This window comes from Furipterus horrens, unplaced genomic scaffold, assembly GCF_987537825.1.
Source record: "Furipterus horrens unplaced genomic scaffold, mFurHor1.1.pri manual_scaffold_5, whole genome shotgun sequence".
Classification (NCBI taxonomy): Eukaryota; Metazoa; Chordata; class Mammalia; order Chiroptera; family Furipteridae; genus Furipterus; species Furipterus horrens.
The window spans coordinates 34,179,024-34,317,454 of NW_028327175.1; the positions used below are offsets into that span (position 1 = coordinate 34,179,024).

The 138,431-nt window shown below is 48.3% G+C and overlaps 3 protein-coding genes and 2 long non-coding RNA genes across 5 annotated transcripts; 4 read left to right on the forward strand and 1 right to left on the reverse strand.

The window, feature by feature from the left end:
- The first annotated feature begins 5,132 nt into the window (after positions 1-5,132).
- On the forward strand, positions 5,133-48,035 carry LPCAT1 (lysophosphatidylcholine acyltransferase 1). The gene is made up of 14 exons (XM_090276248.1): positions 5,133-5,393; positions 23,642-23,784; positions 30,912-31,126; positions 33,795-33,907; positions 35,249-35,309; positions 35,706-35,764; positions 37,798-37,832; positions 39,011-39,065; positions 40,763-40,845; positions 43,088-43,213; positions 43,845-43,998; positions 45,740-45,838; positions 46,093-46,234; positions 47,628-48,035. The coding sequence occupies exons 1-14, from the start codon at positions 5,259-5,261 to the stop codon at positions 47,810-47,812; spliced, it is 1,605 nt and encodes a 534-aa protein (XP_090132374.1). The 5' UTR covers positions 5,133-5,258; the 3' UTR covers positions 47,813-48,035.
- Positions 48,036-48,149: 114 nt separating this feature from the next.
- On the forward strand, positions 48,150-50,824 carry LOC150008352 (uncharacterized). The gene is made up of 2 exons (XR_016511112.1): positions 48,150-50,152; positions 50,583-50,824. It is a non-coding gene; the product is annotated as an uncharacterized LOC150008352 (long non-coding RNA).
- A 10,638-nt stretch (positions 50,825-61,462) lies between these two features.
- SLC6A3 (solute carrier family 6 member 3) lies at positions 61,463-92,371 on the forward strand. Its single transcript, XM_090278925.1, has 14 exons — positions 61,463-61,831; positions 63,212-63,343; positions 67,103-67,334; positions 74,695-74,833; positions 75,965-76,099; positions 77,793-77,896; positions 78,608-78,732; positions 80,966-81,078; positions 82,238-82,366; positions 83,088-83,187; positions 85,957-86,057; positions 87,431-87,598; positions 88,213-88,284; positions 92,074-92,371. The coding sequence occupies exons 1-14, from the start codon at positions 61,486-61,488 to the stop codon at positions 92,095-92,097; spliced, it is 1,920 nt and encodes a 639-aa protein (XP_090135051.1). The 5' UTR covers positions 61,463-61,485; the 3' UTR covers positions 92,098-92,371.
- Positions 92,372-115,843: 23,472 nt separating this feature from the next.
- Positions 115,844-118,633, reverse strand: LOC150008354 (uncharacterized). The gene is made up of 2 exons (XR_016511298.1): positions 118,466-118,633; positions 115,844-116,129 (listed from the first exon to the last, which is right to left on the reverse strand). It is a non-coding gene; the product is annotated as an uncharacterized LOC150008354 (long non-coding RNA).
- A 100-nt stretch (positions 118,634-118,733) lies between these two features.
- CLPTM1L (CLPTM1 like) lies at positions 118,734-135,192 on the forward strand. The gene is made up of 17 exons (XM_090276250.1): positions 118,734-119,200; positions 119,652-119,752; positions 120,606-120,795; positions 122,179-122,327; positions 123,472-123,550; positions 126,042-126,159; positions 126,489-126,583; positions 127,357-127,441; positions 128,764-128,867; positions 129,891-129,956; positions 130,948-130,998; positions 131,782-131,864; positions 132,582-132,616; positions 133,257-133,312; positions 133,394-133,438; positions 133,897-134,012; positions 134,572-135,192. The coding sequence occupies exons 1-17, from the start codon at positions 119,039-119,041 to the stop codon at positions 134,654-134,656; spliced, it is 1,620 nt and encodes a 539-aa protein (XP_090132376.1). The 5' UTR covers positions 118,734-119,038; the 3' UTR covers positions 134,657-135,192.
- The last annotated feature ends 3,239 nt before the right edge of the window (positions 135,193-138,431 follow it).

Genomic DNA, 138,431 nt, shown 5'->3' on the forward strand with positions numbered 1-138,431 from the left:
GTGGGCATTCAGGTACAGGTGGGTGTACAGATGCAGACTGTGAGCAGCATACTCAGGGGTTCCCATGGCTCCACTGCTAATCCCATCCACACCTGTTGCACTCACTCACCTCTAGAGAGAATGGGGGATATGACACCACCCAGTTGTGTGAAAGGCCTTGCCAAGCAGCTAACGGACAGCAGTCATGTCCCCAGAGGAGAAAGAAGGGGAAGGGAGCGGATCACACATCTGATCCCACCTCCACGTGTTAAGACTCTTAACTCCAGGACTTGACCAGACAAGCTTCTTGTAAATGACATTGATGATGTATGTTTCTACCTCCTCACTCACTACTTTCCTTCTGGGCTTCTTCCCAGAACTTCTCAAATACCGCCCTCCCGCCCCCGCCCCAGCCCCTGCCCCCATCCTGGGACTTCCTGATCTTCCAAGTAATGACTTCTCTTTTCCTAAATCTCTTCCACCTTTCCCAGTAACTCCTTCCCCACACATTCCTGGGGGCCCACCTGTGTGTCAATGTCAGCAATAATCTCCAGCTGGGAGCAGAGCCCACCTGTCACCCCAAGTGACCCCACCCAGCCAGAGCTTAGGACATGAATATAAAGACTTAATGCCACAACATCCTTGTAGAATAATTTTTTAGTTTCTCCAAATGAGTTCTCTTTCTTTTTTCAGACAATACGTAATATACAACCAAAATGTCTCAGTTTACAGCCAAAGGTGCACCTTGATCCTGATCTCCTACAATGTTCCACAGCTTCACTGAGCTCCGGAACCAGAGATAAATACAAAGGCTCTGGGGGTGTCAGACAACCAAGGGGGAGGACGCTCTCCTAAAGGGAGAGCAGGGTTGTTTTTTGGGAATGAAGTCATGTGGGAAGGAGTGAAGGGGGCCAGGCTAAAATGTCCTATAGAAATTGGGATGAAGAGGGGTTGAAGAGGAAATGGCAGACAAGCATATTTCAGAAGGAATTAAAAGGGCTTTCTAAATTAATTTCAATATGCAAAAGTCAATATCACACCACCTCAGGCTTTGCTTTTTCTCTCCGAGCATACCAGCAGTGTGTATATTCATTAGGATTAAGTTCACTTGCAAGTAAAAATCCAACATAATAACAATTTAATCAAGCTAGAAGTTTACTTCTTCCTCACATTCATGAAGGCCAGAGGTAGCCAGTCCAGAGCTGGGAGCAGCCTTCATAGGGCCCAGACTCAGGCTCCTACTCTCTGGCTGTTCTGTTGGCATGGATTCCATTACCAAAGTTGTTTCACAGCCCGAAATAGATGCTGTAGCTCCAGCCATTCCATTCACCTTCCAGCCATCAGGTCGGAACTTTCCCCTTAAGTGCACGTCCCATAAATTCCAGAAATATTGTGTGTGTCCTATTTGCTGCCAGAATGTAATCACATGACCACCGCTAGCTGCCAGGCATTCAGGGGAGGGTAGTCTTTATTCTGAGTGGCCATGTTTCCTGCTGAAAGTGAGGTTTCATCACTAAGGAGTGAAGACAGGTGTGGGTAGAACGCACAAGCTCACTGTTGGCCAGGCCACTATCCCCTCCTCACAGTGAATCTCACCTTCAAGAATTTTCCCTCCTGCTACAAAATGAGATCTCTGCCTTTGCAACTTTGCAAATATAATTTGACACGGTATTTCTCAAAACCAACTGGAAAGAATTACTATAAGCTTTTCATAAAAAATGACTCCTTTGAGAATAGTTGTTTTCATATTTGTGCTTTTTTGACATTTAAGGAAGGAAAATTATATACAAACATTTGTTCTGCAAACCCAAAGTGTGAAGAAAGTTGTACTCAAATACCAAAAAAATTGCTTCCATGCCTCTGAATTTCAAAAATGTTTTTAGTTTGCATAAAAGCTCATAGTAAAGAGGATTTTTTTTTTAATTTTTAAATTTTTTTTATGTCTTGGAAAATGAAACAGATGACACAGCTGAGGGAGACCCTGTGTAGATGATGCATTTTTAAATCACTCAGAGCCCTTTAACCCCGTTTCCATGAAGGTGGCTTCAGATTGCTGGCTGTTGTTGACATGACTAACCCACGTGTTTTAAATACTGACTTGCATATTAAATAAGAACTGAAATTTACAAATAAAATATAAAATAATGTCAAGTATTTAGATCCTCACTTGATGTCAAATATTGTGGAACCCTGAAGAAGGTAAGTTAAGGGGTGGATGAGGTGTGGAGGAACCACACAGGCCATGAAATGGAGGTGGTGAACAGGAGGGAAGTGAGGTTACTGTGGCATTTGGGAGGCTGGGGAGAAAGGCTTTGGGCCCCTGGAACTGAGCAGGGTGAGGACAGTGACCACCTGAGGGAACAAAGCCTGGCATGGTGGGTTCAGAGCCACTGGGAGAAGTCCCCAATGCAAGGTGGTTGCTGCATTCACAGGCTGGAAGGCGTCTTTTCTGCACCTGTGACCACAGCACTGTAGCCTCTAGATGCTTCTGGATCCGTGACAGGGTCTCAGAAGACAGCCAATACTGGTGGTGCTCATCTAACCAGGCACAGTGTGATGTTACATAGGCTGTCTATAGTGGGCATCACTGAGAAGCATCAGGATGCTACACAGAACCGGACACCTGTAAGGGGGACTTCTAATGGACAGTGTCCTTACCTCCAGCAGGTGTGGGAAGGAGGAAAGGCCCTGATCTCTCTGGGATGGCCCTGGGCATTTCATAGACCAGGCCAGGGACCCTGGATGGAGAGGCTGACCTGCATATGCGCTCCTGTGCAGCCTGAGCCCACGGACAGGTGACATTGTGCTCCAGCCAGGACACCTTACAAATACCATGTAATGCAAATTCCTCAATTTATAAAAACAGTATTTTGTGTTCCTTTGAGTTTCACCTTAAAACCAAGCTGAGTACATGAAAAATCGCTCTTTACTGTGTGCTACATAAAACCTGCTGTCATTCTTCTATGTAATAATTTTCAACTGGCTGACATATATCAACATGATATTTTGACCTGTTTAAGTCCCCAAACAGGTAATTCTTTCTTTCTTTTCTCCAAATTGCACTGGTGTTGAGTTGAATAAGAATGTGGAGGGGAGTATATTCAAGACTACTCAATTTTATTTTTCCTTAGAAATGTATCACCCACACGATCTCCTGTTGCCCATGTTGGCAGTTGTTCCCTGAAATGTGGAAGGACATGGGAGAAGTCACAGACATGGCAGTCCCTGTCCCCACCATTCACTGAGAACACTGCAGCCCCGACACCCCCCTCCTCGAAGCCTCTAAAGATGATGGGCAGTGAGTGACTTGAGTGGCTGAGCTTCCCATAAAGGCATCACTTCCACTGGGCTAAATCAGGGTCCAAGTCTTGAACTCTGGTCCCTGAAATGGTGACTTTATTTGCAGATGCGATTATGGTAAGACCTGGAGATGAGAACGTGGGTTAACAGTGGGCCTTACAAATGGCTGACGTCCTTATATGAGAAAGGAGAGGGAGACAGCCCCATCTTCCTTCCTGGGAATGACATGTTATTCTGTTACATTGTTTTATTCTATTTGCAAACATCTTAAGGAATATTTGGATATATATTCATGAGGAATATTTCTTTTCTTATGTCTACGTCTGGTTTGAATATCAGAGCACTGTTAACTTTAGGGGATGATTTGGGGGGTTATTCTCTTCTCCTGAAATTTCTGGAAGAGTTTTCATACAATTGGCGTTATTTCTTCTTTAAATGTTTGGTAGAATTTCCCATGAAGCCATCTGGGTGGCATTCTTTTTTCTGGGAATGTTTTTAACTTAAATTCAATTTCTTTAATAGATGTCAGTGATGTAGAAACACATATATGTGTTCAGTTGAGTTTTGACAAAGGTGCGAAGGCAATTCTGTGGAAAAAGAACAGTCTTCACAACAAATGGTGGCACAATTGTATATTCATATGCAAAAATGAAACAGCCTCACATCATATAAAAAATAGCTCACAAAGGATTATAGATCTGAATGTAAAATATCAAATTATAAAACTTGAAGAAAACAGGAGAAAATACTTATGACCTTGATTTAAGCAAAGTCTTTTAAGATATAATAATGAAAACATAATTCATTTAAAAAATGATAGATTAAGAACAGAACTAAATATCATGTCCTGTAAATAAATATAATGCATGTGGGCACTTATCCAGGAAAACAGGGTTGGTTTAAAATTAGAATATTAACCAACGTCATTCAATATAGTAACAGGACTAAGCATTTTTGACAAAATGACAAGCACTTTCAGCAAATGAGCAATGGAAGGAAACTCCCTGAACCTTATTGAGATACCTGCGGAAAACCTACAGAAAATGTCATGACTTCCCCCTCTCCCCCAAGGTTGTTAATAAGTCCAAGGTGTCCTCTCCCCACTTCTGCTCAAGACTGCATTGAAATGAGAAAGAAGAAAGACAACAAAAAGCACACACGTGGAAAAATAAACTATCTTTATGCACAGGTTGCATGACTGCGTACAGAGAAGATTTTAAGAAATCTACAAACAAGCTAGTCGAACTAATGGGAAAAGCAGCGGGAGCTGGTTTTGGGGGGCGGTCCTTATGGAACCGAGTATACAGTGACCTCTCACACTGAGGGCTGGCCAGGCCCTGCTCCTCGTGTGCCTCAAGATTTGGGCAGGTGCGGCAGCCTCGCACCCAGACCAGGAGTAGGGTGGGGGTGGGCTCCACAACCACAGGCCGGGAAAGCATGTGTGCTGGACACAGGGCAATCCCTGACCCTGTTCCCGCGTAGGTCAGTGCTGGAACCACTGGCTGTGCCCCCGACGGTGCGCTGAGTGGCGGAAGGGGGCAACGTGGCGAGCCTCACCGAGCTGGGAACCGGACCTCCTCTCCTCCGGGAACCTGGTCGGCGGGTGCCTCTCTGTGGTCCGGCCAGGCGGGAGGTGCTCCGGCCAGAACCTAAGCGCTCTTCAGAACCCGCGCTGCCAGTCCCTTGGCCCCCCAAGAGCTAAGCCAGTTGCAAAGAGCAAAGCTGGGCTGGGGCCGCCTCTCCAGGCCCGCGGTGGGTGGGGTTTGACGTAAAGCTCCGCCCGCTCCCCGCCCCTCCGGCGCCCCCCGCCCACGTCACGCCACCGCCCCTCCCGCGCGTGCGCGGCCGCAGACCCGGCCCGCTCCAGCCGCCGCGCATCCTTGTCCCGCGTCTCGCTCTGCGCTCCGCTCTGCTCCGCGCCCCGCTCCGCGCCCGGCGCGCCCAGCTCCCCCGCTCCCCTTACGGAGCGCAGCGCGACCATGAGACTGCGAGGACGCGGCCCCCGAGATGCGCCCGCCTCTACCGCGGGAGCCGTCGACGCGCGGCGGCTAGCGCCCCCGGGGCGGAACCCCTTCGTGCACGAGCTGCGTCTGAGCGCCCTGCGGAAGGCCCAGGTGGGTTCAAGCCAGCTGCCCCGCGCGCCGGGTGCCTGGGCCGCGCCGAGGGGAGGAGATGCGCGGCAGGAAGGGTTTCGAGGAGGGGTCCTACGGCGAGGCCCAGCCTGACTGCCGCCCCTCAGGCCCCCGCGGCCCGCGACCGCCACACTATTCTGCGGCCCTCATCCTGCATCCCGAGTCCCCGCCGCCCTCACTCCATCCCAGGTCCCCTCACCTATTTTCCCGCCGCCCCTGCCCTGAACCTGGCTCCTCATCCTCTTTCCCCAGACCCTGCACCCTTTTTCCCTGACCCCTGCACCCCCGTTCCTAACCCCCGCATCTCTTCCCCTTATACCCGCAGCCCCGCTCGGTCCACGCAGCTGGGTCCCTGGGCCGGTTGTCCACTCCTCCGGTGTGCAGCCCCAACCCCCATGTGATTTTTGTCACTTGATGATCTTCGTATGTGGAGATCTAGTTGATATCTTGAGTCAGTGCCAGAGACAGAGGGGTGCCGTGCTGTGTGGGGTCCCCTGGAGATGAACAGCAGGAGCATTTACGCCTCTGTTTGCACGTTGTTTTCTGGGGAGTGTGCAAGGGGTGCTTCCCTTGGGGGTTAGTGTGTACCCAATTGTATACAACTTCAGTTCCAGCCTGGGAGGGAACAGTGTGCCATTTGCTTCCATCTGGTTTTATTTCTGGGGTCATCTGGTCCTGGCTGATGGATGGGTGGCTGGCTGCAGGAAGCAGTGGGCTTCCGCACTTGTGCCTTTTCTTTCATTTTCTTGCTTTTTTTTTCTTTCTTTCTTTCTTTCTTTCTTTCTTTCTTTCTTTCTTTCTTTCTTTCTTTCACACTTATTCCTTTTCTTTCTTTCTCTTTTCCTTTTATTTCTTTTTTAACTTATTGATTGATTTGAGAGAGAAAGGAAGAGCAAGGAAGAGAGACCCAGAGAGAGAAACATTGATTTGTTGTTCCACCCATTTATACATTCTTGGTTGATTTTTATATGTTCCCTGTGCAGGGATTGAACTAATGTAGCTGCCGGCCAGGGCCTGTTCCTTTTTTTTATGTGGTTTCTGGCCTGGTGGAACGACTCCCTGGCTGTGTCAGATCTCCATGCTCTGGTTGTGTGGTGTTTGCATTTCTGCAAGATCGCTCATAAGAGGGCCTTTCTTTTGACTGCAAAACTATACACAGAAGCAAGCTCAGATTTGGGATGTAAGTGGTTGTCCAGTTAGTGGGAAGTGTGTTTCCAACTGTGACAAACTTTTGGGCAGGACATTGAGAATTTTTTAATGTGTAAAGTAATTCGCCTGAAATGATGTTAAAGTGAAAGTTCTTGAAGTAAGTAAGTATTAAGCTGTTGTTTTCTGGGATTCCTGCTTTTTCTCAAAGCACCCTCTTGATGGGTTTGCTTGGCATGTGTGGCAGAGGAAACTGTGGGCAGAGATTGAAAAGAGGGGAGAGAATGGAGAGGGCAGTGTCCCTTCTGGTAATAAGAAAGGGAAAGGTTGTCCCCAGTTGGTTTCTGGTACTTGTCCCCTGTCTCTGTGTATGTTTGGAGCCAGTGTTTGCCTGCCATGTGGTCTGCCGGTGCCTCGTTCACTAGTAGCTTCATATTGATCACCTACCAAGTGCTATGCCCAGCATGCTGGGGGTGAGGACACACAGTCACTTCCTCTGCTCCTAAATGGGCCCCCACCCACCATCTCTGCCCCCTGCAACTCCTCTGGTTCAGGGGGCCTTCCTCCTCCCTCTGCTCTGCTGCTTAGAACCCTCTGAAGTTCTCTGGGACCCAGTGAACCCTGACTCCTTCAGGTGGTTTCCAAGGTCCATTCTTGGCCCTTCCCCACCCCCAGGCTTGTCACAGTTGGCTCCAGCTGCCACAGGGCTCTCTCTCTCTTTCTCTAGTCCACTCTCTCCCCCGCCTCTCTGCTTCTCCCTCTTGTGTGAAATATCACTGCCCAGAAGCTCCCTCTTCTCTGGAGGTTCCTGAAGACCCACCTTCAATCTCTGTCACATTTGCAACCTCTCTGACCCCCCAGTCTGTCCTGACACAAACTCTGTGCTCACTGCTCAACTGGATGGGGTCCACTGCAGAGACTCACCTAGTTCTTGAATAAACAAGTGAAGGGGAGGGTGACAGAGCAGAATAAGAAATCCCCAGTTCCCCTCCGCCAGGGGTCACAGGGTTGTAAATTGGTGGTTTGGAGCAATGCCTGTGGTCTCTTTGGACTGTTCTTCCCTGAGGTGAGTTTGAGATCCTGGTTTTAGATGTTGTCAGGCAGCATCTGGATGACATTCAGAAAAAGAACAGGTGGATAGCATGTTTTCGCCTCCCAGGAAGGGCAGGATACTTTGTGTGCACCTTGTCACAATGTTTCAGAGACTACTGTCAGAATAATCATGTGTGTTTGTAGCAAAGTCATTGCTACTGCTCAGATGTCTACAGTGTGTGGCTGAGGGTATGTGGTTTCTCATTGCTCTCCACGTTCCAGATCCTGCTCTGAAGACACATTTTGCTTTTCACCAAACAGTGCTCTGTCTGCCAAACTTCTTATCTTTATCTACTGTATTTTAGGGTAAAGTTTCCACAGAGTGACTTGGCCTATCCAAGCAAAGAAATCCTGCCTCTCAAATCAATGCATAAATGGATTCAGCAATGACTGAGACACCAAGAGAATGTTCAGAAACTCACCTAAATTCTAGTTAAGATAAACCAGTAAGGACACCTGCATTTACCTGCTAGCATTTGCTGCTGGGGAAGGACCATTGTAAGTCTATGGATTAATGACCAGTCCATCTGTCATTTAACTTCAGATTTAGCAAGGAGCTTAAGCATCTCTTTGGACAGAAAACACAGTAAGATCTTAAAACCATGAATAATTATAATATTGGATAGTCACATGGTGATTTGTTGCTTCTGAAATCATGAGATGGTTTTATGTCACCCGGGTTTTTGGGTACTTTCCGCTGGAGCCCGTGGATGTGAGTGCATCCCACCTCCAGTTCTGAAGTTTCCCCATTTCTGAACTCCCTGTACCAGTGTCAGCGAGCACTTACTTCCTAGAAAGCAGACTGGCTTCCTGTACTCTTTGGAACTGAGTCCTGGGGGAGGAGGCTGAGGCGCACGCCTTCCACAGCCTAATCCCAGATTGTTACCAGGGTGGGTAGGAGTCCAGGGAGACTCCTACCCATCAGACCTGCAGTTGGTGGCCTTGCATGTAATTTACCCAAAAGTGGGCAATCTTTTTCTTCAAGTCCCTGTCAGAATGCCTGAGTTTTGCTTTAAAAAAAAAAAAAAAAAAAAAAGCAGGCTCCTTGTTTTGTCCCAACCTGGATCCTGAGTTAGGTGTGGCCATTCTGGAGCAGGGAATCCCATACTCTGTTCACTCCTGGCCATTCATGGTCTTGACATCCTGCCCCCTGGCTTCAGTGCTCCCCACTCCCATACACTAACCAGGCCTGGCATTTCCTTCCTGCTCCTCTGACCTGCCAGATTCCTGGGCCCTGCCAGCCCTGCCAGCCCTGCCCACCACACCTACCCTGCTGCCCCTTGTATCTGCTTACTCCATCCTGAGACTCCACAATGAGAAGCAGCTCTTTATCCAGCCCCTTCTGTGACTTCAGCTCACTGCCAGGGGTGTGGAGGAATGGATAAATGGGAAGTGACTTGGCCCAAAGCTGGTGTTCTTGAGGAGCTTCCTGGTAATAAAAAGTGCAGGGAAACATGGGATGGAGGATTTCCAGGAGAGCGTGTGTCCCATAGGAGAACAGAGAAGGCCTCGCCCTCCCTGGATAAGAAGTGAACACCAGGTCACAAGTCTCTGAGTACCTGGGAGTCTTATGGTGATGCCTCTGTTGGCACATTTGTAGCCCAGTGGAATCCAGGGAAATTCCCAGTGTCCTTGTGCTGGTCACTCAGTGCAGCCTTGGGAGGGGGGTGAGGGAAGGGTCAGGTGCTGTGTTCCCATGTCCCGGGTAAGGAGACAGGCCCATCTTGCAGGGCTGTCCCTGAGTCCCGGGCAACGAGGGCTGCTTCAGTGCAGGCATCTGACCTGATCTCATAGGGAACTGGCTTTCTCTTCTGACTGATTCTAATTCATGGAAGGGTACACGTGTAAAACTAAATTGTGAAACTAAATTGTGGCTAATACTGAGGGTGGGAAAGGAGATTCAAGGTTGAAAAAGACTTGTCTTTTCAGTTTTTATACTTTTCTGTCCTGATGTGTGGATTTTTAATGTGTCTGTATGTTTTATATATGTGTGTGTATGCATACATACATTTTATACGTACACAAATACACAGAAGTACAAGGTGGGGCAAACCTTCATACACATACAGTATTACATAATAACAAGTATATACACACACATTACATATATACATATACACAGAAGCATATATACACAGATGCACAGACATACAGGATAGGGCAAAAATAGGTTTACAGTTGTAAGTACGTGAAACAGAGTTTATTCATGTGTTATTTATTTATTGTATTATTTTCCATATGAATAACTGTAAACCTACTTTTGACCCAGCCTGCATATCTACATACACACACATTATATACATACACTCAGAAGTCGTCGTCGGCAGCCGTCCGTCTCGAGAGACGATGGTGTAGCTTCTTAAGATTGTCTATCTGCACCGCCGAGAATGGCTGTGCAGTCCGACTCGGGAGTGACACGGTATCTGTCTCCTCCCGTGTTGAATCAACATCTTGCGATGACGCTGGAGTGTCCTCTCCAGTGAAGCTGAAGCTACAGAGCCTGGGCAGGGTGATATGGAGGGTCTGCTGTTGCCCATGCAGCAGACCCCCCCTCTCTTCGCAGCTGAAGGGTCCAAGGGAAAGACGGAGTCAATACAGCTTGGCTTCAGGTGCGCCGCAGGAGTTGCCGGTGTTGACTACAACGTCAAACCGCCTTAGGGACTCCGGCTCCGGATTTTCTGTCGGGGTTTACTCCCTTAGCCTTTCCCCTGAAGAGGTATGCCGCAAGGCAGCGGAGGTTTTTTGGAGTCAGAGTTTTCCTTCTCTGATGTGCCCTGACTGGAAGATCGAACCAGCGACACTTAGCTCGCTGGCCGACGCTCAATCCACTGAGCCAAACCAGCCAGGACACTCAGAAGTATATACGTACATTCACACACATTTTGCACATATGCACAGAAGTACATAACACATGTATACATAGAAGTATATACAGACACATACACAGACATATATATACACACACATGCATGGAAGTATACACACTCGTATACATTACATACATGGAATTATATACACACAGTTTTGTTTTACAACCTATTTAATTTTTTAGTACTGAGCAAAGCACAGTCAGCCTTGTTTCTTATTTTAAAAAATCAGGGTTTATTCCTGTAGGACTCAAAAGCTGTGCTGCAGGAGCTGGGCACCTTTCCCACCCTGCTGGGCCCACAGGCATCAGGACTCTGGGAGGGCATATCCCCAATGATGGAGGTGCCCTGGGCTTTCCTTCTCAGGTAAGTCTGAGCAAGGCTCCCACAAAACCATGTTCCACAAAGCCGCATCCCTGCCCTGCCTGCCCCAAAGACCTGGAGCTTGCTGACAGCCCTGCTCCCCTGTCTTCCTGCCCCCGGGGCTGTCCACTCAAGCAACAGGACAAGATGCCATCTTTCCCAGAGCAGGCAGAAGCCCCCATAGATTCCCTGGAGTTCCCATTAGTTTGTGGGGGTTGGTTAAGATGACCTGGCCTTGCCTGAACTATGTTTCTAACATTTCTAGTTCTAGTGTTCCATAAACCTGTAGTCTAGCTGTAAAGTGCAGTATTTTGAAAATGAGCCCAGAGGAAAGCCTGTGTTTGGAAATAACATGTTTAAATGTGATCATAGTGTTTGTCCTTCTAGAGACCAAGTCACTGTGCAGCTCCCAGGGCCATGTTTTGCAGGATTAAAACTAGTGCCTTTTTTCATTTGTTAGTTTATTTTGTTCACTACATTCCACATATAAGTGAAATCATGGTATTTGTCTTTCTCTGACTGGCTTATTTCACTTAGCGTAATACTCTCCTAGTCCATTCATGCTGTCACAAAAGGTAAGATTTCCTTTTTTTTTTTTTTACAGCTGAGTATGATTCCATTGTGTAAATATGCCACAGCTTTTTTATCCACTCATGAATACAGAGAATAGACTGACAGCTGTCATAGGGGAGGGGAGTTGGAGGACTGGGTGAAAAAGTTGAAGGGATTAAGCAAAAACAAACAAACAAACTTCATAGACACAACAGTATGGTGATTACCAGAGGGAAAAGGTGGTGGAGGAAAGATAGAAGAGGGAGAAGGAGAGATAAATGGTGATGGAAGGAGACTTAACTTCAGGTGGTGAACACAAAATACAATATGCAAATGATGTATTCTACAATTGTACACTTGAACCCTGTATCATTTTATTAACCAATGTTACCCCAATAAATTCTATTTTAAAGAAAAGCTAGTGGCTTGTTTCTTGGCATTTTATCCATGTTGCAGCCTTGTGAGCTTAGGTCTTTTAAGTGTTGAAATTCTGAAATGCTATTCTTACATGGCCATGTGGCAGTTGGCTTCCGTCTCCCTTTGGGCACACTTTCATGGGCTCTGCTGCATTTGGTGACGGTCCACGAACTACCACAGACCATCCTGCATGGAGCCACGGGCCCCGCCCTGTGTTAGTGCGTGCAGTAGGTACCCATGGGGCCACAGCTGTTTTCATCTTACGTGTCATATTTCCATGTTAGAGGTAGAGGAGTGATTTTCCCTAAAAAAAGTCATTTGCCTCATACAAACTTTTAGAAAACATTTCACAATTTTAATATTTGAAACCCCTAGGATGGCAGCATAGGGCTGAGCCTCTCCATGCTATGTTTCACACAGGGTCCCTAAGATCTGGAAGTCGAGGACCAGCATTTGAGACCCAGTGGGGCCTGCGGCTCCATGCTGCTCAGGAGCCTGATCTGCTCAAAAGTGACCTTGGTGCCCCAGACAACCAGGAATGCCAATGTACTGAGGGCCCACTTGTGGGGTGGGGATCTTATATCTTAGCCCATTTACTCTCCCTGACTCCCCCTGGAAGATGAGATTTTATAGAAACTAAGAAGTGAGAAGACAGGGAGAGTATGCAGAGGAGGGGGTACACCCAGGTTTCAACTCCCCCTCCAAGCAGTCATGACATCACAGCCAAGTTTCTTAGACTGTCTGGGCTTCAGTTTCCTCATCTGTGAAATGGGGTCTGTAACCCCTGATTGGCCCTCAGTAAGGGTTTACAGCATGTGAAACTGTCAGGGAAGCAGCGCTCCTGGGAAGCTGGGACAGGGCAGGGACTCCTCAGGCTCCTGGGCCATTGCCCTGGACCACTGTCATGTGACCTTGGCCCAGGCACCACTAGTGTCTGACACGAATCATTGGTTTCCTGCTCCTTTTTTCCCAGGGAGGTGCCCTGGGCTTTCCTTCTCAGGTAAGTCTGAGCAAGGCTCCCACAAAACCATGTTCCACAAAGCCGCATACTGAAGCAGGGGTGGGACATCTGTGTCCCACATGACTGTCCTGCCTATGCCCTTTACCCCTGCCCATTCCACCTACCTGGCCCCCCGCTCCTTTGCCCCTTCCACAGTCCCAGCCCTGTAGCCCTAGAGCCTTTGCACTAGCTTTTCCCCTGTGGGAACCCTCCCATGCTCCCCCTGTACTTCCTCAGTCTTTGCTTGAATCACACCGGTCATTATAGAGACCTTTCTCAACTCCCCTGGAGAAAAGATACTTGCCTCCCATCCTTACCCCAGGTGTGCCCACCTTACCCAGACACCTATTGTCTGCTCATTTGTGTTGTTCTCCCCACCTTCCTCTGTCTCATGGCCCAGCCTCTAGCCAGTGAGCACTGCGGTTGGCATCTGGGTGGTAGTTTTCTCTGGAGACCTGAATCCATGTGGCAGGTGGCTACTGATGTCATCAAAGTCCTCTTTCCTGGCCCTCATGTGGAGGCTTTTGTACTCATCTGCTGACACATGTCCATGAGCCCAGAAGCTCTTGAATGTGGACTAAGTGCTCTGCTCGGCCACCTCAGGGCCCCCAGTGCCATGATCTCGGCTTCCTTCACCCAGAGGCCCCAAGCTGCCCACTGCATTGACTTCTGACTGAGGGGTTTATTTCATGCTTCCCTCACCAGCCGGACTATGGGCCCCACTACCTGAGCCAGACACGGGCCTGCGCCAGGCAGGGTCAGCTGACATGAAGGCTCTGGCCTTCTGACTGGAACCATTGGGCACTGGCTAAAAGGCAGGCAAGCATGGACTGTCTATTGGTGGTGGGTTTCCAGTGGGGGGTTCCCAGGTTTAGGGTGTCATCTTGAGGGTTCCTTAGACCCAGAGGTGCTCACCCATGAAGAACTGTGTGGATGTCTATTGTTGCCTCACAAGACCCACCATCAACCTCAGTGAGTTGAGAATGGCCAGTATGGCCATCCAGGAAGATCATTTTGCTACTGGACTGCAAGACAGTTGTAACCTCAGAAGGAATTACTGAAATGCACTCATTTTGCAGAAGCTTCCAGATTGGGCCATGAGTGCTAAGATTTGAGTCGAGAGCTTTTAAATAGTAGTGATGGGGATGGCGGGGATGTTGGGGCTGGCTGAGGGTTTGAAAGACAAAAATAGCTGTTGTAGAAAAGCTACATTTAATTTTAGATTTGAGTGGGATAGCTAAGAAGAAATAGCATATGCATAGCAGTAAGCATGGGCTCTGGAAGGAGTCTTCCCGAGTGGAGGCACAGGTTATCCTAACAGTCACACAGGTGTACAGGGAGCCTCAGTGTGGGATACAGTTGACACTGAGGGCCAGAAAGACAGTCAACATTCACATGTTAGTAAGAAAAAAGCAAATGAGTCCATGTGAATTTGGGCAAGTCAAAAAAAAAGCCCAGGTACTCTATATGCAACAACAGGTTGTCCCCACTAAAGCTGCCCCTTGGACATGACCTGCACTCCCTGCCCGCCCCCCCCCCCCCCCCCAACAGTCCCTTCCTGCACCTATTTTGACACCTTGACTCTCCAGCCACCTTCATGTTTTTCTTGTAAAGAGGAAGCTTTTTCCTAAAGGCAGTGGTGCGTATGACAAGATAAAACTGACCATGACTATTCAGAACATCGGCTCTTTGTTTCACTTTTGCTTTGGCATATTCTAACTATTAGAATCAATGTGAAAACTACTGTTTATTCCATACTGAATGCAGCACAGGGTCAGGACCAGCAGTGTTCTACATCTAACAAAGGTGTCTGGTGATTAGGGACAAACACAGAAGAAAACTTCTCTTGGGCGGGTATGCCTCTGCCACGTCAGGCCCAGGGCTGAGCCTCTGACGCTCTTTCCAGGCTCAGCTCCAGGCTTCTGTGGCTGGTGGAGTTTTCTAAGGAACACGTTTGATTGTGCCAGCTGATGGGACTCCTGTGAGGATTACTTACTGTGCTTTCTCTAAGTTGTTTTTTCTTTAAAAAATAAAAGAAAATTAGATGCTCTCTTTTCTCTCACTGCATCAGGAGAAAGTGGCCCCAGAAGACGTGAACGTTTCTGTGTGGCTCTGCAGACCCCTTCCTGCCTGGACAGGCTGAGCTGCGGGGGCCACACACCGCTCACAGCATCAGATGTTGGCTTCCTAATTTTAGAATATTCTGTCTGTGCTAAATCAGGATTCTCAAAAATAACTTGCTTTTTTTTTTCTTTTCTTTTTTTAAATAACAGTAAAAACCAAGGTTAATTCCCTGGGCAAGGATTTTCTGTTTATCTCACATTGCCCTGGAGCTCTTTCAGTGCAATATATGCATCACATCTCTAACCTGTTCCTCATGGCACAGCCTTGGAGGGGACCGAGGCCAGCCTCCCAGGGTGTGCTTGAGGAATGCACGAGCCACAGCCCCAGGAATCGCTTCTCGGACAGCTTCTGAACCCTAATGCATGCTTCCTTCCAAAGATGAGCCCATGTCCTCCCACACCCAGATGCCAGCTGACCTGCCCTCATTCATAGCTCTTGTCTCAGCAGTGCCCCTCCCAGTTCTGACGAAGGGTTAGTGCACATGTCTGGCTCAACTCCTTCTTGCCTCTAGGGGTTCAGCATGGGCCCTCCTGTATGGCCGGGGGGTGTGTGTGCACGCGAGGTTCTGGAGCCAGCCCTGCACAAGTGCTGTGGTGCCTGGTGTGGTAGGAGCAGAGAGAGGCCAGTGCTGCAGCAGAGGTTGGGCAGGGGTACCTGGGGTCAGAGGGTGACTCAGCAGCCACACAGAACTCTGAGCACCAAGGGATGGAGTCTGGCAGTGTGTGGAGAGCCAGGATGGGAGCTGCCATGTTGCTTCTTGGGGGACGGGGGGGGGGGGGGGGGGGGGGCTAGATCCTGGATTTGTTTTGGAAGTGGAACTGGTAGGAATTGGTAAGAAAGAGAAGTGGCAAATATGACTCCGAAGTGTGTGTCTACCAACCAAACCAGACCTGAGGAACAGAGTTGCCCTCTAAGCAGGAAAGGCTGGACATGAACAGGTCAGCGGGGCTCAGTTTTGGTGGTGGTTGTGCGTGGCTATGGGTTGCCAGTTATGCTGTTGGCAATACATGTCTAGAGTCCTGGGCAGCAGCAGGCTGGGGTGTCAGCATCAGAGGCATCATCCCCATGTCAGGCCAGTGTCCAAGGGTGGGAGGTGCATGGCGGCGGGAGGTACATGGCAGCGGGAGTGGGTCCTGGCCCTGGGAGAGGTTCCCCCTCAGTGTACCTTTTCCTTGAACCTTGGCTTTTGCTCTAACCAGCTGGCGGACCTTGGGAAGCTGCCTGCCTCCCTCACTGGGCCTCAGTTTCCCCACCTGTTCAAGCCCATCTACTGTGAGTATTTCCTCTCTGGGTCATGGACTGCACCCTGCATTCCTGGCAGGCTTGTCCCTGCCTCCCCCGCTAGCAGCCACCCCTGCCTGTCTGCATCTCACCCAGCCATGCCCTGCCCTTGGTGCCCACGCTGCCATTTGGGGGAGGCTAACTAATTAGGTAGTTGATTCTTCTGTTGTATCATTCTTGGCACTGCTTCTTTGTGGCCTCATGGAACCTTGGTTCTGAGAAGCACCCCTTGAGCTGCTGAGCAGTTTCCTTCAGTCTCTGCCTGCATTTGGAGACCCTGTGGGCTGGGAGTAGGATGGGACCTCCTGGATTCTGGCAGTTGTCCTCTGGTGGCATAGCAGCACCTCTGTGCCCTGGGGTCTCATCCTTGCGTTTGCTGTAGTACCCCCATTAATCCAGGCTCCACACCTATTAGTGATTTGTCTACCTCCTGTGTGCTCACCTAGGCCTACCAGCTGGACCTGAGCTCCCAGCTGGCAGGTGCACATACACAGGCCCTACCTGAGTTCTTACCTGCAGCACCCAGACTGCAATGTCATCCTCACAGAGTTTAGTGGGAGACCAACCCTGAACTGTGGTTGTCCCCAGAACCAGCAGGAGGCTGCATTCAAGTTCCTTGTGGGCAGTGGTGCAGAGCTTTGGCCATGTAACGTCTGGGGGCCAGTGCCTCAGTCCATATTTGTTTACCCTTCTTGCCCACTGACTTCCAAGAACAGTTCACAGTGACTGAGGGTAGATTGAATCCCCACTGTGTATGAGCACAAAGTCGTTCTATTTCTGTTAACACAGATTTCAGAAACTTGAGGGAAGAGATGTGGGATGTGGCTGCTATGCATGTTTTTCTGTGGTCAGCAGGGACTGTTGTGCATGGAGATGCTCATATGGACAGTGAATCTCTTTAGTGTATTTTGAGTGTTTCACAGTCCTTTGGAATGACAATTAATTACTTTTTCCACAATGAAGCACTGGCATGGGAACGCACCTTCAGGAGTGTTTTCCCTGTGAGCTCCCCACCATCATGATGACTGGGATGGGGCCGCTGGCACTGCGTGTCTGAATGTCCGCTGTCTGTGGTTGTGACGCAGCTGCTGTGTTCTTGGAGCTGCCGGCACCCTCTGCCCTTGGAGCAATCACACGTCCTCCCCTTGTGCTCTCCTGGCTGCAGGTGTTGTTAGCATCTTGAACAGCTGGCTGGGGTCCCTCAGCATGGTGTCACTCCAGTGTGCATGCTTGGAGGGCACAGAGCATTGCAGCGCCCTAGCTGGCCTGTCCACTCCTGGCCAGGGCATGTTTCACTGCAGTGACCCAGCCTAGCACAGGGACAATGTGGGTGGAGACAAAAGGGACCCACGTGCTGTAGAGATCCTTGTCTCTTAACGAGCCTATCAGTGGTTCCATGGCGGTTGTGAAACCCAAGGCACAACAGGCACGTAGACAACGCTGGTGGCTTCCTAGCCTTGGAGCCACTGCTGGGCGAATCTGAGCCAGCTTTGTAGCCACGGGTGACTCAGAGATCCGGATTGCTGGGTCAAGTGAGCTCACTGGGAACGGGTGACGAGAATTGTCACTTTCATACTTCTTGTCATGGGAAATCTGTCATACTCCAAATGTATTGGGCTTGTGCTGTCCTAACAACGTACCACAGATGACAGCTTAAACGGCAGAATTTTTTTCTCTCAGTCCTGGTGGCTAGACATGTGAGGCCCAGGCATCGTTAGGGCCAATTTCTCCTGAAGCCTCTTGCCTTGGCGTGCAGATGTGCGTGTGTGTACATGTGCATTTGTGCCTGTGATCATGGGTCATGTGGTAAGCATATATGACATTCCAGTTGTAGCATGGATTGTTACATACTCAAACTGCTCCGTCTGCTGTGTGAGCTCCCCGGTCCAGGGGCCTTTGCTGGCTTTCCTGATGGTGGCTGCATGACAGTGTTCCAGGTTCATTTTCTATACTTTCTACCCCAACCCGGAATCAGCAGAGCCCAGAAGCCCCGGGCCTCTAAATGGTGTTTAGAGGCAGCGAGCAGCCTGCAAACTCCTTCCAGCACCTGGGCATTTCACCGCTGGACCTCTCTGCCAGGGACCCTGGATGAAATGAAGTACGCGGGTTGGAATAGGTGATTCACCTTCCGATCTAGTTTAAATCGGCCACTGGACAACACAAATGTGCTGTGGACATGTATGTCAGTGTGATTCATGTTATACCTCTTCGTAATGGGACAGTTTATCATAGCTGGTTTTCAGTAGTTATCTAACTCAGAGACTCCTAAGTGTAGTTCCCCATAGGATTGTGTTACAAACCCTCATTCAGCTCATGAGAAGGGTGACTGCCTGGCACTTATGAGGATGACTGGGACTCCTATTAATAACGGGAGGGCTGTAGATCCCTTCACCGCTAGCCTTTTCCTTTTCTTTCCCCATCCTCAGCGTTCTCCCCAATATACTGCTGCTTTAGTCTCCGCTGGGATTGGCCCCCAGTGCCGGGAGCACCAGCCACTTGTCACCAGGGAGCAAGGTCCTCCCTCTTCAGGACCACCACCCCAGTCCACACCCAGCTATGACCTGTGCAGGTGCTGTCTGCCAGATGCCGCCCCTCCTCCTTGGGGAGAATGGCCCCTGTGAGAGGGGCTTTGGTGGGAGCAGGTCCTGGAGGACCTTCCCCAGGCTGAGGTGTCTGTGTCAGTCTCCAGCACAGAGCTTATTTGGCGTGTGGGCAGCGGTCACCTGACCGCTCTCCCTGAGGCATCTTTTTGCCTCCCGGCATCCTTCTGATGGAGAAGAGATACTAGGACTCAGTCAAGCCGTGGGCTCACCCTCTGGGCCGGCCAGGGAAGGCAGCACAGCCGCCTAAGGGGAGGCATCACCATGTCCAGTCTGGTCACTAGTTACAAATGCATGCCAGGTATTCAGCCGGAACTGCCTGGGAACAGCATGGTTACTCCATTCTCATCACACATTTCTTGTTCTGTGTGTTTTCAGTCCAGGATTTTCTAGGATACCTTTGCCATGGCCCTCTTTTCTCAGCCCCACCAGAGCTGTGTACATGCACGCGGTGTTCTGGCTGCTCTGTGACCTAGTCAAGCTGGACAGGGTAAGGCCCTTGGCCAGTTTGCACCAGGGCAGGTGGAGCAGTGAGGATGCAGGGAGGCCAGTGACTGGATCTGGGATGGAGACAGGCAATAGAGCCTGTAAGGTGGGCAAGAAGGAGCAGGAGGACAGGAAGGTACAACCAGAGGGGCAGCCTACTCGCAGAGCAAGTAACCAGAGCCCACAGAAGATTCTGGAAGGAGCTACCTTTCAAGTCCTGCTCCTCCTGGGGATGGTTTCTGACTCCTGGGGTCAAGGCTGAGTCTAGCAGAGAACACACAGGCCACGTGCTTGGGTGAGGTGAGGGCAGAGCTGTGGGGACCTGGGAGAACACCCTGCACCCTGTGGGAGTGCACTTTACACAGCATTTTTAATGTATGTATATATACTTAGTACACATACACACACCAATAAAACCACTTTCTTCCCCATCCTCCAGGCGAGCAAGGCAGTTCACCCAGAGTCTGCGTTATGTCCCCACCTGCCCACTCCTTATCTCATTGGGGACTTGTCTGTTTGCTGAAGTCAGAGCCTATTTTCACTCAGAAACCAGGACTGTGTCCTTCGTGATGTGCATGGGAGCATAAGCACCACTGCATTATCTGAGGTTCACATATTGCATCCCACATGGAATGGCCAAGTGAACCCATGCCACTGACCAGCCTACAGGAACCTGTGTTGCTCATTAACCAAACAACTTGGACGGCAGTGCTCCAGCCCTGAGTCGGGGTGCAGGGCAGGCTCAGGTCTCCTGACCAGGGCTGGCTAGCTTCTCCCTGTTTGTTCAAAAGGAATGTGGTGCTGCATCCATCCAGTCTATAGGTCTCAGGTGCATGGGTGGGGTGCTGGGAGCCATGTGTTCTTTCTGGAACCCCTTTGTAACCATAGGAAATTGTAACCCACCCCACCATTCTTTTGGCATTGTTTCCGTAAGTGCTGACTGACTAAATGTAGCTTGTAGATGCACAGCCTGTTTGTATAAGAATCCTAGAAACTAACTTCAGAAGATACTCCAACCTCAGGCATCCCAGGTCCAGGAGATTTGCTGACCTTCAGCCATGGAGCCAGGATGACTAAACCAGGATGACACACCGGACCATCACTCACCTTATCGGAATGGACTCTGCTCGTCTGCACATAGAGAACTTTTCAACCCCCTCCCTCGCTCTCTTTGTTCTATTCCCCTCGCCCTCCTTATAAAAACCTTTGCCTCCGCTGAGATGGGGAAATGGGCTTTGAGACATCAGCCACCCATCTTCCCAGGAGATGGGCTTTGAGACATGAATCCCCCGTCTTCCAGGTGGCCGGCACCTGAAAATAAACCACTTTCCTTACATCAGCACCTGCCTCTCGAGTATTAGCTTTTGTAACAGCAGGCAGCCGGACCTGCTGTTCGGTTACACCTTAAGATATGGTTGCTTTAGCCCATGATTTGTAGTAGAAACCACCCCGGAAACAGAATGCCTGCAGAGCGGGGTGTGGTGTAAACTCTGCACCATCCAAGTGTGTGGACTTTCTCAGATTCCCAGTTTCTGTGCTTGTTCACTTGGTCTGCTGCACAGGCACCAGACAAACAGCAGTTTATGGGAACAGATAGTAAACTGTCCAGTAACTTGATTTCTCTGCAAATTGAGAAGAGAGGGCCAGCTGTCAGTTTTAACAGCAGAGCAAGCATGCTGAGCTCCCAGCCAGCACCCCAACAGTAAGGGCAGCCCGTGGGGCAGCAAGAAGGGTGTGGGAAGTGGGGGCAGTGGGGAGTCAGCTCTCGGGAACAGGAAGGAAGTGTCACCTGCAGACTTGCATCCTCTTTTTCCTCTGCAGCAGAAGTATAAAATAATCACAATGGATAGAAAAGGGTATTATTTTAAACTACTAAAAACAAAGAAAAGGCTATGAACTTGGATGAAATTAAAGAGGTACTTAGAGAAAGTTGTGTGTTCTCAATGTGAATATTGGGAAATAAAGTATTTCTGAAAATAATGCTCTAGGCTTTTACTGCAAGATGTGAAGTAGACTGTTAGCATAGACTCAGAGTAGGAGAGACTCTTGTTAGAGCCAGAACCAGTCTGACTGAATGGGACACAGTAGAGACCAGGAGCCCATCAAACTGGTTCTATAAGCAGATTAACGAAATAGAAGAATATCTGTCAATATAGGCTGAAAAGTTGTGGAAGGCACAAATAATAGTAACTGACATTGTAGATCAGGACTGATGTAAAGTCACAACAAATGTCATGGGCAGCTTCACTCAATTATTCTGAAGTCGTGCATGCTGGGAAGTTTGGTAGGGGAGGAAAAGTCTGAGGCCTTTTGGAGATTTCCTCATTGACAAGGGCACTGAAGTGAAAGCAAGAAAGAAAAGAAATCTCGATAAACAGTAGCCTTAGAAACATTGAAACAGCAGTCAGCAATCTCTGTAGAAATTTTTCTGAGGTGGCAGCTGGCGGGAATCCTAACGTTCCCACAGGGTCCTCCCACAGGAGGCAGCGTGGCTGGGGACCTGGTGTGAGGATCACCTAGGATCCAGTGATGGCTCAGTCTCAGAGGCATGGTCACAAGTAGACCTAGGGATTTCTGTTACAAAGGAAACCGTACATTGTCACTTTCCCAGTACTGTCACCAGCGTTTTAACACGTTGCGTACCGGGGAATTTAAATGCCTTTTAGAAGTGACGAGAATTCTTGCCACCCGTATGCAGTGTGTTAATATGAGACAAGCTGTGAACACATCACTAATGGTGAGTGAGGGCAGCCGCAAGATGACCCCCCGGATGCAGGGAAGACCTGTGATAAAGACCAGCACCGGGTCACAATGTAAAGCAAAACAAAGTTCTCAGAGAGCCAGGAATCGGAAGGTGTGTGTTCTCACCAGTGAAAGGCATTTAGTACTGACAGCCTAGAACCAGCACCCGCTTAATAGGAAGCATTGTCACCAGCGTCAGCAGGACAGCAGGTCTGCTATTGCTGCTTCTGTTCAACCTCATACTGAAACAGGAGCCTCCAGCTGGGCTGTTGGTACCCCGCCCCTGAAACCGGAGGAGAGAAGGGCCATTAAACATTGCCATCATTTGCAAAACATGGTTATCAGATCTGTACTGTCCAACAGGCAGCCGCAGCCGCAAGTGGCTATTGAGCACTTAAAATGTGGCAAGAATAAATTGGGATGCCCTGTAAGCATAAAACTCACACTGGATTTCCAAGACATGGAAAACATATGAACTATCATAATTTTTGTACTGAGTACATGCTGAAGTGATGTTTCAGGTATATTGGGTTACATAAACTATAAATTTCATCACCTCTGAATTTTTTAAAAATGTGGCCACTAGAAAATTAAAAATTACACACATGGCTTGCATTGTATCATGTTGGGCAGTGCTGGTCTTGATAGGAAGCCCAAGGGAATTACAGAGACCGAAGGAATAGCATGTGCTCAGTTGCAGGTGACAGACAGGCAAGGTACAGCAGTGGGGCCATTCAGGCTTGGCCACCAATGAGATTGAGACCTTACCCCAGATCTTCTGTCTCTTCTGTCTTTTCTGCATCAAACCTACATATTTGAAGTATATATTATTGCAAATAATCAAACACTGCATCTGTCATTCCCCCCCCCCCTCACTGGTCCCTTTCTGACTGACCACCTGAGTATCGGCTGGTGCAGAGCCAGAATATCACTTTGTGTGTGGAAGTACTGTGTTTTAGTGACAGCTGTTGGTCCACCCAGGACTCCACCCAACTTGACCATGTGCCCATCACTTGCATTGTCCCCTCATCTGCAGGGTCTGCCTTTCCCCACAGAGCCCCCATCCACTTTCCTGGTGTCTTCCCAACCAGACCCTTAGTGGCATATTCTCTCCTGGGCTCCTGCCCTGTGACTTGCTTGGGCTGGAAGCCGCCTGAATTCCCTGGTCTTCCTTGTGGTTCAGTCTTGCCAGCTCCATACCTACTGTCTTGCTGCTTCACAGACAGCAGCTTAGTGCCTCAAAAGCATCCTCAGGTCACATAAGGCACAGGTTCAGGGCTGCCTGGGGGTGTGGGAATCAGGGCAGGGTGCTGTTGACTCCAGGAGAAAGCTCCCCACCCCATTCCTCAGCCTTCCCTCAGGGGTGACTTGAGGATGGAGTGGAAAGGTGGGGCAGCAGGTCACCTGTGACCCTGGGTAGGACATCACTGCTACTTGCCTCACCCAGCACCATGGCCTGGGCAGGTCCAGCACCAGCTCCTGGACAGCTTCCACAAGAGGAGTCCAGAGGAGAGGTACCCTGGTGACAGTGCTTCTGGAATGACCTGTCTGTCTCCCCAGATTGCAGTCATGACGCTGACACTCTTCCCCATCCGGCTGCTGCTTGCTGCCTTCATGATGCTGCTTGCCTGGCCCTTCGCGCTCATCGCTTCCCTGGGACCCGCAGAGAGGGACCCGGAGCAGCCCCTGGCCTTGTGGCGGAAGTAAGTCCTCATCTGTGATGCTCTGATGTGGGGAGTCACAGGGCCATTTCTTCATTCTCACAGCTTCTCCTGTCCACCCAGCGTGAATCAGTCCAGCCTCTCCTCCCTGAGCCAGTGTGCACCCGTGCTTCATTGTCCCAGTGGGGACACTGCTGCCCCTGCTGCCCTCTTTGAGGGTGACCAGCCCTTCCCTGTACACCTCTGACAAGGTCTTCAGCTTCTAACAGGGTCTTTTGAGCCACATGACTTCTATTCCCATGTCCTGAGCACAGAGATCCCTCGTTTTCCATGTTTCCCACCCCTCCGGATGCCAGCTGACATGTTTCTCTTGCTGCTGCTGGTCTGGTCGAGAGTCCTCCTTGCTTTGTAGACCTAAGTTCTTCCTTGCTTTCATGTACTGAATATTATAAGCCACAGTGCTCTGTAGATGTACATGTAAATACATCTCAGCTAAAGACCCAACATGGACCTCAAAATGTAATCATAAGGATCCTTTAATAGTTTCTTCAGAAGTAGGAACATTGTTAGGTTAGTGTACGGAGTCAGCCAAAGGGCCCACAGGCCAATCTGGCTGCTGCTCATTTTTTTAAAACAAAGGTTTGTTGGGACACAGCCATTGCCACTCTTTTATCCGATGTCCAGGCTGAGGTCATGGTGAGCTGAGTAGTTGTGGCAGAGGCCCCATGGCCCACAAAGCCTAACGTGTTTGCTACCCAACCTGTGCAGATTGAGTGGAATAGCGCACCCTCTGTTCTCTGGCAAGTGTCTGAGCCACAGGCACAGGGGTGCCTATGGGAGGCTGTGGGAACTGGCCTCTGTCCTAAGCGTGGGTTCTCCTGCAACCAACGTGCCCTGGTCAGACAGCAGTTAAACGCAAGGCAAAGGTTCAAGGGTTTGCTGAATGTTGTTGAACATGCTGTGACCAGGCTTGGGGATGGTCCGGGTGTCCAGGGGACCCTTCACATGGGGTCTTCATGCACTCCTCCTTGTGGTGTTTCATTTCTTAGATCATTCTCAGTTTCAAATGGACCATAGTCTCCCTTCCTCCCGAGACCTGAAGGCAAGCTGTGGCCATCTGCCAACTCTGTCCCAAGCCTGGTGCTTGGCCTGGGGGTGCTGGACAGTAGTTCCCAAAAGCATGAGTGAGTAGGAGTGGGAGAGTCAGCAAATGAAGGCGTGAGAGGGGAGAATGAACGAATGAGCCCACCGTGGTCCCTGGGGCACTACAGCGGCACTGCTGAGCTGCTTCGTTTCGCCTTTTGGGATTTTTAATTTCCCTTTGAAGATCGCATTTTATGTAAGTGGTGGTTTTTGGTTTTGTTTTGTTTTTTTATGTTATGACTATAAAATACGAATTTAGTATCAAATACATAATTGAGCAAAATAAATCTAGACCAAATAGGAATCAGGTTTCTATTTTGGAAGGTTGAGAACCCATAGCTAGAAAGCAGAAATTTTGTCGTCTTTGACAAATTACAAGTGATTTGATTAAAAGTTTAGGATTTTAGTAATGGGAGGAAAGTGACACTTCCCAGCACTGTATGTGTGAATTCTGTTTCTTCTGCTCTGTTCTTAGGCAGAGCTTCCCCTGCCTCCGTCCTGTTCTCCCAGCTGCAGATTCTGTCTTTTCAAAATAGATAACTCTGGGCTGGTTTCCACTCCTTATGCTAACTGCAGGCAGCCTTTCTTGTCTGTGAATAATTCACTTGGCCTCATTGAGTGATAAATGGGCCACAGCAAACAGTTCCCACAGCCCTGTCTCACAGATGCCTCATGTGCACATCCTGTGCATGTGGAAAGCCCCACACAGGGAGACACAGGGTGTCTTCAGTTTCACGGGCACTCTGGGCATATAGGTCCACAGAGATGGTGTATGATTCTGTGTGTGTGTATGTCTGTACATGTATATACATGTGAGTAAATTGTTGAGTTTATGTGTGTATTTGCACGTAGGTGTGAACATGCAGATGTGTGCACGTGTGCTGTGTCTGCATGCGCATGCATGCGTGTACGTGTGTATTTTCATGAGTGTGTGGGCATGAACATTGTGTGTGTGTTCGAGCTGCACACCTTGCCCCACACTGAATTCGCACTGCACAGCCCTCAGGGTCTCCACACAGCACTAATTCTGGGCCCTGGGCTGGAGGTGGTGCTCAAGGGAGAACAAACACTGTACACTGAACTCCTCAGAGGAAAACACAGTGACATAGTGACACAGGGCCCAAGTGTGGGACCGGGGGAGTCGAGAGGAAACACTTTTTAAGATAATGGGGTTCAGAGCATATGTACTTCTGCCCTTGTGCACAACATGGAGCATCATTGTGCAGTTGGTGGGGGAGGTGGGTCCCTTCACACTGCGCACAGCTGTTTGTTCTGAATAGACTAATGTTAGATTAGGGAGTATTTTTGCTGAATGTAAGTTAGTGTCATTCAGAAATTCCTAAAATAGCCCTGGCTGGTGTGGCTATGTGGATTGAGCACTGGCCTGAGAGCCTGAGAACCAAAAGGTCGCCAGTTCTATTCCTAGTCAGGGTACATGCCTGGGTTGCGGGCCAGGTCCCCCGATCCGGGCGCACGAGAGGCAACCACACATTGATATTTCTCTCCCTTTCTTTCTCCCTTCCACCTCTCTTTAAAAATAAATTAAAAAAAAAAAAAGTTGTTAAAAATCTTAGGTTTTTTAATGAAAGGAGGAAGGACACATTTTTGCAGAAGGCACTCACTCTAAGTTACTTTCAAAACACATAGTGTTGTGAAAACTGGTGTCATCTTGCAAAACCTGCCCAGTGGGCTGACGCCAGAGCCAGACCGGGTGGACCCACAGTGATGGTCAGTCTTGGTGCTGACTCTTTCGACTCATATGGTAGAAAGAGTGTGTCTTAGTCCTCTCAGGCTGCTTTAACCAAGTGCCACCAGCGGGAGGACTGAACAGCAGGTATTCATGGCTGGAGTCTAGAAGTCAGAAGTCGGATACCAGTATGGTCAGGTCCCTAGTGAGGGCCTCTTCCTGGCTGCAGATGCCACCTTCTAGCTGGGTCCTCACAGGACAGAGAGCTCTGATATTTCTTCCTCTTCTATTAAGGACACTGGTCCTATCAGATTAGAGACCTTCCCTTTGACCTCATTTAACCTTACTTCAGAATATTATCTTATTGGGGATTAGGGCTTCAACATGGGACTTTGGGGACATGATTCAGTCCTGGGTGCTCCATGTTGGGGCTCTGCTCTCAGATCTGAGTCCATCTTCATGGCAACTCCTGGTGCCATGTGTCTACTGGGAGCTGGAGCCTGGACTTGAACTTATTTTTAGCTTTTCTCTGTTCTCCTGGAAGCCTCCCCAACCCCAGGGTATCAGCTTGGGATTGCCCCAGAGAAGCCCAGCAGCCCCCACATGCCCCTCACATCTGCAGCCCAGCACAGCCTCCACACCTGCTGCCCAGAGACTGTCCCTGCTTCCAGCCAGCCTGGCCCAGCATTGAGCTCGAAGCTCCTTGCAGCTCAAGGGCATCAGCAGAAACCCATCCTGTTCATCATCAGCTGTCAATGCTTGACTCCCTGGAGTGGTCCCTTCAATGCACAAGCCACGTGTCCCCTCTCCCACTGTCTGGGTGCTCCCTTTTATAGCAAAACCATTTGAAACATACAGATCAGTGGTCTCCAGGACCACATGGTTCTTAAAGACCAGCTGGACTGGGCTCTTGCCCCATCCTCACATGCCTGCATATTCAGGGACCAACGCCCCAGCAGTCAACCTCAGGGTTCTGTGTCAGGAGACTCCCTCTACCTGGGCACACTGTCTCCTCAGCGTCCAGTCATCCCCTCACCTCTGTGGCCCTTTCCCTGCTGTGAACCCCGGCTTGTCTTGCTGGCTGCATCTAATCTCTTGCCAACCTCGGCTGTAGTGAGTCCTGTGCTCTCCTGGTGAGCTCATCTAGTTCAGCATTTCCCAGCTCTCCACAGGCCAACAACTCCCAGGCCCTTCCTCCATCCCAGACCTCTCCTCAGTCCACCTCAGAGCTTACCTGTATGTAGGTGATCTCCAAATCAACACACCCAAACAGTGCTTCCATGCTCCCCTCTCACTACCTTTTCCAGCCCCAACCCCACCTCCATCAATGGAACTTCATATTGTTTGTGGCCAGGCCAGGCCCAGGAGTTACCCCACCTCCTGAATGCACTTGACCCTCCACTTGGTCCCACTGCCTCTGGCCCAAACACCAGTGTAGCCTGTCAGCTGCTCTCCTGTTTCTTCATTTCAACACAGCAGTCAAGGCTCCTCAACAAATGGAAGTCTGAGCATGGGTTTCTTCTGCCTCAGCCCTGCAAGAGCTCTGTGTCCAGGAACCCCGGCATGAAACTCTCCTTCCTGTTAGCACTGACAAGGCCCTGTGATCTGTCATCCCTCCCACTATATTCCTTTTCCTCCCTTCAGTCACACTCCTATCTCTTCAGCTGTCTAATGCACTCCTGCCCCAGGACCTTTGCACAGACTGTTCTCTCCCTTTCATGTGCTTCACCCAGATATACACAGGGTTAACTCATTACTGTATGTCTGTGCTCAGTAGTTCCCTCTCTGCTGTTCCTGACCCTCCTGACTTTGCTTTCCTCTTATTGTTATTATTTCAGACAATACCTCATTCTAATTTACTCCATAATTCACTATTTAAAAAACAAACAAACTCATTTCCTACACTAAAGAGTGAACTGCAGGAGGGCAGGGCTTTCTGTCTGGGTTCCCTGATGTGTCCTCATGCCTGGCAGAGAGTGGGTACTCAGCAGACATTGCATGAATAGAGGGAGTAGAGTAGTGAAGGAGAGTGGGCGGTAGAAGGCAAGTCTGCAGCCCACCCTTCCAGGTCCCACTCTGCGGTTTCCGCTGCCTGCGTTTGTAGTTTGTCTCCTGTAGGCACCATGACCCCAAGGAAAGAGCTGTCACTTGGTCTGTTGAGGGCAAACCCTCAACTACATGGTGGGAGACAGCTTAGTACATTTGCACATTTTCACCCTGCAGCACTACCTTATGGTGGGTTAGAACACGCTCCTGTCATGGTCATGGTCGAGGACGTTCCTTTTTCACACCTGTGATTGTCAAAGTTATGTGCACATTAGCTGGCTTTGTGTTTGAACTTCACTTCCTTGTACTTGTTTCTATTTTGCAGGATTTCGACCTTTTGTTTTGCCTCTTAAAAAAGCATAGTGAGCCCTGAGCTTAGCCTCAATTCTCCACCTTGTGGTCACCCCTGCTGCTGAAACCCTGTTCTCTTCCTAGTGTGGTGTCACTCTGCTCCTGTCTGCTGCCCTCTTGGGCACCATCTACTGTTTCCTGGGCTTGTTTGTGTTGGGCTTTTTTTTTTCCTTGTTTTTTGTTCAAGATTTTCTAGAGTATCAGGTTCTTTTCTTAGAAGGAGGACATGCAAGAGGAACTCAGACATATTTTGTGTCTGCAAATGTCTTTCTTCTCCCTGCACAACTGATGGATAGTTTGGGAATATAATTAAAGATTCCAAATCTTATGTCCTTAAAGCTTTAAAGATGTGGGTCTGCTGCCTGTACCACCAACAACATTGATGCTAGAATAACCTGTTTGTTCTCACTGGGAGATCTTACAATCTTTTCTTTGTCCTTGGTCATTTGAACAATTCTTGAAGGAAATTTCTAAGTATGAGACTTTAAAAAATGTATTCTGCTCAGCACCCTGACAAGGTATGAAAATGTATGTCTTTATTTAGCTCTGAGAAACTCTTATCATGCCATATAGTCTGTCCTCCCCCTTCCCTCCTTTTCCTTGTATGCTTGGAGAGATACCCTGCTCCTCATTTTTCAGACTTTCTCATGAACTGGTCATTTCTGCAGTGAGACCATTGATTTCCAAGAGCGTTCTCTTGTTCCCTGCACTTTTCAGAGGGCCTCATTCTTGACTTTCTGTAATACTGATGACTGTGGGTTTTTAACCCCCACTTCTGAGCCTGCACTGTGGAGTTCTCTGGTTCATAGTCTGTTTCCTGTCACATGGTTGGTTCTGCCCGTATCTCAGAGTCTAAGGTGTCCACCTGTGATGAGTGGACGGTGGAGCAGAGGGGAGATGTCCGTGCTCTTATGTGGGTAGATCTGTGTCTTGATACATGTTCCCCTGGAAAAGCTCAGGGCACCATGGGCCTGTCAATGCTGCCTGGGCCTTAGTGTGAGGGGTGCTGGGCCCCAGCATGGAGCAGTGAGCAGGGCTGTGCTCTGAGGACAGCATCCATGCAGCCTTACTGCATTCTGAGTGGGGACTGAATTCCTCTGAGACCTCATGGAGCTGACTCCTTCCTTCTCCCCGTTGACTGGCGCGTGTGCAGCCATGGTGGCCCACTCGCCAGGCCATTCACCTGCATGTGGCTTCAGTGACATGTTGAATAGTGACCTTGTTTGTCGCTGTCAGAGGTTACCATGAAAGGGAATATACAGATTTAAATGCCTAAATTCTCATATATTTTAAAATAAATAAATAGGAAACAAATTTAGTTGATCTAGGCTGATTTTTACTTTATCTTCCAAATTTATTATTTATCTAATTACATCCAGAAAAGGCTTATTTTAATAACATGACATCTGATTCCAGGAACCTCAGACAACATGCAGGAGATAAGATTGGGAAGTTTACATGGCAGGTCTCTTCTGCTAATCTCAGCTCTGGGTCATACTTTAATATGTATATTGGGTATTTTGATGTTTGATCATTTAAAATTATTTATATACTTGAAATGCTTATAAATATCTTTCTGACATTTAAGGTGTCAGCATCTGTAATTCTGGCTCCTGTGTGCTGTTCTGTTACATCCCTGGGTCATGTGTTATCGTAAAGCTGCTGAGTGATGCAGCAGAGCTGGCCCTTCATTTTCTTGAATAAATTAATGAAGAAGACATTCCACTGCACATTTACGTAGAACAATACCTTTTTCCCCCTTTGGGGGATGTTTCAGTTTTTGCAAGTATGAGTTGACCCTGGGTGACTAAGCAAGGTCAGCACTGAAACCCTATCACTGGCCTCCGTGTGACTGGCTCCTTGTGACTGGCATGTGGCTGATGAGGTGGGCGGGGCTGGGACCCACCACTTGGCTCCATTTGACTTGCACATTCTTTTGCAGGGTCGTGGACTTCCTGCTCAAGGCCATCATGCGTACCATGTGGTTCATCGGTGGCTTCCACCGGGTGGCCGTGAAGGGGCGGCAGGCCCTGCCCACCGAAGCAGCCATCCTCACCCTGGCACCACACTCCTCCTACTTTGATGCCATCCCTGTCACCATGACCATGTCCTCCATCGTGATGAAGGCAGAGAGCAGAGACATCCCCATATGGGGAAGTGAGTGAGACCCCTCCCTGCCCACTGGAGTGAGGGAGCCCTCCACCTGCTCGTCGGTGCAGGTCACTCCCACATGAAATAGGCATTGGGCCTTGTGTCCTTGTTTTTTTTCCTGTTATGATCTCCTTTGTAACAGTAAGTGTGGTTTTCATTTTTTTATTAGCACACTATTGCCCTCAAATATTATAACACGTTGAAGTACTTCTTCAAGTTCTATCACAGAAGATTCTGTATAAAAGTCTGGGAACAGCTCAGTAGCTCCACCCCAGCGCACTAGTTACTGTACCATAAACCCAGGCATGTGCATGTCCTTAGACTGCATGACAGATTACCAAAACTGGTGGCTTAAAACAACAGAAACATGTGCTCTCATTCTGGAGCCTGAAGACCCCTGTTAAGGTGTGTTGAGACTGAGCTTCCCATGGGACTCCGGTGTGGAGAGGGTCCTTCCTGCCGCTCCCAGCTCCTGGTGCTGCAGGTGTCCTTGGGCTTGTGGTTGAGTCACTCCAGCCTCTGTCTCCATTGTCCCCTGGCCCCTCCCTGTGTTCATGTCTCTGTGTCTCTTATAAAGAAACTTGTCATAGGATAATCCAGGGTGATCTCACCTCAAAATCCTCACCTAATTACACCTGAAAATACTTTTTTTAAAAATGCCACATAGGTTCTGGGGGTTAGGACATGGACACATCTTTTTGGGGTCACCACTGAGTGCAATCGCCATTATTGTGGGAACTATCCTGGGTACTCTACGTGGTCCGTTCACTTCACAGGCGAAAACTCCCCCTTGCCCAGCCAGAGTGCTATCCAGAGTGCCCCTTGGAGTGTTGGCCAGCCTGTGCCAGGCTCTCTTCTGCGTGGTTCCTTCTCCAGCTGCTCTGCCCCGGCCCTGCCTCTGCTCTCCTCCTCGCCCACCAGCCTCTCTGCCTTCTCAGCTTCACTTGGATTCTGGAGCAGGGCTGGTCTAGGCAGAGGCAGGCGATGCTGGGGTGAGGGATGTGGAAACAGAGGGGCATCCACTGGCGCCGGCTCCCGCTTCATCCACCTTCTCTGAGTTTCCACATGGCACCTAATAACACTAGTGCTCATTTGAGTGTTATATTAGAGACTGTTGTGTAGGTTTTATTTTGCCTTTTTGATAAGTTCAACATTTTGGCAAAAGATCCAGTGTATTACTACTTTTGGCAAAATAGGTGCTACCAATGTTGACTTGATTGTATGTGGATCAGGTGACATCTGTCCAGGCTACTGTCACAAGGGCCACAACAGGGCAGCTGTTAAACAACAGACATTCATTTTTCATAGTTCTGGAGGCTGGGTGTTCAAGCTTAGGGTCTGGTCTGATCTGGAGAGGACCCTCTTGTGAGTTGCAGAAAGCAGTTTCATCATCCATCCTCTTCTTTTACATTGTCATTTTAGCAGTTAGGAATAATTGGCATGAAAGGAGGAAAGTTTATAGAAGGGTGAAAAACCAAGGTGTTCACAGCACGGGAAAAGAGCACCACCAAGATCCACGTGTCTTAGATGTTATGAGCCCCATGGACTCAACTAGATAGAATTTTATTTTCTTATTGTTTTATCATTGTTTGGAATATCTCTAAGAAGTCATATAATATTATTTCTTACAAGTAATGAAAATACCCAGAAAAGGAGCTGGAAGCTAATCTTGGGCCCAGCAAGGGCTCTGGGACAGAGCTGGGGGTGTGGCGACCTCACTCACCTTGGAGGGTTGATTACTGGCTGCCTTGGCGTCCAGCTCAACCTCGTTTCTCAAGAATGAAAGCTCTCACTGAGGATAGTAGTACTTTAAAGTCGGTTCAAAGTTCTCTCTTCTAAGACGTATTGTCCCACATTTAATCCTCTTGCGAAAGGACTGCCATCAGCAGGTCAGGCTGTGTGAGTGTCCCAGGGCTGCCACAACAGAGCACCAGAAACTGGCAGCTTAAAAACAGAAGCTTATTTTCTCCCAGTTCTGGGAGCCAGAAATCCAACATCAGGGTGTTGGCAGGTCTGATTCTGAGGGAGAACTCATCCCAGGCCTCCCTCTGGCTTCTTGTAGCTCCCAGCACTCCCTGAGGTCCCTTGGCTATGGTCACGTTACTCCTGTCTTTGCCTTCATCATCACATGGTGTTCTCTCCCTCTGTGTCTGTTCTCCCCCAGTGACTGGTCAAGGTCCACTTCGGTCCACACTACCTCCCCTTACCTTGAGTACATCTGCAAACACCTTCTTTCCAAATAAGGTAATAGTCACAGGTGTCTGGGGTTAGGACATTAGCCTGTTGTTTTGAGGGACACAGTTCAACCCACAACAGGAGCCATGTACCCTGGGCCTTCTGACTCTTGAGCCCATGGCCTCCATGCCCTCCTCTATTTGCATGGTGACACAGGCTCTCTGCTCCCTGGCAGGTCAGCCTCTTCTGTTCTTCCCTGATTTACTTTGTGTGGATACTCCCTGGTGTTCCCTTGGGACTTGCGTGCTATAAGGCTTCATGCTGTTGTCTAAGTTCATTGAAAGCTCTGGTGTTTTACCAATTCCCTTGTGGTCAGGCAGGGATCCTCGCCCACCCTGTAGTGTAACCCTTGGGGTGCATGGGGGGGTCTCGCCTCTCACTCAGTCCTGCTGCTGTGAAAGCAGTGCACCCCTACACGACACCTCACCTTCTCTTTCAGCTCTGATAAAGTACATACGGCCAGTCTTTGTGTCCCGGTCAGACCAGGATTCCCGCAGGAGGACCGTGGAGGAGATCAAGAGACGGGCGCAGTCGAATGGCAAGTGGCCGCAGGTAATGCAGCCCTGCTTACATTTGAGTAGATTTATTCCAAACGATGTGAACATAAAGATTGGGGCAAAAAGGCTAGAACTTCTCGTCCCTGGGGGCTGGATGTGTTTCGTTTCCTTTTATTTTTTGATGACTCTACAAATCTAAGAATCTACTAAATACCAGGTACTTTTGGTTCTGGAATTTTAAAATTAAAAGAAATAAGGAGAAACCATTCAGATCTGCACTTCAAATTCCCCTAATCATCTTTATTAACAACAAATCTTGTTATAAGTTCTGAGTCGGAAAGAGTTGCTAACCTGTCCGCCGGGGTCAGCATGATCTCACGTCTGAATGGTACGTCTGTCTGCTGCTTCTGAGCATCTTGGCTGAGCTACCTGTCACGTGTCTGGCTCCTGACCCAGGCCATGAGGCGTTGGCCTTGGCTGGTATTAGCCATGGATGTGTTTGACCTATACTGTACTTTTCTTTTTTTCGATTGAGCCAGCATTAAGAAGCTGGAAATCCCACAGAACTCCAGGTTTTGGCTTCTCAGGAAACACTGTTGCGGGGGGCAGGGGTGGGGTTGCTGGCTCTCGGCACCTGTGCCCGTGGACATCCACTCAGAGCCATTCCGTGGCTGCCACCCCCATAAGTAGAGGTCATTCCTGTTCCTCCTTCAGCTCACTGCCTGAGCCTCAGGCGTGCCTGGGTCAGACTCATGCTGACTCAGTGCCACCTGGAGATGGTCTTCTCTTCAGGAGCCAGAATTGAAGAATCGAAAGCACTCACATGGGCTCTGTTTCTCAGCTGTGGGGAAAGTTCTCGTTACATTGCTGGAAGTCATACAAATCAGTGACGGGAAGTCCAGCGGGGAAGGTGTTGCTGAACTGCAGATTCTGTTGGTGCTTCCACTTGCTGGGCCAGCACCCCCACTGCCCCGAGGGCCATCCCGAGTCCCAAGTCCTTTCGCTGAGGTCTCTCATCGGTGTGCACCCATGTCCTGCTCTGCCTGTGGGACGCCTGCTCCCCACTCACATTTCGCTCTGTGCAGTTGTGTCTGGTGCTTGTGGCAGCTGGGAGGCAGGGGACACGGTTACCTGTCTCCAAGTCCCTGGTCTGAGAACGTGCATGCTGTTGTCTGTTTGTATAGCTTCCAGATTTTAATAAACCCCGTAGTTAGGAAGGAAATCAGCATAAGCTTCCATAATGCATTTCAGCTTGTTCAACTGAAAATAATTAAAGTATCTAAATGATGTCCTCAGTAGTGAATTAGACTGTGAAAATTGGCACCTGTGAACTCTGAATTATGCCCCGTTATTGCTGAACTCCTTTTTTAATTTTCTTTTTTTTCTTTATTTCAAGATAATGATTTTCCCAGAGGGAACTTGTACCAACAGGACTTGCCTAATTACATTCAAACCGGGTATGTAGTTTTCTAAATTTTTTTTTTCTTTTTGAGAAGTAGGGAAGACCCTTGCTCCCACCAGTACCTCCCAGTTATCCCACCAAAGTGAAGCTCAGCCTGCAGACGCTCCCATCTGCTTCTTACCAGTAGGGCTGCCACCCTGGAATTTCCTTGAGTGTTTCCACCAGCACAGACGTGGAGTAAACCTTCTAGGCACTGAGTCGCAGCTGACTAGGAAGGCCTGGCAGGAAGTCTTGTTTTATCCTGAGGCCATTGTGAGAGATACAGGCACAGGGTCCAGTGTGCAAACCTTGGACCCTATGGGCCTGGCCCAGAGCCTCTTGTACACATTGATGTCACATGTAATTCTGCCATGGTAGTAAGACAGTGTTCCCTTGTCCTTTTTTTCTGCAGGTGCCTTTATCCCAGGAGTTCCTGTCCAACCTGTGGTTTTGCGATACCCAAATCAACTGGTGAGTCTTCTCCTGTGGATTTATGTTAAGGTGAATGGCCTGGAAGTAAGAACTGTGAGTCTTTGGATGCACCAGGTATCTAATCCACCCCAGTATTCCAGAATATTCCCCAGTATTCACGCACGGGGTCCTGCCTTCATAGGTCAGGAAGTGGTAGTCCTCCTCTCACGTGATCAATCCTGACATTTTCATGTGAAACACCTTCCCTGCCCCCACCTGATGTTATCAGCAACTATGACTGTCCAGTTCACACTCTAAGAAAACTTTAAATTAAGAACACTAAAGTTCTGAAAGGCTGGAGGCAATGGGAGAGAAAGGATTTAGGTGACTTTGTGGTCTGTGTGCCTTTATCTTGCCTACATTGGGTGTAGATGTTTTGTTTGTTCTAAAAGGACAAAAAAGGTGTTTTGGGCTCAGAGCTCCTGAACAATCTTGAGGGACCCCCAGCTCAAGAGCAGAGCCTGGACAAGTCCTCAGAGCAGGTTCCAGCCAGGGCCCCACTGGCTTCTGTGTCCACGTCTGTGAAGCAGCCATGCAGTCCCTTCCTCCCAGATGCCCTGTGGGCCTGCCTTCCATGCGAGCTGTATCTCACTGCTGCTGCAGCCCTGTCTGGGGGGCTCCTCATGCCTTGATGAGCTAAAGAGCTCTCACAGCCAAGAGAGGTCCACACGCACTCGTGTCCTGGTTCCTCTGAGCGCTGGATGCACTGGGGTGGTTCCCCATGGAGAACATGTGCAGTGGATCTACTTTCTGTCCATTGTAGTGTGTCTTTATGACATCAAAGGAGGAACTGCACAGGTCAGGACACAGTGGGCTCTCGAGTCCCTGGTATGGATATGGCAGAATTACATGTGACGTCTATGGGTACAAGAGGCTTCTGGACCAGGCCGATAGGGTCTGAGGTTTGTACACTGGACCTGTGCCTGTAGGTGTGGACAGGTGCAGTCGAGGCTGTCTGAGTGGCCAGTAAATAAATGTCAGTCAGAACTGATCACCACACAAAACTGACAGATAAAATTAGTCTCACAGCTCAGCTGGAATTGAAGAGGTGCATTTATTCACCATTCTCTGAGAATCTGACATCAATGTATAGAATTCTAGATTTTTCATTTTTTAAGTTTGCTCCATGATGTATTTTAAGCAGGGTTCCTTACTGGGTTCTGGAAGCATTAAGCTCAGGTGTCAGAGAAGCATCTGTTTTGCCCTGTTTGTGGGCCCTTGTCGCATGTTCAGCTGCATAATTGCAGGAACAGCCCCACTGCTATCTGCGCAGAGGGGACTGCATGGGTGACAGGGAGCCTCTGAGAGGGAGTGCAGGGGTGTCAGGACTGTGGAAGGAAAAAGCCCCCGTGGATGACCCAGTGTCAGGGTAGAAACAGGCACATGTTATCTAGTGTCCCCACCTAGATGGCTGGTGTGGCTGCTGAGACTGAGGATGGAGAGGGTCTGAAATGCCTCCATGGGCTCCTGGGCTGGCACGGGGGTGCAGGAGACAGGGCCCTGTAGTTGCTTGTTCTACTTCCACAGCCTGGGGATGACCCACTGGAGGGGGGGTACAGGTGGGTGCTGGGTTGGAATTTGGCTGGGTGATGGTGATGGGCAGGCAGGTGTCGCAGGCCATGCTCACAATGCCTGCCTGAGCAAGTCTGAGGGAGCACGTGGACAAGGTGAACTGCTCGCTATACATTGAAGTGGCCAGGGATACCTTGAGAGGGGACGGGCAGGAAAAGGGAGCTGGGCCAGGGTCTCAGGTGGAGGTTGGAAGTGGCGACCTTGGACCTGTGGGAAGAGAAAGGAGTGTTTCTGGGGGGAGGTCTAGGGACCTAGAGGCGGTGAGCACCTACCTTCTCCTTTGCCCCAGAGTGGACTTTGATGGATAGGGAGACCAGCATCTCTGGGGTCAGAGGAAGGCTAGGATGAGGGCAGGGACAAGGGCGGGCGTGCCTGAGGAGGGAGGAGCCCATGTGGCCTCCACAGGAATTTCTGGTGCCTGACTCCCAGTCATGCTTCATCCACTCATTTCTTGCCCCCAGGACACCATCACGTGGACATGGCAAGGCCCCGGAGCGTAAGTCAGACATTGTGCTGTCTCGTTTGTCCTGTCCTCCTGGGAACGTGCTCCAGTTACTTCAGTTACTTTAGCAAATGTGAAGCCTGTACACGTGACCGGCTGCTATTTGATTAGCAGTGAGGTTCAGCCCACAGTGAAAACTAAATGTAAAAATCAGGCCATCCTCACACCCTGGTTCCAGCACTTTAGTTAATTGTCTTCAGCCCCGTTAAGAAAATAATCATGAGAACTCTTCTCTTCCTGCCTTGTCTGTCAGCTCAGCGATTACCATCCTCTCCCTGGAAAAGACAGCAGACATCCCGGGGGCTGCCCTCCTCTTGCTCAGCTATGGGGTGAAAGGCCCAGAGGTTCCAGGCACATTGGGCCTCCAGGGTGCTGCCGTTTGAGCTGGTGTTTGGAAATGGAAGGGTGGGTGCTGAGGCCAGGCAAGAGCCCACCCAGGGCCCCCCAAGCCTTGCCAAGGTGTTTGGAATGAGATGCTGGGGAGGTATCATGAGGGGGAGCATGTCTGAGTGGTGGTCTTTGCATTTCTGAGTGGAGGGTGGGTGGTGAGAAACAAGGTGGAAACTGGGAGAAGAGTTGGGAAGGGCTCCGTTAGGGTCCTGGTGGCTTGGGCTTGGAGCTGTCAGTGATGAGGCAGAAATGGGGTGTGTAAGAGAGTTAAGAGGGTGACTGTATCAGGGGGGTAGTGAGCAAAGGTCCAGGGACAGGGGATTCTGGATGACTCCCCATTTCCAACCCCAGCAAATGAAAGTGTGGTAATGCTGGTTCCGAGGTCAGAAACTGAGAGCCAGGCTTGGAGATGGCGTGACTTAGGTCCTGTCCAGTCTGCGCTGCCAGGGGTCACCAGGGGGAGGACAGGTGAATGAGATCTCCTGAGCTGGAAGACAAACTTGAGAAATAGTGGTTTTCAGTGCAAACTAAAGTTGCAGGTATGGGTGTGTTTAATAAGAACAGTGAAGAATGCTATTTAATAAATGTGGCCTTGTCTCACGCTGCTGTGTTTCAAGGTTCAGATTCAGGCTGAGGAAGGCTTCAGCATGCATCTCCTGAAGGAGAATTAACTGCCCAGTACTGCCCTCTGCAGGGCAAGGAGTTTGGAGCGTTTGCTCCAGAACTGGAAGTAATTTAACTAAATGGAATTTTTTAACCAATGCTATAAATCTGTTTTTAAGGTTGGAAATCCTGTGGCTCACCCTGTGTCAGTTTCACAATCAAATCGAAATTGAGGTTTGTATATAGTGTTACACAATGTTATGTTGGGGTTATAGACACATTGTATCAAGGTTTCTTATAGATTCAGTGTTATATTAGTGTCCATACAAACATAATGTAACACAATCTTATGTTGTCTGTATAGATACAGTGTTATATAGGTGTCTCTATAGATATAGTATTATACAGTGTTATGTTGGGGCCTGTATAGATACAATGTTACATTGATATCTGTATAGACACAATATTATATCATCTGCCTCTGAACTCTTCCCGTTTCTCACCCTCTTTAGAGGTGTTTCCCAGTATTTTTGCATCAATCACTGTGTCTCTTCAATGATTTTGAGTCAATTCAGATACAATTTTTTAAATCAACAGGGAAGCTAAACCCATCATTCTTTTATGGTTAGCACAGCTTAGGGGCATGTAAAATTGATACATATGCGATGAATAAGTTTTTTATTTTTACCTGATACTAATACTGCTGAATTCATAGCTGCTAAATTTGTCATACTGTCATCCTCTCTTTGATACTTGGTCAGGTCATGTAGCCTGCCTTTCAGTTTGCATCCCGTTGGATGTCTCAGACAAAGTTACAACACCCATCCTCTCAGCTGAGTTAAATACACTTATATTTGTTCGGCTTGTAAATTTTATCTGAATGAATGAAGAATAGAGTTTATTTTCTTAAAAAGGGAATTAACAGGCTACTCCTGCGCCTGAAAATTAAGGATAAGTTATAGGCAACTTAAATATTTAATGAAGCAATTTACTACCTCCCGATAAATTTTGCAGCATAATACTGACTACAGATGAGCTGGCTTTCCACCAGGTTTTTCACTTCAGTAGAATGTAAGCCACTTAATACTCAGGACTGAGCTGAAAGGGCCTTGGCCCGAGTCCAAGTGTAGCAGGGCTTCTACTTAGGACATTTTACGTGACTCACCTGCTGGTGGAAACGGCTCTATTTCAGACCTGGCTTCTAATTGTAAGCATCGAAAAGAAGCTATGTGGCTTGTGGAATTCCTCTAAATGTATTTCCTGGTGTTACCCCTCCAGGACGCTGATGCTAGTGTGAGGAACTATTGCAATTTACGTGGTTTTTTTAAATATAGCTGTAAGCAAAATGTTGGCATTATGTGATGAGAATAGGGTTTCAGGATTTTCCTGGACTCTTAAATATTCGTATTAAAGAAAAAGCGCTCATTGGTGGTTGTTTGCCTTGTCTGCATGGTAGGACTTACTTAAAATGTTCTGCAACTGTTGCCCACATGTACATGGGACAACTTGTTATAATCTCAAAATGCAGTAGATGTCAAAAAGCTAATAATTATCTTTTAGATAGAAATTGTTATGTTATCCTTAACACAAAACTGAGAACTTTAGAAGTGAAAACACACATGTACATAATTCTTTTATATCTAAAGACTAAGCTCCTGTGTGAAATTACAAATACAGTACACTGGCCACAGCTTCCATGTCGGGGGAGCGGACGCTCTTAGTGAGGAATGACGAGTTGTGAGTTTTCCACACATGTGCATGTATGTGCACGTGTGCATGTGCACACATGGCCACTTTGAAGATGATTCTAATGGAAAGTACTTAGACAGATCTTCATTTTTGTCAGTCTCACGAGTGTCACTTAAGGCTGGCATCAGTAAGGTCGGTGTCTTGTGATCCTTTGGAAGTAACAGCCTCCTCTATGTGCTCAGTTCCTTCCAGTGTACAGCCCTTCGGAGGAGGAAAAGAAGGACCCTGCCCTGTACGCTAGCAACGTGCGGCACGTCATGGCCGAGTGAGTGTGCCTTCCTCCTCCTCCTCCTCCTCCTGGACCCCCTAATCTCCTTGACTTCCCCAAGTATTACTCAGGACTCTTCTATTCCTACTGTTTTCCTCCTTAGCATTGCTAAAAATAAGAAAGCTAATAGCATTAGGAAAATAGGTACTTTGAAAGCTAGTGAGCAAGCAATGGACTGTGCCTTTTGGGCATACACTTTACATCTCCTGTTTTTGTCAGATGACATTTCTGCTTGTTGAATATTCGGAAGATGCTTAATCATCACTTAATTTCACAAATATTGAATGTGCCCATCAGTCACCCTTGTGCCACATGTGTGGACGCCCCGGTAGTGACCAGCAGCAAACCCATCGGTGAGGGCACTGGTCTGTGCAGGCTTCAGGGTCTGAGCAGAAGTGTCCTCGAAGCCTCACTGGCCATCTGTGTGTGCAGTGTTTATAATGTTCCTGCTCCATCTCACCAAGTTCAGTGTGGTCATTGTACACCCAGCTTTGTACGGTAGCTCATCCCACTGATGTGGCACCCATGCTGCAGTCAGGACTGCACTCCCCTCCTGTGTCCCGCTGTTCCCAGCTTGTCCCAGGTAGTGGTGGTGTCAGCTCACATCCCATCCCCTCTAACCGCCTTCGTCCCTCCTGTCCGTCCGTTCCTGCTCTCCTCTCCTATTCCAGGGCAGCAGAGGCTGCCTCTGACTTGGCGTGCCTCAGTGCCTGGGGGAGGCTCAGCAGTTCAGTGGCTCTGACAGTGAGTGTCACTGGTGTGCGGGTCCCTGCAGCTGCATCGGGGGTGTTAACAGTTGTTCTTGCTGAGCGATGTGACTTAACCTTGTAAAATAAAACATCTCAGTGTACACATTGCACCCCTACTTGAATGCGTTCTGTGAGACTTGTTGGGCAAGGTCATGCATCTCACCTCAACATGCGTGAATTAAAACTCAGCAGGGTGTTCAGCCTTTGTCCACAGGCTCCTCAGAAAGTTGGGCGCTAAGACAGGCTGTAATGGAGCACTGCCCCTCTCACCTTGGGCACCACTCACTGAAACTCCTTCTCCCCCTCTCTCTCAGTCACACACTGGCCACCAGGATGCACCTGACCCTCAACTTTTGCGAAGTCAGGGCACTCAGTGATACTCTCCCTCGGTGTCTTGATAAAAAAATAATATCCATCCATGGAGTTGCAGGCTTAGCCGTATAGATATAAATATTCTTAGTACACATTGAAATAAATTAACTGTTAACAATTTTAAAGATAACGTATCCTAAAGAAACTACCTATATTAATACAGGGGAATCGTGATATATTTAATGGAAAAGGACAGAAAACCGATGGGACACCCTCTTGCCATAGCAGCTGCAGAATTTCAGTGGATTGTCACCTCTCTCATCTTTAGTCTCACCTTCAAATGCACCTGGGTGGGGCCAGGATCCCCAAGGGCTCCATGGGCAGCCCCTGAGCCAGCCTTGCCCCGCCTTCCTGTGGAAGAGTCCGAGGCACTGCTGATACGATTCGGGCTTCTGTCCCCAAAAGGTTCTACCTGAGTTTGTTGAGGGGAATGTCAGAGCTACTGTTCCTTTCTCATATCATGGCACACTATTTTCATGGCAATAGGAACTTTTATCCAAATGATTAAAACCCATTCAGTTATTAGGGTGGGGGACTGTTTAGTGTTCTATACTGGGTAAATTTCCTACCTTGATTTTTTTTAATAGGAAAAAGTTTGTTTTTTTCATGGATTCTGACACAGTCCTGACTCTCACCCCAACTTCAGGGCGGTGCCAATCTGATAAAAGTGATCCATGGTCATGTGTAAAGACTACATCTTCTCCATCAAACACCCCCTGGTGCAACATTATCATTGAAGCCCAAATGCATGCTTGTTTTCTCATGGGGCACAAACCAAGATAATACTGAGCTAATGGCAAAGCTTAGGGCAGCCCCAGGTTCCCAGTAATTGAAATTTGGGATCAGCTATTAGGCACTTCATTTAGTGCTAAACATGGACTTTCCATGTCACCCTTCTGCTTATCTCGGTGTTCTGAGTCCTCCCCTCATGTACAGTCACTGTGTGGTGAGGGCACTGTGGGGGCTTACAGCAGGATGCAGGATGCACATGCCAGCATTGCCTCTGCCAGGATTTCCGCCATCAGAGCTGACTTGAGAGAGACCACAGGGAAGCTCCTGTGAAGCAGAGCAGCTGGCATGCGGGGCGCTCACGGGCAGGGCCCTCCTCTCTGCCGTAGGGCCCTTGGCGTCTCCGTAACTGACTACACCTTCGAGGATTGCCAGCTAGCCCTGGCGGAAGGACAGCTTCGTCTCCCTGCAGACACCTGTCTTCTAGAATTTGCCAGACTGGTGAGGGGACTGGGGTGAGTGCCTGTTTTGTTTTGCTTTTGTCTTTTTTAACTCTTGAACAGTTAGACAAGACACTCCCTTGAAACTGTGACAAGTGTTGGGGCTGTAGTGTGTGATATGATATGGCAGGGGTGATGTATTTGTCAACAGTGAGAGAAAAGCTTTGTACTGGACCAGAAACTTCTGGCAGAACCTTGCAGAGGCCTCTACCCTGCAGGTGTTGGTGCCCAAGCTGGAGTTCACAGCGGTACCCAAGGGCTGCCTGACGTCTCTCTCCCGGGACAGGGGATCAAGGAGAGAGTTGGAGTGCTGGTGGTTTGTTTGTTTTTGTTTTGTTTGTTTTTTACTTCAATCCACATGGAAGTAAGTGTCTTAAAACCCCTAATGGTTGGTGCCAGCTGTCTCTGGAGCCATGCCAGAGGACGTCCTGGTTTACAGACTGCTGTGCCAAGGGTGTAAGTGCTTATGCAGATGCTTAGATGAAACTTATTGCATGCCTTCAAGTTATTCGAAGCCTCTTCTTGAAAACTAGCTGCTGAGTCTATAAATAATTTGATATTTTGGTGGGTCTTTAAACAGTAAACTTTCTGTTTTTGGCATTCTGTGATTTTCTTGAAATAAACCTTTTTCTCTTTTTTTGTTTAGCCTAAAACCAGAAAAACTTGAAAAAGATCTGGATAGATATGCGGAAAGTGCTCGGATGAAGAGGGGAGGGAAGATCAATGTCTCGGAGTTTGCAGCGTACCTGGAAGTCCCTGTCTCAGACATGCTGGCTGACATGTTTTCCCTGTTTGATGAGGTAGAACTGTCACCTGGCGGGGGGTGGGGGTGGCAAAACCTTCAACTTCTCAAAGTATAGTTTTCCTTGTAATGTAAGTATTCTTGAGACAATTTTGGAAGTAGAGGAGGGAAAACCACCCCTAAATGGCCCCATCCTACCAGCCTACCCTGTCTTCTAGAGTATTTTCTCCCATGTCTTTAAAGGCACAAGGAAATGGACAGTTAAATTCATGTTTGCTGATAAACATGTCTATAGTTTGGGTTTCCTTAAATCAGGTCACACAGTGATGTTGGCCTATGACCCCTGCTGTGTTCCTTCCCCAGAGGCCTCCACTGACCCAGCTCAGCCAGACCTTCAGAATTTTTGAACAGTGGCCTCTTCCTGGATGATTGGCTTAGAGGTTCCCCATCGACCCTCTGTCTAGAGGTTGGGGATCTCTCCCTGGGACAGCACACCCTTCCCTGTCCACCAAGTACATTGTAATCAGGTCACCCATGCTGGCTAAACACAGAGTTCACGCGTCACTGCACCTCTAGATGTGTGGGTGGCCTTTCAGGGTTCAGGAGGGTGGGAGATAGAAGCAGGAGGTCAGGCTGCCATGGCTAACCAGAACCAGGCGTGCCTGCTTGTCTTAGACATTTGTGTCACAGGGTAGACACCTGTGCTGTGCATCCTGTAGGAGCCAGTCATGCAGTGTATATGAAGGGCTCCTTCAGCTATGAATGTTCTGTGTGAACAACATAGTATGTTCTGCGTGAACAGCGCAGCATGTTGCATGTGAACAACAATGTGTTCTTTGTGAACACATAGAATTTCATGTATGTATAATATAGTATGCTCTGTGTGGGTAACACAGCATGATCCATGTGACAATGTTGCATGTTCTTGGTGGCCACAAGGCACAGCGTTGTCAGGCATGGTAGAACCAGGAGAGTCAGGTGGGTGATTTGGGCACAGGAGACCCTTGTGAGTTTGCTGGTTATGCAGCACCACACTGTACCATTGAGCAGGTGGGCCCATCTGGGAGTCTCCATGATGTAAAGACAGCTGTACACGAGTTCAGGATGTGGATTTCTGTTACTTCACTTGGGCACTTTGACAACAATGGCAGGTTTGAAATCTGAGAGGGAGCATGGCTTCAGCTGGTGACATCTGATTATGTGTTTTTAGTGAACCTTCATCAAGCACCAGACATCTTGCTGCACTGAGTGGCTTGTTCATTTTTATTTTTGAGTATTTCAAGGGCACAATGGTCTTACAAGGTAGGAATATTCACCTTTTCACAGAGAGCCTCAGACCTGAGACTAAATACCTTCCCAGAGCCAGGTGCACATAGGCTTGGGACCTGGTGTGAACTTGGTCTTGCTTGGTACCTGCAGCTGGCCTAGTGCCATGTGTCCACATGTAGCTCGGGACTCCCCTTTATTTTGCTTGCTCACCGTGTGGCTATCAGCAGGCGAGGTTCTCAGAGCCCGAATGTGAACCTTGCTGTTCGCAGGTCTGTTTCTGTAAAAGGAAAGCTTCTGCAGGCAGCAGCCATCAAGCCTCAAGTACTGAAAATTAATTATAATGGCCTAAAAAAGTGGAGTTGCCTTGGAGAAACTAGTGGTTACAAGCGTTCTTCCAAATGTTCTTCATGTAGACAAATGATCTCAAGTTTTTGTGGCACTAACCTTTAGTTAACACCAGCAGCCACTGTTGAACCCCAGCTCTCCCATAGGAGGTGGCTGAGCTGCCCCTGGGGGCGTCTCTTTCACAGAACGGGGGTGGCAAGATGGACCCGCGGGAGTACGTGGTTGCCTTGTCTGTTGTCTGCCGGCCAGCCCAGACCCTGGACACCATGCAGCTGGCATTCAAGGCAAGTGCAGGGATTGTGTGAGTTTAATTTATGGGAACACTGAGACATGGGTTGCATCAGACCTGTGACACATCTTTCTAGTCCCTAAGGTGTGAGGCTGGTTCTGGCCCTGCTGCCTGGTGGGATCAGAGTCTACTAGAGAGCTGGGACACCAAGGGGAGGAGAAACAGGCCACTCTGGCCAGGCAGGTGGGGCTGGCAGGGCCTGAAGACAGAAGAGGGAGACCTTGGGCTAACACTGGTCTTGCTTTGCAGATGTACGGGTCTGAGGAGGATGCTAGCATAGACGAGGATGCTCTATCCAGCATCCTCAAGACAGCCTTAGGGGTGGCAGAACTCACTGTGACCGACCTCTTTCGGGCAATCGACCAGGAGGAGAAGGGGAGGATCACATTTGGTAAGAGGCCCCGGGAGCAGGGAGGATGGCATACTTGTGCAGAAAGTGGGGGACACACCTGGAGCCCCTGCCTACCTGTGCTTTCCAGGCACCACGTGTCTCCCACAACACAGAAATTCTCAGGAAGAAGGTCCTTGCTGAAACCTGGCCAGGATGAGTGGGAGCTTTTGGATCTGATTTCTTCAGGCGATTAATAGAACCAAATTCCAAGCTCAGCTCTAGAGCTCAGACCCAGCACAGATGCCATCCTGAGGGCTGTGGCCCTCTGTGCTAGGACAGGGCAGGGCATCCACAGTCAGAGTCCCTGTGCAGGAGTGAGCCCACCTGCCTGTGAGGACTGACTGCTGGGCAGCTTCTCTGGGAAGGTTTGGCTTCATTATCGGTGATCGCACAAAGCAGGATGGCCCAGATCCTCAGGAACCAGGACCTGAAACTCCCCTATGGGCTGAGTGGCGGGGGGGCGGGTTGCTGGGCAGTAGGATCTCTGAAGGCAGCCTGCTCCACCCACTGGCCAGCATGCACATTTCAAATGGAGCATGTGTTCTTGCTAAAAAACAGCAGACGTTTGCTCAGGAAAGGTCAGCGTGTACGTCTTGTTTGGACATGTTTTAAAATTGCATCCAAATGTCAGACATGGGTATGGAGTTCGGGAGGTTGCCTCTGTGTGTATGTGTGCACACACACAGGCATGCATCTATGTTAAAGTAGGTTGTGCTTCCTAGTGGGTTTAGGGGTTGTTGATGAGGTTTGTAGTGAGCCTGCAGACTTTTCCAATAAAAGCCATTCCAAGTTTCCCACAAGGAGGCAACATGTGTGTCCCTGGAGCCTGCAGGCTCCTGCACCCAGGCCTCTGAGTATCACCTGCTCTCAAGGTGCCTGAATGCTAGCCTAGGGGCACTTTCTATGCCAAAACCGAGGCCCCGGGCCACCAGGAGATGCACAGGCATGAAGCCACTCAGGCCCTGTGACCAACTCAGAGGGTGACCCTCCATGTATGCCTGGTCTCCCCAGTGCTCAAACATGTCCATCAGTAGTGCCCGCCTCATGGAGCATTAGTCACCACTCCTGTCCCTGAACCAGCTCCTGTGATGAGCAGCGCCTCCCTCACATGCACTGAGTAGCCAGAGTACCCACTGAATTCAGAATCATGCCATTTTCTTAAATTTCCCTAAAGCAGGAGTAGCTGAGAGGACATAGTGGCTGCCCCTTTGCTTTTGCTGTGATTTTGTGCACAGCAGAGAAAAGCAGTGCAGATCCCTGTCCTCACCTCCAAGATCATCAACGTAGACCCCAGCCCTGCCAGAGGGAGTAGTGGGCACACGCGTAGGCCCAGGAAAGAGCTCCAAACTCTGCCCCCAAGGTCCCAGTAACCATGGTGTCCTTGTCTTTCCAGCCAACTTCAACAGGTTTGCAGAAATGTACCCTGACTTTGCAGAGGAGTATCTGTACCCTGACCAGCTACCTTTTGAGAGCTGTGCACAGATGCCCCCAGCCCCTACCCCCAACGGCTTCTGTGCTGACTTCAGCCCTGAGAACTTGGATGCTGGGAAGAAGCCTGTGCGTAAGAAACTGGACTAGGACAGAAGGTGCTGGAGAGATGAGGCTGCTCCAAGGCGGTCACCACCCCGCCTCCACATGGCCGTGAGCCCATCTGCCATGACCACCTCTGGGTTCCACTCTCCACATAGGCTGCATGTTCACTGTCCCCAGGCCCGTGTCCCAGAGACTGGAGCTGTTTTCACTATGCTTCTCTGTGAGGCACCAGCCTGTGGGCGCCTGTGGGGGCGCCTGGAAGGAAAACCTCATGCTCATGACGCCTGGTCTCCCCACAGCGAGACCACGTGGGGCATGCCTTAGCATCGCGGCTGGCTCTGGGGGTCTCCCTGCTGGGCAGGTCCTCAGGGGCTAGGTGGAAAGCAGGCGTGGCTTGTTTTCACCAAGGTGTCCCAGTCATAGATTTCCATCTCACTCTGCACAGCCCCTTTGGTCAGCTGGAGGCAGCACATGCCGCGGGCAGCCTCCACATGCATCGGAAAGTGGGACACGTGGCACGTGTTTCATGTCAGCACAAACCCTCCACCGACCTCTGGAGTCACAGCGTGGCCGACCCGCCATCTGGTTTTTAAACATTTCTATATTCGTGGGAGTTCGTGAGTATTTTATAAACTTAATTTAGATACTTCAGGAAAGAGCTTTTTTTTTTTAAAGAAATTTTTTTTCTACTTCATCTTCTTTGAGGGTCAGAGGATATTTATTTGTAGGCCCTTTTTTGATAGAATCTGAGGCTGTTTGTGTCTTTGACTTCACTTTTTCTCTGGCCCCTCTACTAGGTCAGTTTCTCTCCTGTTTGGGCCACCATGAGCACCAGCCCAGAACTGCCATTTCCGATCCTTAATCCTCTTTAATCCCACTCTTATTTTATAAATGTTACCAGCTTGGTATTTCTGTTTTCATATGATGTCATCTACTTCATTGTAGCATCACCTCCAATGGGAGCATTGAACATGGGTGGTGTGAGCTGAGCAGAACGGAAGGACTGGTGTCTGCTCATTTGTGTGTGTTGGGCTGTTTACCTCGAGCAGACCGCAGCCCTGGGGCAGACGTGCGGGTCCCTTTTGCTCCGACTCTGTCGTGAGTAGGATAATGGAGCCGCCCCTATAGACAAATGAGCTGTGGAGAGTAGCAGGAGCAGGTAACAGCCTCTTGCAGACATCCCTCCTGTCACAGTGACGAGGGTGGCATCGGTTCCGACAGAGAACTCAGGTCCCCTCCCTGAGTCAGGTGAGGAGCAGTGCTTCCTGGCACAGGAAAGGGACACAATGGTGTTGCCTTTGCTCTCCCTGAAATCACCTTGGCTCATTTCCTTAGGACACAGTTGGAACCTGTCCTTAAGCACAATCATAACTGCAGACTCCAATCTATGCCCCGAAGCAAAGCCTCTGGGTTCCTTTGGGGAAAATAATGTTTGTTTTAATTTCTAAAGTGAATTTTATATTAGGAGCTTGAAAGTGACCACCAGGGCCAAAAGCACAGGGAAAATGTTTACTAATTTCCTGAGGCACGACATGCATTTCTACCGCTAGATATGAGGAAACCTCAACTCCAGTTCAGTTGTCACCTCCTCCTTGTTCCAGCTGCTCACTGCCAGCCAGGATGCAAACTGGGACGGGGTAAACTGAGGCCCATTCCAGGGCGCTTGGCTTGTCAGACACAACAGAAACTCAGATGCAGCCTGAGTAGCTAACGGTAATTGATTTTATAATCACAAAATGGATAAAAATTTATTCTTAGAAGAGAAAAACCTATCAAGGACCAATGAAGGAGGTGAATAAACTAAGATATTCTAAGGGAAGGAGCCTGAACTTGTGGTCTCCCTCCTTCATGTCTGTGGATGAAGGGTTTTTTGAATGAAATGCTGCTGTGCATTTTCAGGAAGAAAATCTCTGATAAGCAGACTTTGAATGGATGTTTGCACCTCCTGATCCACTTTCTCTGTCGTAGTGACTTAACGGCATTCAGAACTGTGAGTGTACATAGTGTCGGAACTTAATCCCTGTAGTGTGAGACAAGGGCAAAGGGGGCAAGTGCAGCCCTGGCCCCGCTGCCTAAGGGGCCCTGTTGGAAAGGATGCAGTGTGGAGAACTTTGAGTTTTCAATGGAATGAATAAAACATAGAGTCCTGTGTACTTGAAGATGCTCTTTGTTACGTGTGTTTTTCTTTTTTTTATTTTTATTAGACCACACAAACATTTCTTAAGCTGTCACGGGAGAACCAGTCAAGATGACACTTCTACCATGCTTGGGAAACAATAATTGAAATTCTGTAGAAGCAGCAAAGGGAAGGTCTGGAGTATTTCAATATCATATGGACAGTGGCTGACATTTCACCGAACTCAGACTTGCGTGGCTGCCTCCCTGGTGAATTGATTTTTGTAATTTCTCTATATTAAGCACACACACCTTAAATACACTTTGCAGTCCTATTAAATCAGTAAAGGATTTAGAAATAGAAATAAAGCAAATAGAGCCCTGGCTGGTGCAGCTGGCTCCATGGATTGAGTGCCAGCCTGCAAACAAAAGGGTTGCTGGTTCGATTCCCAGTCAGGGCACACATGCCTGAGTTGCAGGTTGGATCTTTGACTGGGGGCATGTGAGAGGCAATCACACATTGATGTTATTCTCCCTCTCTTCCTCCTCCTCTCCCTAAAAGTAAATAAGATCTTTTAAACAAAAAAAAAATAAAACTGCTGTATTACAACCGTGAACACTGTACATGAAAATATCGAGGTTATTATGTAGCCACTGGCTCAAGGGTCAGACAATACTTAGGGATGTGGTTTGTTCACAGAAATACATCGGGACCCACTGGCATGGTGACAGAGGAGGACACATACCCCAGTGACATCATCCATGCAAGTCATTTCTTTGTGCTTTCAGCCCTTTTTAATGTGTATTGCCTTTTTGGTTACATTTAATTTTTTAAGTAAAGGAAAGGGATAAAGCAAAGGCAGGATCTGGACATTTTACATCCAAAGATGGACACAGGTGTCTGTTCAAAATCTCAATAAACTTCAAAATACTTAAATCATACAGAGTATGTTCCCTCATGAAAATGAAGCTAATTAATGGATTCTGCCCATATTCCAGGGGCAGAACTGAGCTGCACAGCCCTCCCCCTAGACATCTGCCAAGGAGGATGGCACACACATAAGTACTGGCAATGGCACTGATCTTTGCCATATAATATTGTCAGGAGCTGCTTAGGTTCTGATTAATTCTTTTAAATGGAATAAAAGCGAAAGAAAATGAAGAAACAGACTGGATCCACACTCCCTCCTGGTAAAAAAACTCAAATGGGTTTTTCTTCTCTGTAGTGAGGAAGTAGACAAACACTGTACTGGTACAGCCAAACAACAATTAAAAGCGACCTGGCTGGTGTGGCTCCATGGATTCAGCGCTGGCCTGCAAACCAAAAGGTTGCTGGTTCAGTTCCCATCAAGGCACATACCAGGGTTGCCAGCCAGGTTCCTAGTTGGGGGTGTGCAAGAGGCAACCACACATTGATGTTTCTCTCCCTCTCTCCCTCCCTTCCCTCTAAAAATAAATCTTTAAAAAATAAAAAAGAAAGCTTAAAAGTAAGAGCTGAAAGAATGGCTTACCTGCAGCCCCCCCCCCCCCAAAAGTTCCAGAATATTCCTAGGAATGCAAAATTATCCTGCACCCCACAAAATTGAAGTTATAATGTCTGGCATCTAATCAAAAATCATCTCAATGCAAAACAAAAATAGATGATCTATAATTAATAAAAACAGACCCAGAAATGACTCAGGTAATAAAATTAGTAGATGAGGTTCATTTTCATACAATATAACTGCATTACCTTGTTCAGAAGGCCAGCGGGAGAAAAGGTTGAACATGTAAAGTAGAGACATGAGAGATCTTTTATAAGATAAATATGAAGTCTAGCATGAAAACTACAGTGTTTGAAATTCCAGCATGAAAACTACAATGTTGGAAATGCAAAATATATAGGTTAAGGGTAGGAGTGGATTTGCCACCACAGACAATACAGCAGTGCAAACTATTGAGAACAAACTAAAGAAGACAAAAATTTGAACTGAGCATCAGTGAATCATGGAACTTTCCTCAAAGAAAGGGAAAACAAAAAATATTGAGAGAAGCACTTTTGCAAACATGTTATAAATCGTGAGCCCACAGATCCAAGGAGCTCAGTGAACTCCAAGCACAGGAACCATGATGGAAACCACACCAGGCACGTTGTAATCAATGCTTTAACAAATGATAAAGAGGAAATCAGCCAGGAAAAAAAGGATACACTTCATATGAGGAACAAAAATACGCAGGAAAGCAGGTTTCTTGTTAGAAATAAGACCATCTGGAAGACAGTGGAGCAATGTCTACAAAACAGAAAAAGAGAAAGACAACTGCCAACGTAGAATTCTTTATTCAGCAAAGATACCTTTCCAACCAGAAATAAGGCATTTTGGACATAGAAAAGCAGAGAGCATTAATCACCAGCAGACCTTCACTACAAGGAATGTTGAAATAAGTCCTTAAAGCAGAGGGAAGATGGTAGTGCTTTGAAATCTGGATCTACACAAGGAATGGGGAGGACCAGAAATGGTAATCATACAGGCAAACATAAGCACTTTTTCTGATTGTTTAAATCTCTTTAATAGAAGATTAAATATGTGAGTCAAAGTTGATAATGCCTTCTTGGGTTTGTAGCACATAGAAGTAAAATGTTTAACAATAGCCCAGAGGCCAGGAGGGGTAAGTGGGAGTCCTGGGTAAAGTGCCAACAGTGCCTGTACAGCAGTGTGATGTCCTGAATGCGGACCAGGACAGAGGGAAGGTGCATACTACAGCACAAAAGCAACCACTAAAATAACACAACAAAGAGATTTGGCTAATAATCCCACAAAAGGGGGGGGAAATAGAATTTTTAAAACAACCCAAAAGACAGTAGAAAAAGACAAAAAAGGAACAAAGAACACATTGGAAAAATAGAAAACAGATAGTGGATGGTAGATTTAAATGCACCCACATCAATATCACATTAAATGTAAATGGTCTAAATACCAACCAACAAACAGCAGAAACTGTTGTCTTGGATATAAAGCAAGACCCAACTATATGATGCATATAAGAAACACAATTTGCATATGAAGACATGCATCAGGAAAAAGGAAAAAGAATGGGTGCTGATTCTGATAAAGGAAACATGCAATGGCTGTTTTAATACCTGTCAACTTTAGAGAAGAGGTTATGAACAGGTCTAAACAAGGTAACTTCATGATAAGGACTCAGGTCCCCAAGAAGATATACAGTCCTAACTGCATGTGCCCCTGGCAACAGAGCTTCAAAAGGACAAAGTAGAAAGAATAGAACCACAAGGAAAACCAGTCACACATATACTGGGAGATACCAACACCTCTCTCCCAATAACTAAGAACAAGTGTGAAAACTTTGTAAGGATACAAGACAAAATTTGACTCATATAATTGTTCACCCCAAAATAGCAGAACACACATTCTTTACAAATGCATGTGAAAAAACATCCTTGGGAGTGGGATCATCAGATGCAGCATCTTGCCTTCCATATGAACTAGTATCTCAACCAGTCACAGACCAATGGACCCATCGAAACCTCACCACAATGGTGAGCCTAGGAATTTTTATCTCCCCTTTTTTCAATCTTTCACACACATGTGTCTTACCAATGATCTTGTGTGGGAGATTGGTGTGTATGATATAAAAGGCTGTAGCCGCTGAGCGGAGCGTGGACCTGAAATATGGACCTATAAGACAAGCGGCTGGCAGAACATGCCTCACATACCATGGTGCCAGTCCCACACTCCAGGGGGATTTTAGAAGTAGAATGGGAATGCAATGTACTCTTTGAAGCGGATGAAGCCTGCTTGCTCTGTATAGCCCCAAATTCTTATAAGTAGGATGTAGAAACAAGATGTTTAAGGAAAAAGAGGCATCTGGAGTTCTATGATATGCCTTGGTGCCTCACAGTCTTGCTACCTATCTCCCTATGCTGATTTTTGCTTCCATTTGTTCTTTCTCTCAACCATTCGGTGGGGGTCTGCATGCTTACCCCATGCATTTCTGCATGTAGCAAACTCAGTAAAAAGCCTGAGAAAGGAGTGATTGGTGATCTCTTGTGAGAGGCACTCACCCACCTCTCTCCTCAGACAATTAGTTTCTGAGTCAGTTCTTTCATCCACACCAAAGAAGCTGCAGGATGGGGAACCTCGCAGTCTTGATATTTTGTACTTCTTGCTCACCAGCTTGGTTCAGCATGATATTGATGTAGTGGGCCAATGTGATCTATGGAGTGGCAGGATGATAAAGGTCTCTGTGACCAGAAATGGCAGCAGGTTATTGATGGCAAAGGTGTGATGCTGTCCCTGTCATGTGAAAGGAAACTTTCTCTTTTCTAGTCTTTCCAAACAAGGTGGGGGGCAGTGTTGATTGCATCAGCGGTGGCATAGATTGGAGGTTGTGCTGATTTACTGCTGAGGCTGAGAGCTGCCCTGCAAGCGTCTCAGGCAAAGGAGGTGGGTCTGCAGAGCTCACCAGAGGGCTGCTAGAAACTTCAGACACCAACACACCTGACTAGGAAACCCTAGAATAATGGTTTCCCCTTCCCTTTCACCTTCGTAATCGCATGTGACTGTCTGTCTTGGACAAACCCTAATAGAGAACCACACAGGGAAAGGGGTCCTGGGAGACAGAACCCCTGGCCTCTCCCTCATGGTGCAGAGATCTGAGAAGCGAGTGGTGGTGCTGCCAAGATTACAAAATATAATGCAGCCACTATGACAAAGGAAAGCATTTGAGCAAGTCCTTGAGGTTCAGTGATGGGAGACACAGGGACACCATCTGGGCAGCAAGTCTGGAGGATGAGCGGTTCAAGTTGGAGGGAGGAGGCAGAGGCTCAAATAACAACAACAATAAAAGCACACAAAGTGCCACCTGGGTTGCAGTACAGCTAGAGGAAATGTATACTTCTGTTGGAGAATCTGGAGATGGGTTAATGACTGGAACATAGAAAATTATCCAATGGAAAAATAGGCAACTATTAACTCAAAGGAAAACAAAAAAATTCCAAGCAAGGGAGTGAAATCCTAGGATACTGTAGCTCAATTTGAATAATAGAAACGGTATGCTTCTATGAACATAGAGGTGCATAAATTCTTTTGAACTGGTGAATCAGAATTCTTAGGGTATATTCCCAGCAGTGGAATTGCTGGGTCAAAAAGCAGTTCCCTTTTTTTGAGGAAATTCCATACTGTTTTTTATAGTGGTTGCACTGTGTTCATAGCAGCACTACATACAATAGCCAAGTGCTGGAAACAGCCTAAGTGCCCATCAGTAAATGAGTGGGTCAAAAAACTGTGGTACATTAACACAATGAAATACTACACAGCAGAAGGAAAGAAGGAACTCCTACCTTTTGCAATGGAACTGGAGAATATTATGCCAAGTGAAATAAGCCAGTTGGTGAAAGAAAAATACCATATGATCTTACCTATAAAAGGAATCTAATGAACAAAATAAAATAAACTAGAACCAGAGGCATGGAAACATGGAACAGACTGACAGTGACCAGAGGGGAGTGGGGAGGGGGATAATGGTGGAAAGAAGGGGAAGGGATTAGTCAAAAAACATGTGTGAATGACCCATGGACACGGACTACAGTGTGGGAACTGACTGGGAGCAGAAGGTAGAATGGGCGGAGGAGGGCAAAGGGGGGAAAAACTGGGACAACTGTAATAGAATATCAATAGCAAAATGATTTTTTTTTTTAAAGAAAGAAACACTATGGTCTGGGACTGCTATGCACTGAGTGTTTGTGCTCCTTCCAGTTTCCCATGTTGAAGCCCTAACTCCACAGAGGGGGTTGGGGGTTGTATCAGGAGATGGGATTTGGGGAGGTGACTCTGTTTAGATGAGGTCATGAGACTGGGTGACCATGTGCCCTTATAGTGAGAGATCAGAGGGTGTGCTGGTTCCCTCTCCTCTCCCCACATGAGGACACAGCTTGAAGGTCCTCCCTTCTGGTTCTCCCCACCATGCCAGCACTCTGATCCTGGACTTCCAGACTCCAGACTGAAAGAAATACAGGTCTGTTTTTTGAGCTGCCCCGCCAGGGACATTCTGTTACAGCAGCCTGAGCTGACTAAGGATCGCCAGCCACTGTATAAATTATAAACAGGGATTTCATGCAGAGAATTAGGTTAAACATTGCTGGGTGGTTTGGTGGGGCAAAAGTGGGAGGGGTGGCAGTATCCAGCATGGAGGAGCTGCAGGGAACCCACCCCTGCTGCCCAGGCCTTCTCCCCCTCAGACTCAGCAGGTGTGCCTGGGCCTGGCAGAACCTGACCTGAGCCCAGCCGACCAGGGCATTTGGGCAATGCAGTTCCCGGCCTCCAGCTGCCATGCTTTAGGGCGTGCAGTGTTGTAGAGCACAGCCAGTCTGTCGGGACGGCCATAAGATGTGCAGGGATGTGGCACTGGACCCCAAAGAGCCTATGGCTTGAAGACAGTGATTGACCCCTTGCTCACAGAGGAGCACCAGCAGGTGTGCCTGGTTTGCTGGTGGCTCTTCTTCCCAGAGGACCTCCTACTCAGGGCCTTCCTCTGCCTCACCTCACTCCTCCCTCCCGATGAGGGGCTGCCAAGCAGCAGAGAATGGTGTTGGGCACTGCCATGTTCTGAGTTGCTCTGTCTCGCCCAGGCCTGTTAAGGTCCCACTTTGGAATGGGTTGAATTGTGCTCTGCAAATTCATATGTTGAAGTCCTAAGCTCGGGCCCTCAGAATGTAGCCTTATTTAGAGATCTTTACAGAGGTAAAATGAGGGCAGCAGGGTGGACCCTGGTTCAATGAGATGGGAACACTTGGAGACACACATGCACAACACCATGTGAGCATGAAGGCAGAGATGGGTGATTCTTCTACAAGCCAAGGACTACTAAGGACAGCCAGCACACCAGAAGCTGGACAAGGCTTGGAAGAGATTCTCCCTCATGGCCTCAGAAGTAACCAGCCCTGCCCACACCTTCATCTCAGATTTCTGGCTACAAAAGAGAGAGGGAATAGCTCTGTGTCTATTGGAGCCCATCCCTGGCACTTGGTCATGCGGGACAAGAAAACCAATCATCTTAAAATCCCAAGGCCTCTCTCACAGCCCCTCCCACATGCTCTGCAGCTACAGCTGGTCCACAGCGGACAGCGAGAGACTGCCCTAAGGGATGACAGGATGATGCTTGTGCTCCACCTGCATCCAGCTAGTGCTATGCATGAACAGTAGCAGTCATGTGGATAATAAACTTCGAGCAAAGTTCCAAGTATTTGAAGGTCATTGTTTAATCAGGATTAATCAGCTCTTAACCACACCGGTCCTACACTCTAACTGTGCAGGTCCAGAGGACGATGACACACAAGATCTGCAGCTCTGCCTTCTCTCTGTCACCCATGGACCAGGCTGTAGCCCTGGTCCCAGGTTGTTCTGCTCTAAGAGCACCCCCTCCCCAGGTGGTTTATCATATATCAATTCCTGTGGTTACAAGTGAAGGGCGTGGCATGGGTGGAGGGGTCCTGGTGCAGGGCTGTACTCTTTCTTGGCCTGGGTGCAGGTTAGACAAGTGTGGTCACTCCTTGGCAGGTCTTGGAGCAGCACGCTGGTGATGGTGCACTCAATCTGTATCACACACCACACTCTATGTGTCCTAGTCACTGCTCCTTCTTTTCTTGTGCTCTGTTGCACCTCTGCTGGGCTTGCATTCCTGCCTGATGTTGTTTGTTCAGTGTGTGTGTTTTTAATACATATCTGAACTCATGGGTTCTGCACGGTGTTCCCATATTTAAAGGGCAGTCGTTTCCTTGATGACCATTATTTCCTCAACACTGTTGATTAAAGCCCCTCCACCAATTACTCCTGTTTCTGGAAGCATGTGCTGTTGAGCATGTGTGAGGAGAGACAGCCTGGGTGATGGTCACTGGGTGAGTATAGTCAAGGTGGCACATCACCATCTCCTGACACCCTTGTCACCTTCCTGAGTGCTATGGACTACAGTGTGTCCCCCCAAGTCCATATGTTGAAGCCTAACACCCAGTGCAATGGTGCTAGGAGGTGGGCCTTCAGGAAGTGATTGGGTCATGAAGGTAGAACCCTCCATGATGAAACTGGTAGCCCTATTAAGAGAGGCCCTGAAGAGCCTCCTCGCCCTCCTCCATGGGAGGTCAGAGCAGGGAGAAGATGTCTGTGAGCCAGGAAGTGGGTCCTCACCAGAGAGAGAGTATGCCCTGCCTTGATCTTGAACTTCCAATCCCCTGTGGCAAAGAAATGTCTGTTGTTTTTGTCACCCTGTCAGTAGCATTTTTGTCATAGCAGCTGGAGCAGACCGATACACCAAGTCCTGGGTTCTTACTGCTTGATTTCAATCAGCCTGGCAGGGCAGTTTCTTGGCACTGTGGCTGGGTACCAGCCCTGTTTTGGGCACCAGCCAGGTGGGCAGGAAGCTGTGGGTAAGGTAGGGATGCTGGTCTCCAAGAGGAAGCAGGAGCGAGTAGGGGAAATGCTACTGAGAATGACAGGGTGGAACAAAAGGACACTGCTTCCCTGTCACTTCTGAGCAGCAACTTGCAGTCCAGATAGAGTGGAGATCCTGGATCTTCTGTGGACATCCCACCATAGCAAGTGCACAGTGGAAAAAATCAAAGGACACCACCAGGATGGTTAATGCCTGGGATTTGGGTCATTCAGCCAGCGTGATGCCAGAAGCCACCACTCACCTTGCAGCTATTCCTCAGCTGGGGGACCTGGACCCTCCCTTATGACCTGAGGTATCCATTCCTCTGCATCATGATGTGAAATCTTGTCGAGAAGATTCCGATTTTGTTCGGTCCCCAGAGCTGGAGCCGGTCCTGACCGCCAGGCTATCTGAGGAAATCGGTTTGCTATGGTAGCTTAATTCTAGCTCCTTGGAGCCAACTGAAGCGTTGCATGCTGGAAACCGCCAAGACGACTCCAGGACAGTGCGGGCCACAGAAAGACCTGCATCTTCGCTGCCTGACCTGGGTGACTGACTATCCGGTACCTCGGGCCAGGAGACCAAGGAGTTCAGCCGCGGGTCAGGGCAGGGCAGAGGTCGCCATGGCCGGGCTGGGGACACAGCTCAGATACCACCTGCATGAGACTTGGTGGGAGAGGTGCCCAGGGCGCCAGACCTCGGGAGGTGCGGCCGCACAGGAGGAGTTCGTGGAGCTGGGCGGTTGGGGAGAAGGGTTGGTGTACTATTAGGGTGAGGGTCTCGAAGCCCCTGCGGAGTTGGCGGGTGGAAGAGGCAGGACACAGTCTTGGCCGGGCTGGGACCGGCGGGTTCCCTGCTCCCTCCCGCGGGCGTGTGCCACCCCCTCCGAGGCGCTGCGTGAGCGGCCCTGGGTGGGAGGCGGGGCGCCAGTACGCGGGGCAGCCCCAGAGGAGTGCAGGCGAGGGTGGGAGTGAGACCTATACTGGTCCTGCAGGGAAACAGCCCATCCCGATTCTGCCACGCCTTAGACCCACAGGTGTTCCCGATCCCAAGCATCGGAGGCTCCGGGACGCGCAAGAGCTGGGGCAGAGTGTTCTACCGGCCCTGGACTGTTTGCCACAAGCTTCTCCCCACCGTCTGGGTCCCGGGGGGCGGGTGCAGGGCGCGGCCCGCCCACCCTGGGCTTCTCTGAAGCTTAGCTAGACCGGCTTGCTCCCCCGACGGCGCCGGGGCGGGGCGGGCCAGGCGACTTGATAAGAGCCAGGAGGCCGAGACCGCCCACCGCAGCAGGAGCGAACTTGAGCTCTCGAGGACGTTAGGCATAGGACCCCAGAGCGGAGCCGAGGCCGGGGAAGGCAGGTAAGGCCGGGGCATTCCGTGGGCGACTTCTTGCACAGGCGTCCCCGCTCATCTTCGGGTCACCGTTCGCTCCGTGGACCCCGAAGGCTGCAGCCGACGGGCACAGCGCCGGTACAGGCACCGTAAGGAGGTGCTGCGTCCCTCAGACGACAGCGTCTCAAAAAGTCGCTCATAGCCCTGGGTTCACGGCGCGCCCAGACAGTGCCATTGGAGACCTTAAGGCGATCGGTGTCTGAGAGGTGTGTGCACGAGGGGGGTGCGGGGTTGATGCACGTCCCCCCCTCCCCGCCCCCGTAGCCCCCAGGCCCCGTCCTACAGGTGGAGCGCCTCGTCCCGCTGCAGCGCCCGGCTCCAGGGATCGCGCGAAAGGCCGGCTTGCCGGCGGCTCCAACCCTGGGGCGCACCGCTGTTTGCAACTCATTCCCCTGGATCCGATCCGGGTGATTTTCTTAGCCAGTGCTCCATCGCGCAGGGTTTTATCTTTGATTTTGAAGGTGAGGGCGGGGGGCAAGGAGCTGCCGGCTCTGTACTTCCAGGCTGATTACAGGGACAAAAGGGACAGAGAAGCAAACCACAGCTTATGAGCCAGCTGTGTTTGCTTTCTTTACCCAAACCTGGCCTCAGAGGCCACTGCTCCAGGAGTATGTCAACTCACCCCAAACGCTGGGCAGTGGGCTTCCCTGGCAGGTAGCCAGATAGACTGCAAGGACCCGTGTCAGAGCAAAAAAGCTGGAATTTGCTGCCTCTACATCTCCACCCCCTCTAACTGCACCCATGCCAGACCACTCTTGCCTGTTCCCCAGAGTATGCAGCCCCCTTGGCTTGTTTTTCATACATGTCAGGAATGTGCTGTTGGGTCATCAGAGGTGAAGGGACCAGGGAGAAGTGGTGCATAAAATAACAAGTTGTGAGTTTTTGTTCCAACTTGGATGCAGTGGAAAGTTCCCCCATTAAGTTGCCATCCTGTTGGGCTTCTGCTTCAACCTGTGCATGTGTGTGTGTGTTAGTGTGAGTGTGTGTGTATGAGCATGTGTGTGTGAGTATATGTGCACCTACCAATGTGTGAACTGTTGAAACAATGCTGTAGGATCAAATGCCAGAAGTCAAATTTGAAACTGCTCTTGGTCCCGAGGGCCCGGCTTGCTCATGGCTGTTACTGTGGAATTTCTTCTGTTCCCCCTGATGACATAGCCCAGGGTTTAAAATGAGCTCCCTGGTAAACTTGTTAAGTACAGGAGCTTGTGGTCCCTCGGGTAAATCCTAACACAATGCTGTCATCTCTGCCAACTCTTCCAGGTGAAGCTGGTGAGCCACCAGGCCACAGTTGTACATGGATCATGTATGCATTCCTTGAAGAAGCTTATAATTGTTATTTAAACTTTTAATTGCTGTGCCTGATTTTGGTTATAATGGAACAAATAGGTGTGCACTCTTGTAAAGACTTACTATTGAGTGCTATTTGAAGTTAGTAAATGACTCCCTGCAGTGTGCAGTATGGCAGAGGTAACTGTTTGCACTATTGTTAAAAGCAAAATTAGAGATTACACCAGCACTGCACTTTCACTGGACTACAGAGGAGAGCCAGGGGAAAGGGGCAAAGTGGATGTCTGTCCCGAGGTTTCCACAGCTTGTCTCCCACAGCCCCCAGGAGAAATAACTCATCTGTCATCCTCAGTCCTGGCCATGTCATCTTAGCTGCTTGGAATGTATTTGTTCTGCCCCAAAGAAACGAATATAAATGCCCTGGATCTCTGCTCTCGCCACTGGGTGCAGCCATAGTTCTGGCTACTAACTCACTGCATTCCTGTGTGTGTTTATTTTTCATGCTGGCTGAAGACCAAGAGGGAAGAAGTACAGAATTCCAGATTCCATCCAGTCTGCCCATGAGTAGAAGCAAATGCCCAGGGGGACTGATGCCTTCCATGGTGGCCCCAGCTAAGGAGCCCAATGCTGTGTGTCCAAAGGCAGTGGAACTTGTCCTGGTCAAGGAGCAGAATGGGGTGCAGCTCACAAACTCCACCCTTGTCAGCTCCCCACAGAGCCCCTTGGAGAGCCAGGAACGGGAGACGTGGGGCAAGAAGATAGACTTCCTCCTCTCAGTGATTGGCTTCGCTGTGGACCTGGCCAATGTCTGGAGGTTTCCTTACCTGTGCTACAAAAATGGCGGGGGTGAGTCCCTGCCTGTCCTCCCTATGCACTCCTGCTGGGCTAGCGGGAGGACAGTGCAAGCAGGGCTTTTGAGAAACAGGCATTCTCGGGCAACATGACACTGTTTTGTAACTTAGCATTAGCCAGGCACAGATTCCCCATGTGTATGTCACAGAACCACAGAAGTAAGAGTTCAGATCAATCTCACCCTGTGCCAGGACTTCACAGTTGAGGACATCGAGGCCAGGAGGGCAGGAAGCAGAAGTTAGCAGTTGGAGGCACCATGACTCTGTCTTCTGTTTCCAGAAGTGTTTTTCACTTCAGAAAGAAAAGGCCCACAGGGCGGCGTCTTTGACTGACTTAAAGCAATTTTTACAAATAAGGCTATTGAACTGAGAGTAGTGGAAGATGCCCTGTAAATATGCCCTTCCCTTACCCCATGCTCCTACTACTCCCTGAACTCAGCCAGTCCTAGAACCGTGACTGTCTTGGGACTCAAGGCAGAAAACTAAGATAAAGTAGAAAATCACCCCAAAAATTCAAGTTGAGAATCCAGCTAAGTTGGAGCTCATGCCCACTGTCCTGGTGCCTCCATTTCCCTGACAGCCTCCCTGAGTCACTAGCCATACCACAACATATAGATGGAGGGCTGGGAAGACAGTCCCAGGGAGGGCCTTCCCGCATGCCCATTGCTAGGCTGGCATGACTGCCCAGACTGAGAGGAGAAGACTGAGGCCTCAGCAGTGCAGTAAGTTGTCCAAGGACAGGCAGAGTCATAGGGTCTTCCCATTCCAGGGAGAGAGCCATGGCAAAGCTACCTCTCACTCAAGGCAGAGCGTTAGGGAGCAGAGCCATGGGGCCCCGAACTTTGTGCTCAGGACAGGATGCAACTCCAAGAGGAACAAGGCACTTCTCCCAAGGGACCACAGCCCCTGATCAAGGCAGGTTACAAATGCTGGGAGCTGGAGTTGATGACAGAACCCACACAGGGTCAGAGGTGGCCCACAGATCCCAGGAAAGTCACAACTCAAGAGGGGTAGACATTCCACAGAGGAAGAAGAGGAGGCAAAGGCAGAGAAGGAGCCTCAGTGCAGACTGGGCCTCATCTGCTGTCCTCTTGGGGGTTGATTCCATAACCAGGGGCCGGGACATTGGGGGTTCAGGAGGAATGGGCTTGCTTTGAAAGCTTTAGAGGGGTTTGGGGCACTGATGACAGTGGGGCTAGGCATGAAGGGAGGAGACTCACCCACCCCATCCCGTGGCTGCCCTTTGGAAGGTGGCCAGGCAGGGAGCTTCAGGAGAAACGAGGACAGGGATAGGGGTTAGGGCCAAAACTCATGTGGTTGGTGGAGATAGCGGAGCCTTTGAGGCCTTCAGTGACCATATTGTCTTGTCCCACAGGTGCTTTTCTGGTCCCCTACCTGCTCTTCATGGTCATTGCGGGGATGCCACTTTTCTACATGGAGCTGGCCCTCGGGCAGTTCAACAGGGAGGGCGCTGCTGGTGTCTGGAAGATCTGTCCCATACTCAAAGGTAATGGTAGGGACATCTCCTCATGCCTCACATGGCACGGACCAAGGCTGTGGTTCTAGAGCTTCTGAGGCAAGCCCACCCAAGTCATGTGCATGCCATCCTGCTTTGCTAGGCATCTACACACATGAACACACCATTTGAATTTTGGTCCTACTCTAAAGATCTGTAATGACTGAGAACTTGAGAGTGTATTTCCTTCTCTCCAGATGAAGCCACCTGCAATTAAATTCATTAGTGGTGTTATTTTATCCATTTATCTATTTATTTATGTGTCTATCCATCAATCTGTCTATATAGCTATCATCTACCTATCTGTCCATCTATATATCATTCATGTATCATCCATCTATCTATATCTATCATCTACCTACCTACCTACCTATTATCATTTTCTTTATCTATTTATCTATCAACTGAACATAAATAAAATCAGGAGGCTTTAGCTAGAAATAAATGACAAAGGTTTATTCAAGGGTCTTAGGGTTTACAAATTAGAAACACAACTGGCAATACCCAGAGTGTTGTGAAGAAGAAAGGAAAGCTAAGCGTTGTTATAGTAAAAAGTATACTCTTGAGACGAATCAGTCCTACATTCTTAGTTTCTAGAGTGGTCTGAGATGGTAATCCTCTAGGTGACCGATGGTCTGGATACTGAGTGCTGGGTGGTCTAGACACCTTTCCCTAGTCCTTCAGAGGGCAATCAGAGTTATTAGGAGGTTTGATGTATATCCGGGCATTGATTGAGGACTAGAAAGTTCAAAGGTTTAAGTTCCCAGGTTACTTAAAACAAGAACAGAATTGTTTCTTCATGCCTCAACCTACTTGACTACTAATTTAGCAGCTCAACTATCTACCTACCTATCTCTATCCATCTATCTATCAGAACTACCTATTATCTATCACTTATCTATAATCTGCCTAACTGTCTAGTTATTCACTGAGCCTTCCAGGCTGCTACTGAGATGCCACTACACCATGAAGCAAACACACCTTGTGCTGAGTATGGGTGACTGACCCTCCCATCATCACCTCCCTCCATCCCCATGAGAGCCCTGAGGAGGGCGCATACTGTCTTGTCTCCATCTTGGAGATGCAGGCACTGAGATTAGAGGGTTTGAGTAACTGGCCATTTTCACCTTGTTAGAGGCAGGGTGAGTTTCAATCCCAGACCTGTCTGACCCCCCGTTAGGCCAACAGGAGGTGATGGCTCAGGAGGACTTGGAGTATTTCCTCAATAAGACTGGAGAAAGTGCATGGTGCAGACAGCTCTTAAAAGCTCAGGCTTTGGGTTTTTTCAGAAGTTCTTGAAAAGTTGGTGTTTGAGGAGAGCAGAAGCCTCAGGGTGTCTCCAAGGATGCTGTATGGGGTTTTGTCAGTGAATGTGTGCTCAGACAGAAACTGATCTGGCCTCAGGAGTGAGTTCTTCACACAGCTGCTGAGGTCAGTCTCCATGGGGCGTGGGGGTGGGTGGGTGTGGTTTACTCTCACACATTGGAAATGCTGAGACTGGCCGGGCGTGACATCTCCTCCAGGCACTGTGTGTTATTCCTGCTTCATGGTCTGCTGGGTGAGTCTTAAGGTGTTAGCAGTTTTTTCCGAGGCTAAATGATTCATGGGCCCACCCTAACGTAGAACTACAGAGCGAGATTCAGACATCTCTGGGTTCAGGCGCCAGGTGCTCCATGTTCCTTTGTGCAATTTGCACACAGAAGCCAAAGCTCAAATAAGTTGCCTGATACTCGCCTCTGGCACCATCATTAATTCCCCAATGGAGAAATATGCAGGTACCTGAAGAAACTGGACACCTATTAGTGACAGATGCAGGTGTCAACTTGGACATTTCAGCATCTATGTACTGGCACAATGTTGGTGCCATCGAGGGCAGTGAACCCAAGCTAACAGACAAGACACGAATGAGTTTATTGTGTTCTCCCAGGCTCTGCTGGGCAGTGCCAACATCTCACATGGTCATGCACTACAATGAGCTTTTGCTGGAGTCAGTATTTATAGAGCAGTAAAGCACCGAGTCGGAAATTAAGCATATCTACCTTCAAGTGACCATCTGGGGAAATGTTGAGGTAGGCTACCTCCAGCTGTGGCGCAGAATGTGGTGATACCAGTTTGCATTTCTGGATTTCCAAGAGGCACATCCTTCAGGTCCAAAGTATGTCTGCCAGAAGTTTTTTACATGACACAACTCTGTGCCCCAACCTCCCACCAAGGAGTCTAACACTGAATCAAAGTAAATCTTCCTCTTTCCTACGCATCCCACAGGTGGGTTAGGAACTGCAGAAGAGGAAAAGGACAGGGACCCCACAGGGCTGGAGGCCAGCAGGTGAAAGCTGATTTCCAGCTGTTTCCTGCCACACAGAGTTTTCTCCAGCAAAGCTGCCGAAGTGATTTGTTATATTGCAGCTTATAAAATGTCAAATGCTTTCCAAGGATTTTAAAGTGCCACTTAAGCCTAATGAATTGAAATCAATACAGGAATTATGACTGTCAGCACCCCATTCTAGAGAAGCTCTAGGCACATCCCAGCCACGTCAGAACCTGGAGAAGTCAACAGACGTCTCAGTAGCTGACTCTGAGTCCCAGCCTCACAGTCACATTCTGGCAGCTTACTAGTTTTGGACACTCATCCATGTGGAAGGCTGAGCTGGGGCTGAGTAAGGCAACAACAAGAAGTACCGTGTGGCCCCTGTGGGCGGAATCTCAGCAAGAGCCTGGTCACATACCTCATAACCTGGGATTGAGAGAATTGCTAATCACAGGAAGTCAGCTATTGAGCCGGGTGTCTCTGGGTGGCCCTGATGGGCACAGATGGCCATGGATGGCTGTGGAGAGCCCTGTATGACTCTGGATGGCCCTGAATTAGCCCTGGTAGACCTAGGTGGTCTTGGATGTCCTTGGTGGTCCTATATAAGCCTGGGTAGCTGTGGGTGGCCATGAGGACCCTAATTGTTCCTTAGTGACTACTGATCACTGTGGATGGCTCTGGGTGTCCCTGGATGGCTCTGGGAATCACTGAATATTCCTGGGTAACCCTGGATGGCCTTTGATAACCCTATTGTCATGGATGGCTCTGAATATTTCTGGGTAACCCTGAATGGTTTGCAGTGGTCTTTGTTGACATTTGGTGATATTTTGTATCTCTGAGTGTCCCTAAGTGACCCTGGGTGGCCGTGATGACAGTGGATGATTCTGATGGTTTTGCATGACCTGGTGGCGCTGGATAACTCTGTATATGATTGCCCAGGGTGACCCAGAGTGGCTCTAGATGACCTTAAGTGAGCCTGGATTGTCTTGTTTGAGTAGCTGTGAGTGGCAGTGGGTAGCTGTGGAGGGCCCTTAGTTATCCTGTATTGCTGTGAGTGACCTGGTTCCACCATGGTGGCCCTAGATGATCCTACATGTTCCTGGGTGACTCTGCTTAACCATTGGCCATAATAGGGTGGTCTAGGATACCTTCCAATGATCCTGGATGGCCTTTCAGGTCTTGAATGTCCCTCAGAGATATTCTGAATGTCTCTGAGTGGACAGAGATGGCCATAGATGACTTTGGAAGGGGGACGCCCCTCTCTGTAATCATAGCATGAAATCTGGCATCTGCCTTTTCACTTCTCTTCCCCTGTGTATTTAAAGAAGTTGCCAGGTATTAGAATGGTGGCAAACAGCTGGCACAGGGTGGCCATGTCTCCTGTAAGGGAAGCTGGGAGGGGGCGTTCTGTTGATGGTGGCTCTGTGCTCTCACCACCCTAGGTGTGGGCTTCACAGTCATCCTGATCTCGCTCTACGTTGGCTTCTTCTACAACGTCATAATTGCCTGGGCGCTGCATTACTTCTTTTCCTCCTTCACCATGGAGCTGCCCTGGACGCACTGCAACAACACGTGGAACAGCCCCAACTGCACAGATGCCCACTCCGGCAATGCCAGTGATGGCTTGGGCCTCAACGAGAGCTTCAGGACCACGCCTGCTGCCGAGTACTTTGAGTAAGTGGGGCTTGTGCTCCTCAGGGTTCAATGACTCTTCACTTTCTGTGTCTGCCTTGGGAAGGGAAGGACACAGAGCTGAGCACGCTATGGTAGCCCAGGGGTCAGCCACCTGCCTGTGCTGCCTCAAAAGGGTGGAGAGGACCCTGTCCCTGTCCTGTGCCCATGTTCTGTTCCCTTGGGTTCTTGTGGGGCAATGCCAGCGTGAGTCCTCAGCAGGGAAGGAAGGCTGAGTAGGCCCATGGCTACTCTGCCCTGCTTCCTGTTTGGGGTGGGAGGAGGCTGGCCAGAGGTACCACACACTGTGTGGATGAAAGGCACTGGGGTTTGGGCCCTGGAGGCTGCAGTGTGACCTCTAGATTGGGCTGAGCTCTAAGTTCTCATTCACCTGCCCTTCCTCCACATGTAGGCCAGGTCCCGATGCCTTCCTGGGCAGGCTCAACTGCAGAATCACTAAACAGATCTGGTCTGCAGGTACACTGACTGTGTGCTTCTCACAAGATGCTCTTTTCTTCTTATAATGCTAGTTTTTTCAATGGTCTCTCCTCAATCCCCATATGTAGTGGCCCTCCAGGTATCCCACTCCTTGCCTCCCCTTGCCAAGCCTGGCCCTCAGCCTTGCACACTGAATGTCCTCTGCCACCTGCAGGCCCATCCCTCTTCTCAAATGTATTCTACAAATCCTTTCTGGCATTGAGCCAGTTCTTGGCTTCCCCTCCTTCTTCATGGCATAAGGCAGGGTATGGAAGGTCTGCAGGGATTGCTAGAAGGATCGAGTGTTTTCTTGGAGCATCAGTAGGAAGATTGTGGTTTGGGCATGGGGGTTGTATGATGGATTGCTTTTAGGGAGACACCCTTTCGGGTTGTTTGGGATTTGACAGAGTGAAAAGTGTCTGAGGAAGACAGGGAGAGAACTCCCATGATGGGAAAGAGAGGAACCTGCCAAGAGCTCTCCTATCCAGGAGGAGAGTGACTCCAAGCCTGGGAGGTTGAGGGCTTTCTCTACATGGAGGTCACAAGAGGGGTGAACTGGTTTCAGAGTCTGCCTGGAATCTGTCCCATTCGATTTGTCTGGAAGACATGGGATGGGCATATCCTGGAGAAATGGAGACACAGGCAGGGTTACCTGAGTATGTTCATAGGACTCAGTGTGACAAGCAACCAAGAAATGATAGAATTGTCCAAATATAGAAAAACAGAGCATTCAACAAAGTGATTTTGCTGTCCTTAGGGGGAAAAAAAGCAGTGCTTGCCACTGCCACTGCCCTGTTTATTACTACGTTTCCCAAACGTCATAGTGCCTCATTAAGTAGCCAAGGTCAGAGGAGAGTGTGCTCTTGCCCATGTGGCCCCACTCTTGGGATTAGTGTGTAATAGAGAGAAGGGGTGGGGACCTCTGCACACAAAGTACCCATGCAGAGGTAGCTGCGGCAAGCACCTGGTAGTCAAGTGCTACCACAGGCAAGGACGTTCAAAGACAGCTCGTGCTGAAGATAGGTTCCATTTATCATTTTGCCAACAAAATGGTGGCTTGGTAGTCAAGCTAGCACGTCTTTTACAAATTCAACATGGATTTCAGTTCAACTTAGAACATCTGGAAGGCTTCCAGAGATGTCCAAAGGTGCCAAGTGACACCGTTTTGAAACTGCTTATCTTTTGTTTGGCAGGTGTGGAAAGAGTTCCCTTATCCAAGTGATTTTCAGATAAGAAAATTAGAGGGGAAAAAACTGGTTACTCTAGTGATTTATGGCTAAGAATGCCAGAGGGAAAAAATATATGTGATACATGATTTTTAAAAATCAGACTGGTGATTTCTATTTGAAAATCTACAGCCTGGGGGTAGGAGGACTGGGTAGAAAAGGTGAAAGGATTAAGCAAAAAAAAAGTAAAAAGAACATCATAGAGAACAGTATGGTGATTACACAGAGGGAAAGGGGGGTGGGAAAGGTAATAGAAAGTAAAGGGAGGATAAATGGTGACAGAAGGAAACTTGACTTTGGTTGGTGAACACATAATACAATATCCAGATGATGTATTATAGAACTGTACACCTGAAACCTATATAATTTTATTAACCAATATCATCTCAATGATTCCATTAAAAATTAATTAATTAATTAATTGCAAGTGAAAATCTCCAGTCTGGGAGAGAGACATACGGAGACAGAAGGTGCCCAGGTCCCCACTTCATGAAAGGCAAGTTAGCATGAGCAGATGCTGTACCACTGCTGGAGGTGATGAGGGGACAAAAGTGGGGCATTTGAAGAAGGTTTACAAGAAAGTCATGGATTAATGATGACACTGAGACCCTGGTGCTCCTCCCCAAGCACTTTGCATATGATTTTACTTGGAGTGGTGACTGTACTTCCCTGGGTCAGTTCCTTGTGATCATGTGGCCTGCAGGTCAGGGTGTTTTCTGGAATTGAAACCCACTTTATAAAGCGGGTCATTGTGAAAAGGACTGCATGTTCCTGCAGGCACATGTAATTAGGGAGCTCACCATGAAATGCCATGAAGGCCAAGATAACTCTAATCATAAAATAGTAAAGCTCTAAGTCCTACAACGTGGGCACATGTAGCTCTGCCACTGGCCATCATGGGACTCTAGTCCCCTGTACAATAAGTAAACTTACCAACTACCATGCATTTGACAACTGAAATGTTAGCGGGGTAGATCTGAAAGGCCTTCACCATGCATTTTAACTCCAGGTCCTCAGAGAGTAACTGTCAGGCTTGGCGAGATAGCCAATCACTGGTCAATGGGAAGTGCTCACACCTTCCTGGGCTGAGCTGTGCAGGCTCAGAGTGGCTTTTCCATGCTCCACAGACTGTGTGTGCAGAACTCTCCCCAGCAAATGAGAGAGTCCTGCAGGAGTTGATGTGTCCCCAGCTCCCAGAGGTTCAGGAAGACTCTGCAAACAAATGAAAGGAAGCAGCCACGGTGGGGATGACTCCACCAATGTGACGGCTCAGCCTGGAGACTCGTCGTCGGCAGCCGTCCGTCTCGAGAGACGATGGTGTAGCTTCTTAAGAGTCTATCTGCACCGCCGAGAATGGCTGTGCAGTCCGACTCGGGAGTGACATGGTATCTGTCTCCTCCCGTGTTGAATCGACATCTTGCGATGACGCTGAAGCTACAGAGCCTGGGCAGGGTGATATGGAGGGTCTGCTGTTGCCCATGCAGCAGACCCCCCCTCTCTTCGCAGCTGAAGGGTCCAAGGGAAAGACTGAGTCGATACAGCTTGGGTTCAGGTGCGCCGCAGGAGTTGCCGGTGTTGACTACAACATCAAACCGCCTTAGGGACTCCGGCTCCGGATTTTCTGTCAGGGTTTACTCCCTTAGCCTTTCCCCTGAAGAGGTATGCCGCAAGGCAGCGGAGGTTTTTTGGAGTCAGAGTTTTCCTTCTCTGATGTAGCCTGGAGACTAGATGAAGAAAAATCGCTAGCCCATGGAGTTTTCTTTATTTTCATTCCTCTTGCCTGAGAGAAAGACCCCCTTTAGTATTCACTCCCAGTTTTCTCACTCTTTGGAATCCCCATTTCTCACCCAGAACCTCTTTCCTCATTAGTCCCTGTGCTTGCTGTAACCCCCATCTGCAGTCCCTAGTGGGGGTGCATGAGAAAATGCTATAGACTCAGAGCATAAACCAGAAGTTTCTGACTGTGGCTCCAGAGTCATGAAACGATGCAATGAACACACTTGACAGATATGAAATCTGAGCCAGGAGAGGGCATATGTGCTCTGGAAGCCCCCAAATAGGCCCATGCAATGCCCACCAATTTAAAATGTCCCTCAGTCCCATAAACACTCATCAATACCATCTTCATGCACTTTCTAACATAAATTAGAAAGCTACAAATCTAAAGCTACGAATTTTCCCCTAAGAGACTGCTTTAGCTGCCTCCTGCAAAGTTTCATATGTTGTATTTTTATTTTTATTCAATTTAAAGTGTTTTCTGATCTGCCTTGTGATTTCTCCTTTGATTCATGAGATATTTTTGGAGGTTTGTTGTTTAATTTTGAAACCTTTGGAGATTTTCTAGATATGTTTCTGTTATTGACTTCTGATTTAATTCTGATTAGGTGAGATAACATATTTTTAAAACCTCATTATTTCAAAATATACAGTGAACTGTTTTATGGCTTAGTATATGGTTGATACTGCTGTGTTTCATGGGTACCTAAAAATAATGTGTGTCCTTCCCTGACTGGTATGGCTTAGTTGCTTGTGCATCATCCCACAAACTGTAAGGTCACCAGATTGATTCCCAGTCAGGGTTCATGCCTGGGAGTAGGTTCAGGCACATATGAGAGGCAACCTATCAATGTTTCTCCCTCACATGGATATTACTCTCCCTCTCTTTCTCCCTCCCTTCCCTGCTCTCTAAAAATAAATAAATAAAATCTTTTTTTTTTTTTAATGAATGTGTGTCCTGCTCTTGTGGGTCGATTGTTGTGTATCAGCCAGGTCTTGTTAGCTCCTTGTGTGGTACAGGTATCCTTACTGATTCTCTGTCTACTTGTTCTATCATTACTGAGAAAGGGGGGTTGAATCTCAACCATAATTGTAGATATGGCTGTTTCTCTTTACAGTTCTATCAGATCTTGCTTCATTTGTGGCAGTAAGTAATTTCACATTGTTGTACAGCCAACACCACTATATGTCTCCAGAATATTTTCATCCTCCCAAACTGAACCTCTAACCCCGTTACACACTAACTCCCTATTCCCTTCCCAACCCCTGGCACCCTTCATCTGTCTCTGCATTCAACAACTCTAGGGACCTCATATCAGGGGAATCATACAGTACTGTCCTTTGTGTCTGATTTAGTTCATTTAATATAATGTCCTCAAGGTTCATTCATGATGTAGTGTGTGTCAGAGTTTCTTTCCTTTTTAATGCTGAATAATATTCCATTATATGGATGGACCACATTTTGTTTATCAGTGGGCCTTGGGTTGCTTATACCCTTTGGCCTCTGGAAATAATGCTGCTATGAACAATGGGGTAAAGCTATCTGTTTGAGTCGCTGCTTTCAGTTCTCTTGGGTGTATACCCAGAAGTAGAATTGATAGATTACATCGAAATTCTGTTTAATATTTTAGGAAACCACCATACTGTTTTCCAGAATAGTACACCATTTTACATTCTCACCAAAAATACACACAACTTCCAATCTGTCTACTTCCTGGATAATGCTTATTTTCTGTTTGTTTGTTTTTTGTTTTTTTTTTTTTTAATAATAGCCATTCTAATGATTATAAAGTGGTGTCTCATTGTGGTTTTGATTTGCATTTCTCTAATGATTAGAGATGCTGAGCATGACTTCATGAGTTCATTTGTCATTTGTATACCTTCTTTGGAGAAATATCTACTCAAGTCCTTTGCCCATTTTTGAATTGAGTTGTTTGGGGTCTTTTGGTTATTGTTCACTTTTAGGAGCTCTTTATATATTCTAGATATTAATTTCTTATCAGGTATGTGATTTGCAAATAGTTTCTCCCATTCTGTGGGTTATCTTTTTATGCGGCCGATAGTGTCTCATGATGCACAAAAGGTTTTAATTTTGATGAAGTCAGTTATCTATTTTTTTCTTTTATGGTTTGTGCTTTTGGTATCATATGAAAAAAATCCATAGCCAAAAAGAAAAAAAAATACAACAAAATCAAATTAAGCTCATAGACACAGAGAACTTATTGGTGGTTGCCAGAAGTAAGAGGTGGGGGGTTAGAAAAAATGGCTGAAATGGTTTTTTGTTTTTTTGCTTGATGTTTGTTTAAATAAATTGAATATTTTAATTAAAAATCTATTGCCAAACCCAAGGTGTTGAAGATTTCCAAGGCCTGTGTTATCTTCCAATGGTTTCATAATTTCAGCTCTTACATTTTGTCTTTTACCAGTTTGAGTGGATTTTTGCATTGGTGTGATAGAGCTATGGGTCGATTTTCTCCTGGCCTGTGGCTCACATTTTCTTGCTTCTTGTTATGTCTAGTAATTTTTTTTTAATCAGATGCTGAACTTAGTGACTTTTACATTCATGCTATTTAGACTTTGTGATCTTCCTTTAATGAGTGTTGGCTTGCGGTACAATTTTCTCCTTCTGCAGCTTGCTGAAATGCGTCTGGAGCAGCCTTTGCTTCGGGAATGGTTTATCCCCTCTACTGTACTGGCCCTTCCAGAGTCCACTGAACTCTCCACGTGATCATCAAGGCCCCTGCCCTGGCTGGTGGGGACTCAGTGGTCTTCAACCCTGCATGAGCTCTGAGACCTGCAGAGTCTCACCCTGTGGCTGAGTCTGCAGCCCTTCAAACACTTCAGACTCCCTGAACTTCATCACTGTTTCCTTCATACAGCAAGACCCCATGCTGCTCTCAGGACCCCTGTCTGCCACGGGGGAGGTGCCTACAGCGGGAAGTGGGGCCTTGCAGGACTCGCCTCACTGCTTCCCTTCTCCCAGGCATCTCAGCCCTGTGTCATCTCCAGTCCCACATCAGCAAACACTTGTCTGGTGTACTTTGCCCAGCTTTCTAATTGGTCCGATGTCAATCTCTCATGGCCAGAGTGGAGGCTCCTCACCCCTTTTCCATGGCAGCTAGCTCCCCCCAGGCAGAGCACAGCTTCAGAGTTAGGCTGTCTGGGTCCAGGCCTGGCTCTGCTGCTGGCTGATTTCTGGTTGGAGAGTGTTCTTACCCTCTTGGTTCCTGGGTTCCTTGTCTGTAAAATGGCAGGACAGCTGCAGTGGGCACCCAATGAGACATTGCAAGTGAAGCCCAGTGCATGCCTGGCACACCTCAAATGCTCTGTTATCCAGATCCAAGAACCATTATCCAACAACCATGAACCAAGAACCATGATGATAAACATATATGAAGAAGGAATGCAGCAGGAAGTGGAAATGTTATACCTTTGCTAAGGCTGGTGACATCCCAGGCCATCACTATTTGGTCCTCCACACCACTTACGTTCCAGAAATTTCTGCATTTCAGCCTCAAACCACCTTACCCAGACATCCTTTCATCATCCCACCATGTGCCTGCTCTTGGGAAGCACCTGCCCTTCCCTGTACCCTGTTGTGACCGGTGTGGCTGTCCTATGCAGCACTGGTGCCTGTTGGCTCCTCTGCCCGGCTGACAGCATCTGCAGTGTCCTGTCCTTTGAAGTGTCTGTGGGATTTCACACAACTTCAAACAAGAGGAATTTTTAGTCTTGGGGAAGGGAATTGACCAATGCAGACAAGGTACTAATTCTCAAAGGAACTTGAAATGTTTAAGGTAAAACTAGCCTGTGCAGTATCCTAGAAGCAGCTTTATGAGTAAGTCCCATCCCCAAGGAGAGCTATACACTTTCTCCTTCTCCAGGCGTGGCGTGCTGCACCTCCACGAGAGCCATGGCATCAATGACTTGGGTCCTCCCCGCTGGCAGCTCACATCCTGCCTCGTGCTGGTCATTGTCCTGCTCTACTTCAGCTTATGGAAGGGAGTGAAGACTTCTGGGAAGGTGAGGCTGCAGCCTGGCCAACTGGGATGTGGCTACATGGCCATGGTTGGGGAGTGAACAGGGGGGCCATGGTTGTGTTTAGGAGTGGACAGGGGGCTGTGGTTGGGTTTAAGAGTGGATGGGTAGGCCCTGGTAGGTTGGGGTTGGGTTATGGAGTGGAGGGGTGGCTGCGGTGGGTTGGGGATTAGACAAAGGGGCTATGTTTGGGTTGGGGGGTGGGCAGGTGGACCAAGGTTGGGTTGGGGAGAGGACAGGTGGCTGTGGTTGGGCTGGAGAATGAACACATAGACCAAGGTTAGGTTGGTGAGTGGACCAGAGTGACTATGGTCAGGTTGGAAAGTGGACAGGTGACCATAGTTCGGTTGGGGAGTAGACAAGGGGCTGTGGTTGAGCTAAGGAATGGATAGGTGACCATGGTTGAGCTGTGGAGTAGAGGGGTGGCTGTGGTTGGGTTGGGGAGTGGATAGGGGGCTGCAGTTGGTTTGGGGAGTGGACAGGAGGCCATAGTCAGTTTGGGGAGTCAATACATGACTGTGGATGAAGAGTGATGTCACGGAGAAAACACCCACAGCAGAGTGTTTCCAGTATTAAGACAAGCACAACATAAATTGTTTTTTGCTAATGAAAATATTTTGGTTATTATCTGGATACCCAAAGCAATTTTAATCAAAATGTGTTCCTCACTTGTGGTGATACATGTAATGAAGCCCCAACACATGAGAAATTTTGGATCATGACGGTGCCTTTCCTCCCCCTTCCTGGAGCCCAGAATCTATCCTTTACACATAACCCAGGTGCACAGCTGCACAATCAGTGAAATTTGTTCATTTCTCACTCATCAGCGACTCTTGCCTACTCATACTGTGACAGACCAAATACAGAACAGGAATGTTCCTTCCTTGCCAAATTGTTTGTCCCCTTTTAATCTCTGGGAAAGATACGCAGGATGGAAGGCATTTATAGTCTCACCCCTGTGAGCATTTGCTGAACTGGCATCCTGTGAATGTTTGGGATGTTGGGCTTCCCAATCAGAGGCCACCTCTCTCTTAGCACAAACCATCAGGGTGACCTTGTGCCCACTCCCTGTCAGCAGGTGGCCTGTACAACCTGGTGATGCTGTCCTCTCCCCAGGTCGTGTGGATCACGGCCACCATGCCATACGTGGTCCTCTTCGCCTTGCTCCTGCGAGGAATTACTCTTCCTGGAGCCATGGATGGCATCAGAGCATACCTGAGTGTTGACTTCCATCGGCTCTGTGAGGCATCCGTGAGTATGTCCACTGCTCAAGGCCCTGCAGCCTGTGTGGACTGACAGGTGTGGTGCCAGGGGGTCCTGTTTTGGTGGGCAGGAGATTCCAAAGGCAGCAGCTCACTTGGAATTTCTTACTCACCCAATAAATCCAGCAGGTGCTGACTGCCCTGCTGTGTGCAAGGTTCTGCAGGACAATGTGTGTACACCTGACCCCACTGGTAGAGTTCACTGTCTGGTGTGGGCATAGTGGAAAGCTGAATGGACCAGAGAAGGCAGTTAGGGGAGCAGATCACCTGCTGGGTCTGCAGGAATAGAATGAAGGCTGCTCTTCCCCACAGCCCAGCCTGCATCCTGGAGGAATGCTCTTGGGTTCACTGCATAAGCACCAATGGGGCTGCCCAGTCTGTGCCAGAGAGCTTTGCCACTTGCCTGGAATGCAGCCCTGAGCTCCAGCTCTTTGTATGTGGGCCCAGCAAGGCTGAGACCAGTCAGCATTGCAGGAACCAAGGCTCCCTCATCAGGAAGCCAAACCTCATTGATGAAACACTTCAGGTGCCCAGAACACAAGAGCATGATCTAAGTCTCATCATATCAAAAACTAAGTCCAGAGTTGGGCTCTAGGTTTCTTCAGCAAAGGAAGAAATACTTGGAGACAGCCTCCTGAGGAGAGGAGGCTTGGCCAGGCCATGGGAGAGGGGTCTATTGAGAAAGAGAGAGAAGGGGTGGCATTGCAGGGAAACAGTCCAGAAATGGCAGTGACCACTGACATGTGGATGTAGGGGTGATGGGAATGGCAGTTTTTGAAAGGGACTTGTTGCAAATTCAGGTGGACTAGATTGAGGCAGAGGGTGGGGCTCCAACAGCCACCCAGGGAAGTTGAACTAGTTATGGCCAGAGGGAGAAGGTCCAGGCTAGGGCAGGGGGCCCTTTGAAAGGTAGCTGCCTTATGCTGCTAGGTTACAATGAGAGGCAGGTGTGGGGCTCATCAGGACTCAGGAGGAACCAGCCCTGAGGCAGAAATAGGAAGGAATGGGGGAGCTGGGAGGGCTGGCTGGAATGGCTCCAGGCCCCTAGAAAGCCCCGGGAGGGGAAGTTGCTGCAGAAGCCATAGGAGGAAGGTTCCTTGAACACAACATAAGCCCATAAGGTGAGGACAGTGGTGAGTGACAGTGGTGTGGCTCTGACTAGCAACCACACAGACAGGAGGTGAGGCCATGAGAGCAGACACATGTTCCGCTGCTGTGAAGGAAGAGGGAGCTGGACAACCGAAGAGAGAGGAAATGTAGCAGAGGCCCCGAGGACAACTCCGGGAAGCACACAAGAGGAACCCAAACAGATGCCAGCATTAATTCATAATAAATTAACTGTGGTCGTGTGGGGAAACAGTACTGATATTCCAAGGGAAATTGCACATAATGCACAAAGATGTGGCCCCTTTTTCTTCCCGCTCCTTCAGGTCAGTGACACAGGTAGGTTTATTCCAAGACACATTTGCCTCTAGTCATGTTGTTGATGCTGGTTGCTCATTGATAATGGCGTTGAGTTTTAATCCAACTCTGTTCCGTGGAGCTGGAGGCACCTCAGCCGGAGACACCGGCAGAGAGGACAGGGAGCTGGGGCCTCAGTTTTTATACAATCACCTTGTGACTGCTGGCTCTCGCTTCCCACAATTATCTCTAACAGCCGCTTGTCTCCCCTCTGGCTGCAGGTTTGGATCGACGCTGCCACCCAGATATGCTTCTCACTGGGCGTTGGGTTTGGGGTACTAATTGCCTTCTCCAGTTACAATAAATTCACCAACAACTGCTACAGGTAGGTCCTGAGTCCTGTCACCTTCCATAAGAGGCTCTGCAAAATCAAGGGGACATCACTGATATGGGGACGGGACATCATAATATGTCCCTGGTTGAAAGGTGAGGAAATGAGGAAAATAAGCTGTGTGTACAAAACCTCTGAGCCAAATGGCTTTTTAAGTGGAAATTAAAATGGGGTAGCTACAGGCAAAATGTTGATTCTTATTTTAAGGGAGGTATTGAAACACATGAAGGTGTGTATCCCTTCCTTGTGAGGAAGCCTGCTAGGTTCCAGGAGTAGCAGATTCCCCCTGAGTCTTCACCCCCTGCCCCCTCTTCCACCCCTGTCTCCCTCCTCCTCCCAAAGCCCAGGGCCAGGCTTCTCCCCCAGTCTTCCCCACAATGAAGCGCCTGCACGTTGTGCCCTGGCGTGCACCTGGGGAGCCTGTGTCCTAGAGGTTGTCCTAGACCCTGTGCAGAGGCACCAGGTGCACCAGCATCAGGACAGGCAGGAAAGTGGCAGCACCATGACCCACCTCAGCTGTGTCACCTGAACTAGAAAGACTGGACTTACCTGTAGCCACATGCTGGACCCAAAATCCTTCTGAAAACAGAAACAGAATTTATCTGGTACTGGCTGTGCTCATCAAGAAACAGCTGTAGTAAATTGAGAATAATGACTGGAAATTGCAGCTGCTCCAGCGCTGGCATGGGTGTGTTATTCTCACAGAGACGCCATCATCACCACCTCGGTCAACTCACTGACAAGCTTCTCCTCTGGCTTTGTGGTCTTCTCCTTCCTGGGGTACATGGCCCAGAAGCACAGTGTGCCCATTGGGGATGTGGCCAAGGATGGTGAGTCCCCCAAGGGCAGGCTGGGGCCCCCATACCTCCACCTGCTCTAGGTCTGTTCTCAAAATTTGTTTTCCTGCAGAATGAGGGGGTGACGCACAGCCCTTGGTACCATAAAAGTTGCTGACCTAAACGATTGCCAGGCAGGGAAAGCTGGGAGGCTGGGCACAGATGTGGGTGCTGAGGGGAGACTCTGATTGCTGCAGCCCCCTGGGCACTCAGGGGTCTGCTTGGTTCTAGTTGTTGATGGAAACTGTGGCATAGGCAGCCTTGATCCTTTGAGATGGCTGCACCCCTCCCCTGCCTTCAAGACTGTTCTGCAGGTGAGAGGGGAATGGTCTCTCCCTGGAGACTGTCCTCTGGCTCAGGAGCACCTGGCCCCAAATTTGAAGGCTTGCCCCCTTCTCCTGATGGCTTGGAAGTCCCCTCTTCTGCTGGGGCTGCTCCTTAGACTCAGAAAAACCCTGTGAGTGCCAATGACTGATCTCCCTGGGTCTTTTTACTCTTGAGTCGGCGATCTTTCAGGGAGGAGGAAGCAGAGAACCCACCCCACCTGTGCCCTGAGCTCCTAGCCAGGCATCCTCATCATCCCATCCAGTTCCCAGAGAGTTGAGCGTTAAGCCCCCAACTTTGAAAGTAGGACACAGAGACTCCAGACCCAAAAGAACCCCTCTGAAATTGCAGAGAAAGCAGGGGGCTGGGGTGAAACCTCCACGTTTTTAAGTCTATATTCTTTCCTCTAGGAAAAAAATTAATAAAGGCGGGGAATGGGAGCATAACGCAAATAAGGACAGAGCAGTGAAATTTACTCACTTGCATTTATGCATTTTCACCGTTCTTTTTGCCCTTTATTATGATAAATAGCAATAACTTGCAAAAACCTCTATTAACCCCTGAAAGTAAAGCTGAATGTCTTCTATGCATTTGCATGACAAGCAAAGTAAATGTCATTTAGGGCTCTAATTCTCAAGAAAACAGGGTGAAATGTTAACTCAGGTACAGAAACACAAGGTGAAGGTTTTGACATTAGTTCAGCCGAGCTGATGGATACCTTTCTGGGTTCCTGGCCTTATGGCATTTAGACTTTAGAACATCTCACATAGCCACCCCCTGGCCCTGCATTGGAACAAGTGTCCCTAACTTGGGCCTTCAGGAATCAGAGAGCCCAGCCCGACCCCAGGGCCCATAGAGCCTCTGGGAGGTTGGCCCATCTCCGACTTTTGTTCCATTCTCTAGAAGGACCATAAATGCCCTGTTCCTGGCTGGTGCCAACACAGGCCTACTGAGGACTGGAAGAATCAGAAAAGCTATAAGGTACCTCTGTAAGCAGAGGCTCAGTGGACAGTGCTAGTCAGCTGACCGTGGTGTGTATATATTTGTATTTGACCATGAAATGGTCAGTTACCTATTTCCTGTGGGAATATTTTTTGCTTTGGATCATCTGAGGCCAAACTGCATCTCACCTTAGGTGGGTCTTTCTGATCCCATCCCCCTCTTTGTCCAAGCCCACAGTGTGCATCCACCTCTATCTACCCAGGTTCCACCTGCTGGGGATGAGGAGCAGGTGTGGTTGCCCATGGCACCTGTCCTGACCCAGCGACATCAGTCCCAAAATGTTGTAAAAGGGGCTGATCCAAGGAGTGCTGGTGTGTGCACAGGAGCACACCCCTTCCTAGCAACACACTGCATAGCATTTGTGAGTGTGGTCTCTGGATTCAGTCTGTGGTTTTAAAGATCACACTTAGGATACTTCACAGCACAGAAAATATTTACAATGTATTGCTCATGAACCATAGTGAGTGCAAGTGTGTGAGCATGTGCGTGTCTGTGAGCATATGTGTGTATGTGTCTGCAACCTGCCCAGGAAGAACAAACCCAGGGATCACCGCATGCTCAGAGACACAGACAGGACCCCAAAGCTCCTCCCTTTCCTCCCCAAGAGTCCCCACAGCTGGGGACAAGAGGGATTTGGAGAATAGCAGGGCCCCTGGGGGTATGACAAGTGAATCAGTCTCCCATTGGTTCTGGGTTTCCATTCTCTAGAGTCCAGGGCCAGGTGTCTGCCAAATTCACAGGAGGAAGGACAAGAGAGGCGGCGATGGGAAAGATTTTGTGCTACTAAATCTGAAGGCACTTGAAAAGGGCTGAGTTGGCCTCTCAGGGGCAGGGAAGGAGGTATAAACATGGAGTGACATGTGAAGTGACACTCAGTGTCAACCAGAGGTTTTTCTTTCAGGGCCAGGGCTGATTTTTATCATCTACCCCGAGGCACTCGCCACGCTCCCACTGTCCTCGGCCTGGGCGGTGGTTTTCTTCATCATGCTGCTCACCCTGGGGATCGACAGCGCTGTGAGTGACATCAGAATTTCCTGTGCCCGGTACCCCACCACCTATGACAGCCAGGCTCATCTGCAGCCTCAGATGCTCCCTGGGGGTCCCCTAAACTTTCTGTGCTCACACAGAACTCCATATGGGTGGCAGGGAGGGGGTTCCATGATTATGTGAGCCCCGTCCTGGGGTAGGGTGTTTGGACCAACTCACCCTTTCTTTTTGCATTCGGGGGCACCAGCCATGCCCTCTGCCTGAGCCACCATGGACCCTAAATACACACAAAGCAAGAGGGCTGCACAGGAAAATAAGGTGACATGACCACACACTCAAGGCAGGTTCCTCGTGACTCATCACTTTCCCTGACCCCTTAGCCCCCAGGAGGGGTGGCTGCATTTGCAGGATAGGACAACAGCCGTCTCCAGCTGTGGCCGAGACCTGCCCACTGAACGTCTTATATGTGGCTCTTCCTGTGTATGGGGTGGGAGGGTGGGGTGTGCTAGGGAGTAGACATTAGGCCCTTGTTCAGCCCTGGGTCTCCTGGACTTCCTCAGTCTTCTTCCTACTGCCTGCTCATGACCAACAGCTGAGACCTCACGGTCCTCATGACTGGCCTTGTTCATCTGAGTTTCCTGCAAAGTGCAAGTCCCTCCCTATGAGAACGCTGGTCACACTCCATAGCCCTCCATCTCCTCTCCCACCAGCCCAGTCACTGGGCCCTCGGGGTGGACCACACCCTTGGACAACATGTCTGGTGAGGATGCAGTCATGATAGCATTTCCTGGGGGAGGTGGTCTCGACCGAGTAGGGCAAAGAGGGTCCCCAAGCAGTCAGGGCCATGTGAGCAACACTGAATCATGACACTCAGAGTCAGGGAGGCTTTTTATGTTAGCCATGTAGCAATGCTCTCCCCCCACCAGAACTTCACAGTGGCTGAGAAAGTCACCACCAGTAGACGGAGTGTCCACCCCCAGTCCTCTCTCTCCAGTGGTCATATCATGAGAGAACCCATCATGTCTTTAGGGCATTCTGCACCCTGGACACCATGCAGTTCCCACTCCATGTCTGTTTACTGGGTGAACATCCACTGAATCACATGTAAATTGCACCAGGGCATGGTGCCAAGTGCCCCCACCCCACCCCCACCCCCAGCGCATCCCCTGCTCTGTGTTGGCTGCAGATGGGCGGGATGGAGTCAGTGATCACCGGGCTCATTGATGAGTTCCAGCTTCTGCACAGGCACCGGGAGCTCTTCACTCTCTTCATCGTCCTGGCCACCTTCCTCCTCTCCCTCTTCTGCGTCACCAATGTACGTACAGACTCAGCTTCACCTGATGATGTCTCATTAGCACTTGGCCCTGGGCAGCAAGGCCGGTGCTATTGGGCCAGACAGCCACAGCTTTTCTAAGAGCTTCATCCCCACAAAAACAACCCTCGACTTTAACTCAGGTAGCTGTGATGACACTCAGGGTAGCCGTGATCATATGCATGGTAGCTGTGGTCACATAGAGTAACCATGGTTGCATGGAGTAGACATTGTCACACTCAGGGTACCCATGATCACACAGAGTAGCTATCTATGGTCACACGGTGTAGCTAGGGCACAAGTGGAACTTGGTCTAGAGTTACTTCAGCACCTGGACAGCTCTCTGGGAGGGGCCCTTGGTTCAGCCACCTACCTGTCGGATTTGTGGGGCTAGAGGGAGCCATTCCATGGGGTGCAGGTTGCCCAGGTCACCTCCTTTTCCCACAGAGAATCTGCCAGGATGGCATTGGTTGCTTTCATTTCTAATGACACCCTGAGAAAAGAGAAAAGAGGTCATCTTAATTTTTTTATAAAAATATGTCCTTTCGAAGTTGCATGTGGACTGAATTTCAGTTGACTCAAATCAGACAGAATCTGTCTGCAAACCAAACCCACAGGCCAAGTTTATGTTTTAGGAAAAGCACATGTATGGGTAAGGCTTTCATGAGCCAGGCATGCCACACAGGGCCACATGGAGTTTAGCAGGCACTCCCCTCTCTTCCAGGGTGGTATCTACGTCTTCACACTGCTGGACCACTTCGCAGCTGGCACATCCATCCTCTTTGGGGTGCTCATTGAGGCCATCGGGGTAGCCTGGTTCTACGGTAAGGACAAAGCCTTTCCTGGGGTCTGGTGTGCTTCGGCCAGCAGGAGACCTAGCCACTGTGCTATCTCTGTGACAGGCAGGGCTGGTGGCCTCTTGCTTTGTTGCTATGCTGCTTCCTTCCTGGTTAAAGCTGGCTTGAAAAGGGATGAATATTAGCTCTAGGAAGCTAAACTCTGGTGACCACAGCATCACAGAGATGAGATGCTTGGCAACTGTCATTCCATTGGGTCAATGAAGACAGCCTGGGTGGCACCCCAAAATTCTTACTATAGTCAGAGGCATTCAGTGTGTCCACTTAATTATGCTGTGAAGACATCCTAATTGGTTCTTAAGAACAAATGGTTTCCTTGGACGTTGGGACACTAATGCTGGTGGAGGTGAGGTCTGTGTCTAGCTAACAAGGAGGTGACTAGCTCCCAAGACACCAGGGAAACAAGCCAAGCCTGTTCCTCATCAGAGAACATGATTAACAAATGCTCTCCATCGATCATGTTTCAACGTGCCCCTGCTCCTGCATCAGGCTCCTGCAGTGCAGAACTCCTTACCCCCCAAGGACATCACTGCTCACCTGACTCCAGGCCTGTCCAGGTCCAGATGCTTCTTCGTAAGTTAGAACTATGAGCCCCGTGAGGCTGGGGGTCTGTTGATCAACAGACAACCCCCAGATGAGGCGTGACCCCAGCCTGCAGCCTTGGCCTTTCACTTCTCCTGCCATGGTGACCAAGCATCATTTCACAGCATCAGAAAAACCTGTAGGAGGCTTTGCCCTTTCCCTGAGTGCTGGCCTGGGCAGGCCACCCGCCTCTCTTCTCTCAGTGTTCTCTTCCATAAAATGGGTCATGGTGCCAACTCAGCTCACCTGACCAGCTGTCTGTGAGGGAAACAGGCACATTGCTCCAAACACATATGTGCTGAAGCTAAAGGCCTGGTGTTGCACAAATCCCAACTTCATGTGACCCCTTGTGTCACAGAGGGGGTCATAAAGTCATGGAAACTACAACTTATTAACATGCCCTGGCTTTGGGAGGCTCGACTGACAGAGAGTTTGCATCTTGAGAACATTTTTTCCAATTATATTTGTTCTACAGAAAAAGGAAATATTGAACTTCGTACTTTTATTGGCACCTTGAATCAATACCTTGTCATTTCTCCTGCACCCCCAAAATAACACCTCACAGGGTGAGAGAAACTTCAAGCTTTGCCCACATTCATGAACCCGGTGCAGGTGGAGGCTGGAGAGAAGCTAGTGATACAGTGGTTGCATGCTCCCCAAGCATGGTCCCCAAACCCTCAGAGGGCAGAGATCTCCGTTATTTCTCCAAAAATCAATTCACATCCCTCTAATCTAAATAGAATAAAACAAAGTCTGCATTTCCAATAAGACTGTATCAGAACACACCAACCTTTTAGCACATGGAGGAGCCCTGTGGATCTTAGAGCTGATGGCCCAGCGCCAGGCAGGGTCACTCTGGACCTGCTCCTGGGGTCGAGTCCAGAGGGGCTGTGGAGTCCCAAGTGGACACCCCCCTTTGCTGGCCTTTGAGTTTGCTCTTCTCCATTCTTCTTTGCCCTGGGTCCATTTTCATGTCCAGGATTCTGATGATGGGACTAGAGTATGAGAGGGAATTCTGAATGGAGGTCCTTTCTCATATGTCCCCACAATGTGACTTACCTAACAAGCTCAGCAAACCAGCTGCAGCAGTATGACCAGAGCCCAGGCTAAATTCGGGGCAGGGAACATCACTCTTAAGATCTCCTGGAGAAAATACTGGTCATCTACAAATAGCTTTCCTTTAAAAATGATGATTATATACATACTACGGAATACTATGCATCCATTAGAAAAAGAAAAGCCTGACACACTCTACAACATGGATGGACCTGGAGGACATTATGCTGCATGAGATAAACCAGTTCCAAAAGGAAAAATCCTTTGTGAGCTCACTCACAGGAGGCTCCTAGAGTTGTCAAGGTCATAGAGACAGAAAATAGAAGGGTGTTTCCCAGGGCTGGGGGAGAGGGAGAGGGGGTTATTCTGTGATAAATTCATAGTCTCAGTTTGGGAAGATGGAAAAATTCTAGAGATCAATGGAGGTTATGGCTGCACAATAGTGTGACTATACTTAATGCCACAGTACTGTACACCTAAAAATTGTTAAGAAGGTAAATTTTATGTTATATATATTTTGCCACAAATTTTTAAAAAGATTTTATTTATTCTTTAGAGTGAGAGAGAAAGAGGGAGAGAAATATCAATATGTGGTTGCCTTTTGCACACCCCCAACTGGGGACCTGGCCCACAACCCAGGCATGTGGTCTGACTGGGAATCAAACCAATAACCCTTTGGTTTGCAGGTTGGCGCTCAACCCACTGAGCTATACCAGCCAGCGCTGCCACAAATTTTTAAGTGAAAAAACAAATAATGACTGCAGAAGGCAGGCAGGGACAGCTGTGGGACATGGGGAGGAGGACCTGAGGTGAGCGGAGGGTGGAGAGCAATCGGGAAGAGTGGCTGGTATCCCACAGGTCTTCCTGAGTGACCATTAGGATTGAGGAGCAAACATCAGCCAGTGCCACCATGGGGAACATGTGTAGGGATCCCCTGGTCAGTAAAACCACTGGGCAGTCTGGAGTGGGGCTGGTCCCTACAGGAGGCAGTCTGAGCTTGAGGTCCGCTGGAGCAGGCCTAGGGGTCAGCAAGGACCAAGGCGCTTGCCTGGAACTTGGGAAAAGTGCTATCCTGACCTCCCTGCTTGGCTCTCCCAGGCGTGTGGCAGTTTAGCGATGACATCAAGCAGATGACTGGGCAGCGGCCCAGCCTCTACTGGCGGCTCTGTTGGAAGTTTGTCAGCCCCTGCTTCCTCCTGGTAAGGGGCCAAAGGCCATGCATGTCCCTGCTCCGCCCCAGCTCTCACGCCTACCCCAGGTCAGTGGTGGTGGCTCAGGCAGGTTTTCACTTGGGCAAGGGAATGTGCTTGAGGCTGGGGGAGGGGGTTCCATGTGGCCTGGAGACCCGGGTCTCTGAGGTGGAGACAGTTGGCAGTCAGGCAGGACTCGAGGAGGGCAAGCTGGTCCCTGAAATTCTCTCTGATTTCCAAAGGTGTGCCCACCCCCCACTAGACCCACTGAAACCTCACATGGGATTCAAGGTTATCGTCCCCCAATGAAGGCCCTTGTGTGTCCTGCATTCGGCCGCCCCTCTGCATTGGAGGGGAGGCCAAAATGAGTGAGGACTTCCTGCCTTAAGGACCAAAATAGAATGTAGACTTTATAGGGCAACAAGCACTCAGTTCAGACAGCAGAGTGATATGGATTCTGTTACAGTTCTGCCCTCGGGGGCCGTCCCCAGGCACAGGAACCACTCACATGTCAGGGTAAAAATGCATGTGCCTGTTGTATCAAAACACAGCCACGCCATCCATCTACAGGCTGCCCGTGGCTCCTCCCACACTGCAGCAGTGGGACTGAGTCGCTGTGACTCAGGCCCAAGGGCTCTCGACACCTAAACTATCCTGGCCGAACTGATGTCTTCAGCTGACCGTTCAAGGCCAAGTCCAGGTCTGAGTGGAGAGCCCAGGAGCTGTGCACAGAGACTAGCACCCTCCGAGCTCTGACTCTCTTCTCATCCCAGCCAGCCCAGCGACCTCCTGGGGCAGACCTGGGATGGACAGGCAGCTCAGGCAGACCCTGTCCCAGGCCGGCCCAAAGGCTAGTGAGCGAAAAAGAGAGAGAGGGATCAGAAGTGCGGTGATAGAAACAGTGCTTCCTGCAGAGCCACTCCCGAACATTCAGAAGCTGCTCGTGCCGCCCCCCACCCCCAACCGGCAGCCTGGGTCCCGTCCATCTCCAGTATGTCCATCTCCCCTCAGCGCAGAGGGTGAAGGCTGTGGGTGTGTGAACTCTAGACAGGAGAGGTGTTCCTGTGCTCCCCTACTTGCTCGGGCCCCCCAGAGAGGACAAGGTGTGAGGTTGTCAAAGGACATCTGAGGGAATTCCCGCTAGTCAACCTTAGAACTGAGAGGACACTCACCTGAGGAACGCCATCCTGTGACAGCAGCTCGGGATTCACAAAGCAGCTGCAGAAGCAGGCCCACCACTAGGGTTCCCTGGTCTGCAGGGCTGGGCCCCTAGACCCGTGGTGGCTGGGAGACCCTTGCCCTGACACACTGGCTCCATTGCACCTCTGCGTGCCCAGTCCGCCAGCCGAATGCCGTCATATGATCTGTGCCCTTGGTTTCAGTTCGTGGTCGTGGTCAGCATCGTGACCTTCAGGCCCCCACACTATGGAGACTACGTTTTTCCCGAGTGGGCCAACGCGCTAGGGTGGACCATCGCAGCGTCCTCCATGTCCATGGTGCCCATCTACGCAGCCTACAAGTTCTACAGCTTGCCCGGGTCCCTGCGGGAGGTGCGTATGTGGACAGGACCCCTTACCCATCTCAGTCACCTGATCATGCACCCACCAATGACATCAAGTGGCCTTTCACTTCCTGCTGGTGAAACTCTGCACATAAACCACATAAAATCTCAGTACCCAAGTCAGATGAGGCTGTGGGAAGGTCCCCTGGGGCTGTGACACTGGAGAGGAAAACTGGTCTCAGAGTCAGAGATGGCAGCTGCTGAGAGATGGGCCCTGGAGGGCCAGCAAGGAGCACAGCTGCTCTTTGTCTAGGCCCCAGGGCATGGGCCATTTGGGCAGCAGGTGGAAGGAAAGTCAGCTGAATGGGCCAGCTGAGTTGGAGCAGGTGACTCCCCTCCCATGTAGCATGTGCGCTTCAGGGGCCCTGGGGCCCGACTTGGGCCAGTGAGAGTGAGTGCTGTTTACCTTCACTAGGAGCCCACCATGAGCTAATGTGGAGACAAAACTTCTCCAGCCTCTCCCTTTTCAGCTTGTGCTGCACTCTGCTCCAGAGTCTAAGGGGACCCAGATGTCAGCTTCTGCAGCTGACCACCTGCTGACTGGGGAGCCTAGTCACCTCGCTGAGCTTGTGCCGGCACCCACGGTCTCTCCATCTCTCCTAGAAAGTGGCCTATGCCATCACCCCCGAGAAGGAGCACCAGCTGGTGGACAGCGGGCAGGTGCGCCAGTTCACGGTGAGTGAGTGCCGCTCCCCCCACCATCCCCTCAGCTGATGCAGATGGATCTGGAGAGCAAGGCTTACCCTTGAACCACAGCTTTCAGAAAGCTGGGAGGCTCATTTATTCATTCAGCAAATGCTCCGTGACACCACCTTCTGTGCACCCTGGACCTGAGGAGGGGCAGGCAGCAGATGAAGTATTTCAGAGGCAGATGGGCATGTGGAGAAAGAGAGAGCAGAGAGGGGCAGAGCGTGACTTGGGGCCCACCAAGGAGGTATCATCTGAGCAGATATCTGTGTGAAGAGAAGGGCCTGCATTCCAGGTGGAGATACATCACAGAGAAAGGCCTTGAGGAGTGGACAAGGCAATTGTAGGGTCAGAGAAGGACCTGCATACAGTCACTGGGGGATGAGTGAGGGAGAAAAACCTAGAGCAACCCAGGCCACCTGCTGGTCATCTGCAGGAGGTAAGAGGCTCCAGATCTAATGACATTTGACAAGGTCACTCTGGCTGCTATATTGGGGTGGGGATACAGGAAGACTTGGGGAGATAAGGGGAGGCTCCAGGTTGGAGAGAGTAGGGGTCAGACCAGGTGTGTGTCAGGATTTATTCCTTCTCCCCTTACAACTGGAAGTCATCTGAGCATGTGTGAGCTTTTACATGTATTTACCACATGCTGTGGAGCAACTGCAGAAATGGTCCTAACATTGTTGAGAGATAGAGTAAACGTGTGACACATTTCAACTCCCACATCCTAGGAGGGGGCCCCTGAAGCACAGAGAGGCTAAGGAACACCCTACCGTCACATTGCTAATTGGTGGGAGGTGACCTGGCAGGCACTCCCTCTTCTACTACCTTGTGAGACAGCCCCAGACCGGGTGAGGGCCAAGGCAGGGTGCTAATGTCAGCTGTGAATGCTGGATGGCCAATCCTTCCAGGACTTAAATGCCACATTGACTCAAAAACCATCTAACGGGCATGATTTCAGACAGGCATGGACAAGGGAGGTGTACTGAGACAGAGAACTTTCCCTTTCACAGTTTGAAGGGGAGATGACTTGGTGCGGGGTGCTATTCTTGCTTTGCTTACTATCTCATTACTTTCCACTTCTGTCTTTCTTCTTTCTTTCTTCTTTCTTTGGGCTATCCTGTTATACTTTTTTCCACATCTTAATTTGGATCTTAGATCACTAATTTTCAATCTTTCAATTTTCTGATATAAGCCTTCAGGCTATGAATTTCCCTCAAAATACCCCATTTGCTACATTCCACAACTTTTAACAGTATTTTTCTTATTATTTAGTTCTAAGTAATATTAGTTGTAATTTCAAGTCTCCTTTTAAATTTCTAAATAATTGGGGATATTTTATGTATCTTTTGTTATTAATTTCTAAATTAATTGCATTTTTCTCAGACACCTATGCTACCTATTCTTTGAAGTGTGTTGAGACCTCTTTATTTTATTTATAAACATTATATTTAATTTTTGATTTTTGTGTACCTCTAATTATTGATACAAAATTCTCCTTTTGTTCATTAGATTAGCCTTTTATATCCTGTTCTTCAAGTTTTCTGCAACTTTGCTAATATAACTCTGCTTCACCTTGAGTAATAAAGAGATATTTGTGTAACATCCCACCTTGATAGCATATTTGTCCAATTTTCCCCAGCAGTTGTACCAGTTTTTGCTTTACACATTCTGAACTGTTTTCTGGGGTAGATACATGTTTAGAATTATCACATCTTCCTGGCAACCTGAGCCATCTTTTCTCCCTTGTGATACTTTTGCTCTTAAAGTACTTTTGTCTGAAACAAATAAAGCTGCACTAGGTTTCTTTTGAGTTTGCCTGAAATATCTTCTGCAAACTTTTAACTTTCAGCTTTGCAATGATCTTAGGATGTAGGTATTTTTTTCAAAGCTTGCATACACCTGGAATATTTTACTCTGACAATCAGGCAGATTAATCCATTTACACTTGTAAGTGGATTACATTTACAAGTATTGATATGTTTGGTCTTGATTTTACTATCTTTTTTACTCTATTTGTACCATTTTTAATGTTTATTTTCTCCTTTATTACCTTTTTATGGATTAGTTTTAGGGGGATTTTTTTTCTTATTCTACTTTTTTCTTTCTTTTTATGTTTAGAACTTTATTCCTTTAGGAGTAGTACTTGAAACTATACCACTCATATTTCAGCTCAGGTATAAAGTTAAACAATATCTCAATCCCCATTCTGAATATTACAAGGATTTAAATCTTCCTTCTGCTGCTTAATATGCTGTTAGTGCCCAATAGCTCATTTCTGTCTCTTTAACTCACAAATTAGACATAATTATTATTATTGTTGTTATCATATTGTTATTTTGTACATAAATATTCCTTTGTATTAATGTACATGTCTAATATTTATTTGTTCATTATACTTTTTGGCATATACATCTTTCTTTTGAGGACCATTTACTTGATTTTCAAAAACACATCCTTCAGACGTTCCCTTAAAAAGGTCTCCTGATAAACTTCCACACTTTTGCAAGTCTGTCAATGTTTTCTTTGTCTTCCGTTGCCATGGTTAGGGAGCCACAGCCATGTCACCTGCCCTGCATCTGTGGCTCCCTGACTGTATCCCACTTAACTGACATTTATGCTTCACTTCATCCCTGGAAGTTGCACTGTGTCCACCTGTTTCTTGTGAAAGTGCATCATTGTAAGTTGCAAATGTCACTTCTAAAACATGTCTTACATAGCTGCCCTGTAATCTGACAGTTGCAACCTCTCTGGTCCGTGAGGTCTGAAGTTCCTGGTCGTTCTCACCTCACTCAGGGTCGGCTGCAGCCGTGCTCTTGATCTCCTTAGTCACAAACCCATGGCTTGATTGTAATCTGTGGGAGTTCTGAGATGCCCCTAAGCACATCTTCCTCCAGAGAAGGTCACCTTCTTCTGCTGTCCATGGCCAGGACGGAGGGTTGGGCTTGGAGCTGGGGTCCCAGGCATGGCCTCCCTTGCCGACCAGCTCCCTTCACAGAGCACCTGGGCTCTGCCAGTGCCGGCATCACCTGTCAGTTGCTGCAGGCTCTCTGGAGTCCCCACCTCATATGGGAGATGGAAGAGTCCTTCAGAGGGACTCTGGCAGATTGGGCTAGGTCAAAAGAAGCCCTGCATGGTCTTGTTATGGAAATGTTTAGAAAGCATGGTTCTTGCCATTTAGTGTGATAGAATGACTTGTGCTCAAGAATAGGCTGAACTCCCAGCTGTGTAATAGGCAATGACATTTATAGAAAGACTAAATAGTTATCCTGTCAATCATCTGTCCTGAGTAGTCATGAGGCCTGCTCCCGCACCTGTTGTGGTCATGTAAGGACATGGAACTTTGGGGTGCAGCCTTTCACTGGGATGGATGAGGGACCCCTGGATAGTGCCCTAGGGATCCCAGGAGGGTCACAGGTGACCCGCATACTGGTGGGGGTGACATCTGAGACCAGCCCCAGATTTCCTGGAGTGCAGTTCTTGTCTGGCTAAGAACTGAGAGCGTGGTGTTGAGGGCCACCATGGCCACTGGGTCCATGTGATATGCTGGCCTGTTGCTGCAGCTGTGCTCCCCAACTTCTCTTCGTCAAGTGATGACTTATTTAGAGGTGGTTAAATAAGCATCAGGTCTAGGTTACCCCAAACACAACACTGGCCCAGCCCCCATGAGCTTCCCAGGCTGTATCCTCGTCATTCTCTCTGCTGAGGCCTCTCACAGCTACCAGCCAGGCATTGCCTTCTCAATTCACTTCTAACTAAACCCTGTTTCCTTCACAGCTGCGTCACTGGCTCATGGTGTAGAGGGGAGCGGAGAAGGAAGGTATTGGGCAGCTGTCCCACTGCAGGAGAGACGCAAACCAAGAGGGAAAGCCTGAGCTTGGACAGAAAGGAGTGCTGCTCTGCTATTTAAGTTCTGCTTCACTGGAAACACACAGGAGCTTCATCTTCTGACTGTTTACAACCTCATGCCACGGGGAGAGGACCTGCTGTCCGTCCTGTCTCACTGTGTAACTTAGATCTGTGCCCGTTCCCGCAGGTAGAAAACATCGCGTTCTATTCATGTCACGCGGCTCCCCCACCCGCAGCCGCCGTGAAGAGCACAGGTCTCACTCCATCTGTGTGCCGAAAAGAAATATAGTAATTATGGGTGCACTCTGCGAGAGCCCCAGCACTCACAACAGCTTCCCAAGTCATTTGTTTTGTTCATAGTTAAAAAGCCAAACATCATATTTTGCCTAATTGTGCAGAAAGTGAAATGGAAGAAACCATGCAAAAGGTGATCCAGTGGGGGGCCCCGTGTCTTCATGTTACACATGTAGTCTGTTCACAGCCACTGAGCGGGAGGGTCCTGTGTGTGATGGGAATGCTATTTATTTCCTTGGGACCTCGTGTCTTCACGTTACACATGTAGTCTGTTCAGAGCCACTAAGGGTGGGAAGGTCCTGTATATGATGAAAATTTAATTATTTCCTTGTTGCTGAGAAAAACAACCTCTGTGTAATTTGTATGGCTGCCACAGTTCTTGTCTGCTGGGGACCCTGGTCAGCTCATGGTCACCTTGCCATGGACCCTCCAGCTCTGGGAGAAAGCATGCTCCTAGCAAGCAGGGGTGCGTCCCCAGCCAGTGGGCCCTGCCCATGCAGAGCCCTGATGGCAGGCAGCCTGAAGACCTTGCCAGGCACTGCCTTGAGCCATGACTTTGGGAACAAGACCCTGTGAGAATTTTATTTCTCTCAGGCACACATTGCATCAATAACAAGACTTTTTAAGTTGGGAAATGGCTTTTTAAATTCATATTTACCTGTGAATCAAAACCAATTCTCAGAATGCAGGATTGGTTTCTAAAAACCTGTTTGCCGGTGTTCCAGTTGTTTATGAGAATATTAGCAAAAGCAAGAAATTGTTGGCCAACAACTGTCTGCCTGGAGGGAAAGCGCCATGGGTCATCAGAATGCACTGGGCTGCTGACCATATGCTCCACACAGCTCTGTGCCCCTCAGAGAAGTCCCACTGCATGTGCTGGCTGTGCAGAACCCTCTCAGCATCGCCTCCAGTTGACTCTGGCCCCAGAGAGTGTGGAACTTGCCACTCTGGAGGAGGGAAACTAGCTAATGAGCTGGAGGTTGTCTGCTGTGTGGCCAAGAGGAATCAGGTCTGCCCTCTTTTCAGGGAGCATTGAAAGCTCCATGTAGAGCACCAGTGTTGTCAATGTCTGTCTGTGTCCATCCGTACTCAGCATCACCAACAATAAAAAATGTATACAGAAAAGACAACCATGGCTGTGTGGCCACATTTTTTGTTCAACCTCCTTGTTTTTCTGGGCCAGCTGCCTTTGGCTTACAGCTTCATTCCTTCATGAGTTCTTCACCTGGCTCCTACCCAGCCCAGAGGGGGGCACAGCCTGGGCCCTGAAGGTCTGCTGGGGCTTAACCTAGACCCCACCCAAGTCCTATTCCTGCTGTTTCCCTGGTGCCCGTTGGCTCAGGCCAACCGAACACTGTCCTGCCTGCCTCTCTCGAGCTCTCATCAGCTCCCCTGTAGGCTCCTATGTGGCCAGACTCCAGCCACCACGCCTGCCTGGGCCAAGTGCCTCTTCCAGGGACATGCCACCAGTGTCTTAAGTGGCTCCCTGTCCTTGGTCCCTGAGGGTCTTTCATTTACTCTGTAGCCAAGGAGGCCCTTCTGGATACCAGTCAGCTCAGGAACAGCCCAGAAGAGACCTCTGTGGTTTATCATTATACTTAGAACAAATGCCAATTCTGTGACCCACATAGCTAGGCAGCCAGTCACTCCTGCCAGGCTATGGCATACATGATAGGACACTGACCACTCCTGCCAGAGCTTCCAGCCCTGCCCCCAGCCAGGGTATCTTGCAGACACACCCACATCAGGGCCTTCATGCCCCTGCCCCTGCCCCTGCCCCTGCATGATCATTCTTAACCCAGGTCCCCAAAGAACATCCTCACTTCCTTTGGATCTCAGTTTCCCAGGGCCATGGGACCCACACCGAGTTTGCCCACTTGGCTCTGGCCACATGCTGGTGAGCTACGCCTCAACTATCCAGTGCTTCCAGCTGCTGCTTCCCTGGGATGCTGCCTGCCCCATGGCAGTGACCTGCCCCCTCCCCCTCTTGGCTCCACAGGTGCCTTCACTTCTGTCAGCCAACACGGCAGACCTTGGGCTGGACACAGAACCTGCCCCAAAGGGACAAAGTAAGCTGACCTCAGTACTATCGTGATCTCTGTGCTCCCTGGTCTTCAGGTGCCTCAGAAACGGGCCTGGTCCACTTTGTCTAATCATTCATGGCCTCACAGGACCCTGGCCTGTTTTATGCCAGCTGAGCCCTTGCCCCAGGTGCAGTGTGAGCACCTGCAGGTCCCAGGGAGAGGTTCGTGGAACAAAGGCCTCTGGCCAAAACCTCCACATGGAGGCTTCCAGGTGTCACATTCCAGGTGGGGAAAACTCCTGGCAGCCCAGTTGTCCTTTCTTGCACATCCTCCCTCCCACACAGGGACACATGCACATGCATGCACAGCATGCATGCTGCCAGGTCACATGCACACACATGCACACATGCTGTGCACTTGTGAACACATGCGCATGCACATATCTACAAGCACACATGTGCATATGCATGCTTTGTGTCACACTTGAGCATGCATATGCACACATACACTCATACTGGGTCCATTATAATCAGCAGAGATCCTTGTGGTGAGCTGGACACAGCCTGGGAGCTCCGTGGCTCTCTAGACAGTCCCAGGGAGCGGTTTCATGGAGCCAGGCCACCTCACAGCTGCTGAGCATTGTTGTCTCAGCAGCTGCTGCTACAGTGGAAGTCTTCTTAGTGTCCTGATCCCAAGCTTCTGAGCTGGGGTTCCTCCTAGGCGGCCAGCGAGACAGCCACATGTTGACTAGAGCTGTGCCACAAATGGAAGTGACAAAGGGCTTACACCTGAATATGTAAAGAACTCCTACAAATCAATAAGAAAAAGAGGCACAACCCAGTAGAAAAATGGGCAGAAATATGAACAGGCACACAAGAGGAGACAGGTCCAAATGGCCAATGGCTCCATGAAAAGATGCTCAACTTCATCAGTAATCGAGGATGCAGGGTACGCTACAATGTGACTCCACCTCAGCCCACCACACCAGGTGGACTCAAGAGGCCAGACACTCCCCATGCTGATGAGCAGGCTGGGCAACAGGAACTCAAACACATTTCAGGCACGAGAGTAAATTATATGCAACCTGGAAAGTGTTCTGTGTGTGTGACTGTGAGGTTGAACCACAGTAGCAAATGCTCAATCCTGGAACCATCCTCAAGGCTGCTTGGGTGACTGGACTCCTCACCCAGAGACTCCTGGAGCTTGAGCTTAAGCCTGCCCAGGGATGGGGGTGCCAATTGCCCACCATTGACCATGTACAAAAGCCCCACCCTGGTCTGTGCCCCAGAGTGCCCTGGGGGCAGGCTGGGCTCGACTGCCCTTGAAATCCTGTCTGTTCTTAGCCCTTCTCCCCCTGATCCCATTTCTTTCTCATTTTGTCCTAAGAGCCTGCTCCACTGAATCAGGGTAACTCTCATTTCAGGCTCTGCTTCTCAGGACTTCAAACCTAAGGAGAAGTACATCCACAAACACAACAATTCCACCCCCAACCATGTGCCCAGCAGAACACTCATACATGTGTATCTGTCACAACACACTTGTGAGAGTTCATGAATGGAACACGGAAACTATAAGATCACTGGTGAACATGGGGTGAGTACATTTCAGCTGGTAAGGGAGGACCTGTTAGCAGATGACATTGACTTATTGGTGGCGTTAGAGGTTAACTTCTGTGCCTCAACGGGAGATGGTGAATTCCTAACCCCTGGCACCTCATTGGAAATATGTCACTGCTATTATGTTGGTGCAGTTTCAGAGGGTATACAAGAACATTAGAGCATAGCATTCGAGGAAATATGAGAGCATTGGAGGATAGATAGTATTAGAGTTCTTGTTGCTCCACATATTCACTAACACAGGGAGCTGTCATCTTTTAAATGTTAGCTGTTGTGGATGTGCAGTGGTGTTCTCACACAGGAAAAATGTTTAATGGAATGTAATTAGTTAAAATGAGGTCCTACTAGAGTGGGGAAGGCTTAATCTAATATGACTGGTGACCTTATAAGAAGATGAGAGCCCTGGCCAGGTAGCTCAGTTGGTTAGAGCATTGACCTGAATTGCCAAGGTTGCAGGTTTGATTCCCCAGTTGTGGACCATACAAGAAGCAACCAATGAATGCATAAATAAGTACAACAACAGAACTCACTCTCTCTCTCTCTCTCTCTCTCTCTCTCTCTCTCTCTCTCTCTCTCTCTCTCTCTCATCAATATAAAAAAAGAGGAGAGAGACACAGAGACTCAGTGGGGAGAAGGCCATGTGATGACCAAGGGAGAGATGGGAGTGAGGCAACTGCAAGCCCTTAATACCCAAGATTACCAGTTACCTCCAGAAGTTCAGAGAAAGGCATGGAACAGACTGCCTCGGGGGCCAGTAGAAGGAACCATCCCTTTCAACAGCTTGACTCAGACTCAGACCCCAGAACTGTGGAATACAAACAGTAACAATTTTAAAGGTAAGTAAAATAAATTTCTGTTGTTTTAAGCTCCTCAACTCACCCAGGTTGTGGTGTTTTGTTACAGCAGCCTCAGGAAACTCATACAGGCAAGTCTGCCAGAGATATGAGAGTGTGGATCCACCCTGAGTGTAATTTAGGTCTCTAATACCACAGTCTAGGCTCCAGCCTAATCAGACACACCTCCAGATCCCTAAGCCTCTCACCTGTCCATGTCTAGGACAATCTCCTTTCCACTCTTGTCCCCCACTTTCCAAACTCTGACTGTTCACACCATTCCAGCTTCTCTTGGACATCACCTCTGGATCAGCCTGCTCCAACCCCCACTTCTGGCTACTGAGCCCTGGTCAGTGCTCCTTGAATGCCTCTTCTCCCCAGGTGTCACATAAAAGGGGGAGTGCTCCTTGTCTTTCCTGGGAGCTCTGGGAGCAGGGCCTGAGTTGGTCCCATTCACTTCCACCAGTGCCTTCAATAGTCCCAGTACATGGTAGACAATGTCACTTATATATTTATAGATGGATGAGTTAATGGGTGTGTGTTTAGATACATAAGTGAGAGAATGAATAAGTGGGTGTTTGGTGGGTGGGCAGAGGGATGAAAAAAACGATGGGTGGATTGAAAGAAGAAAGAGAGACAGGAAGAAGGAAGAGAGGGAAGGGTAAAAAAATGTTGGATGAGTGATAGATTATGAATGGACAGGTGATAGAGGGATGGTTGAGTATATGAATGGATATGTGGATGGATGGTTGATAGGCAAGCAGGTGGTTGGGTTGATGGATGGATGATAAATGGATGGATAGATGAATAAATAGTGGAACAATGGATAATAGATGGATAGGCAGGTAGAGGGGTAGACAGAGGGGTAATTGGATGGATGAACAGGTAGGTGATGGATGGAAGTGTATATGGTGGATGGGCAGGTAGATGGGTAGAAGGTCCTGTATTTTATCTGAATGTCTGTCATTCTGGCCCAATATCAGATCTCCCTGTGGGGCTAGACAGAGGAGTGCTGTATTTGCCATTTGTTCTCCAAGAAGATATCAGGCTCTTAGTACTGTCCATTTCAGAACACCTGAAGGAGTGTTTTCTTCTCACACCAACATGTGCAGAGACCAAGGTCCCTGGGAGGGAGAGCCTGCCTATGCCCCTCAATCCTGTCGAGTTGGAGGTCTCAGCCCTGCACTTTACCATTGCATTTATGCTATTTGCCAAGTGACCTTTAGACACGAAGTCTGTGGGTTAAACCCCTGAAAAGCCGTGTGATTTTCCTTTGAGAGAAGCATTTTAATAAAGGTTCGGCAACAGTGAAATCGGTGATTTAAAGGGTAAACAGATTACTCTGCGTTTGGCTTTTTTGCTTTTTTACTCTCCAATCCTTTAAACTTTAGAGATGCATTTGACCAGCCCAAAGTTCACAAAATCCTGATTACTGGCAGCAGAGGAAAAGGTCACCTTTTTTGAAACTGTTAATTAACAAGTCCCATGTTCAGCTGTCCCCATGGACAATACTGCCATACCTTGATCTACCTGCTCCCTCCTTCTTCCATGGAGGCTCAAGGTCACAAATACCACCTCCATGGCCATGATTCCAGTGGAAGAGGCTGAGGCGCTGCGCCCCCTGCACAGACCAGGATCCTTCAAACCAACCCCAGTGCACCTGTGCTAACTGGCTGCACAGAAGGCCCCCCAGAGCTGGGAAGACAAACGGGAGCAGACAGCCACACACTGGCTTCCACCCCTCCAGCCCCCAACCCCTGCCTGCCAGGTAAGTGGGGGTGGGGCAGGCCTTCTAACTACTTTCCAGGTGATCCATTTCCCCTAGCAAAATAACCTCTGTACTGGACCAGGACCTTCAGTTTTTGGTGTCATCATATAAAATGGAAAATATCAGAGTACTTTAATTTAGTGTATCTAGCTTGATAGTTTTTAAAAACTTAACAAAATAGAAAATATCCAAGTTAGTGCACCTGAGAAGGGCAAGCTCTGTTTTTGTGAAACATGTGTTTCAGGTGTGAGAGAGGAAGAGGGGAGAAGACAGGCCTTCACAGATCAGGGTCAAAGATTTGGGACCCTGTCGTGGGTAGGGTGAGCAACCACCTCAGTCTGCCTGGCCCAGGAGCCCACAGTCCCTGCACCCCTCACTCTGTCCCTCTCCGAAGACCAGGGGATGGAGCCCTGAGTTCTGGAGGAGGGAGACCCAGGATAGGTAAGTCTGAGAAGTGGCCACTGTGTCCCCGGGAGGAAGGTAGCAGAGTGGTACTCGAGGAGAGCAGACCTCGCTTGTCCCACTGTGTCCCCAAGGCAGCTACAGAAGATGTGTCACAATAGAAGAGAATCGTGTCCAGTGGACTGGAGGTGCTAAGTGACCCCCATTTTCCCATTCAGGACACATCACAACCCTTAGTGTGCTAACATACACTGCTGTCTGCAGTGGGAACCAAGAACTCTGGCAGGGGTCAGGGCCCCAGGTCACCAACACCAGTGCAGACCAGCCAGGACGGTGTGCACTGGGGACACCGTCCCTTTGGGGACACTAGCCTCAGGGGTCCTCAAGTATGCCAGCAAAGGGGTGGCATTGGAGAAAATAACACAAACCCTATTTGCTTGGAATACTTGCTCTTCCAAATTGAATGCAAAAAGCTTCCATTTATATAACTGAACTTTAAAAGTCAAGTCACTCATGCACTGAATATATTTATCTAGAGTTTAAATTTTTTACTTATTCCAGGAGCTAAGTTCCTCTTGCTTTATTTGTTATGTAGATGAAGAGCTGTGTCAGACAGAACATTTATTGGGTTAAAAATTTGAATGGTAAACATATTCACAATCTATCCCATTTTAAACTGTGTACCCAGCCATAGCCTCACAGTCCAGCTGGCAATGCCCTGCAGGCCCTCCCAGGGAGCTCATCCTGGTCTGGATCAAAGGTTAATATATGAGTAGATTTTCCATAAACATATTTAAAGGTAGTATTACCAACCATCAGCTATTAAACATTCTGATACATCCTTTAAGTCTTTTTCAAACGGAGAAACTAAATCTAAAATTTTAAACATTCTACTATACCACAAAAATTATCATTTAAAAGCTTAGGAGAAAAAAGGGGGAAAGTCACCTATATAGATCCATTCCCCATGGCAGCGAAGTAAATGTCAGCATTTTGAATACATCTCTGTGCTGTTGGTACACAGGGTTTTGTCTCAGTGTGTCAGTGCTGGGACCCCATGTCTGCTGGGGTCATTCCAGCATACTTCCTGCTGGCTTGGCAGAGGTGCTGTGTTCCCCAAGGATGCTCACACATCTCTCCTCCCTCATTTTCTATTCAGGGAACACACACGACATTCTCTTAGGTGCCAGGCACCTAAAAATGGGACCCAGACAGACCTGGCCATGTCCTGGGAGGTTCACAACCCACCCAGTGAGACCCTTGACTTAAGTAGCTGCCCCAGGAAATGCACAGGTGTAGCTATGCAAAGGACCCTGGAGCCTTGTGTCTGAGCGCAGCAGGTGGGGTATAGAAGAGATGATTCCCTGTGGTTGCAACAATGGGAGGAGCTCATAGGGAATGTGGGAGAGGAGAAGCAATGGTCCAGCACATGCTCGGGCCCTGCAATAAGAGCCTGAAATGGGCAGTGAAGCCAACATGCAGGAGTAGACCTCACCAAACCCACTGTGGTCTCCACCTAACATGTAGGGACCATGGCCTTCCTCCAATCAGAGGGGATTGAGGGCAGCACTCTCCAAACCTCAGGTGATCAGTGGTGGGTTGAGAATCAGCACAGTGAGTAGTGATGGACTCTTTTTGTCTTTTTACATAAGTTAGAAAACACCACCATAGGCTGCATGTAGCAAGCGTAGGATTTGTTATGAGAGTCTTTCGGATTCAGTTACGCACTTGGTATAAGTTAGGCATACTCTGCCCAGAGAAGTAAACTGTGTTTCCTGTCTGTGGCTTTCAGATGTAGGTAATCAAGTGCCCCCACCAGGAACCAGAGCCGCATGATTGATCTGCACCATCGATGTCCTGCTTCCTAGGCCTATTGCTGCACCTGGGCCCCTTGATGGCCACACAGCCTTTCCCCAGCAGTCATATCCAGGATTCAGGAGCCAATGACCCTCACTCTCTTCCTGAGCAGTCCGCTGCCAGAACTGCAGACGGGGATGGCCGAATGCTAAATCCCAACAGAGAGGGAGTATGTACTCTGTTGGGACCTTCAGACCAGCCCTTCACCTCCTGAGTTTGCAATCTGGAGTACACAGGATCACTGTAAAGAGGATTATCCACTACAGTCACTAGTGTCATGGCTGGGACACACTGTTACATGACCCAGTGGTATAGGTGTTCATGTGCATGCATATGCATGTGGATGTGTACCATGTGAAGAGTGCACACATGCTCCAAGGTGAGGAAGTGCCACTCTGCCATTGGTGCTGGAGGAACCTATGCCCATATCATCCTCGCTGTCTTCCATCTTGGTTTTTTTTGTGGGTTTTTTGTTGTTGTTTTGTTTTTTGGCAAAGATGCTAGGCCACTGCCTTCTGTGACATTAGTTGAGTTAAAGCCAGATGACCTGAATGGCCAGGTGAGGTATAGGTAAGGTATGTGAACCCTGGGTGACTAACTGGGCTCAAATTAAAACAAACAAACAAACAAACAACAACAACAAAAACAGAGCCTAGCAGAGGCCTCTCACACAAACTGCACTTCACAAAGAAGCCTCTGCACTAATCGTCCTGCTTCTGTGCTGAGCTGTCTGCCTGCACCGTGTTTCTGCCTGCTGAACCAGCCCTTATAAAGGTTTTCTGGGATCCTATTTCAACCAATTGGATTGAGGCTTTCCCCAGCCAGTCATAGCTGCACAGCTCTGACCAATCAGGACAGTGCCTTTTGGACCAATCAAACTACAAAGATTTGGTGTTCTCATCTGCATGAGGATGAACTGATTAGGGACCAGGGGTGGGACTTCTGTCCATATAAGCCAGCTCTCCTCTTTCTCAGAGAGCACACTTTCCACCAAAGACTGGAAGTTGGGTTTTCCTGGCTGGAGCTGTTTGACTAGAGCTGAAACAATGAAGATGTGTCTCACTGGAGCAGAGGGCTGGGCCCGGGAGCTGTTCCACAGCTGTGCTATTTTCACAGCTGTGCTGTAGCTGTGTCGAGCTGTTGCACACCAGTGCTGTTTTTACAGCCATGCTGTCTCGCTGTTGGCACTGAATAAAGTTTCCTTCACCACATCCCAAATTGGGGCTTTTGAATGGGCGCCAACAATAGTCAGTTGACAGTTACAACACACACCAAGCACAGCCACGTGCCAGCAGCCTGGCTCTTACCCCTGTCTCAGCAGATCCCTACTGGGTACCAGCACTGTCATCTTCTGGCACCTGGGCTCTCAACCTCTGGCTCAAGCCCCTAGCACATACTTGCCCTTCCGGCCCTGCACTCCACCTCTGCCCCACCCCGCCAGGTTGTCCATCTGTCCACTGACCCAGGTTTGTGTCAGGTCAGCCAGGTGAGACAGAGCTAGACCCAGGTCTCTGGATGACAGTATTTTGACTGTATGTGGTAAGACAAATAGAACTGTACACAGATGCTGTGCCCCAGTTAGGAAATTTGTTTTTCACAAACCTATGAGTTAGCAATCTGAGAATTACTTTGTTTTCTAGAATTGAACAAGCGAGCAAATATGTTTTGGATAATCAGACTGGATACATAATTTTACATAATTTTCAGGCCCCGTACAAAATGAGAACATGGGGCCCTTGTTCAGAACACATTAACAATCTCAGGACAGCAACAGCAGAGCATTAAACCAAGCCCTTCTGTGTGGGGGGCCCAGTGGACAACAAGTCTCATGGTTGAATAAGGTGAATGCTAGTACCCTCAGCAAAATTCTGATCATAAGTGCAGACGGAATGTCGGACAGAGAAAGACAAACACTATGTGATGTCACTTATGTGTGTGATCTTTAAAGAAAATCCCGAACTAGTAGAAAAAGAGAGATTTGTATTTGCCAGAGGTGTGGGGTGGGGCAGAGGGAATCAGAGGATGGGGGTCGAAGGTAGAAACTTCCAGTTATAAGATCAATAAGCCCTGGGAGTGTCATGTACAGTACAGTGACTACAGTTAACACTGCTGTATGGAATATAAGAACGTTGCTAAGACAGCAGATCATAAGAGCTGTCATCACAGGGGAAAAAAATGTATTTCCCCCTATTTGTATCTATATGAAGTGATAGATGTTAATTAAACTTACTGTGGTCATCATTTCACCGTTTATGCAAGTCAAGCCATTATGCCGTACATCTTAAACTTATACGTCAATTATATCTCAATAAAAGTAAAAGAAAATAAAGTTATTGAAGTTTAAAATAAATAACAATAAAATAAAATTTGAAGTCCTGACAATACAAAGTGCTGACAAGAATGCAGAAAACTGGAACTCCTATACTGCTGGTGGGAGAGAAAAAGAAATGCAGAAGGAACGAGGGAAACAGAACAGCCACTTGGCAGACACCACAGTGGTCACTATTCTAGGCAAGAACCATTAAGAAGTATTAACATGTGTAGACAGAACCATGATGAGTAGTGGTGTGTTTACTTGTTCTCCCCACAGGATACCCTTTGCAGTGGAGAAGACTGACACCTGTTACCAAGCAACCCAGGATAACATGGCTGGTAGTGGACACACAGACAGTGCTGCCCCTGGCTGAGGGGCCCTGAGAAGGACCAGCCCAGCTGTGGGCTCCTGCCCCCATGAAACAGCAGATGAGCACATGCTGGGAGACTGCATCCAGAGCAATGGCCAGTGCCCCCTAAACATGTCAAGACTAAGGGACTGACCCCTTGAAGGAGACCCAGGAGAAACGTCAACTAAACATAATGTGGGTCCTGGGCCAGGAGAAGATGTTGGGGTCAGGATGCAGGTTGGTCAGTAGTGTTGCTGGTGTTAGTCCTCAATGTGAGCTATGTGCCACGGCCATGTGAGCAGGGAATTTTGTGGGAAACTGCTGCAGGATAGGCTAGAATTCTCTGTAGGGTTTGTGTAGCTTGTTTGGTAAGTCTGAAGTCATCTCAAGATGAAATATTAGAACATAAAAACATTAACATAAAAGGTTCTCTTTTGTCCTTTGAGTATATCCCACTAAGGACATCCATCATGTGTGCCATGTTCAAAAGTCATTTGGAGTAATTGCTTCATCTGTGTGGTTACTTACTACCATTTTGACATACAGTTATACTGGGATGAATAGTGCTCCCCAAATGCATGTCCACGCAGAACCTCAGAATGTGGCCTTATTTGGAAATAAGGCCTTTGTAGATGTGATAGTTAAGATAATGTTCTACTGCAATGGGATGGGCTAGTGTCCTTGTATGAAGAGGAGAGACACTGACACAGAGGAACAGCCACGTGAAGACAGACTGAATGGTGTGACCACAGCCCACAGGTTCCAAGCACTGCCAGGAACCACTAAGCTGGAGAGGCCTGGAAAGTCTTCCATCAAATCCTCAGAAGGTACAGCCCTGCAGCACCTTCATTGAACTAATCAATTTCTATTGGTTGATAGAAATCATTATTGAACTCTGGCCTCCAGAACTGCAAGAAATAATTTCTGTTGTTTGAGCACTACAGTTTGCATATTTGCTACACAGCCCCAGGAACTGACCCAGCAGTTACATTTATTTGTCCCCACCTCAGTGGCCCCTGCTTCTTTCTGCTAATGGGAAAGACTCCAGGTGCTAAAGTGAGAAGACACAGCAGATTCACCCAGAAGGCCACTCCCCCACCACCTCTCGCCTTCTACAGAACCACCTATTAGCTTTCTATCCCCCTCCCCACTCCCCCAGCCCACCACCCACTGGCTATTTCTGTGCCCTATAATGGATCATGGTGATACTTTAACTGCTTTCTTGTTTCATTTAATAGTACATGAAGGAACAGGTGCAGTTAGCATAGGGATGGCTTTTTATTCATTAAAGGTGCATTTGCAGCTATCCCTCTGTTTACTTGATGAGTGAATCTACACTTCAGTATCTGGGCTCTTCCCAATCTTGCACTACTATGAGCACCAGCATTGCCATTGCCAGATACATGTGGATACAGTTTTGTGGGTACAGTTTTGTGGCTGCAGCAACTATCCCCTCCCCAGGGCTTCAGCTTGTCACAGGACCACCTGCTTCCTCACAAGACTCCTCGGGCACATTGTCAAACCTCCAGATCTCTGTCAGCAATGCTGGCACTTGTGCTCATGGGCCACAGGAGCTCTGGCTCTTCTTTCTCTGTGCACTTAATTGTAAGAGAACATTATAATTTATTATAGTTTATAAGCAAACGCAGTGTTCCCCCCAGTGTGCTACTTGTCTTTAGTTTTGTCTGTGGTGCTTTTGTTCATGCAAAGTTTATGTTTTATTTTCTAATAGACTTTGGAGCAGTTTTAGTTTCACAGCAAAACTGAGCAAAAGGTACAGAGATTTTTCACATACACTCTGTCCCTACACCTGCACAACCTCCCCCATCGTCAACATCCCCACCAGGTGGGACATTTGTTACAACTGATGAGTGTGCACAGATGTGTCATCATCACCCAGAGTCCACAGTTCACATTAGGGTCATTCTTGGTGTCATGCATTCTGTGGCTTTGGACTAATGTATAATGACATGTATCCATCATTATAGTGTCATACAGAGTAGTTTCACTGCCCTAAAGGTCCTCTGTGATTTGTCTATTTATCCTTCCTCACCCTTAACTCCTGATAACCACTGATCTTCTACTGTCTCCACAGTTTTGTCTTTTCCAGAATGTCATAGAGTTGGAATTATACAGCTTCTTTCACTCAGTAACATGCACTTATGCTCCTCTATGTCTTTTCATGGCTTCATAGTGCATTATTTTTAGCTGAATAATATTCCATTGTCATGATGTACCACAATTGTCCATTAACCTACTGAAAGAGATCTTGTTTGCTTCCAAGTCTCTGCAACATGAATAGAGCTGCTATAAACATTAATGTGCATGTTTTTGTGTGGACATAAGTTTTCAGATCATTTGGGTAAATTCCAAGGAACATAATTGCTGGATCATACATAATCACAGTACACTTATCTTATAAGAAACCACCAAAATGTCTTCCAAAGTGGCTACATTCCCACCAGAAGTAAATGAGCATTCCTATTGCTCCACATTCTCACCAGCATTTGTTGTGTTCTGAATTTCGGCTATTCTAATAGGTATGTAGTGTTATCTCATTATTATTTTAATTTTCATTTCCCTATGACATATGATGTGGAGCTTCTTTTCATATGCTTATTTGCCATCTGTACATCTTCTTTGGTGAGGTGTCTGTCAAGGTCTTTGGCCCATTTTTTAAAACACTGAGTGTCAAGAGTTATTTATCTATTTTGGGTAACAGTCTTTATCAGATATGTCTTTTGCAAATAAAGTAGTCCCCCTTTATCTATGGTTTCACTTTTCATGGTTTCAGGTCTGAAAATATTAAATAGTAAATGAAAGTTTTCAGAAATAAGTAATTTGTAAGTTTTAAATTGTGAGCCATTCTGAGTAGTGGGACGAAATCTCATGCCATCCCACTCTGTCCTGCCTGGGACATGAATTATCCCTTTTTCTGGCATGTCCACACTGCATATGTTACCCACCTGTTCACCACTTGGTAGCTGTCTTGATTATCAGGTCAATTGTCATGGTATCACAGTGCGTGCTTGTGTTCAAGTCATCTTTATTTAATTTAATAATGGTCCCAAAGCACAAGAGTAGTGGTGCTGGCAATTCTGATAGGCCAAAGAGAAGCTGTAAAGTGCTTCCTTTATGTGAAAAGGTGTGTACATATAGGAGTTTATATAGGTTTGGTACTACACATAGTTTCAGGCAACCACTGGGAGTCTCGGAACGTATCCCCCATGGATAAAAGGAAAGTACTGTATTTTTCCAAATGTGGGGCTTGTCTTATTCTCCTGACATTGTCTTTCACAGAGCAGAACTTTTTAATTTTAAGGTACAGCTTATTTTCTTCATCGATCATGCCTTTGGTGTCATATCTAAAAAGTCATCACTAAGTCTAAGGTCATCTAGATTTTCTCGTTATCTTCTAGGAGTTTTATAGTTTTGCATTTTACATTTAGGTCTTTGATCCATTTTTATTTAATTTGGTGAAGGATGTTAGAAGTCTGTGTCTAGGTTCTTTTTTTTTCTTTTTTGCATGGGGATGTCCAGTTGTTCCAGAACCATTTGTTAAAGAGGTAACCTTTGCTCCATTATATTGTCTTGGCTCCTTTGTCAAATATCAGTGGCTATATTTAAGGGGGTCTATTTCTGGGCTCTATTCTGTTGCATTGATTTATGTGTCTATTCCTTCACTGACACCAGTGTCTTGATTATTGCAGCTTTATAGTAAGTCTTGAAGTTGGGTGGTGTTGCTCCTCTGGCTTTGTTCTTCTCCTTCAATATTGTATGGGCTGTCCTGGATCTTTTGCCTCCATATAAACTTCAGAATCAGTTTGTCAGTATCCACAAATAATTTGCTGAGGTTTTGATTGGGTATATTTCATTTTAAGTGGTTGAATTTATTGATCTTCTATTTATTCTGAATTATAAATTATAGTTAGAAAGGCTCGTCTCTGGCATTTTCCTCTGGAGTTTATGTGTTTTGTTTTCTACTTTTACATCTCCAGTCCTTTGGGGGTCATTCTGGAGTAGAGTATGACCTAAGGATTCAGTTTTATCATTTTCTAAATAGCTACCCAATTGTCCCAAGAATATTATTACACAGTGAAACAATTTTTAATGTAATTCCTGTTGAGTTCGATTTTTCAGCTGTTTTAGACTTAAATAGGTATGCTGATTTCAAAACTGCAGTTAGTTTTCTCCTATCATGTCAAGTTTTTCTCTACAGCTTATCTCAATGTGACCACTCTAGGCTGGATCAAGCCTGGATTGAGTGAAGCACTAGTGCTCTCCTATTGGCTAAGAGCAAACCTCCTTGATTGGGGAGGGGTGGGGGATGACCTTGGAGACCAGCAACAGGTTCATACTTGTCTAGGCTATTCAGTTACACATGAGACAATGTGGTGAGAGGTTGTGTGCCGCTCTATATAGTGAATCTTACTCCAAAGTGTAGTCCGAGTTCTTGTCTGTATACAAGGAGTTAGCAGAATTTATCTTTTTATTTACAGATGTACTTATTTCCTTTCCTTCAGATCATGTCTGCCTCTGCTATTTCTCGTCCTAAGTGTTATATCTGTGGCAGTTTCATCATTCCCAAAGGACAAACATCAGCGCATTTGTTGGGCAGGCCTATTTTCCATATTTTAAAGTAAAACTTAGTGATCAAGATAAGTCTTGGGCCCCTCACAAGGTGTGCAAGCAGCGTGTTGAGAGTTTACAGATGTGGACTAAGGGAACATGTGATAAATTGCCATTTGGTATATCTATGTTTTGGCGAGAGCCCAGAGATCATTCAAGTGACTGTTACTTTTGTATAGTAAAAACGTCAGGATATAACAAGAAAAATAAATGTAAAATAGAGTATCCTAGTCTACCATCAGGTATATGCCCAGTGCCTCATTCAGCTGAAATCCTAGTGCCAGTTTTCATTGAACTACCCTCTTTCAAAAACAGGAGTATGGTGAAGAACTAAGTGACAGCAATGATGAAGACTTTGAAATTGAAGATGACTCAGTTCATAAGGAATTTGATCAGCATGAGTTGAATGATTTGGCATGAGATTTGGGACTATCCAAAAAGGCTTCAGAACTCCTAGCACCAAGACTGCATGAGAAAAACCTGCTTGAAAAAGGAGCAAAGACATCCTACTTTCAATCAAGAGAAAGTGCATTTCTGCAGTACTTTCGAAGTGATGGTGGCTTTGTGTATTGCCATAATATACATGGTTTAATGGAGGAATTGGTAATTCCAAGCTATAATGCAATTGAATGGCGACTGTTCATCAATAGCTCAAAGCGGAGCTTGAAGTGTGTCCTCCTTCCCAATGGCAATTTATTTTGTTCAGTCCCAATTGGCCATTCAGTTTGTTTTCGTGAAGAATATGAAGACATAAAGAGAGTCACTGATCTGTTGCAATATCACAAGCACAATTGGATCATCTGTGTTGACCTTAAAATGGTCTGCTTCCTTCTTGGTCAGCAACGCGGATACACCACATATCCCTGTTTTCTGTGTATGTGGGACAGCAGGCTCATGAGAAGCATTGGGTGGAAGCATTGGCCTCCAAGATCTGACCTCAAACCTGGTGATCCAAACATTCTACATGAGCCCCTTTTTGACAGGAAGAACATTATATTCCCACCTCTGCACATAAAACTGGGTCTCATGAAGCAATTTGTTAAAGCTTTGCCAACTGAAGGAGAATGTTTCAAGTATCACATTTTGGCATTTCCTAGCCTATCGTTTGAAAAGATAAAATACCTTAATATGTATGTTTGGTAGTAGAACTTTACTACTTGTATACAATTTGACTTACAGTAACAATATATAGCCTTTCTATGAATAAAATAACTAAAAAGAAACAGTATATTCAGGTATCTTTTTATTTTCCTTTTTATATACATTTTATATGATTTTTGCGACAAAGGGAGAGTATCCTGTGCCTTAAAAAGTTGACATGATAGAGAAAAACTAGGGTCATTTTTGGATTCAGATGCCAAAAGTTAGTCAAAAACAAGTGTCAGATCTAACTCAATGAAAATTGTGTTCCCCAGTGTTATCAGAAGTCCATTTTTGCCATTTTTACCATCTGCCAAATCTCAGTATGTATTTGATTCTATTTCTGGACTTCTGATTGTTCCATTGGTCTGACTCTCTAAAAATAAAAATTTGAATATTTAGACCAATAGACAAATTTTCAGAAGAATGAAAAAAGTTTCATATCTATTCTTTTCTCTTTTCATTCAGTTAGATGCTAAAAATCCTGTGATGCATCCTTTGTACTCTAGCAAATAGCAAATGCAGAAACAAGCAGCCAAGTCCTCCTGCTATGATAAATATGTCCCAAATCCTGCAAACCATTTTAAAAAATGAGAAACCCATTACTTCCCAAGCCCACCCAGCAAAACTCATCAATGAATTGACTGGGCACTTATTTTACATGGAGTCGACATTAACCAGAATCCAGGCTTCTCTTTTAAGTCATTATTTCAGATCATCACTTAGGGGAGTGTGATAAAGACCAACATTTATCTTCTCCAAGCAGATTGTCCATATAACCAACCAACCCCATTCTGCTAGGATTTATTCGCCATCTAACAGAAGTTTAGGATCAACACATACACCACCACCCCCCACCCCGCCTTTAATTCTAGGGATGATTTGTAACCTGCTCTGTGCAGGAGAGAAGAATTCTAATGTCACCATCTTATTTTCAATTCCTGTGCCTAGCTTGTAAAAGATGTTCAGATGTTTGTTCTTTCTGGTCTCCTTGAATTAAAGAATGTGGTGTGCCCTGGCTGGTGTGGCTCAGTTGGTTGGAGTGTTATCCCATACACCAAAAGGTTGTGGGTTCGATTCCTGGTCAGGGCACATACTTAGGTTAGGGGTTCAATCCCGAGTCACAGCACACACAAGAGGCAGCCCATCAATGTTCTTCTCTCACATTGATGTTTTTTTTTCTCTCTCTCTCCCCCTTTCCTCTCTAAAATCAATTTTTAAAAAGGATTTAAAAAAAAAAAAAAAAAAGAATGTGGCGATCAAGAGCCCAGGTTGCCTTTAGGGCATGCTGGGCCTGCTGTCACTCCTTGGTGTGGCATATAGAGTAATTCCAGCCATTCTTCCAGCTGGTTGTCAGAAGCTATTCAGTGGGTATCGGTGATTCTCAGTCTCATGAAACTCTGTGCCCCACGCCCTCCTCTTTGGCAACCATCAGCTTGTTCTCAGTATTTATGGGTCTGTGTCTATTTTGTTATGTTTACTTATTTGTGTGTGTGTGTTTTGTTTTGTTTTGTTTTTTAGATTTCACATATAAGTGCGATTGTATGGTATTTGTCTTTCTCTGTATAATAAACATTTTATAGTGCCCTCTTGCTCTGCTGAAATGAAGTTCAGGGACAATATCACCTAGTTGTACATGCTTTTTCAGAAAATCAATTTAATGGCCTATCATAAAAGGAGAAGTACAGGGGTGTGCTAGCACACACCTTAAACCCTGATATCTTAACATGCAACACGCCTTCACTGGAACACATGGCGCAGAGTTCACAGCCCTGTGTGCAGAAGCTCTAGGTGACAGCAGCAGCAGCATGCGTAGGCAACACATGCAAACTGCCATCCAGAATGATGACCCACTATCAAATGTTCTCAACAAAGCTAAGTAACATACACTCCCAAATACCCTCTTGAAAATTCCTAGAAAAGTCAGAGTACGTTAAAATCATGCAAAATTATGTGAGTTTAAATGTAAACAAGTTGGAGTCTAGATTCAAGCTTTTCACTGTGTGTATGGTAGGGTCTTCAAATGTGTATAGGGTGAGCGAAGAGTCATTTTTTGTTTGAATTTTAGGGCGTCCGGCACCCAACACTCCCTAACAGATCTGTCCACCATCAGGGCAACCTGTCAAAGGCCCACCAATGTGCAAAGAAGCCCTTCCTGATCCCACCCAGGGGAGGAGGCCTGGTGCAATAAGTGATGACCAGAGAGAAGAAATAGCAAAAGGAACAGCAGATTTAATGAGGCTACTGGACCCACCTGTGTGAACCTGGTCAGCCCCTGAAGCTCTGTGTGTAATGCACAAGTTGCTGCTTTGCACATTTCTCATTCCACCATCAAGCCAAAGTTCATTGCCACTTTCTACAGGAACCAAACTTGCAGATCCAACTTTGGCTTGTGACACTGCGATTGAAAGGGACAGAGGGTGGTGATCTGAGGACAGCCATTATAGGAGCTGCTTCTTTTCAGATCACCTAACACAATCTTGTCAGATGGCCCTGGGGCTGCATGTCTCTTGGAGCAGCACCACTGGGACCCGCCTCCTCTGCCTGCATGCACCTGGAGAGGGGTGGGTGTTGTCTGAACTTCCAGCATGTTTGAGGAGCCCACAGATGCCCCAGTGGCCCATTTCCTCACTCCTGGGAGGGCTCTGTGCCCTGGCACTTGGGTGTCTATGTGGCTGAGTCAGAGCTGTCATGACTGTGCTCACTCAAGGGGCACTTATAGTAACAATTAGAGCCCAGGGCTGTAACTCAGGTGAAAATGTCAGCATGGATGAGGGAAGCTCAATAAATCATCAGACATAGCCACCTCAAAATGACGTCTAGGTGACACTTAAAGAGCTATTACCATAAACTGCTGGTTTTCAAAGTCATTTGGCTCCCCAAGTATGCCAGAGAATAATATCTACTACTTGTTCAAAAACAGGTTTCCTGAGGTAACTACAAATGCCAATATTGATACTAAGTCATACTGAAAGCTCTGTAGGAAGGGCAGCCCGGCTTTTAGTAAGATAACAATAGGGCTCGGGTGTTGTAAGGCTGAAACCTGTAATGTCATCGATTCTCTTCCTGGAAAATAGGCAGTCAGTGAGGGCAAGGCCTGGTGAGCTGTAAGCATCTTACAGAGGGCAGTGGAATCAACAGCCCCTCTTAATGCCTAGAGAGGCCACATCTGCAAGGTCATGAGCGCCCACCTCCAAGCCCCTTCATGATATAACCTCTCCCAGTGCCTGCCACCCTCACACCAGCCCCTGGTTCAGAAAAGGACAGAACAAGCTGCCCTCCACATGAGGAAACCCCCTGGGCCCCATGTGGAGCCAGCTGTTGGAGAGGCTGAGGAGCGCCTGGCTCTGTCCCACCTCTCTCCCTCTCTAATCCTCCAAATGTCATACATTATGGTGATACTCTGGGGAGGACTCACAGTGGAATTGGGGGTGGCTGTTATAGGATGAATTATGTCGCTCCAATTCCATATGTAGAGTCCTAACCCCCAGGACCTCAGAATGTCACTGAATCTGGACATAGGGTCTTTAAAGAGGTAATCAAGCTAAATGCCATCACTAGGTTGGACTCTGACCAGAGCTGACTGGACTTCATTACAGAGGCCATAGGAAGCTCATACAGGACTCAGCGCCAGGCCTTCCCCGTTGTTCACCCCCAGCCCTCAACACCTCGTGTACACTATCATCCTACGGGATGATGTTACGGCTCATACCATGTGGCTGATCCTCTGTGTGGTCACTGGCCATCGGGTCCTACTCACTCTTCCTGACCACTTAACGAGTAAGTGAGTTATCCTGATTTCACAAAGATGACAGTAGGAGGGGCTATGCATTCACTCAGAATTTTGGAAACACTGGAGGAGGTGCTCAGAGGTTGTGCTCACCCTGAATTCCCTCAGGTAACTCCTCTTGCTGTTCCTCACATTTGTGACTAGGTAGTGCCTAAATTGCTTTTTCCCCCCACAGTTGCCCATACTAACAAATTCACTTAATAGGATTTTAATTTTGCTGAATGAAACTGCAGAGTTTATGTCCAATGTACTAAGATGAATGGATTGTAGTGGTTATTCCTTGAGCTCAGAAAACACCAGGTGAGTGGAGGTTGGTCCACAGAACCACAGCTCTGACTCCAGATGAGGCCACTTATTTTCTATAATCAGAGAAACATAAACAAAATCTACACTGGGTTACAGTATTTCACCTATCAGATTGGCAAAACTCCAAAGTTTGACACTTGTTCTTATGGCCGAGTTATAGGAAACTGTGTTCTCACATTCTGCTGGTAGGAAGATGGTAGACTGTCGCCTAAGGGAAGGAAGTTGGCAATACCTGATAAAAGGACATCTGCATTTTTCACTTGAATCAACAATACTGTTACTGGACAAGAACCAGCCCGGAAAGGGTCTGCCTCAGGCTCGTGCATAGTGTGTGGGTTCTTGACCTCATGTAGAAAAGATTTCACAACACAGTCCAGGTGATTTTGAGAGTGTGTTTATTGAGGCTGGGGGCAGTGAAACAAATGAAAGATTTAAGGTAAAGGAGGTAACAAGAGAGCCTAAGTGGCACTCTGCTTTGGCTCCCTGGGAAAGTTATAGGAAAGGAGTGAGCCAAGATGGTCTTCCACTGTTAGCTCACCAGGAAGTCAGAGAAAAGGGGGGCCTGGGAGACAGGATCAGGAGCTAAGCCCAGGTCAGTCTGCCAGTGCCTGCTGCTTCCTTGGCTGCAAATCTCCTTGTGACCCTTAAGAGTTTAGGAGGAAACAAAAAGGCTGATGCCAGGGAAGGAGCATGGGCATGTTCTAGAGCAAGTCCACCCCAAGTCTTTGTTCCAAGGGCCTTATATCTTTTTCCTGTGGGTGAGAATCTGAGGGGAGGTTTCAGAAGGATATTCATCAGCTTTCCAGGTGCATTTTTAATATGCTGAAATGTTTTACTGAGCCTATGGCAGGGCTGGGAATATTCTTTGGTCTGTTACACTGTTTTACTTTTATCTTGGGTCTATCTGGCTTTAAATGGGGTTTTTGATATTTGTTCCCCTAACTTCATCTGTCCTTGGGTTTAGCTGCATAAACGACATTAATTGGGTCTCTATTCTTTATTTCCCAAACCAGGGAGATTTAATGTATTCTTTGGTTAGAGAAGAGAGGTATAAACCATTTGCTCCCAAGTGTCTTTGGTTAGGGGAGACAAGGTCTTGTGACTCACCAGCTACCTCTAAGTTGCTCAGCTGTTCAATTTTCATGTCTCAGTTTCCCCATGCCACTTGCCCAGGAATTTTCCTGGCTTTTTAGTATCCTGTCACAATACCACGTCTAAGAATATCTCATGCCCTGGCTGGTGTGTCAGTGGATTGAGCACTAGCCTATGAACCAAAGGATTGCTGATTTCATTCCTGATCAGGGCACATGCCTGGGTTGTGGGCCAGGTCCCCAGTTGGTGGCATGCAGAGGCAACCAACTGATATGTCTCTTACACATCAACATTTCTCTCTCTCACTTTCTCCCTTCCCTTCTCGAAATAAATAAAATATTTTTTAAAAGGAATCTATTTCAAAGACACACTGTCAAAAAATGAGAACATGTATGTTCAAGGTTATCCATTACAGTCCAGTTTTAAAGCTAAAGACTGGAAATAACCCAAATGTCTATCAATATGGACATAGCTGAATAAACTGGGGTACATACACAAAACAGAGATATTAAAAAAGTAAAAACTCAATTGTGTGTCTAAAAATGAAAAGTATAACATGTGAAATGGAAAAATGCACAGGATGAACTTAGCAGAAGTTTGGAAACTTCAGGAAAATACAAGTGAACTTAAATACAGAGCATTAGAAAGTATTCAAACCTGAGCATGGAGGGGGGAAAGCTGAAAAAAATAAACCAGCCTCGCTGACATTGGAACAGCATCAAGCTGTGTAATACACATACAGCTGGAGCCCAAAAAAGGAGACAGAAAAAATATATTTGAAGAAGTCTTGGCTGCAACATTTTCAAATTTGATGAAACTCACTCATTGAATAAGTTCAATAAGCCTCAAGCAGAACAAACAAGGGAAACCACACTATAGCATTTAATAAAAAATTTGCTGAAAACCAACCACTTTTTCAAAATATTCTAAAAGCAGCTAGAAAAAACAAACATACTACAAAATGAGAAACAAAGATAGGGATAATTGCTAACTTTTCATCAGAAACAATGTAAGCCTTAAGACAATAAAACAATATACTTTAACATCCTGGAAGAAAAAAATGCCTATCAAACTACAATTCTGTAATTAGTGAAAATATCTGCCAAAAAATGACAGCATATTAAAAACATTTCCATACAAGCAATGGCTGACAGAATTCACCACCATTAGATCTGCATAAAAAGAAATGCTGAAGTAATTGAGGTGAAAGGAATAAAAACCAGCTGAAAGCCAGGGTCCATACATAGGAGCCAAAGCAAGTAAATAAATAGATTTTATCAACTGATAAATTGTTGGTGCCAATTCAATGCCAACAGGTATCTGTAATTTGGAGTGTGGTGTTGAAGGAAAATTTATTCAGTATCAAACAGCTCAACTGCGACACAGCAGACAGCTGCTGTGTGGGGCCAGGCAGCCTTGGGGCCAAGACCCTCTCCAGCTACACGGCTCCGCTCCTCTATGGTCTGCTCTGCTTTGCTGGTCTGCTTCGTGCTCCACTGGTCAACTCCACTCTGCTCTGGGGAGACACCTTCCATGCTGCAGCTCAGCCAGGGAAACACAGGCCTTCAATCTTGGGTGGAAAGAGAAAGTGTGCTCTCTGAGCCAGAGGGGAGCTGGCTTATATGGACATAAGTCCCTATCCCTGGTCCCTGATTTGTCTGTCCTCATGCAAATGAGGACTCCAAATCCCAACAGCCTGACTGGTCCAAAAGGCACCACACCTCAAATTGCAGATACCTGTTGGCATTGAATTGGCACCAACAACCAACTCTGACTGGCCAGAGCTGCACAGCTGATTGGATGGGGAAAACCTCAGTCCTATTGGTAGAAATATGATTCCAGGAACTCCTTTATAAGGCCCGGCTCAGATGGAAGAAACAAAGCGCAGGCGGGTAGTTCAGCACAGGCTTCTCTGAATTGCAGCTTGCACAAGAAGCCCTGCACAGAAATGAATGTTAAGCTGTTTTTTAAAATTTGAGCCCAGTTAGCCACCAGGAGCCCTTCTCCTTTTTTCCCCCCTCAGGGTTCACAAATTACATGTTTGCTCATTTTTATTTATTTAAAAGATAATACTGTTTAAAGCAAAAACAATATGACATGTTGCTGATGGCACAATAGAAGTGAAGCGTATAGCAATAAAAAAGGAATAGGAGAGCAGAAATGGAACTTTACTGTTTTGAGTTGTTGCAATCTATGTGAAATATAATATGATTTGAGGACAGAATGCTTAAGGTAAAGCTGCATACTGACAACTAAAAAAAAATCACTAAACAAAACAAAAAAAGGCTCAACTCAGAGGCCTATAATGAAGATATATTTAACTCCAATAATAACAATAAATAATAGGACAAAAATAGGAAAAAGAAGAAAGAATTGATGGGACAAATAGGAAAACATACTGATAATTAAATTTAAATGATGTAGCACCAGATTAAATGGCACAGATTGTCAACCAGCATTTTTAAAAGGAAGAAGTAACTCTAAACTGCCTACAAGAAACACATTCCAAATGTAAAGACACGGAGCTTAAAAGTAAAAGATTAGAAAAGGATATGCCAGGGTAATAGCAAAAGAAAGCTGAAGTAGTTGTTACTGAAAATGGACTTGAAAGAATATCACCATGGATAAAGGACAGTTCAGAATGACAAAAAGGTCAATTTATCAAGAGGACATAATCCTAAATGAGTATGCTCCTTTTGAGGCCCTCAGAGGGGCTTTGGCCATTTTATTCCAGTAATTCTTTTCTTTGTTTTTCAACAGCGACCCCCTCCCATGGAGTTTATATTGAAAAACAACAAAAACTGTTAAAACTGTAGTGAACTCAAGGGGTTCACTGTGTGGGGTGTTCAAGGAGGAGATTTGGTTGTCACCAGGTAACTTTATTTACTTGCAACAAGTAAAAAAGATGGGATTCATATTCAAAGCTCATTGCTTATACACACTATTTGGTCAATTACATACTGTTTTCTTCTTTGCAGTAGGCTACATTACCTGTCTGGGTTCCTATCAAGCTTACCTGTTTACAGCTTGCCTGGAAAATACTGTGCTATATTTTAACATTAGTAATATGAACCAAAAGAGGCCACATACTAAACCTGACAAGCTCAGGAGGTGCTGCATGGTGGGACAGAAAATAATCACACAGGATGGTTCGAACATACATGTTTCCTAACTAAAAGTCATGGCAGGGAGTCACATCCTAGGCCGGTAGCTTCCTTAACAAAGGTCAGTCTTCAACTGAACCTATGGTCTTTCTGTATGTAAGATAACATACCTTTGAAATGTCAAATCATCTCCTTTTCCAGACCCCTAGGGGCACAATCTCGCACCAGAACCCCCACAGTACCCTTCATTGTCATCTTGTTGCCCCCATACCATCTCTAGGTGTTAATTACCCTGTATAACGCCAATGTAAAACAAGTGTGTATCTCTCTGTTTTGCTTTTTATCCAACCCCTGAGATTCCCCCGCTTCCCTTTTTACTGCCTCCCTCATCTACCACCCCTGGATCTCCTGTAACCCCCTCCCCCCCTTACATCCTCTCCTTTGATTCGAATGTATAAAATAAGCTGTAAAACTGCCATTCTCCAGAGCATTTTCTCAATCCCTTGAGCTTTAGCTTCCCGACAACTGTCATCAGTTTGGCTCAAATAAACTCTACAGGTTTAGCTGTCTCTTACCTCGGCACTTAAAACCACCTAAAACTTGAAACCCTTGTCCTATCTAACAAAATCAGCATGTAAGCAAGTATTTAATTTTTGTGAATGTATTTACTATTTATTCCTCATTAACTCTTATTTTAACGTTTCCAGACTTAGGGCTTAAAAAACAATACAGAATCTCTGTATCGCTTCCATCCAGGTTCTCCAAAAGTTACTATTTCACCCATTTGCGGGTCCAGCCAGACCTGGGGTTCCCGGCGAGGGTCCACCAGCGATCTCCGTGTGAGTCGGCTGGGGGGTGGGGGGGGTTCTACACTCCGAGATGGGGCCCGCAGGCCTGCGACTCCCTGCCCCAACCACGTCCGGGAGCGGAGGAAGCCAGACCACCCCGATCATGGGGAACACTTCAGAAAAACGGCGCAGGGGAGATGACGTCACAGCCTCGCCCCAGACGCGAGCGTGTATGTGTGCGTGAGCGCGCACGGCGGCTAGACTACGCTTCCCGAGACCTGCACGGTGCGTCCACTTCCGGAGAGTGGTGGAAGACCCGGAAGCTGCCGACGCGCCGGCGAATCCTGCCGCGACAGGTAGGCGACGGCGGCAGCAGCGGTGGTGGCAAGAGTATGCAGGGCTGCTGGCCGCCAGCGGCGACCGGCGCGTTAGTTCCCCGGCGGCGGCGGTGGCGCGTAGCGGCTCTACGGTGAGCGGCAGCGGCAGGAATTTCCGACAGGGCTCCGGACAGGAGGTTCGCAGGGCCAGCGGCAGCGAGACGGACCAGAGCGGGTGGGCACCCCGCTCTGGCCGGGGGTGGCGGCGCCATGTGGAGCGGCCGCAGCTCCTTCACCAGCCTGGTGGTGGGCGTGTTTGTGGTGTATGTGGTGCACACCTGCTGGGTCATGTACGGCATAGTCTACACCCGCCCGTGTGCCAGCGATGGTAACTGCATCCAGCCCTACCTGGCGCGGAAGCCCAAGCTACAGGTGAGCTCCCGGGGTGGGTGTGGAGGGTGTCCCCGCGACCGAACGGGGCCGGGGGCTATTCTCACCTGAGCCAGGCCAGGGCTGGGCTAGGGACTCTGGTAGTCTGATCCCTGACTTCCCTACACCCAAAGCCTAAAGACCCTGCCTGCATGGTGGCTGCAGGCAGGATCCAGACACTGCCCCCTGGAATCCCGTTACAGGGTACCCAGAGTCAGTTGTGCTCCTTCTCTGTTGATCCAGTCAGCTACACATTTTAGCAAGTTGGTTTTTTTGCACCAGACATCAGATACAGCCGTTTTTTCTTAGGTTGGAGTTGTGTCCCTTTGTGAGTTAAAAAGGAAACCTTTTCCCATCCTGTAGCACCAGATAGCTCATCCTCTCTGTAGCTGTCTGATGTGTGTATTTTGTGGCAGGGGCATTGCCAGGCTAATTTTCTTGACATCGTTTTCAGCTGAGTGTCTATACCACCACACGGTCCAACATTGGTGCTGAGAACAACGTGGATCTTGTCTTGAACGTGGAAGACTTTGACGTGGAGTCCAAATTTGAAAGGTGTGGTTATGGGGACAAAGTGCCAGTGATAGGGTTAACGTCTTCAAATGTTTAGATTGCTTAAAAGTTAGCACTCTGTATGTAACCAAGAGTTACCTTAGAGAAGCAGTTATTACCTACTGTCTTGTGAATGGTAGAACACTTTAATGGAAGACTGTGTGTGATATATAAACAGTCAAACTTTTCTTTTACTTGAAAGTGTAGGTAAGTTTGTCATTCAGGAAGCAGCTGACACCAGCATCAAATGGCTTTGGGGTGTGCAGCAGCCATGGGGATTTTTCAGAGGAGTGACTGTTACAGTCAGAAAGATAGGTGGCTTGTCTCTTCCTAGCTAAAGGTGTTTCATTTTTAACTCTGGCTCTAGTGACTTGAGATTTCAACAAGTGTAACTTAAAAAATGATGTGCTTGTCAAGAGTCTATCTTTTCTTCTACATTGTCTGGGAGGTATCAGATAGAATGAAGGGAACATGTTCTGGAATGAAGCGGGCAGTAGCTAACCCCCACAGTGTGTATGTCCCCTGCCTGCTGCACTGCCTCTGCAGCTCTCTGATGGGACAGGCTGGCTAGAAGACGTGCGCACTTGGGGTTAGCCACTGCCGTCTTTGAGTGCCGGGAAATGGAGGCTTTTCGGCTTTCAGGCATAGCTGCCCAAGCGTTTAGAAAATGTACCATAAACCCCTGTACCAAGGACTCTCAGTCATAGACAGGTGGGTTACATTTTTAGTACTTATAAACTAAAATTAGTTGGTGTGAAACAGCATAATTTATAAAGATATTTGAGTAGTCTCTGTTGTGTGTATATACACAAAGTGTAAATATACCTGTTTGAAACAGTAATTTGTCTTGTTTTAGGACAGTTAATGTTTCTGTACCAAAGAAAACAAGAAATAACGGGACGCTATATGCCTATATCTTCCTTCATCATGCTGGCATTCTGCCATGGCATGATGGGAAGCAGGTGCATCTGGTGAGCCCTCTGACCACATACATGGTCCCCAAACCGGAAGAAGTCAATCTGCTCACTGGGGAATCTGCTACACAGGTGAGAGTCTCCATCAGATTATCAGCCAAACAGAAGCTGTATTCTCACTCGTGGAAGTCACACCTCTGTGTCCTTGCACATGCAGATTAGATCTAGGACTGAGTGACTTGCAGAGTAAAGTCATGGGATATTTTTGGCAAACATGTCTGTTTTTCAGCTCAGTAATTTCCCATGGTTTTCAGGTAAATTTTATGTCAAATTGGTGACATGCATTTTAACCCGATGACATTTTTTTAATCCAGATTTTTTTCTCAGGAAGGGTGGGTGCAGGGTGCCCCTTTCTGTGGAGCTCAGCTGCAGTCATTACTTAGAGTTGGGAGACTTACTGCACTATGTGTAGGATGAACAGCTCATCAATATTTATTCTAAGCATATAATTCAAAATTATTAAAAAGGCATATGTACAGGTTATATTTTATACATCCGTAGAAAACTATAGGTACCAGGAAACATTTTGTTAATGATTCCATTAACAAAGTCTTGGATAAAGGAATTCTAGTGTTTGGGACTGTGTTGAATGGAAGGTGAGATCATTTATAAACAAGAAAGATGGCAGCTTTTCAGAAAGTTTCTGTGATGCTGCTTCCTGCACAGGGACAGGGCTGTCCATGGTTTGGGGCATGTTTTGGAAACCCTGCCAGCCTGTTCTGACCTCTTGCAGTTTGCACTCCCTGCTGTGTGTCCTTGAGAGACTCCTCACCTCCCTTTTCTCAGGACAGTATGGCCTGCTTCATGGGGCCTTCCTGGGGAATCAAGGAGGTGGTAGGTGTAAAGAGTTAATAAAGGGGTCTTTGGAACATACAAATGCCAAATGTTAGTTGTTACTATTATTTGAGAAATTGTTACATCTAAACTATATCTTTAGGTAGGGGGTAAATGAAATGGCACTGTTTCCTAGAATTTATCAGATCTGAAATAAAGATTTTCTTGCCAATCAGTTTCTTTCTGAATTTGGTTAATTGGAATGGATGCCTAGTCACTGGCACAGCTCCTTCCAGACAATCTGACATCCCTAGTTGAGAAGCAGCCTCCTTTTCAGTCCCCGTTGCACACGTAGGCCCGTTAGCTCCAGCTTTTCTACACTTGGAGTTGTCTTGGGGACCCTCCTCAGGATCCCCGAGAAGTGGGCCTGCTTAGGTGGAAGACCCAAAACAGGAGTCAGTGAGATCCAGGGCCAGATGTTGCTTCTGTGGAGAAAAGGAAGTGAGGAGTGTAGGAGTCTGGGGAACTGGCAGTCGTGGCCTCAACGCCTGTTGTGTGATCTTGGCATGCAGGTTGTTCCCAGGTGAAGGTGCCAACCACCCTGCTGCCCCACACATTTTAGGTCTGGTTTCCCACCCAGCATTGGCCTCTTTTCCTGCTAAGTCATTCCTTTTCATTTAGCAGAAGATTGAAGCTGAGAAGAAGCCAGTGAGTGCCCTGGATGAGCCTGTTTCTCACTGGAGACCAAGACTGACACTAAATGTGATGGTGGACGACTTTGTCTTTGACGGGTCCTCCCTGCCTGCTGATGTGCATCGATACATGAAGATGTAAGTGCGCTGGTCTGACCAGTGACTGTAGGATGCGCTTACTTGCCTGGCTTTTAGCATCACCCATTTGCCCTGATTTGACAGCAGAGTGGGTGGCCCCAGTGATGTGGGTATGGAGGAAGCCCCTTGGGATAGTGGCCCACCAAGATCCAAAAATGGATTGGTCACATCGGAATCTTTGAGCCATCCCTGGGACTAGAGGCCCAGAGAGGCCTGAGGTGCTGCCTGGGCACCCTCAAACCTTGTCCCTTTTCTCTGGGCAGTCTTGCTGACCGAGATTGCCACCAGAGCATTGGGTTGAATGAAACTGGAAGGGAGTCAACTCGCCATTTGTACTTAGCAAAGGTTTCCCATGGAAAGGAAGTAGGAGCACTGATGAAACCCTGTCACTTGAGTATTCTCCATTGTTAGGGAGCACTATGGCCAGTTTTAACATGATTAATTTGCATGTATTTAAAATTAACCTTTAGATCACGTCACTATTAGTTACCGTCGTTAGTTAAACATAACTATTAACTTAGATTGACCAGCTTAGACTAGTGTGTGTCTCCAGGTTTTGGGATGCCCATGTTAGGTTAAGACCTATTAGGTATCACAGTACTGACTAGTGGCGACAATAATTGCACTTCACTTGTCAGTAGTAGCTGTGGTATTGTCAGGAGGGATTTTCCTTTTATAAATTTAAATCTTATTTTTGAATACGTTTACAGTTAAAAATATGAAAGGTATACAAAGTGTCCCTCAGTAAAAGACCCCTCATTCCTGTCTGGCCCCTTACCCCTCCCACCAGGCATGAAAAGTAAATGGGTTTTTATTTTTGTACTTATTGCCTCACTGGACCACTTAATGTCAGTACACAGATGGGTCCCTTGCTCTTTTTTTTATGCTCTGTATGATGTTCCACAGTGTGGCTGGGTCCCTGTTTATTTACCCACCGCCTCCTATTGTCACTGTGGCAGAGACAAACGTAGCTTGTAAGACCCCTCTGCTTCCTTTGGGAAGGCGTGACCTAGGACTGTTGTGATCAGAAGCAACTTAGATGCCAGGTGGGATTCTCATGTAAATGCAGTGTCTGGGGCTATAATCAGTTCATCTAAGGTGACAAAACTTCACAGTGACTTTGAAAACTGTACTTCACCCCCAGGATCCAACTTGGGAAGACCGTGCACTACCTCCCCATCCTGTTCATCGACCAGCTCAGCAATCGGGTAAAGGACCTTATGGTAAGCATCGCTCCCTTCTGGCCTGAGGTGGCCTGGAGTGTGGCTGCTTCCGCGGCCGTGCAGTGATGGCTCATGTGTGTTTCTCACTTGGCATGGGAGTACTCTGGTTTGCTGCTGGCCAGCAGTGGGGTCCTTCCAAACCGCCCCCTCCTCCAGCCCCTGTGCCTTCTCTGGTGAAGGACTCTGAAGTTCTTCATTAAATGTTTGGACAGCAAGCGCACAGAGCTTGTGGAAGGGCTGCCTGTCAGTTGAAGCAGCTTGTGAATGTTATTCCATTGAATCCTAGGTTTCTGCCATGAAGGTGCAGACTAATTCAGAAAGTGTCCTGAGCAAACTCCTCCTCTAGGACTGGCCCTGCATGTCACCGCCCACCCTAGAGCCCATGTTCCCCGGGCAACCGAAGGGCCCGGGCAGAGTTGTGCAAGTGGATAGGAGCTTCGGTGCCCCTGGCATCATGGGGCAGCCACAGCACCCGCTCTCCCAGGGTAGATTGGAGGGTAACTGAACTATGGCCAGCCTTTGGCCAGTAACGACAATAACAATAGTTACCATTTAATTGACTGCATGCCAGGCATTTTGCTGAACCTTTTGCAGACATTTAGAGGTCTTGGTCTTGTGGAGGCAAATCACTATGGTCCTTGTTTCACAGGGGGCTTATTTCAGGTCACAGGTGACCTCAGGTTGAGGGCACCTCTGAGCAGGGCTGGGTGAACCACGCTTTGTTGCTGCTTCAGAGAGCCAATGTGGTTCTACGTGGCCAGCATGCTGGGGTGGGTAGTCATGGTCCCTTCTTGGCATTTACTAGTATGTGCTGTGGTACTGTATACAGAAAAAAACCTCCGCTGCCTTGCGGCATACCTCTTCAGGGGAAAGGCTAAGGGAGTAAACCCCGACAGAAAATCCGGAGCCGGAGTCCCTAAGGCGGTTTGACGTTGTAGTCAACACCGGCAACTCCTGCGGCGCACCTGAAGCCAAGCTGTATTGACTCCGTCTTTCCCTTGGACCCTTCAGCTGCGAAGAGAGGGGGGGTCTGCTGCATGGGCAACAGCAGACCCTCCATATTACCCTGCCCAGGCTCTGTAGCTTCAGCGTCATCGCAAGATGTCGATTCAACACGGGAGGAGACAGATACCATGTCACTCCCGAGTCGGACTGCACAGCCATTCTCGGCGGTGCAGGTAGACTCTTAAGAAGCTACACCATCGTCTCTCGAGACGGACGGCTGCCGACGACGACTGTATACAGACCTCAGCGATGCCAAGTTTGGCAGATCCACACCGGACAGTGCTTTGTAGCCCTGGGGGCTGCCATGGTCATCTTGGGTAAACACTTGGGAAGCAGTTAGGAGAGACAAGTCTGTGGCTGAGCCACAGGAGGATCTGGGCAGCATCCACAGAGCACCTGTGTTATTCTGGTTGCCACGTGGTTTGGTAAAAGATCTAGTGTTCAAGAGTGCCAATAGGCAGCTAGCTTTTCCCCAGGTTACCTACTGCCACCGATGGTTTGTCTCACTCAGAGTAACTTTTCAGTGCTATGTTTGTAGAACAAAAAGCCCACTGGGGTGATGGAGTGCTCCCCACAATGGGAGCCTAGACAGAGGCACCCTTGTGGGGAGGGCCTGTCCTGCTGCCTGCCTGGCCTGAGGCTGGTGCACTGCACAGGTGGCCCAAAGCTCGGGACTGGAGTCTGGTTGATCATGGCACGTCTGGTAGCTGGGCTCACAGTGTGACACTAGTGGGTATGCCCAGGACCCTCAGGGACATGGGGGGGTGTCACTGCCCCATGTTCTTGGGGGGTGCGTTCTTCCAAGGACCTGACCATTGCGGCCAGCTGTGCTGCCAGACTCTGGGACCACGCTTTCCTTTCTGAGGCAATCTCCAGCCCCCCGTTCTGTGCATCCTCTTGAGCCCAGCCTGAATACTGCCCCTTCCTGGAGCTCTCCACCAGCCCCAGATGGAATAACTGCCACTGCACTGCACTTCAGGACACTCGGCCTGTGGGTGTGAGCAGAGCCGCTTCGTCTGTAGCCCTTCCAGGAGAGGGGCCTGTGTTTGGCTCAGTGGCACATGTGTCCCTAGTCCCTAGCATGTGGTGGTGGTGCCGTTCATCCTGAGAAGGATGAGCAGTGCAGGGTTCCCTCAGGAAGAGCTGTGTGCATTGTGTGGAGTAGGAGCCCTGCCCAGTTCTGAGAGGACAGCACGTGGGTGCTAAAGCCTCAGAGGAGGAATGAAGGGAAGCTCAGCCTCAGGTGTCACCATAATGCCCAGGATGTAGAAGTGTCTAGAGTCCACCAGCCACATGGCCCTGGGTCTGAAGTCTTGGCCTCTGCTGTGCCAGGCTGTAGTGGGTGTGGAACTTAGATACAGAGGTGCAGTGTCCAGGTGTAGGGTGCAGCCCAGGGTGCACAATGGACCAACCAAGGCAGAGGATGTGGGCTAGCAGCTGGCTTCGCCCTGACTGACAGGTTCTGACCGTGCTGTGTCTCTGTCAGGTCATCAACCGCTCCACCACTGAGCTGCCCCTCACTGTGTCCTATGACAAGATCTCGCTGGGGAAGCTCCGCTTCTGGATCCACATGCAGGACGCAGTGTACTCCCTGCAGCAGTTCGGTGAGGCCATACATGCTGTTCCGGACCCGTGGACAGCAGTGTCCTGTAGTTGCACGTCCAGATAGTTTGCCCAAACTCCTTAGCCTTTGAACCTGTGGTACAGATTCATTCACGTAATTTTAATCAGAGGGTCACTCCTATCCTGTTTCCAGTTCCTGTTTTTGAAAAGCCCTTGCTGATTACCTGTAAGTTTGCTTTATTCAGAACATAGTATTTGAGATGCTACAGTTTTGCTCAGGTGAACTCTTACTATCAACAGCCTTCAGAAACCTTTGTAATGTTAAGTAAGGTTGACATTGCCTGTTTTGCTTTTTTTTTTTTCTTTTCAGGGTTTTCAGAGAAAGATGCTGATGAAGTTAAAGGAATTTTTGTTGATACCAACTTGTACTTCTTAGCATTGACCTTCTTTGTCGCAGCATTTCACGTGAGTAGGTCATCAAGTCCTTGTGGTTATGGCAGTGGCAGGCATGGGCAGCTCCAAGGATGCCAGCCCTCCTTAGCTGGAAGCCCCTCGGTTCCTAACACACCTGAGGCTCCACGGGCTGTCATTCTAGAGCCTTTCTGCCAGCTCAGAAGAGAGTGTCTGGACCTTGGGGTGCTGGCCACCTTAAGGACTTGGGACTTTTGACTGATTTTGGAGACTGTTTTGAAAAGAATTCCAAAATCACTGAGGTGAATTAATAACTGTAGAATAAGAATTTCACTATATAAGTCCTAGTATGGCGATCATGGCATTAAACACTAGTCCTCCAGGGGCCCCTGTTTGAATATGGGGTGTCCAGGCTGGTGTAGGAAAGCTGTCACCATGTGGTGGCAGTGCTGGACTCAGGTCCAGGTGGGAAGGTGAGAAGACACAGGCCAGGGGAGCTGAGCTGTATCCAGTTCTGCATGCCTGGGACTCAGCTGCCAGTCCAGCTAAAACCTTCCAAAACTGTTGAAAAATAGCATTTTTTATCCAAAGGTCACATTAGAATGAGTCTCAGGCAGACACGCCACACACTGTTGCTGTGAGAGGGGAGGGGAACATCCACGTGGCCTGTGGCCTCCCTGCTACTACAGCAGCGACGCCAGTTGTAGTGACCCCACGGTGAGCACCAGGAGCAGTACATGGGACACATGGGGTCCACCTTCTGTGTCCAGTGTCCACCTGCACGCTCACACGGGAGACAGATGCACCCTGCTGTCTCTCCTTTTCAGCTCCTGTTTGATTTCCTGGCGTTTAAAAATGACATCAGTTTCTGGAAGAAAAAGAAGAGCATGGTTGGGATGTCCACCAAAGCAGGTAGATGCCCTTGGGATTTTTGACCCATTCCCAGAGTGTCTGCTGCTGTTGATAAAGATGGGTTATAGTGTTCATTCTGAAACCTGAAGTTATAATTGTCTGTGACAAATGCTTGCTGCAGACCCCATCCCCTGTTCCTGTTCAGGGGGCCTCTAGGTCCTGAATGGTAATAACTGGGAGGGAGCCGTCTCCACAGTCTTGGTGAGTATCGTGTAAGCCTGTGTCCACAGGGGCCACAGAGGCCACGTGGCCAGGGCCCGCCTCAGTGACTGCACGATGCTGGTTCTTAGCACCCACCTGTGTCAGTTAGCCAGGCGAGTGTCTCCCGTGGAAATGACACGCCCCAGTGGGCAGTCTTGGGTGCTCCACCACCCATGTCATTCATGTCTTAGAATCTTCTTTCCTGCCCTCTGGTTTCCTCAGAGAGGATGCCCCTCCCCTACTGAGTCCCCCTTCCAGCCTTTTCAGGGGAGGGGAGAGGGGCCCACGAGGCTGTGCCCATGGAAGGCAGTGGGTGTCTTACCCCCAGGACTTGCGCTCCTGGTGAACACCATGCAGAGTTGGCTGTGCTGCTGCCCAGAGAGGCACCTAAGGCAGCAGGACATTTTTGGTCAGCTGAAGTGCTTTCTAAAGTACAACCTTAAAAAAAGAGTGCAGTTTTTAAAAGATGTGTTTATCACAGAATTGGTATAAAAACAGGAAAGTGACTTGACTATGGGAAAGCAAATCATAATGCCAGTCAAGAACCCATTTTCTCTGTATTTGCTGTGTGTTTATGTGTTTGCAAGTGAAACTTAAACATGTTACGTCACTGAGGTTGCCTTCTGCTGGGTTTTGGAACCTTTTTAATCATTTTAAACCATTTTCCTTAGTGCATGTGACCCACTGTTCACTGTTAATGGACAAAGGGGGAGAAATATCAGTGGTCCACGCACGCGCGCGCGCATGTGTGTGTGTGTGTGTGTGTGTGTGTCAGGAGTGGAGGCAGGAGTTTGCATGTGTAGGCTCTCCATGGAGGTGCGTGTGTGGGCCATATACATACAAGAGTGTGTAAATAGGGCAGGGTGAGCATGTGGGCTGTACGTATATGCAGGTATGTGTGAGCGGGATGGGGTGAGTATGGGTTTTACATGAGCAGGTGTGTATGAGCTGGGCAGGTGTGGGGGGCTATACATGTGCACAGGTGTGTGAGCCAGGTGGAGGTGGTGCATGTGTGGGCCTATACACATGCAGGGGTGTGTGAGCCAGGTGGGGGTGCTGCATAAGTACAGGTGAGTGTGAGTGGGATGATGGCCCCCCTCAGCACTCCCCTCTGTCCCCAGTGCTCTGGCGCTGCTTCAGCACTGTGGTCATCTTCCTGTTCCTGCTGGACGAGCAGACAAGCCTGCTGGTGCTGGTCCCAGCGGGTGTCGGAGCCGCCATTGAGGTGAGCTATCATCTGAGTTGCCACATGCTGTGGTCCTTGGGCCCAAGCATTCAGTGCAATCAGAACCTGCCTAACTGCCAAAGAGTAACATGTGGCCACCTCCACAGGCAGGCAAGGGCACAGCTGTTGCGGGTTGTTAACCAAAGAGAGCTCAGAAGGTGCCTTTGGGTGACCCTACAGTTTTTGTTATTAAAAGGCCCCAGCTCATCAAATCTATTGCAGAGTGTATTCTGACATGTTTAAAGTTCCTCGTGGCTCATGCTGTGCTGTGCTGGATGCCGCTGGAAGCAGAAGTATGCGGCATGGTTTCTAGAAGCTTGGTGCCCTGTGGTGGCCCTGCTGGGTGGGGCTCAAGAATGGGAGCCCTGTGGTGCAGGCAGGCTCAGGGCCAGGCCTCAAGAACAAAGGTGGGGCTGGCATACAGAAATAAGGGAAGGAGGTGGCAGCTTGCACATCCTGGCTCTCTGAGTCCCGGCCCTCCTTGCACATGGATGTCAGGTTAGGGACTGTGGCTGTCCATGCTCATGGAGGAAGATCACAGCCCAAAGACCCTTCTAGAGCCACAGCTGCATTGTGTAGACTGCTTGCTAAGGCAGTGATGTCCCTTCCATCTCAGCAAGGCAGTAAGTGGTTCCTTGAGAGACCCAGAAATAGCAGGGCTTGGGCAGAGGCTGGGCCTTCTAGTACCGGGAAGAAGGTGCCATGGTGAATTTAGGGGCAAGCAGGGTGGGATGAGCCAGCTGAGTGCAGATGAGCTGGGGACAGGTCTCAGCCCAGAGGAGGACAGCCAGTCTAAGGGTCAGTTTATTGGTGCTGAGAGGCAATTACAGCATCCACATGGATGGTAAAGCTGCTAGGTTGGCATGGAGGCCATGGGCCAGATCCCCAGGCCTGTGTCAGTAGCTAACCCAGCAGACAGAATGGGGCTGGAGGTGCCTAGTCCACAAGGGTTCGAAGAGTGAGGTTTGGTATCTCCTTGTTCTTAGAATCGATTGTAAATGTTGGTTTCTGATTTCTCCTCAGCTGTGGAAAGTAAAAAAGGCGCTGAAAATGACTATTGTTTGGAGAGGACTCAGGCCCAAGTTTCAGGTAAGTGTTTCTGCTATGCTCTCTGGGGGTTCTGTCTTCCTCCCTCTTGTCTGACCCCGTCTGCTTCCCTTTATACCACCCATCATTCGCGTGCACCAGCTTATGTGCTGGTGCATTTCATAGCTGCACCGATGAGGTGCGGGACCCTGTGAGCAGGCGACTGTCCTCCAGTGACATGAGTGCCCTCATAGCACACAGAGCAACTCCTTTCGCTGACATTGGCTTCTTGATCATAGCTAATTCAGGGTTCATACAGAGATGCCCTCATCACAGACCTAGCAGTATCTGCACTGGCAGGCAAGCCGCCTCCACACTAAGAAGGGACGCTGGTCTGACAGATCCCATGCTCCCACAGCAGTTCAGGCTGGCTTCCCAAGTAGCCACAGCCTGGGGCTTATCCCAGCTACAGCAACGTTCAGGAGCTTCCCACACAGATCAGAGCTGCGGGTTGAGCAGCATTTGAGGTTTACAGGCATGAAGCTCACTGTGCTCTGTGATGGACTTCATTTGAGGGATTTATGACTGTCCCATGCCCAGATCCTAAACAGATCAAGGACAGGAAAATCGGCAGATAGAATGCAGTTTGTTTTCTAATTTAGACCAGCAAACCTTTGTTTACTGAAAAGCAGTGTTAGAGTGTATCTGTACAAAGCAAGTGTATTCACTGAGAAACACCACCAGGGGTAAGAACAGGAAGCAGCCCGGTTAGTGAGACACATGTGGATGGGGCTGCTCCTGCCACACGGACATACACTGTAGCTCCGAGTTCAGGCCAGAGTGGAGCAGAAATGCTGCCTGCTGGTGGAGGGAGATGTGTGGTCATGATGTCCACAGCCCTGACGGAGGGGTCGTGCCTCACACTGAGTGTGGCCAAGTTGAGCACCTGCCGGTCAGCACACAGCCCTGTCACTCCTTCAGTCCTAGCAAAGCTGTGCTTAGACACCTGCCTTGAGTCACTTAGTTAACATGATTGTGTTGAATTTTACAACAGTTTGGCACCTACAGTGAGTCTGAGAGGAAAACCGAGGAGTACGACACTCAGGTGAGTGAGTGTGCCTGTCTGGCAGATGGGTGCCTTACTGTGGTGTTTACCATGGCAAGGCCATCTCCTCGGAGTAATGGCCATGACCCCAAGTGGTTTTCCAGCTTGGAAAGGTGGGGCCAGGAGGCTTCTCCCTATGTCTGGGGCCCTGCAGGTATCCCCTTGTCCATGTCTCCCTGGACATCTCTATTTTTCATAAGCAGATTTGTCCCCTAGGGGTTGGCTGTGGTTGCTGGGATCTCACTGTGGCTGGGCCTGGGCAACCCTGTGGGGAGGCCCATGTGCTGAGCCTGCTGTAGAGCAGCAGTTTGCAGTGTGACCATACAGCCTGTTCTCTGTAGAGATGGGTGTATTTATTGGCTGATGAACACCAGCCTGCATTTCAACTCACTGGGCTACGATAAAGTCCAAATCAGAATAAATACAAGGATACAGCTGCGCTGACTTGGACAGCAGTCTTGACATAATCCTAAGAGAGTTTTTCAGGTTTTTGTTCACGTTTACTCACTGATCTGTTGTAGGCTAGTTTGTTTTGGGTGAGCCAATACATTATTATCAACATCACAGTCCATATCAGTTGGGTTGTGGGTGCTGTGAGTTCTGTGGGTTTGATAAATGGTGTGTTCTCCATTACAACATCACACACGTCACACAGCTGCCCACATGTTGTCGGTTTCTTACCCTGTTTGTTTATTTTCCACCTTGGTGAGTTAGTTGCACAAAGTGTACGTTTACAGAGGTTTGAGGATTGGGCACTAACAGGAGGTATTCTGGTCCTTGCAGGCCATGAAGTACCTGTCCTACCTGCTCTACCCTCTGTGCATCGCAGGTGCCATCTACTCACTGCTGAACATCAAGTATAAGAGGTACGGGCATCACCAGAACCCCTCCACCCCCCACCGCCACACTGTCACCTGGAGAGCCCAGTTCATTACCAATAGCCATGTCCCTTCAGCCTCCAGCCACGTCTGCCCACCACTGCACTGCTACCACCGGGTCGGTTCTGTGGCTCTGTCTCCCCTTCAGTGTGGAAAGCATGGGTTCAGAAATGCTTGTGGGAGAAGCCTCAGAGTTGAAGACATAGCTGAAGTGGGGGTATCCCCTTGCCCCATTTTTTGGATCAGCAGGTGCACAGAGGTCAGCACCCACAGTACTGGTGTCTGGGGTGAAGTTGGATGCATTTGACAAGGGGAAGTCTGGTACGGTGTGTGGCTGCTGTGTTCGGGGCTGCAGGGGCTGGGGAGAGGACGGGGTGATGACGCAGCCCTGAGAGCTAGGGTTTTTCCATCTGACTGGCAGTTCTAAAGGACAGTGTCTGTCAGTGCAGAGTCTCCCACCCCTGTGGCAAGCCCAGTCTCCCAGGAAGCAGTTGGCATGTTGGTCTACCCTAACCAGGCGCCCTGCAGCACCTGGAATCTCACCAGGGCTCCAGGCCTCCAGCGTGCAGATGCCAGACCTCTTTGGGCTTCTGGGAGAGCTTGGGTGTTTACAGAGGGCTCCCACAAAAGATCATGGTTATCAGTTTAACAGACACGGATGATGGAGGTCGGGCCTTCCACAGTGACAGCTCTCTTCCTTTTCAGTTGGTATTCCTGGTTAATCAACAGCTTTGTCCATGGTGAGTTGTATATTTTTCTCTTCTAGTTGCAGCATTTACAGCAGGTACCCTCTCATTGCTCCTGTGACATGAGGTTACCTTGTAAGGTCTTCTGCCCTATCCTATGCTCTCAGCTGGGCCCCAGGATACCCAGTTTGCCTGTGAGAGTCCCGTGCAAGCTTCTCAAGACTAGAGCCCTGAGCAGTCTGTTTTCTTCTCATGGAAACATTCTGTGCCATCAGTGAACAACACTGTGCTTACACTTGATTCCTTAGGGCAAACTAAAGCAGCAACCCTTGAGCATGGAGCTCCACATGGGGCCTGCCAGCCCTGGGCTGGCTCTGACCACGGTACTGGGTCTCCATAGACAGTTAAGGGCACAAAGCACATGGGATGGGCTCCTGGAATGCCATGTTCACTGGTGTGGTTCTCCAACCTGTCAGCAGCCACCAGAGGGGACTATGTGGAACGGGAACCCTGTCCTCACAGCCCCAGGCCTCACTTGGCCCTCTGCATGCAAGACTTGCAATGATTGAGGAAAAGGAAGTGGCTCTCTGAAGTCACTCCAGCAGCCAGAAAGCCATGGGCTGCGAAGTCCAGCTCTGGGCTGTCATGGAGTCATAGCCAGTGCATGCTCTTCAGCCATGTCTTGTCTCCCCAGGGGTGTATGGCTTCGGCTTCCTCTTCATGCTGCCTCAGCTCTTCGTGAACTACAAGGTAAGACAGAGCCCCAGCCAAACGGTCACCGCATGCTCTGTGTAGCCTACCCCTGACCTGCATGTGTCTCCTCATCCCCAGATGAAGTCGGTGGCGCACCTGCCCTGGAAGGCCTTCACATACAAGGTCAGTGCTTCACGCATTCAGGGTCACATTCCTGTCACAGTGCTGGGGCATCTGCTTTAAATACAAGAGACATAGCAACGACTATAAAAACAGCAGCTCTGACTCTCATAGCAACAGATGAGGTTCTTTTTTAGCTAAAAGCCATGTTACTTGACAACATGGATCAAAATCGGGCACCCCTGACCCAGTGGCTGGCATCAGGGTGGAGTCCGTTGTCCCGCAGGTCAGTCTGCCCTGAGGGCTGTCTGGGTGCATGGTGGCCAGTCCAGAGCCTCCACCTGCTCATTTTCTGTTTTTATTGTCACTACAAGAGCCTATTGCCCATGGTGTCTCTGCTGTGAAGTGACTTGCTGGCTCAGATTATGAATGTGAACAGGGTTCAGATAGTTGTTAGGGCATCTCCGGGTGAGCCCCGAGGGCCCATTCCTCACCCTGTCTCTCTCTCACCCGGCCCACAGGCATTCAACACCTTCATTGATGACGTCTTCGCCTTTATCATCACTATGCCCACCTCCCATCGCCTGGCCTGTTTCAGGGACGATGTGGTGTTCCTCGTCTACCTGTACCAGCGATGGTGAGTGCGTTTCCTCCGATGTGCACTGCCCAGGTGGAATCCGCAGTTCCTGCTGCTGCACACCTGGTCATCCTGTGGGGACAGATACAATTTACAGTGGCCTTTGTTTGTTCTCCAAGCTAGCATTTTAGTTGCCAGTGGCAGGCCATGGAAGAAATTATTCTGACTGTCCCCTGGTATAGAAGTACTTATTCTGTCTGAATGGCTCAGCCACTGTGGGCTCACATCTCCATGGCTGAATTTGGTGCAGCATAAAGGAGGTCACTGCCCCAGCCCCCATGCTCTGCTCCTAGGAGCTGGGATTGGTCCACTGGGGCAGGCCCTCCCTGGGGGACAGTGTTCCATCCCGGGCATAGGCTTTGGCACACTTGTCCTCTGATAAGCGTCAACTGCAGAGCTCTGGCCTAATCATTTAAAAACATCAACAGGAGGACATGAGGTGAACCCCAAAATTCCTCTCTGCAGTAAACTTTTGACAATTTGATTCTTAGTTGTTGGGACTCAAGGACCTGTGTGTCCTCCCTTCAAAAGCAATAGAGCATCTGTCATGTCGTTGCAGGCTCTACCCTGTGGACAGGAGCAGAGTGAACGAGTTCGGGCAGTCCTACGAGGAGAGGCCCCAGCAGAAACTCCACACACATTAAGCCCTGGCCTGGGCTGTCAGCCGGCCTCTGCACAGCACGTCTTGGATGGTCAGCTGACTGAGTATTTTTGGATGCTTCTGGTGAATTCCTGGATGTTATACCTTCTACATTGCCAAAACCTCCGAATGTTGCTCCTACGTCTCCTGAGTCCCTTCATGTGGTGTTTGAGAGGAACAGGCTTCACTTAGGATGCCACCAGCATGAAGACTTCTGTCTCGGTCACTGAGATGTTGGATGCACATGGTCACCCTTGGCCATTGGTGGCTTTTGGCTCAGGAGCGTCCAGTGTGAGCAGCAGCTGCGCCATCACCGCAGTGTCCCCCCACCCAGCAGACTCCGGAGGCAGGGAGGTGCGGGTTTCCATCTCCAGTTGTCTGTAAGTGGTCCTTACGTGAAATTTCAAATGCCTCTAAATCCATGCTGTATAGACTCTGGGATCAAATGGCTTTTTTCCTTTTTGTTTAAAACTTGACTATTTTAAAGCTTAATGTATGTATGTTTCTATTTTAAAATAAAATAAATTTCTCTGGCTGTAACTCTTTCTTGGCCTTCTACAATGTGGAAAGCCTTTCAGATACTTCAGTTTACCCCATTCCCAGAAATGAACATGTGACACAGGTTTATTTATGTGTTTGTTAAAAGGACATATTTAAAGACCCTCTTCCTAATCTTGGCATCATGAATGTTCTTAAATATTTATGTCTGATATTGAAGACTAAATGACTTAAGTTATTTTACAGTCATGACTAGACAGATTGATGGTGTTTTTGTTATAGAAACACTCTAAGTTAGCATAGAGAGAAATAGAACAGGCGGGGCAGAGAGCAGCCACAGATTTGGGGGTAATGGGGTTAATCATGTGTTTGGTGAAATTGCGCTCTGGAGGATCTGTTTTCAAGGTGTGTGTGTCCAGATGCATAAGCACAGCAGGTAGGTGTCTATGTTCACAGCACAGACATCAGTATCTCAGCCCCATCAGCGCATGGACCAGGCTCAAACTTCAGTCTTCTCACCACTGAGGGTCACTTGGACGCTCTGGCCTCTGCAGAATCTGTGGAAGGGGCCCCTTTTGGGGAGAAGGTGGAGCTGACCGGGAGGCCTGCTTGCAGGTGAGCACATGTTCTTCCCATGCATCACTGTTTGCTGTTGAGCTTATCAAGAACCAGCAAGTTTTAATTAAGGCTTGTGAGCATCATTCGATGATTTGAAAGAACACTGTGGTTTCAAGTTACCCCTTTAGTTTTATCAGAGCACTGAGGCGGGTCCAGGGTCTCTCAGTCAGTCTCTGAGACTCATCACCTGCAAGGAAAGCACTTCTGGTCAGACCACCCATGGGCTGGCCCTGTACACACCCCACAAGTTTTACATAATGTGTTTTCTTTGGGGAAGTGGAGGTTTCTCTGTGAGGGTTCATTACACCTGTGGGCACAGCTCTGAATAAAGGTGCTCTGTGAACAGAATGCCTAGCTAGGCCTGAGGTGTTCTGCTACCCTGGTGCCAACTCAAGACAGGCCATGAAGGCTCTCAGCTCCTGGGCCCAGCTTCCACAACAATGACATCACATGGGACTTTGTTTCAAGCGTAAAACTGGCAGACTTAGAAAGTTCTCTACACATCTTTGCTGCTGTCTCATTTTCATTTTCCATATAAAATTGGTGTTGGGAGGACTATGTTTTTGCTGACAGGTTGTGCAAAGGTTCTCATAGTGCAGGAACCCAATGAGCCTGGCAGCAGAGTGTGGGAAATCCTTGAGGGCTGGCATTTGGGAGTGGTGACACCACGTTCTGCTGGCTGGTTTGTTTCTGAAGTCTCTCGCTTCCAATGGCTCGTCAGTGACTTTTACCAGGTTGCAAATCCCATTACATATGGACAAGTCTTGTGGCTGTTGAAGTCACGTTCTTTTAATAGAAATGTTGAACCAATAGTTCCTTATAAAAAGCTGTAGTCTTATGTGTTAATAAGTTACTCACATGGGCCACTTCAGTGGCTGCTTCCATATATATATATATATACGTGTGTGTGTGCGTGTGTATTTTTTTTTTTAAGTCCTCACCTGAGGATATGTTTATTGACTTCAGAGAAAGAGAGAAACATCCATGTGAAAGAAACATCGATCAGTTGCCTCCCACATGCGCCCCAGCTGAGGACCAAACACAACACCCAGGTATGTGCTCTGACTGGGAATTGAATCCTCAGTCATTAGGTGTACGGGATGACACTCCAACCCAGTGAGCCACTTGGCCAGGGTCTGCCTCCATTTTTTAAGATAAACAAGTTTAAGTCAAATGAGTTTGATATAAGACCTTAAAATCCCTTCTAGCTTCAGGACTGAGCATTTTATTCCAACACTTAGTAGACTGTCTCAGAACCCTTAGAAGCTGTTGATTATTGGGTAAAAATGGAAAACTAGAAAGCAGCCAGAGCCTGGAACCTGACAACAGCTCCTGATTTGAGCCAGTGGGCTCCATACCTGGGCAGGTGGACCCCTCAGCACACACACCCATATCACAGAAGACGTTCTTCAAACTGAACACCTTGACCCTGCCGATATTGCATCCGTGCAGAATACCATACTGAACATTTGGGGCCTAGCTTCTTGGCTCAAAAATCTCTGACCATCATCCATATTGCTGGCTATGGCTCATTTGTTGTGAAGAAACCATTGTTTATCAACTATAGAGAGACATTAAGGTTTTGTCCATTTTGGCTTTTAGAAGTAGTTACCCTGAGCGTTAGCATACATGTCATGTAGGGGACATCACAGTCATTTCTTTTGGGGATGTATTGGGTGTGATAGGAGCGCCGTGGAGAATGTGCTTCAGGTAAGCAGAGCTCACAGCCTCCAGCGCAGCCTTGGTCCCACCTGCATCACGCCCTCAGAGCCCGTGGCAGGTGTCTGTGTGTGTGTGTGTGTGTGTGTGTGTGTGTGTGTGATCTTTTCAGGGTTCTGGACACTAATGGTGTGGAGTACTTTTTCATGTTCTCACTCGTCTGATCTCCCCTTTTAGGAAAGTGCCAGTATTTTCTCTATTTTCTATTTTTCCCCTATCATCATACATTGTGAACATCATTACTTGGTTTGTTTAAAGCTGCCTTAGTCACCTAACGTGAGACAGAGCATTTCCTGTTTTTCTTTATTTTTTTAATTTTTTTGTTATTTTTAGAGGAAAAAGGAGAAAAAGAGGGAGAGGAACATCAATGTGTGAGAGAAACATCTATCAGTTGCCTCTCACAAGCCCCCGACTGGGAACCCAGCCCGCAACCCAGGCATGTGCCTGACTGGGGCGAACTGGTGACCTCTCAGTTTGCAGGCCGGCACTGTTCCACACCAGCCAGGGAACATTTCCTCTTTTTCTATTCCTGATAGTCATTCCAGTATGATTTGTGAGGCAGCTGGTGAAACCACTTGGACCTCAGGTTTCCCTTGTAGGTACGTTTTGACTACTGACTTATCTGGTGTGATTGTGGTTAGAGTACTATCCAGGTATTCTATTTCCTCCTGAAGTTTTATTGTTTTGTTTATTTAGAATATTTGTTCATTTGATCTAAATTGGCACAAAGTTGGTCAAAACTTCCTATTGTTCTTTTATCCTCACCCGAGGACGTGCTTATTGATTTTAGAGGGTGAGGGAGGGAGAGAGAAAGGGAAACATCAATGTAAGAGAGAAACATCAATCTGTTGCCATTCATATGTACCCTGATTGGGGACAGAACCCACAACCTAGGCATGTGACCTTGCCATTTACAGGATGGCACTTCAACCAAGCCACACTGG

Excerpts from the sequence above, each read along its gene's own strand:
- SLC6A3 (XM_090278925.1), top strand. The coding sequence starts at position 61,486 with ATGCTGGCTGAAGACCAAGAGGGAAGAAGTACAGAATTCCAGATTCCA. Across the intron at positions 61,832-63,211 it reads GTGCTACAAAAATGGCGGGG|GTGCTTTTCTGGTCCCCTAC; the intron begins GTGAGTCCCTGC and ends CTTGTCCCACAG. Across the intron at positions 77,897-78,607 it reads TTCACCAACAACTGCTACAG|AGACGCCATCATCACCACCT; the intron begins GTAGGTCCTGAG and ends TTATTCTCACAG.
- CLPTM1L (XM_090276250.1), top strand. The coding sequence starts at position 119,039 with ATGTGGAGCGGCCGCAGCTCCTTCACCAGCCTGGTGGTGGGCGTGTTT. Across the intron at positions 119,753-120,605 it reads GTGGAGTCCAAATTTGAAAG|GACAGTTAATGTTTCTGTAC; the intron begins GTGTGGTTATGG and ends GTCTTGTTTTAG. Across the intron at positions 122,328-123,471 it reads GTGCATCGATACATGAAGAT|GATCCAACTTGGGAAGACCG; the intron begins GTAAGTGCGCTG and ends CTTCACCCCCAG.
- LPCAT1 (XM_090276248.1), top strand. The coding sequence starts at position 5,259 with ATGAGACTGCGAGGACGCGGCCCCCGAGATGCGCCCGCCTCTACCGCG. Across the intron at positions 35,310-35,705 it reads CCTAATTACATTCAAACCGG|GTGCCTTTATCCCAGGAGTT; the intron begins GTATGTAGTTTT and ends TTTTTTCTGCAG. Across the intron at positions 37,833-39,010 it reads ACATGGCAAGGCCCCGGAGC|GTTGGAAATCCTGTGGCTCA; the intron begins GTAAGTCAGACA and ends TCTGTTTTTAAG.